Source organism: Notolabrus celidotus, chromosome 16 (assembly GCF_009762535.1).
Source record: "Notolabrus celidotus isolate fNotCel1 chromosome 16, fNotCel1.pri, whole genome shotgun sequence".
Classification (NCBI taxonomy): domain Eukaryota; kingdom Metazoa; phylum Chordata; class Actinopteri; order Labriformes; family Labridae; genus Notolabrus; species Notolabrus celidotus.
The window spans coordinates 26,941,000-27,082,278 of record NC_048287.1 but is presented as its reverse complement, the minus strand read 5'-3'; the positions used below and the strand labels follow the sequence as shown (position 1 = coordinate 27,082,278).

Genomic DNA, 141,279 nt, shown 5'->3' with positions numbered 1-141,279 from the left:
CGTACATCGCTCCAGCACCGGCTCCAGGATCTCAAACGGCACTCCTCCCACTTCAGCGATGGCTGAAACAGCAGAGAGGAACCGAACAGTCACACCTGTTTGTTTCCACTACCTCGACATAACAGGTGGGTGGAGTCAAACTGTTGAACCTGCCATCATGCAGGCTTTCTGTTTATTTTCTATCCATCATGAAAATATCTTGAAGAACACATTTTACATGACATTTATAAAAGTGTGACAACCCTCCACGTCTGAGAGTGTTTTGCACTCACAGTCGATGTTGTTCTGCAGCACACGGATGCACTGCTCGTACAGAGTCATCATCTTGGGCAGGTATGCGGTCTTTGATCCCGAGTAGACAACCATTTTAGAGTTGAACCGCTTCCCTGTGAAACCGGAATCCTCTTCATCGTTGAGAAGAGGAACTGTGAGTGAAGAAGAGTGAGAGTCAGGCAGAGTGACACAGACAGACGGAGTGACAAAGAGAGCAGGTTGGGATGTTGCCCTGGGTGAGGAAATTTTCTTCTTTCTCAAACTTAGAACTGATGCAAATAAAATGTTGGAGCGAGTCAGAGTGACAGAGAAATCGGACTCACATGTAATCATAGAACATGTTCACACGTATGTAAGAAACCTCATTACAGTGACTCTCTGTGTCTTCATCTCCTCTATCCCTCTTTCCTACCCCAACTCGGTCTCAGCAGATGTGTGTCCAACATGAGTCTGGTCCTGCTGGAGGTTTCTGCCTGTTAAAGGAAGTTTGTCCTTGCTGCTGTAACTTGCTAAATGCTGCAAAGTGCTCTGCTCATGGTGGATTAAGAGGAGATCAGACTGAGTCCTGTCTGTAAGATGGGACTGGATTTTATCCTGTCTTGATGTTGGGTCTTTGTTAATAATGGAACATAGAGTACAGTCTAGACCTGCTCTGTTTGGAAAGAGTCTGAGGATAACATTTGTTGTGATTTGGTGCTGTATAAATAAAGATTGATTGATTGATTTAATATACACATATAAATGCTTCCAAATCATATAATGCCAGTCATAATACCACAGGAGTTTAAAGATGTATAAAGCAACATCACAACGATACAAAATGTCAAGAAAATATTGAGCAAGTAATTTGACTGTCAAAATAGCTTTACCTTTCCGTCTCTGAGGGGACAGCGGCGTGACATCGATGGAGGGCAGAGGTCTGTAGTTTGGTTGAATCGCAGGCAGAGGGATTTCAGGAAGTGTGGGAACTGGCTCGACAACCTGCTGACAACAAAACATGAAACACAACAAAATGTTAAAAGACAAAGAGGCAGATCTCAGACTGTTTTTCAAACTGGAGGATTCATACTTAAAGCTGGGTTGGTAGTCAGATTTAGATACACTTTTTGTTATACTGGTTAAAATGATCTTTATGTCCCGATGGCAATCAATACATAATGTGTTCTAGAAAAAGAGTGAAAAAAAGTTCAATAGCCCGAGTAAACCTGGGAAAACACCAACCAATCCCTGCCTTTAGGGTCCAAATTATGAAACCAAGCGGGGGCGTCGTTTTGGAGGAGCTCCGAGGGGAGGGGGGGAGGGGTTAGACGGAGTCCTGAGGAAATGCTACATTCAAATTCATGCTAGTTTTCTGTGGCTACCAACCCTAGCTTTAAAGGTTCAATAAAAGCTACTGTTTCACTGATTTCGGTGACTCCTGCAGTGAAAGTTGTACATCTTTTCTCTTTCTGAGCCGGTCGTGTACAAGCAGGATTTTCTAAAATACAACATTATCTGTTGTACAAAATAATCAGATTTTTAGTGAGGAACATGTGAATAATAGGCACTTCTGATCTGCTTCTAATCTCCTTTGGCATCTGTGAGGTTCTAAAACTACAATTTAAAGCAATCAGTCTCATCCCTGATGGTCTCATTGGGCCTCACAGCTCATACAGAGGCATCACTATTCATTTCAGTCTGTTTCATAACCAGCTACAAAGTCCTCACAGCAGCTCTGAGGGAAATGAACCATCAGTGGGCAGAGAAGCAGCCACACTCCCCAGTGTGCATCCTGCTTTTTTTCCCCAATAAGTGCTTGAAAATATATCATACTACACCCAGCAAACAGTCCGTTTAGAGAAACGTAAAGACTTCAGAGTGGTTATTTTTCCTCTGTGAAGACCGAGCTGAGAGGTTTGCTGTGAGATTATTTTATAAGTCTGTTAGGAGTGGTAAAGAAACGACATTAAAGAGCTTTTGTGAAACGAGAGACTTGTTATCTATTGAAGCCTCTGAAGTCTGCGAGGTTACTGCTCCTATCTGTGCAACCTTGAAGGTGAATAAAGCTGATGTTGCCAGGATACAATCACCGTCCTAGAAAAGCACAGCAGCCTCAGCTCCAGGAGGAGTACTGTTGGGCTCAAAGCTCAAAGATGAAATTAAGATTCTCACTGTTTGAACATGCCGAGTTTAAATGTTCCAATAATCAGACGACTAATTAAATGATTATTAAAAAGCAGGACCCGTCAGATCTACGCTCCTCCGTTCTTACCCTCTTTCGTTTCTCGGGCGTTGCTGCAGCTGATCCGGACCCTGAGTGCGGCCTCTTGCTGCTCTGAGTACCGTTAGCTCTGCTCGCTTTGGAGGAAGATGAGGAGGAAGAGGAGGGTGCAGGGGGAGGTGTGCGACGGGAAGACGATGTGGAGGACGCAGAGTGAGACGGCCGATTGTGTGACGAGGACGACGAGGATGACGAGGGCTTCTTCTTCTTCTTGACGGGCATCGGGCGGGCGTCGTACGTGAGAAAGGATTCGAAGGACATGGTCGGGATCTCATAGTCCTCTTCCTCCACTTCTTTGGGTGGGGAGTCCCTCGGCACACGGGGTCGCCCTGAAAACACAGAGACAGATAGGAGAGTTAGAGGAAGCAGTGGATCATGGGTAATCAGGAGTCAGACCGTGTAAACCTTGTGTTTTATGAATAAAGTTTCAAATTTTGCTTCCCCTGTTTGCAGCAGGACTTTCTCCATTTAATAATTAAACAACATGGTATAAACAACAACAATAAAGTGATCTCTCTCTGTTTAGATGCTTTATTTTTGACTTGTGGTGCCTTCATTTGGAGGGTGGATAAAGAAGGAAACTAAGAGAGAGGAGGGGATGACTCAGGTGGAGGACTTCAGCCTCTGTGCACGAGACGCTGGATTAAACAGCAGAGCTACACCTGAGTGAATTATTTATTCATTCATTTTTTCAGCTTTAAAGACATTTATTTATCTTATTTATTTACTTATGTATTTATTTCTTGGATTTGTTTGATCATTTTACCTTGAACTGATTTTTAATTGTGCGTTCTACTCTTACTGACTTTATTGATTTGATTTGATTTTTTATGATTTCACCCATTTCTGTTGTTTTCTGTCTCTTCTTTTGTGAAGCACTTTGGGCTGCATGCTTGTACATATAAAAGGTGCTGTATAATCAAAAATGATTTGAGTTGAGCTTGGTATCACGACGGAAAAGAAACAAAGAATCTTTACATTGAAGAAGCTGAAAGCAGCAACATTTTGACATTTGGCATGATCCGAATTTTCAATAAATGTCCTTTGTTCTCCGTCCCTGATGATGGATTGGAGACATACTTTAATAGTTGTCTCAGTTTTACCTTTGACAACACATATTCCATCCCTGCAGAAAGTATATCCACAGTATAACAGCGAACATACAGGTATGCTTACGTCATGTACTTAAGCTCAGTTTGATTTATTTTTTCTCCTTTAAGATGAGTTTTGGGGCTTTTTGCCTCACGGAAGCTCAGAGGGGAAAGAGCTTTTTCTGTTGCTGCTCCTAAATTATGGAATGAGCTTCCCCTCCACATTAGACAAGCCTCCTCACTGTCCATTTTTAAAACTTGTCTTCAGTGATGCGGACGCTTTACCGGACTGTCGTGGTGAAGAGGGAGCTGAGCCAGAAGGCAAAGCTCTCAATTTAGTCAATCTACGTTCCAACCCTCACCTATGGTCACGAGCTGTGGGTAGTGACCGAAATAACGAGAACGCGAATACAAGCGGACGAAATGAGCTTTCTCCGCAGGGTGGCTGGGCTCAGCCTTAGAGAGAGGGTCAGGAGCTCAGACATCTGGGAGAGGCTCAAAGTAGAGCCGCTGCTCCTCCGGTTAGAGAGGAGCCAGATGAGGTGGTTCGGGCATCTGGTCAGGATGGCCCAGGACATGCTGGCGAGACTATGTCTCTCAGCTGGCTTGGGAGCGCCTCAGTATCCTCCCAGAAGAGCTGGGGGAAGTGGCCGGGGAGAGGAGTGTCTGGGCTTCCCTGCTGAGGCTGCTGCCCACGTGACCCGGACCCGGATAAGCAGAAGAAGATTGATGGATGGATGGATGTCTTAAAACCCATTTTTATTCCTTGACTTTCAACCCCGCACTCTGCTCCTGTTTTAATGTTTTATGGTTTTTGTTGTTTTATTATCCTGTGTTTTAATTGTTTTATGCCTGCGTTGTTTGTCTATTTATCTACAGCACTCTGTTCCGGTTGTGCTTGTTTCCTTAAAGTGCTTTATAAATAAAGTTGAGTTGAGCTGAGATGTGATGGGTCAGCTTGAGGGAGACAGTAAACATTGGGAGCAAGAAGAGGGCTGACATATACAGGCAGAGGCCATGAGGACTGTAGCCTCTGTACATGAAGCACCTTCTCTACCAAGTGAGCTAAACCAGCGCCCCTCGATTCCCTCTTTCATTATTATTTGAGGCTAATTTAAAACTCTAATGAACTTTGTTTCAGATATAATAGGAATCTTAGATGGAGCACTCTGCATAATGTGGACTTTCACATTTGGTTTGAAGTGTATTTTGATGCCAGCAATTTTTAATCCAAACTGAAGAGAGTTTATAAATGAATAACCCTGACTCTGATACTGTGAGTATGAACTTTGTTTTTTCATACAAACATTTTGCATAAAGCAGGTAACTAACTGCATGTATACTCCAGTATATACTCAAGTTAATTATGTAGACTACCTCCACAGCTAGTGATGCTTCATATCACCTCAAAGTATTAACAAAGGGACACTTCTGATGTTTATCTGTCAATCTTTGTTTGAATGCTTCCTCACTTCCTGTCAGTGAATGAAAAAACTGTCTGCAGCTTCAGTGTGTTGAAGAGTTTACACAGGATGTTGTTCTCGGTTAGTAGAACATGACTTAAACTAAACACAAACTTGACGATGTGATGATTGACGTTTATAAAATGCACTTTTAAAGGTTGATGTTTATTCGTTGACATTTGCAGCTAGTAGTTTCAATTTTGATTCACTCTCCCTCCTGCAGAAACATCCCAAACATACTGTCAGGTGTTTTATCTGAATTCTTTACTTACAATTAGGGATGCACCGATCCTACTTTTTAGGTCCCAATATCGATATCGATACCTGGGCTTTGGCATCTGCCAATACCGATACTAGCCGATCCGATCCCGGTATTGATTTAACAATCTCTATTCCTTAATGTGAGGATAGAATCATGTTTTGGCAACTTCAGGCTTTTCTAACTTTGTAAACCAAATAAAACAAACATTTTTAAACTCATAGTATTATTATTCACAAGATTATAAATGTGTACCAGCAGTTTGGTGAGTTAATCTTCATAACCAACAGATATCACAATTCAACTGTAAACCTCAGCAGTGGATAAGAGGAATTGGCTTCTGCTGTAAACACAGAAAAGCATAGAACTGAGATGAATAGATCTGCCATATGGATCGGCACTATATATCGGGCCCTTGTCACCGATATCCAATCTAGCGTTTTGAGTCCGATCTAGCCGATATCCGACACCAGGATAGGATCGGTGCATCCCTACTTACAATTACATGTTGTTCTGTCTAGCTGCAGGCTTACTTATCATCAGCTTTAAAAAGGGACATAATGATGGAACGAACATTGATGTTTTTTTGAGCACGAAAAGGAGAAAAATGTGTACAATCAATCAAGGCCACATTGTTTGTTTATGGGCAAAAAGCTGAAAGTGAAAGTTTGAGTGAAGAGGAATTTATTGGTAGAAGTCAAACAGTCTTTGTTGCAGATATAGTAAAGATAGTTTTCATTACCTCAGCAGTGTTTAATTATGAAGCATTAACTTTGCAGCTTGAACCTGCTGTGGTAAGAAGTTAGATAAAAAAAGATACTACCTAATGGTGGAGGTGCATTGTGGGTAATTTTGGCGCCTTGTTTTGATGAGACATAAACACATTATATATATCCAGCTCTGCATGTCCGTTTTTAAAAAGTAGATCTTAAATCTGATCAGAGAGATCAAGAGAAAATATTTAAGTGTGGAGTAATCTTTTGTTTTCTTTTAAATATGATTTGTATTTGGAAACGGTGATATCTCAAAATATAAGACACTTTGATAACTTCACGTCTTTTCCCAGTCGTTTATATGCATATGATTTTATATGCGAAGACAAACAGTTAAGACGCACGGCCATGTCCGTCCTCCATCATCATATAAGGAGAAATTCTTTCAGTATAAATGTCTATAACAATTTTAAAGAGGGACATGAAGTATTTGTGTTAAAGGTCGGCCTCTCTGAAGTTACCTCTTAAACTCAATCATCAAATAAAAAACATTGTTGGTACACTCACCATCGTCTCCTCCCTTCTTCTTCTCCTCCCTCTTGCTCTCGTGTGTGGTGGACTTCTTGTTGTGTTTTGCAGACTTCTGTACCGGACTCTGTTGCCTCTCTCTGTCTGCGCTGCGTTTCTTCCCTTCACCTCCTCCTCCTCCTCCCCCTCGATCATTACTCATATCTGCATGCCGTTGCCGCCTCTCCTCATCTCTGTCCCTGTTTTTGTCGCTGTTGTGACTGTGGTTGTGGTTTTTGCTGGGTTCTTTGCTTGGCTTGGTGTGGCGTACCTCTTTACGAGGAGGAGGAGGACTGGGCTCAGGTTCAGGTTCAGGCTCAGGCTCAGGCTCAGGCTCAGGTTCATGCTCATGCTCGGGGCTCTCATATTCGTCCGAGTGGTATCCTCCTCTCTGTGGAGGGCTGTATTGCTCATGTCGAGGAGGTGAGGGTGAGTAGTTTGTGTGGTAGCCTCTCTGATCCTCTTCCTCCTCCTCCTCCTCTTCCTCTTCCATGTAGGAGGGCTCCTCCTCAGGGGACGGCTCCCGGGTTCGCCTGTGGTCTTCTCCTTCAGCGGGGTCTGGGCCTCGAGAGTGTCCGTGTGACCGCGGTGCCTCTTTGTGGTGACTGTTGGTGGGTCTGTGGTGGAGAGACAGACGGTGACAATGAGTCACAAAGACATCAGACGCTTTATGACGCTACAAACAAACTTCTAAATAAAGCGGATGTTTCAGTAACAGAGGGTGGACTCAGGACAGGCTGATATTGATAAGTCTCACTCAGTTAGATTTTAAGACTTCCTGCTCAGTAATGGAGACTTATACCACAAAGCTAGCCTCCTGTATGGCAGGCTCACTGTCATACTTAACTAGCTGCATTCAAAACTGTCAAGCAACAGGAACAGACACCCAAAAGAAAGTTCAATCAGGTTTATTATTACTCCAAATACATAAATGCCCAATCCTAAACTCTGCACTCACAGACATAGAGGCGTGTTCCTATTAAACGTGTTTGTTGCTGTGCTACTGTCTCTGCTGCCTGCACAACACCAAATCAAGCACTTAATGCGAGTCCGCCTATCAGCAGACTTTCTTCTGAGACTGAACCAGAGTTTTGTGACTTGAAGTGTCACGAGTGTTAAGCCCCCGACTGCATGTGAATATATATTAATTCGTATACGAAGGTGGTTTTAAATAAAGTCAGGAAATAAACCTTAATGTAAACAAAACAAGTCTGGACGTGGAGGCTATAATCTTCGTTGCAGCGGTCGAAGGTCCAACTCCTAGCCTTGACTATTCGCTCCATGTTTTCCCCCCGTCTCTCTACTCCCCACATTTCCTGCCTCTCTCCAGCTTTCCTATCCAATGAAAGGCAGAAATGCCCAAAAATATGACTTAAAGCTGGGGTTGGTAGTCAGATTTAGATACACTTTTTGTTATACTGGTTAAAATGATCTTTATGTCCAGATGGCAATCAATACATAATGTGTTCTTTCAAAACAGTGAAAAAAGACACTATCTACAGCCGGAGTAAACCTTGGAAAACACCAACCAATCCCTGCCATCAGGATCCAAAATATGAAACCAATCAAATCCCGTCCTGCTGTTCTGCCCGCCTCCTGCGCGTACATTTTATGTTTGTTTGTGTTTTTAATACGGATGTAACGGTATTGTAAATATCGCGGTATTTCGGTATCAAAATTCTCACAATAATACCGTGGCATGTGACAGTATCAAACAGGGACTCGGAGTACTCCCGCTAGTCTGTTTTTTTTCTGGCGCCATTGAGTGGGCCGGTCTGAGAAGCAAACATCATCTCCCATGATCCCCTGCGCAGTGCAGGAAGAGATGGCGGAAAGCACAGAGGGGGAGCAGAGCGGAAAACTTAAACTAGTAGAACCTCCTGCGAAGTTTAAATCAGAAGTACGGACGCATTTTTGTTTTGCAGCAAAAAACTGTTTGCAGACACTGCCAGACCGCGATCGTCTACGAGTCGGGGAATATAAGTAATATGAGATGCCACTTGATAAATCATCACCCTGCAGCCGTTTTCAGTGGTGGACAATGAGGGATTTAAAAGGTTGGTGAACGCGCTTGAGCCAAGTTACAAAATTCCAGTCAGTTTAAAGACACTCAACTGAAAGGTTTTTTTAATTTGCTTGTTACTTGAAACACTGGATGTGCCTGCACTGTTCATTGCACTTGAAAACACCTGTTGGTAGTAATAAATGTGATTAGAACATTTGAGCATTATGTTTGTGTTCAATTACAGTAAGTGTGTTTATCCTTATCATTCCTGGCACTTAATTTTCCACACTATGACATTTTTTCAAAGTCATCTTATTTTTTTGACAATACCTCAATAATACCGTACCGTGGCCTTAATACCGTGAAGATATCGTACCGTGAGATTTTGATATCGTTGCATCCCTAGTTTTTAACTTTCACTATGATAATGTTTTGGTGTTTTCTTACTACTATGAGACATGAGTTGACGTAGTGCAAAACACACGATGTGCTGGGGACCGGTTTTGAATCAGTCACGATCATATGGTCACGAATCAGTGGCACTCATGCATGTGAGCGGGGGCGTCGTTTTGGAGGAGCTCTGAGGGGAGGGGTTAGACGTAGTCCTGAGGAAATGCTACATTCAAATTCATGCTAGTTTTCCGTGACTACCAACCCTAGTTTAAAAAAAAACGAAAAAACAAGCGAGTTTCCATGTTTCTGAGTCAAAAATCCACAAATGATGATCTTTTATGGCATTCCTGAGTTTTAAAATATATAAACACTATTACCGAAGATATACAAATACACACTGAAGCTGGGACAGAATGACGTGTGATATCATGATAGTGTGTCCAATCCCTCCTTTTTTTACCACCTCAAGCCCTTACAGAACCATGAGGATTCAGAGCTGGAGTTTGAGACTGGAAGATGAAACAATTTTTGCTTTTGTAGATCTTTCTGTGCGGATGACACGAAGACAAATACGCTCAGTTTTTTTAAGATGCAGTATCATCTTCTTGACATCTGAGCTGCTTCTTTGCTGCGTTCACATGCACAATGCAAGCTTATTCAAACTTTGTTAAGAGTTAGTGTTTCCTTAAATCAGCTCTGTTGTGTTCAAAGAAAGGCCAAACGTCAAAGCGCTGAGAGATGTTCTTTATGCACAACTTCTTCAACTGCATCAGTGTCAGATCCTGGTGTTACTCAACAATATCACTTCTGTTAAGGCTGTCAGCGTTTACACATTAACCACGATGCAATTAAGGTTAGATATTGATGCATTCATAGTTTTTAAATCATGTGATAGTTTGTCCCTCCAGGCACACTGTAGTTAAGCTAAAACAGCATCTTCCAGCTTCCTGCTGCTGCTGCTGCTGTGATGGAAAATAACGTCACCACTGGGCTTTTGAACGACACATTTCACCTTTAAAACTCTCAGACGGCTCAGTTGAGAAGTCTAAAGTAATGTGCACTTTGTGTCAAAGGGAATTCAAATATCACCAAAGTACTTACAAGCTAATCAAGCACATAGCCGCAGACCTGTGGGTGAAAAATCAAGTCCCAGCACTCAAAGTTAATGGAGCTGTGGGGGGGGTTTGATTGTTGTGTGCTTTATCGAAATGTGCTGCACATTTTGTACATGCATTCTTGTGTATGACTTAAAGTGTTTTACTTGCACTCCTAAGGTGTCTCCTACCTATAAGTCCTGGTCTCAGATCACACTGGTGGAGCAGTGCAGCATTTATTTGTAAAATACATCTAAAAGTGAAGATCATAAAGTAGATTTCCTTGCATTCATTTGATTCCCAAATCAAGACGCTGGTGAGAATCTAAAAAAGCTCCTAAATTGGTAATTAACAATAATTAGGTGCAAGCTAAAAAAGATGACATCGACCTGTCCTTTCACCCACCGTTATGGGGAATGTAAGATCTATCTACGATAAGGTGGACGAGCTAACCCAGCACCAGAGGGAATACTGGCAGAGTAGCATCATGCTAACAGAGCTAACACCGGACACGAACGCCACATTGGAAGGATTTCACCTGCTGTGGGCGGACAGGATACAGGAGAGCAAGACTGAACACACTGGTGAAGAAGGCCAGCTCAGTCCTGGACCCTGTGGAGGAGGTGGCTGACAGGAGAACTATGGCCAAGCTGTCGTCTCTGATGGACATTTTTTATCTACATATATTCTTGTTGAAATTCTTGTACTGTACACCTTCTTGATGCTGCTCTAACTCCATTAATTTCCCCGTTGTGGGACGAATAAAGGAGTATCTTATCTTAAATTAAACTGTGCTTTGGTACTCAGCTTTCCATCAAAGCTAAAGCAGAGACAGTAAATAGTGACATTAGCATCAAAGCGTGGTCCGTACTGTTTGCATGTCTGAGCACATGCATGAAGAGCGTACCTGTCTGCAGACTGAGGAACCAGTTTCTTCCATTTGGCTACAAGGTTTTTTGCCACCTCCCCTGCCAGGTCATGTTTCCTGAAGGAATTCACAGTCTTCCCCACTCCAGTTTCCTGCAAGGGGACAAACACAGTGAAAATAAGGACACTCGCTCCTCACTTACTCACATAGTCAATCAAATAAGGACAGTTAGTGAGTTGTGTAGTTGCAGCCCTGAATGCTCAACCGTAGCTTTTAATAGTACAGAAAGTGACTGATGTGTTATACTTTATGTCAGCATGTGTCCATACGTGAGCTGCAGTGTACATTGAGTGCTGTTATCATATCTATGCACCAGCAGATGGATTATCTGTTTGGTAAGAAACATGTTGAGGCCGCACTGATAATTGCCATAAATCACTTCTGACAAGAGAAAAAAGCTGACAGAGTGAGACGGTTTGTTTCTCAGGAAAGCTCTTGTTTACTGCTGGACCCAAATTACTATTTTATAATCAGACTTTATTGCAGCAATCAGGAATTAATGGCTTGCCAAAGAGCAACTCCATTAACATTGTTACACGCTGAGATTGTCTGTCAGACTGTGATGTGTGTCATGTAACTAGAGTTCAAACAATTTCACTATTGTGGCATTTAATTTGTCTCTTGTTCATGGGAGAAATGGAAAGGATGTAAGGGGTTAAATCAACAACTCCTTACCACCAGTATATCCACGGTCATCGGAAGCTCCCCCAGCCTTTTGAGAGTCTTTAAAAGCTAGAAAAGAAAAGAGACATTTTGATATAAGAGATAATTCTGGTGATAAAGTAGACACAATATTAAAGTAGATATTCACATGTTATGACCTGACATGAGGTTCAACCGAGCAATCTCACCGACCTTGAGTTAAGATTATTGAAGCATAAATCTTTCTTAGTAGATTCTCAACAAACATACTTTTAAAGAATAACAACCAAAGCTGTGGGCTGACTGAATATTACTTCATCTATGATCGATCTGTTAATTAAGGCAAGTGGTGATTATCCAATAAAAGAAAACAAAAATAGGTAGACAGGTGAAGAAATCGGTTAATGAGGAAAACAAAAACAAAACAATAATAAGAATAAGAATAATATTAATAATAGTAATAATAGTGAATTAAAATAGAAATAAAATAATAATAATAATAATAATACCTTAAAAAAGGAAATAAATAACAATAGTGGAAGTACAAAAAAGGTTTATATTTAAAAATAAATAAATAAATATGAAAGGTAAAAATAAGAACAACAAACAAACAGACATAAAAAGCATGAAAACCAGGTGTAATAAATTAAAACTACGCCCAGAACAGAACATGGTCTTCCCTGAAATCAAACACTAAGCAGAATATTACTTTATGTATAACTTTGCTTTGACCTGAAGATTTAAAAAGGTATTTCACAAGATGGTGCAGAAATAGATAATTAAGCAGCCTAACATAATTTCTACTGTTTGATTTTTTCTGATTTGAATTTTTTTTTCCAAAGATCTGTTTATTTGATTTTTTTTCTATATTATATCCAATTTAACAATTAAGGCAAGTGGTGATTATCCAATAAAAGAAAACAAAAATAATAAGACAGGTGAAGAAATCTGTTAATAAGAAAAAACAAAAACAAAACAACAACAATAATAATAATTATAGTGCTGTGATTTGAAATAAAAGCGCAAATGAATTAACCTCCAAAAACTAAAAATCCTAACAAAAGTAATGCTTGTAGTGTTAATAAAGAGAGAATGTAGGTGTCATTCATGCATGATTGACCTAAAACTAATCTGAATGACTGGTTTGTTTACTGTTTCATTTAGGGTTGTTTACATATCTGAGATTTGTGCTTCTTTTGGTTCCACATATGTAAGTATAAAATTACCTAACATCTCAACTCATTTATTATTTACATAGCACCTTTCCTACATTCAAGCATGCAGCCTTAAGTGCTTCACAAAAGAATGGAGACAGAAAATAGAGGAATGTGATATGAAATACTTGAATATAAAAATGAAATAAAAATCAATTAAAATAAAATAAATCAATTAAATCAAATCAAATAAATACTACTCAAGTAACATTAAAAAAGATGATAGAATAAAAATACAATAAATAAAAATGATGCTAAAACAATGGTCATACAAGTAATAATACAGTCGAGGGCTTACAGGACATAAATAATTCCACCTGGGTTATATGTGGTTGTATTGGCTCTCTTATTGATCCTTAGAATAACTCTGATGCTTTAGTTAACATATAATGTCAAACCAGCCACATTTGACAGCCCTCAGTCTTGGAGACAGGATGGTGTCGTGGCCTAAAAACGAGGCAGAGCTGCAGCGAAATCCCTGTTAATTCACCAAGCTGTGATTTCAACATGTTTACTAAAAATTATGCCTCCAGGAATTTAACATTTACAGCTCATATTTACCAAACCCAGCTCTCAGATCAGGACTGCTTGCTTTGTGTTTGAGACTGCACATTAAAGCAGCGAAAGTAAACAAAGGAGAGGTCGGGCATTGTTCATTATTATTTATCCCATTTATATTGTGCAATATTTTTAAAATCAGATGCGTGAGGTGCGTGTAAGTTATGCACTTTAATAACCTGAATCAGGCTGAAAGAAGAGGCCTGGAGTCTGTTTCTGTCATTACTTTACTAACGCTGGCTAGCCCGAAAGGCTAATGGCTACTCTGGCCCCGAGTTTCGTCATCAGATGAATAATGTTTGGGTTTATTTCACCATTTTAATAACATATGAAGAGGATAAACACGCAGGTATTACACCAAGCTGACAGGAGTTACAATGAGCTCGAGGCAAAGGTAATGAAGTACGATGTAAGAAGTTAAAAACCCTTAAATATCGTGACGTCTCATGCGACGCCTTCACGGACTGTCGGAAATGTCAGCACTTCAAGGAAAGTCGTGATTGATTTCGAAAATGTCTGTGCACAAGAACTGGTTAAGTGTTTACTACAGTGGTGTCCAAACTTTTTTCAAAGAGGGCCACATTTTATTTTTTAATTTTGTGTTAATTATTACAATCTTAATATTATTATTATTTTGTATGTTTGTATTCACTTCTTTTTAATTGTGTACTATCTATTTATTTATATCTTTACTTTCTGACTATGGACTAGGTGTTTTCAAAAATCTTGTTTATATCTGTTTTGTCTCTGAGTCTGATGGCTGCATTGTTGTTTTGTGATGTTGGCTGAGTCTAATAAAAACGTTCAAAAAAAAAAAAAGAGGGCCACATTTGATGTTGTCAGAATACCTCAGGGCCAGTGGCTCCTACTGAGACTTAGGAATCCTAAAAGTTATAGATGAAATCTCTATTAAATAACAATTATTTTAAACTTTTTCTCAATAAATCAGTAACTAGGTCAGGGGTGTCCAAAGTACGGCCGGGGGCCAATCGTGGCCCAAATTCCATTCATTTATGTCCCCAAGCTTCCATCTTAAAATGTGTTATTTATGGCACATAAATCAATCACATTCTGTATCATCTGTACATTTGCAGTTTCTTTCAAGCGCACAAACAAAACTAAAGTAAATCCAGAAACGTCTCAAAAAGCTTCATATGGACTACCTGTCCAAAGCTAAAGCTCTGGGAATTCTGCAAGACGGCAATAAAGAAGAAACACAGGAACTCTTAAAGCTGACAGGTTTTCAAATTAATGTTTTTATCATGATGTGAAAATGTTCTTGATGAACACTTTAAATTTAGAAGACACAAAAGAGGACACAAGACAATATCAGAATTATGAAATTGTGCAGAAAAGGCAAAATTAGTACATAAAATAATAACGCAGTAAAATAATTATTTAGTTCTTAAAATGTTGTCTGCTGGTCAGACAAGTCTTAAAAACAACATGAAAAAAAAGTGTGATGAAATCCAGATCGTGATCCTGCCATAGGAAAATAATGAGAATATTTTTTCCCACATTGCCCGACCATTTTCCTCCAGAAGAAGATAAAGTTTGCTAATGTTTACGTGGCTTGTGGAGAACTGAGGAATACCTAGTTTATGATTTATTGAGAAAAAGTTTAAAATAATTATTATTAAATAGACATTTTATATATAACTTTTATGATTACTAAGTCTTAGTAGGAGTCACTGGCCCTTAGGTATTCTGACAACATCACATGTGGCCCTCTTTCAAAAAAGTTTGGACACCACTGAACTAGGTAGTCCTCAGTTCTCCACAAGCCAAGTATACTTTAGCAAACTTTATCTTCTTCTGGAGGAAAAATGTTTTTCATTAGGGTCGGGCAATGTGGGAAAAAATATTGTATCATTAAGTTTCCTATGGCAGGATCACGATCTGGATTTCATCACACTTCTTTTTCATGTTATTTTTAAGACTTGTCTGACCAGCAGACAACATTTTAAGAACTAAATAATTATTTTCCTGCGTTCTGAACAATTTTTATGTACTAATTTTGCCTTTTCTGCACAATTTCATTATTTTGATCTTGTCTTGTGTCCTCTTTTGTGTCTTCTGAACTTTTAGTGTTCATCAAAAACATTTTCACATCTTGATAAAAACATTAATTTGAAAACCTGTCAGCTTTAAGAGTTCTTGTGTTTCTTCTTTATTGCCTTCTTGCAAAATTCCCAGAGCTTTAACTTTAGACAAGTAGTCCATATGAAGCTTTGTGAGACGTTTCTGGATTGACTTTAGTTTTGGGTGTGCGCTGGAAAGAAGTTAAAATTCTCAAAAAATGTCATATTATGTCCTTATGTAGCTTTAAGTCATTCTTAATCGTATGGTGCTATTTGTACTTTTCTTCTCTTTTTTTGTTTGTTTGTTTGTGTTTTGGTTTCTCCTCTACCTTCTTACTTTGATTTGATTTTACTCAATTTTATCTTTGTTTAATCTTGATCTTTTTAGGAAGCCTTTTTGACATCTGGCAAAGGGACTACGGATGTAAACTAGCCTTTTGGCATATTTACAGAAGTGTTAACTAATATGCATGATCCTTTTAAATAATTAATAAATAATACAAATAAATAATAAACAAACACTGGGCTCCTGGGTTAAAATTCAACTGCAGAACACTAAAACAGCCTTAGATTCAACTGTTCTGTGGTATTTTCTGCCATATTAACCTAAAGCAGACCCATGGTAATCAGAGTGTCAGATTTACAGAGGTCCAGAGCAGCACTCAAACGCAGCATTTAAAAAACGGTTGCGACTTCAGGAAACCTGCCGTCGCCTCGGCTCCGTTTCGGGCCCCTCAGACAAACCGCCTCGGTTCAGGAGACGACGGACCCGAAACACCGAAAGTGTCCGTATCGACTTGTTCAGTTGTTACCTTTCGTGGCTCCGGATTCTCATGGAGCCGGGACTGAAGTCTGTCCACTGTTTCCAGCAGTTCCTCCGCCATGTTTACTGCTGGTACCCTGTCGCCCGGAAGCTACTTCATCCTAACTGCACAGGGAGAGGAGGGGCACGAGGGAGAGGTTCCGTTAGTTTAATGACGGATTATACGAGGGGCATTTTATAGTTGTTTTAAATTAAACTGTAAATATAAATAAACAAAAAAACAAACTAGTTCTCTGGTCGTTTAAATATTCAGATATAAAGAGGAGAACCTGAAGTTTACACATCCAGAGAACAGACACGAGAGACGGAACTACGTCACGGTACAGCTGACGCTGCACGCAGGGAACACCTGCCAGTCTGACCCCCAGTGAAAACGCTGAGGTAGCTTTTACCATAAATTACCATGTAACCTGGTAACATGGTTTAAGCTTTATGAACAAGGCAGAAATAATTATGTTGACTTTGTAGTTAATTGTATTACATTAAAGAGATAGTATAATGCATGTACAGAGGCTATACTAGTCCTCTAAGTGAGGGGCCCTGGTTTGATTCCAACCAGCAGCCCATTACAGCATCCCAACATCTCTCCCCAGTTTCGTTCTTTATCCAGTGTCCTGCCCTCTCAATAAAAGGCATAAAAGCCCCAAAATAACCTTAATTAAACAAACATAAACACACACACGATGGTAGTCTTTGACGGGTTGATTCCAGGTACTGACATGTCACTCAAAACAGATATTTACATTTGAGGGTACCTCAAAATGACACAGACACTAAAGATTTTGAGACAGATATTCAGGGTTACTTTACCACTTATTTAAAAGTAGGGCATATACTAGTAAAAGCATTAAATACTAATGGTATAGGGTACCTTGAGACAGCATTAAAGGTAATCTAAAATAAACACTACAGGGTGACTTGAAACAGACACTAATAGGTACCTTAAAATTGACCCTTCAGGTACATTTTTATCAAATGTTAAGGTGTTCCTAAATTCAATTCAATTATGTTGGGTACCTTAAAATGAGTGCCAAACTGAACCATGCTGCAGATGCTTGGGGTACCTTAAAACAGACCCTTATGGATACCTTGAAACAGATGCTGTAGGGAACCTTTAACAGGATATTCTATGGTACATTAGGGTTCTTCAGGGTTCCTTAAAATCAGTGCTAATGGTTTCTTAAAGCAGACAATATTAAGGTTTACATAGTACTTAGAAACAAAAATTGTTGAAACCCTCTTCACAAGGCCAAATATTTAACTTTTGACTTCACTAAATTTGTCTGACAGCTTTGTACTTGATCAAGATTCAAACGTTTCTGCTATCAGGGCCTGTTTTCTGCACAAAGACTTCAGATACTTTTACTATTGCTTGAATGAGGTTATGTGTGAATATACTTTCACAGTGTGTTTAAGTAGGGTAGGTCGTTAAATGCTCTTAATAATATTTCAGGTTTTTAACAGAGTTCTGTGATCAAAAGTCAAAATAAGAATTAAAAACACACACACAACACCACAACCAAGGTCTAAAACCTGAAACCTGAAGACCATTAAAGTGGGAAGGAAGGTGGTGGGTGATGGTGGTGGTGCTGGGTTTGGAGGAGGACATTCAGGCCCGCCTCTTTGTGGATATTTTGGGAGGGGAGGGCGACGAGGGGTGCCTGTATTTGGAAATGGAGGTGGATTTAGGAGGTGGAAAGGAGAGGATCTGATGTGATCTCATGGAGGAGTGGTTGGATTTCATAGCTCTGCTGGGGGGGGGGGATGAAATCCTACGTCACAGCCTCGGATGGGACCCTGATACCCTTTGGGTACTGAGATACACTTCACACACACACAGCACTCTGGCAGACTGACAGAGGACAGAGGGACACGGCAAGGAGGAACCTGTTAGAGAACAATAACAAAGACAAAAGAAAGAACGTAACAGAAGGGTTAAAGAGAGAAGGAAAGAAGGAAAAAGGACTGAAGAAGAGCAGGAACCAGGACGAAGAGAGGTAAATGATGTCTTATTATGCTGTATTTCAGCTTGTTGAGACAAGAGGAGAATAACTTTACACGTTAAGCTTTATTAAAGACTGGAGAAAACACTTCAAATATTCAAGCATGTTAAGCGTTGATGTTTTGCAACAGATGGGAGCCACCAGCGCTGCAAAGCATTTAAAAAAATCACTCTCAAAGCATACAACAGAGCATAAATACAACTCTGAGGTCATTCTTACTTATTCAGAGTAAAAGTACTACAGCAATGCTCTCTTAAAAAGTCCTGCACTCATCTCGTTCTTTAGTAAAAGCTCATATCTGTCCGTATGGAACGACAAACATGATACCCAGAAAGGCTCATTTTATAAGTAATCTATATTATATCATTGGTTTAAAGTTATCAATGCATCATGAGCACACAAATTTAAGAAGTTGGAACAAATTCTAACTATGTTATAAGGCTGGGTTGCTTCGAGGTGTGAAAGGATAGGATCTCAACTGACAGTAAAATACGACATTGTATGGATTTATCGTGTAACATATTTATATCTCATATAATGCATCTTTTAATTTTAAGAATAAAGAAGAAAAAAACAGTACTGAAGATTTGACATACAAAACAAATGATTTGGTAGTATAACAGGACAGATTTCAGGTTACACTTACAGTGCATCAAAGAGTAAAAATAACCTCTAATAACATCTGTAACAGTGTAACGTATGAGTGTATATTCTTCAGTAACACTTGTAAAATATCATACACAATATATGATGTTGTACGTCTTTGGAAAGGCACCATAATGCCCAATAAGTACATTTTGCTCGTGATATTTTTGGATATTTTCAAAGTAAAGCGTGTACCAAAAAAACAAACGACTAGTCTGATGCTTTCATAAAATACATTTCTATCTTATATTTCTATTTAAGTGCAGAGTGGAAACAACGTGAAGCAGTTCTGACAACACCTCGGTGGGTGTCAGTCCTTCTCTTTCCAGTCCTTAGCTGTAAAAACACACACACACACACACACACACACACACACACACACACACACACACACACACACACACACACACACACACACACACATGCATGTTGTGTTTGTCAGCACCTATAAATACCCTCCTGAGATAGACAGAGGAATTCAGCTACAGCTGCAGAGAGATAGAGTTTATGTGCAAGCATCCGGGATGGTGTTTTCTTTGTGCGTATGTGTGTAAAAAAGAAAAGAAAAAGGTGACAATACAAAACCAAAGCCCTGCATGCCGCTGATACCACTTTACCACTCTGATATATTTTGAAGAATTATCAGTGGTGTTCGTTTTACACAGAGGTCATGTTGAAGGTCTAAATTTGAAAGCACAACCCCAACAACTCTGCAGTTCAGTTTCAACTCGACAGCAATTTTTAGCACCTTTCAACTGATTGTTTCACTTTAAAGGAAGGTTATTGTTTTGGTTTCATCACCTCTCTCATTAGGATGTTTTCAGCTGCAGCAGGAGACAGGTTGTGACTAGACGTTAGTGAAGTTATTAGCAGACAAATATCAAAAGTCAGACATCTTTTATGGCTGATTTTCTGTACGTAGGAAGCATCAAAGTGTCCAAGGAGTTGGAGGAGACCAAAAATAGAGCTAAAATAAAGTGAATCTACACATATGATTTCCTCTGTGTTGTGATTCCTGGGCAAAATCCCTTGCTTGAAACTCTTCTTGTACTTTGCGTATCGCCAAGGTGGAGGTTATAAACAAGCCAAGCTGTTAATTGAAGGTGGCGTTCCAACATTGCAGACCTCTGCTTGGTCACACGCATTGACTGTACATTAACATGGACAGGGTGCCTCCATTTACTCCCATTGTGGGATGTGAAGCCACAATGCCGCCTCACTGGGCACTGACGTATTGTGGTGGTGGAACCTAGGAATGCGCAGAGACAACTAACATCACCCAGAACATACATTAAACGTAGCGACTGAAACATCAAAGATCTCTCAGTTAAATGTATTTGACGTGTGTTTTAACATTCTAGTTTGACCCATGTTCCACCTGCTATAATGGAGGAGGCAGGCTTATTATCCACACTGCAGCCAGCCCCTCTGGAAAGCTTGTTCTGACCATGTTTTAAATACTTGGTGGGTCAGTAAAGAGCCACTAGAACTGAACTAAAACCGTGTTCGATTTGTTAAAAGCAGACATTCGACTGCCTATGTTGCGCAAGGGACGATTTCATTACAGTTACAATAAGCTAAAAATATCCAGCCTAAATTAAGGAAGTACTTTCTTCAGTGGAAAATAAAACGACAAAAGTACCTGGAGCCAAAATGGAAAAGCAGAAGAGTGAATTGAGATGCAACCAGAGGAGGTTAAAGATGTAAATACAGTCATTAAGTTACCAGAGGCTGAAATCTGAAGCTGAAGTTTACCTGTAACACATGATTTAGTTGACTGTGGTGAATCAATCTGAGCCTGGTTTCTGTCAAGTTTATAATTATATCTTTAAGTACACATGTAGAATAATGCAGTGTAGTTTCAGGACGCTTGATGTTTGGACTTCTGTCATTTATAATATTAAAGTCAACAACGATTTAGAAAGTTGTAGTGTATTTGGCTGTAATTTTTTGGCTAAAGGTCATCACTTAAACACATCTTAACACAATCTGTTTTTACGTCTGGTTTGGTCATTTCATGGGCAGCAGACTGACCTGGGACTGACACTTGTGACCTTTTCAAGTCAGGTAACATAAAAAACATGCAGGGCTTAAGTTTCTCATATGAAAACAACATAACAGGCTACACACGGAGCTATTTTTTCCTTCTTAGTAATATTACAGTCGTACATTTTATCATGTAAGCTGAGTATTTAAAAAGTTAAAAATAAGTACACACTTACATAAACTGTATATGCACAAGTTCCACAGCAGCTGTATCCTGTGACACAACACGTACAAAGTTATAGGTAGCCACGTCTGTCACTTTGGGTGGCCCTGAAGGACAAATCAAATTTACAAAAGATGAAACACTTTTACAAAGTTGGAGACAAATTTACATTTTGGAAAACATTTTTACATTTTATAAAACAAAATTACATCAGCAAAACAGTTTTACCAAGGCCAAAACAAGTTTACATTTAAGGAAACATATTTACAAAAGATGAAACACTTTTACAAAGATGGAGACAATTTTACAAATGGCGGAACACATTTCCTTTAAGTCTGACTCCTTTTAGCCTGACTCCATTTAGCCTGAGGCGATGTGGTCTAAGGCCATTTCATCTGAATTCTGACACATGATGAAGGTTTTGCGGAGACATGATGCTTTTTCATCTGAGGTCGAACACCTCACTCTGAGACCCGAGGATGTCCTAATATGCAAACCATGTCCATCTCTGTTTGGTTTCTCTCCATCCAAACAAACTAAATGACCCCTCACTCAATCACTGCCAGATCACTTCCGGTATCTGGTACATTCCCTTTCCGTAAAAATGAAATGTTAATTTGTTTCAGAAATGGTAAAAGTGTTCAGTCATTTGTAAAATTGTCTCCAACTTTGTAAAAGTGTTTCATCTTTTGTAAATTTGTTTTGTCCTTCAGGGCCACCGTAGTCACTACATGCAAAAAACAATCTGAATTAAGCAAAGACACAAAACAAAAAAACTGTCATGAATAAAACAGAAAATATATGAGAAAACTGGACTCTTTATCGTTGATGTACAACATTTTGGCATTACAGACACTCAGATATTTGACATTGTTAAAATATTTGTGAATTTAATGTTATTTGATTGTAAAGTTCTTCCAGGAAGCTAAGAAAGAAAATCATGAGACGGTCACATATCCATCCATCCATCCATCCATCCATCCATTATCTTGACCACTTATCCCGTTAGGGGTCACGGGGGGCTGGAGCCTATCCCAGCTGGCTTCGGGCGGAAGGCGGGGTACACCCTGGACAGGTTGCCAGCCTATCACAGGGCTAAGACGGTCACATACTTATTCAAAAAGTTGTCTGTGTTGTTTGTCGCTCACACCAGGAGGGTGTAAAAAGATCTCTGAATACCTCAAACCGTGTTTAACCACCTCCTCCTCAGGTTGCCATTCAGGCTGCGGTGCTGTTGTTGTGAAACAAGACGCTGTTGTTATTTACAGTGTGTTTATCAGTGTTGATGATGGTGGTGGTGGTGGTGGTGGGGTTAGGTCTGGATCACAGTGCGGCTGATGACAGTGCAGCTGCTCTCAGCTCTGACCTTGGTCCCAGATATTTCCGAAGGCTGATCTCTGCTCAGCAAAGATTATTTTCATGCCGCAGAATCCCCCGACAAGAGATACGTGTCAGAGAAATGTCGTCAAGGACGTGAATATAAATAAACATTTGTTTTTATATAATATACAGTTATTTAGAGCCCTCTTAATTAGGTCTGCTTTCGAGGAAATTACACTTTACCTAAGTAGTTCCAGTCCATACTGCTTTATACCTTTACTTCACTTTGTATCAGAGGATAATGTTGTACTACACTTATCTAACTAAGCACATACCATTCAGAAGAAGAAGATATGAAAAGCTATGATGGCATTTTTTTAAAGAACAAAACAAAGAGTTCAAAATCTTTGTTTTGTTTGCAGCATTTTTCAACACACCAGTGTCCAGCTTTATCATTTTAACAACAGGCATCCTAAGCAGACATGCATCCACTACTGTCCTGTGATAACAAGTTAACATCAGATTTTTCCTGGACTTGACACAAAATATTGATTTAAAAATGATTCATGTATACAGTTTTAAAACAATAGTCCCTCTGATCTTATAGTTGGTGGCACTAAACAGTCTAAATTCACCATCAAGTTAAAAATCAAGTCTGGCCTTTTGATGAATAACATGAAACTGAACATTTCATTTGAAGGTAAAATCAAATAAAGTGAACAAGACTTCTGCGTGAATATTTACAGGGAACTTTCATCCTCATGCAGCGCTCCTTCTTCTCTGAACTTTAAACATAAATGAGGCAAACATCACAACTTTAAACACTGTTGTGAGTTAACACTTCTGTTTCAAGTTACTTTATAGAGATCAGCAACTTAAAGATGCACTCACCAGCTCCACTGTCTTCGCCAGGACTGTAGGACATGATCCAATATTTAAATGTATCTCATCTTGTTTGGCCGTTTTGATTTAGAGAGCCAACAGAAAATCCTGTTTTTGCCACAGTGTCAACAGACAGAGTTGAAATGTGCTCGACTCCTGTCTGGTCCTGCTGGAGGTTTCTGCCTGTTAAAGGAAGTTTGTCCTTGCTGCTGTAACTTGTTAAATGCTGCAAAGTGCTCTGCTCATCATGGTGGATTAAGATGAGATCAGACTGAGTCCTGTCTGTAAGAGGGGACTGGATCTGAGCCGGTCTTGATGTTGGGTCTTTGTTAATAATGGAACATAGAGTACGGTCTAGACCTGCTCTGTTTGGAAAGAGTCTTGAGGGAACATTTGTTGTGATTTGGCGCTATATAAATAAAGATTGATGGATTGAGTAGAAGCTGGGTAAACAGAAAAGAAGGCATATTGTTGAAATTACCCAATTACGTACAAAAATAATTAGATATGGTGTTTTTCGACCGCAGGAACTTTACCCCGGAACTCGGGACCTTACCCCTGAACTACGTGCGTTTCGACCGGAGGAACTAGGGTCTAAATTTAGTTCAGGGGTAGATAATCTCCCCCCTGAAAAGCCCCTGCTTGCGGGGTAGTACTTTTCAAAGGTCCTGGGACTTTCGGTTGAACGTAATGTTGTTTGTGGAGTTTACACAGTTGTTGAAACACAGAGGGAGTTCCTGGAAATGCATACTAGTGTAGTTTTTTATTAAGAATTCAAAATATTATTTAATATAATTTTTTCTCTCTATACGTCACTGGCCTGATTTGCACTATCCACCCGGGACTTCAGCCCGTGGTCGAAACGCAGACAATAATGGGGGCACAGGAACCTTTTAGTTCCGGGGAAAGTAGTTCTGGGGGCTAAAAGACCCCAGAACTCTTGGTCGAAATGCACCTATAGATTTAATATTAGCTTTAGACCTTTTGCAGGGGCCCAAACTTTATAGTGGAAACCAACGTGTTAAAATGAATTAAAACCAGCTCACAACAAGTTTATTTATGATCTAATGTAAGTTTCAAACTTGAGTCTACAGAATTAGTATTTCCATAGGTATTGAATGAAGGACTTTTCCTTGTAATGGACTTTTTTATTCTGTAGTGTTGGTAGATTTGACTCAAACAGAGGATGTGAACACATCTGATGATTTTCTGTGCTTCTTACCTGTTCACTTGTAAAATCTATGTAGTTTATGTTTGTGAAAGTATGAAGACCGTGCTGTTAGCTTTGTAGAAACAAGGTGTAAATAATCATTGTCATGTTTGTTCACCATGTTGGTTTTAAATCAAGCATGTTTTTGTCACCGTCCTGCCCCTCCTGTGTCCAGTTGCTCCTGTCACTGACTCTATCAACTCTACACGTGTCTTTAATGCCTCTAAGAGAGTCACATTTGAAACTCTGCTCCTGTCACATTAAACACACCTCCTGATGAAAATATTTGAAGTCACTTCCTCTGACTGAGCATGCAGGATTACTGACATCTCTCTTCCTTTCAGTTAATTTGTGGTGTAATGAGGTTATAAAGTGTCCTTGGTGTGTGGTGTTGCAGTTTTAACTGTTTAAACAGTGACTGCGACATCCTAAATAGCCTGCCTGATCTGTAACTGTGGGCCCCTCCTCTTCATATGACACCAGCGACAGCTGCAGCTTCGCCCTGTGCGATCCCGTCTCCTCGTCCCCGCTCTGTCCATGTGTGGAGGCCACGGGTGCTATTTAAAAAGAGCCAAGTTCAGACTCGGAGTGATAGAGGAGGGGAGGGGAAGGTGATGGACGGAGTGAATCATGAACACATTTGTGGTCATGATGGTTCAGTGTAGTAATGTTAGTGAAAGTTTTCTATGATGAGAGAAGTTACGACTAAAGTTACAACAAAGCTGATTTTAGAGTTTCAGGTTACAGCAGCACTTACACTGATGTTTGCATCATTAGCATGGACAGTATTATTTAAAAAATCAGATGAGTCAGAGAAGAGGTCACAGACAGGTGTGTGTTATGAGACTTCTTCAGGGCAATGTGTAAGAATAGAGACACTGGAGTACAGGGACCTATCTACTGATTTAAACTTAGCCTGCGTCCAGTATGAATATAAAAGATTAAATTTAGGTATGTATTATATATATATATGTCTTGAAATAAAAATAGCTACACACACACACACACACACACACACACACACACATACACACACACACACACACACACACACACACACACACACACACACACACACCATAGATTCTTCTTAGTTGTTAAAAGGCAAAACTTCCTTCAAGCAAATTTTTGACCAGAAAACAACAAATTAAATCTAGAAATAATTAAAAGAATCAAATTGTATGAGAAAAGAATTTTAGCTCTATTTAAAAAATGGAATATTATGTAAGAGAATACAGTCATAATATCAAAAGAAGAATGGTTGGTGACCACTCGCACATATTTTGGGATTGCCCAAGGTTTCTAAAGAGTGAGGTAGATAAAGCTCTGGGAATTGATTTACTATTCACCCCAAGCCAGTTTCTTTTCGATCTAAACCCTGAAGACAAGTACACCAGAGACCAAGAGCACCTGTTACATATTCTCTTGATGACTGCTAGGAAAATGGGGACAATAAAATGGATGAATTCACAGCCACCTACAGTGGTACAGTGGAAATAGAAGCTGAGGGAGGTGTATGGAATGGAGGCTTTAACTGCTCAATTACAATTACGGTCTGATATCTTTGTGAAGAGACGTCTACCTATAGCGACATATCTCTTTAACTAAAGGGAACTGTGCATTGTGCTATAATGTCTGAACTATCCACTTACTTTATTATTTTTCACTCTTCAGTTTTATTCAGCTGTCTAGGCTCCAATGTGTTTTCTTTCTCTTTCTCTTATTTTCTTTTTCCTTGCACTGTCGTACATTTTCTGTGATGTTGTCAAGGAATGTTCTGTGTTGTGTTTTTCTATGTTTAATGAAAAAAATAAAAAATAAAGTTCCCAAAAAAATTATATCAAAAGAATGAAGCTGGAATTTTAGGCTGCTTGCACAAAGCACAAATTAGTCAGAAAGGGCAAAACTGAAACAAAGATAGAAATTAATCAGGTAAGGATGTTTGTGAGGCTCGGTGAGAGAGATTAGATCAAACTGGAACTAAGCTGAGGCCCCAAATAGGCACCAGTGTTTTTTTAATGACAGCAGAGAGGTGATCTCTGCTCTTGGCTCAGGTGAATATCAACAAGCTCTGTGCCAGGAACAAAGCTGATCTTGACTCACAGTTCCTGAGTTTGAAATACTCTGCATTAAAAGCCCAAAGTGCAGTTGCTGCCTCTCAGCTGAAGTTACACGACCTGTTGGAGGTGAGGAGCTGTGTTTGTTGTTAGAACCATTGACTGTACATGAGTAATGACGATGCTCCTTCACGGGAGCATCGTCCTTCGCTGGGAGACTTTTTGTCCAATGTGGCGTTCTTGTCCTGTTTGTTGATTCCAGACGACCTCTCCTCGTTTCATATCAGCACTCGAACGTGATCTCTACACTCTCTGTCACACTCACTGCTGTGATCTGAAGCTCATTGCAAACATTAATAAGATTCTTCAGTTGCTCTGTGGTCAAAACTTATAGCATGTGCAGTGAGGCATTGATGGTCAGGGGGGGCAGCTGTAAACCACAAACCCCGACCCCGAGGACAGTCGCAGCTGTCATTCACAAACTGCAGGCTCACAGAGACAGTCTGTAGGTGGATTAGAAAACATGTGGGCTCTCTGTCTGTCTGTTTGGGATGTTTGTGTATCATAGACTGAATGCCATAAGCTCCCCTTACTACAGGCTGCAGTATAAATCATAAACTTCACCTCCAAAGTATTTATTTGAGCTCCTAGATTTGCTCAACGAACTATAATCGCATCTTTGTCTGTTTCTTGTTTTTGTTTCAGGTGCTGTGTGCTGTGTTAAAGTGAAACCATCAACGAAATCCAGAACCAGTCTGTCCATTGTACAATTGTATTGGTCGACACAAAGCTTCAACATCCAGCTGAAAAGCAGAAAGGTTCTGCTAACGATACCGAAGTCAAGCAAACCTCAGTAAGTCATCCCAGAGCAAACCAACTCAATCAAACTAAAGTCAAAAGTTACCAAGAACCAACCTCAAAGGTCAAAGATGGCACCCAAGAAGAAGGCCTCACGTCCGAAGAAGCCTGCAGTGGAAACAAACCCTGAGGTCGCTCCGGTCCAGCTGAAGGTGGAGAGCCGGGGTGATGGCGTGGTGGTGATGGAGACCGGGGTGAAGATGATCGAGCAGATGGCGGCGCTAGACATCGCCAAGCTGAACAGCCTCAACCTGCCGCTGCCTCTGCCGCCTCCCGTCATCAAGCCCGGAGAGAGAGGCCTCGGGCTGGGCTGTGAGCTGACCCGACCCCTGCATGGGAACGCCGTGCTGGAGGAGTTCAGCAAGATGCGCCAGGAGAAGTAAGATGTTAATGTTTATATCATCACTGAAGTCATACAATGAGTCAGAGAGGATGTGATTAAATTACACAAGCAGGATGATCACGTCTATATCTGAATGATATGTAATGACGGGACATAAAGGCTTAAGCAAATATAAAATAATACAACAATGATTAAAGGCAAGTTAAATTCAATGCAACAGTGAGGTATTTTGCAGTATAAAGGTGTACAATAACAAAAAAAGAGCAATACATTACAACTTGAATAAAGTATCACAATTAAGTTCTATTAAAACATAATAAAATGACGGTATATGATGACAATACAGTACATTAAAAATATATTTTTTTACATTACAGTTCTTAAGATAAACAATTAAAATGATACGGTTAAATTTGACACAATAACAATAGGATCCATTTCAATAAGGATCAAATAAAAAATATTCATTTACATTGAATTAAAATATAATATAATCATGAATGTATTCCGTAATGATAAGACAATTATACAAAACTATTTGAATATAAAATATATTTCAATAATGTACAGTTACAATAACATATTACTAAAAAGCAATAATATACATATATAAAAAAAATTTCCACAATCATCACTTGATAATATAATCAACACCCTTTATACCAAGATTCACATAAACCAGTGGAATTCTTCATTGTTTTTGAGCCTTAATAATGCTGTGATTGTCTCTCTATTCCTGATCCACTGTTCATTCTGGCACAGACAGACCTCCTTTCTCCCACAGAGGAACAGTAGGCTACCAAGGGAGAGCCCGGTAAATGTATAAGATGGAATTAAAGCTAACCATACAAGAGAAATAGCTACACAGAGAGAAAGAACCTTAATGTAAAAACTAAAGCCTGCTCCAGCTCCCACATAAATAAGCTTAACTTGCTGTGCACATATAATGTTTTTAATCAAATCTTTTTATTTAGACATTTAGAAAAACTACAAATAGTGTACATTGTAATTCGGAATAAAATACAATGAACACACTAATTAATAAAAATATAAAATAATAAAAACCCACCCCAGAGCAAACTGAGACCACCAGCTGCATCAGACCACGACACAGATCTTAAACGTGGCCAGATCTGTTCTTCAGTTTTTCAGCTAATGAAGCCCACATTTGAATATTACACCCTTAAAAAGAGACAAAATTGTGATTCAATCCATTTATGGTTAAATGTAGTACAGCAATGATGATTCTAATTCAGCCAGTATACAATTCAAATTCCTGTAAATATGACTAATATATATTTTTGATCAAGATACATAACAATAAATTAAATTAAGATTCTAAACAATAATGATAAAGCATGATAAGTTGTAGAAGTAAAATATGGAAAACATTCAATTGAAATGCTTGAAAATATTAAAACAGCATGATTCTCCTACCTGCTAGTTATCTTAAAATAAGTTATGATACATTTACTTGACCATATTTTTACAGTTATGATGACATACAATTACAAAACTGTAATATTACAGCGCAGTATAAATGGTGCAATACAGGGGTCCCAATTTGTGCATGCTTCAGCAAAAATTTCACATGATATTGTATTCTGATACGTTTATATTATGTCGCAGGGTGATTTTAACTCTCTGATTTATTATAATCAGAGTAAATGTTTTGCATGTCACTCATTCATCGTTCCTCCTCAGGTTCCTGACTGATCTGGAGTTGGCCTGTAAGACCAAAGCCTTCGACGTCCACAAGCTGGTCATCTCCTCCGTCAGTCAGTACTTCAGGGAGATTCTGGCCAAAGACCCCAGCATGAAGCGCCTGGAGCTCCCCTCCCTCTCACCGCTGGGTACGCCAGTCTGACTGCACTTCAGTCCAGTTGTATAACAAATATTATGTTTCATGTTGCATGAAGTTCAAAGATTATTTCAGGGCTTTCCTCTGACTTTCTGTCAATCCCTTTCAGAAGATTTTTACCTTTACTTTTTATGAACTTTGTCCATTTTGTCCATTTCTAGCTTTTTTGTCATATGTGATAGTAAAAGTGAATACATTTGAGATTTGATACCTTAGGTTGAAGGAACTTGCATCTTGATGACTTCACCTGGGGCTCGAGGGAAAGTGTGACGGCCATTATTTATTACTTTCTGACATTTTAGTCACCAAAATCTAAAAAGCAAATACATAATTAAATAAATTCATTTTTTTGAAACATTACTTCATACCAAATAAAGATAAAAATGACAAAAAAATTATATTACCAATCAATAGTATAAGAGATCCTCAATCAAGATTTGAGATAGCACTTTCTTCCAATTTTGAAGGGGAAATTAAAGGGCACAAATCATGTCTCACATGTCTTCTTCTTGAGATATATCTGGTTTCCATGTTAGAAACTCAAAGAATACAATTAGTGAATTAAACCTGTGTCTTGTGTCACTCTGTGTCTGCAGGCCTGGCTAATGTCATCACCTTTGCTTACCTGGGCCGCGTCCACATGTCTCTCTACACCATTGGCTGCACCGCCTCTGCCGCCGCCACCCTGCAGATCCCTCAGCTCCTGAAGATGTGCATGGACTTCCTGTTGGCCGAGCTCAACGTGCAGACCTGCGTCTACATCTGGAACATCGCTTCCGCCTACGGCCTGCTGCCCGTCTGCGATGCCGCCCGCCGCTTCGTCCTGGAGAACTTTGTGCAGTTCGCAGACACACCGCTCTTTACTCAGCTGACCCTGGAGCAGATCTCTGCCTTCCTGCAGGACGACTCACTGCTGCTGCCGTCAGAGGTCACCGCTTTCCAGGTCAGATGTCAAACTTTGTCTGAAAAGGTCAAAGGTTAAAAGAAAGCAAAATAAATGCTGTTAATTTTTATTAGTGTTTGGCTTCAAAGTTAGTTTCCCATGAATTATTGGAAACTTATTTATATTTAATATCCAAACTGAGGAGAATTCTGGGTCGTTTGGATGCTCCCCCTAGTATTAACTCGTCGACCCTCCAGCTATTTCCATCTAATCCTAAAAACAAACCCCAGACCAGCTGTTCAGAACAGCACCCATGAATCAAAGCCAGTCGCCTGCAGGTTCACTGTGAGCAGAATCCCCCAAATATAACTCACTGTATTCAAGTACACTGTTTATTAATATGCATGCATGACAGACTTAAATAGAGAGCAGCTGAGGGGGAGTGATGCGATGAGAGTTGTATTTATAAACTGCACCAAATGTTAGTCCATGTATATGTTTTAATACAAACTCCATTTCATACAGTTGTCTTAGAATTAAGGCAAGTTTCTGCTTCCCTTGCGGATCAAGCTTTGGAATACCATGACCTGGATGACTGAGAACCTTCACAGACATGTTTCTCATAACGTTAATTTCATAAAGTCCTGCAGGCCTGTTATATTTTGCTGTAGGGTGTTCTTTAAGCCACCTTCATGTGGAAGCTAAAAAAATAGGTGGCACTGCATTAAAAACAGATATGACTCTGTAGTGGAATTCACTACATGGGCTCAAAAACCATTGTCCGTCAACACAGTTTGTTGCTGCATCCACAAAAGTAGGTTCAAACTGTACCATGGGAAGAGGTGGGACACATGGGCAATCAATCAATCAATCAATCAATCAATCAATCAATCAATCAATCAATCAATCAATCAATCAATCAATCAATCAATCAATCAATCTTTATTTATATAGCACCAAATCACAACAAATGTTATCTGAACAGAGCAGGTCTAGACCGTCTATGATATATTGTTAACAAAGACCCAACATCAAGACAGAAAAAGATCCAGTCCCATCTTACAGGCAGGACTCAGTCTGATCTCATCTTGATCCACCATGAGCAGAGCACTTTGTAGTATTTAGCAAGTCACAGTAGCAAAGACAAACTTCCTTTAACAGGCAGAAACCTTGAGCAGGACCAGACTCATGTTAGACACACATCTGCCTTGACTGAAAATCCGACAGTCTTTTGAAGAGGGACCAAACAGCTTGTTGTCAGTGCTCAGTGCAAAAGACATCATCCCTGATGGTACGAGGATGCATACGGGCCCATGAGACATCTGGGAAGGCACCATTAATGTTCCTCTTTGGTCTCTCTCTCTCTCTCTCTCTCTCTAGCTGGCCATGAGGTGGCTGGACTTCGATGCCTCTCGTCAGGCTCACGCTGCAGAGCTTCTGTCTCTCATCCGCTTTGAGACGATCCCTGCCAGCGAGCTGGTGAGTCAAATTCAGCCGGTGCCTCGAATGATGATGGACCCTCAGTGTCACCGCCTGCTGGTGGACGCCATGAACTACCACCTCCTGCCCTACCAGCAGAACACCCTGCAGTCCAGACGCACTCAGGTGCGAGCTGGTCAGCAGACTCTGCTTACCGTCGGGGGTCGACCCTCGCTCACTGAGAGAGCTCTCAGCAGGGAGGTCAGTGTGTCATCAGTGTGTTTTTGTCTTTTGTGTTTACTACCTTAAAAGAAACTTGATATAATCCCTTGCTGACCTTTTGACTTTGTGGTCCAGGTGCTGTGGAGGGATCCTCGTGAAAGCGGAGCCACTTGGCGTCACCTCACCCAGCTGCCTGCAAAGAGCTTCAACCAGTGTGTGGCTGTGATGGACGGATTCCTGTACGTGGCTGGAGGAGAGGACCAGAACGATGCCCGCAACCAGGCCAAGCATGCAGTCAGCACACTCAGCAGGTACAGGAACAGGAACAGTTAACTCAGAACCCTCATGAGACTTCTTTGGAGGTCATCACAGGAATGTAGACATGACTACCAGGAGAATCAGGTGACCTGGTGTAAATGGAGCCCTCACTCTCTGCTCTGCTCTCTTCCACTAGATACGACCCTCGCTTCAACACCTGGCTCCACCTGGCCAGCATGCGTCAGCGCCGCACCCACTTCTCTCTGGCAGCCAGTGGTGGCCGCCTGTTTGCCATTGGAGGCCGCAATGTGGAGGGTCTGCTGGCCACCACCGAGAGCTACCTGCCATCCTCTAACACCTGGCAGATGCGTACTCCCATGGAGGTGCCACGCTGCTGCCACTCCAGCGCCACCCTGCCTTCTGGAGACATCCTGGTGACCGGGGGCTACATCAACTGTGCCTACTCCCGCTCTGTGGCCTGCTACAAGGTGGATACCGACACCTGGAGCGAGTGCGCCTCCATGGAGACACCCCGCGGCTGGCACTGCTCCACCACCCTCGGAGGAAAGGTGTATGTGGTGGGAGGAAGCCAGCTGGGGCCTGGTGGTGAGAGGGTGGATGTAGTCTCTGTGGAGGTCTTCGAGCCAGAGGGCCGCACATGGAGCCGGGCCGCCCCTCTGCCCCTCGGCGTGAGCACCGCCGGTCTGTCCCCGCTGAATGAGAAGCTGTACCTGCTGGGCGGGTGGAATGAGGCGGAGAAGCGCTACAAGGCAGCCGTGCAGAAGTACGACCCTGCCACCGACAGCTGGTCCATCGCAGAGGATCTACCCGAGCCCACGGTGGGAGTGTCCTGCTGCACCCTGACCCTGCCGCCTCGCCCTGCGCCGCGCCGCCAGCAGCACCGCAACACCCCTGCCCACGAAGAGCAGCAGCTGAAGAACCGGAGCAGAGAGAGCAGCATGGCTCCTTCACAGACCATCACAGCGTAGAGAAGCAGAAAGGAAGAGTGGGGAGGGTTTAACCTCTGGGGAACATGTGGATCATGTCTGCTCCTTATTATTTGGTGTGAAAAAATAACTGTCTTAAAACTTATTTCAGAATTAACCCAAAACAAAAGCTTTATTTAACACCTGAAAGTTTTAAAATAAGAGAGGAGACTTTAATCCTTACTGTTCAGAGTAAATATATGGCCTGTTTGCTGTAGATTCACACATTTTATATGAAACTTTTTTTATCCCTGAATGTTCCTGGAAGTGATTTTGAGGAGCCCACTAAAAATGTCTGCTTCAAAACCATCTGCAGACAGAGATGATTCATTTCGGGCAAAGCAATAATAAAAAAAAAGAGAGCTTATGTGGTCCAAAGTGATCTCAGGAGGTTTTAAATTTGAGGAAAAGGTAGAAAAAGGCTGGATTGTAGAGTGGAGGAGGAGGCGGAGGTGGAGAGGTGATGGGTGGAGGAGGATGAATCTGTGTTTGAGCGGGTTTGGGGTCGAGCAAAAATGTCACTGTGAATCCACTGGCAGTTTGTGTACAAAGATGTAACTAAGCAGAATGTGTGACATGACACTGTAAAAATAGAGTGAGTATGGCTGTGTGTGTGTGTCTGACTGTGTGTGTGTGTGTGTGTGTGTGTGTGTGTGTGCAAGAGAAGAGTGACTGTCAGGAGTGTGAGTTGACGCTAAGGGAAAATGAGGCAATTTCCACAAAAACTGCAGTCATCAATATTTCTCAACAGCAAATATTTCTCTCGAGGACAAACGCAGGCCAGCAGTAAACAACATGTGTTTATTGTTTTTTCATTATTTAATGATTTAATGGATGTGGAGTAGTTTAGATCAACAGAAAAAATAGAAAAAAATATGCAGTAGTGGTTCTTAAAAATAGATATTTTATAAGTGCAATGGAGTGGAAGGACGAAAACGTTAAAATAAGAGGAAGGAAATGTGACGCCGACACGACACAGGTGAGATTTAAGTGGGAATAAAGATTAAAGCTGTTCAAGTGGAAACATTTATCACTTTAATATATCCAAAAAGAGGAAAAATAACTTAAAAAAAGAAGGGGTAAATTGTAACTTCTCACCTGTGTTTGTGTTTCAACATTTACCTCCTCTGACGTCTAATTTTTACTGAAACGAAGACAAACTACCGACTGAAGCACCAGTGAGACTCCAGAAGGTGAAAAGACGCACTGCGGTCAGCTGTTGAGTGCATGCAGAGTTAATGATCAATGAGGACAATCGGGCTCGTTTGATTGGCTGAATCCCCTCTGAATTTGTCTCCTTCTTGGCACTGGATGAGCTCTGGGCTGCGGGTTTCACTGAATAAAAGCCAACGTGTTAAAAACTACCAGACTCTGTGTGTTTTTATTTTCTTCTTTTTAGGATGGATGCAGTGGCGGTTCTAGACCAATTTACTGGGGGTCCAGGCTGGGGCCAAGGGTGTTGTCAGAGGGACACATTCAACTCTGACCAAAGAGACTGAAAGGGCGAGGACCGGCTGAGAACAAACTGGCAAAACATCAGTGCATCCCTATATACTAGACATATATACTACTGTGTGCTACATCAACATGCAGACTGACAGCAGCTGTTTGGCTGTTTACACTCAACATGAGTCCCTGAGCGCTCTAAGGGACTGGAACCAAGTGCCACATGCATGTGTTCCGCCTGTAACATCGGCGCAATACCAAAGCTTTTTTTATTGTATAATATTTGTTTGGTGTAGAGGGGGGGCCACAGGGTGGGGTCTAGATTCAGCCACAGGGGCCCCTGTTGGCCCCTCCCCAGAACCGCCACTGGATGGATGCTGGGAAATGTAGTCACAGATGTCAGCAGTCTTCCCGGTGATCGCGGTCGTGTCTCTTACTGTTAGAAAGATACTTGAACCTGAAGTGGAATGTTTCAGATGTTTCTGAATTTTTGGAGCTGTAGGATATAAAAATAAAAATTAAAACAGGATCATGTTTGAAACATTTTTTTGACATGCAATAAGTCAATAATATTATCACTTTAAATCTGACTTTCTTCAATAACTGATGGAAAAATATTATCTTTATCACAATTTTCAAGTTTTTTCTCAAGTGCACATTTTTGTACAATATCCACCTAAAAAATGTTACACATTTACAAAAAATAATTGGGAATTTTATGCACTTTTTTAAATATATGGAAGTCCAAAGTGGAGTGTAAATTCTTTATACATAAAAGCAGTTTAATGCAGACTTTTGCACGGCACTTTCCAGAGCCTTCTTTGTGAAGTTATGTTTAAGTATTTATAATAATAATAATAATAAAAATAATAATCATTTTATTTGTAGAGCACTTTTCAAAAACCAAGTTACAAAGTGCTTCACATGGGCAGCAAAATAAAACAGGCATATCATAAAAACACACAAGTCAAGATAAATAAATAAAACATATTTTAAAAGACATAAAATTCCCCTAAAAGAACTCTAAAGGGCTACAATTATTTTAAAATATATTTCTTAAGACGGTAAAAATAAAATAAAATTCAGATAAAATCCAGGAAGGCTCTGCGATAAAAGTATGTTTTAAGAAGGGATTTAAAAGAGCTCACTGACTTAGCAGACCTGATCTCCTCCTGTTCCAAATGTCCTACTTTTAGGGAAGGGTCTGTGATAACAATTAATTTACTAATAAACCCTGGTAACACTGGGAGCATCAAACGTGCACCACTACTGCCCACCTGTGGATAAAACTCACCCTAGAAGCATCAAGTCAATCCAACAGTCACAGGCCCACTCTCAGTGTCCACGCTCACTGACATTGAGGCACATTCCTACCAAGTCTGTGAGGGCTTAGGGCTGTCCCAGGCCCAATCTCAATGTCCTCCCTAAGCCATGAGTCCTTCTTGACTTGATTGACGTCAGCTGGAAAGTGATTGAGGGCAGGAGGCTGTGAGGGCTCAAACTGTAGAACTGGGAATGGGACAACACTTTGAGACTTCTCACGTGACCTGCATGACGTCATGAAGCTCACCTTAGCAAATTTTTATTGCACAATTTTTGTTTTTTACTTTTGCTTGGAAGTCAGCTCATACATTTCCTTCTCCTTTCTGAAATCTGATCCCTAAGACAGTAAAATGTGTTTGTCTAGTTCTGTTTGTCTCAGTGGTTTAGTCGTACCTGTATATTGTGCGTCTCCACGGTTGAACGTGGAGCAAACACAGAGCTGATTTCATTCAGATCAGGCTGTTCATTTAGAGGTGGTAATGATTGCTATAATTCTCCACCTGAGCCCTCATGGCCATATCTGCAGCCTGTGTTAGAGGTTTTTGAAATGAAGAATGATATGTATCGTTTGAACACTCTGCCTAATCATACAAAAATTCACAGTCCAACCTGAGAAAGCGTGCTGACCTACATAACGTTTGTTTCATTCCAGATGAACATTTCAAACTATATCGTCTGTGCTTGGAGTAACTTAGTTTCTGTTTTTATTCCATGGTATAGTTTTAGGGATTTCAAGTAATGGTTTCTAGATAAACATGATGTAACCGAATGTACTCCTATGTATTCCTGACTGCACATATGTATTTTGAAAATACAACGTTTTGAGATTTTTTAAGAAGTACTTTGAATACTTAAGTTTTTTTAAAAGCAAGTACTTCAGTACTTTAACTCAAGTAATAATTTGACAGAGCAACTTTCGCTTGTATTGGAGTAATATTTGACATGGAGTATCTATACTTTGACTTAAGTTATGAAGCTGTGTACTTGGTCCACCACTGGGGATCAATAAAGTATTATCATCTTTAACACGGGCTGATGAAATCAACAGGGCTTCATTTATTTATTTATTTATTTTATTACTTCAAAGTGATAATACCTTTATGTAAATGAATATGGGTTGTGATTAATGTGTATGTGGTGAGTGTAGTGTGTCGTGAACATATATAATGTATTGTATGAATTCATGTGCTTTGGCAATAACATTTCTTTGTTCATGCCAATAAACCAAATTTGAATTGAATTGAAATTGATAATTCCTCTGGAGACGATAGTATTTCTGAATTTGTTGGGTATTTCTGCCAATAATCATTCCACCACGGTGCAAGACTGAACGCTTCAGGCGCTCCTTTGTGCCCACCGCCATCAGACTGTTGAACAGTAACGGAGGCCACAGACTGCACCATGCTGACCACTGACAACCCCCCCCCCATGAACAGATCCATACCATCCCTGCTCTGTCTGTCACACCCCATCATCTCATCCTGAACTGACATTCTTGACTGCTGCTGGCATTATAATGCATAATATGTTATTTGATATAATCTCGCTATATTATATTATGGTATATTACATTATTATTGTTTATTACAACTCACTGTCATACTACATACCCATATTTATTTTTATTTATTGCTTAATCTGTCATTACCAACTATAATCACACCATGTCAACCTGTCACTACTGAAACATTTTTAATACTGCCTGTAATTACTGCTATTTAATGTAAATTCCATTTGTGACATTGTATATATCTAAATTGTAATTTTATCTTTATCTTTATCTTTATCTTTATTTTATTTTATTTTATTTTATTTTATTTTATTTTATTTTATTTTATTTTATTTTATTTTTACTTATTGAAAGTTCTTCTTGATTGCACTTATGTCTGGGTTGCTGTAACAACTGAATTTCCCCCCGGGGGATCAATAAAGTAATATCTTATCTTAATCTACTCCTGCGTGTGTTAACTGGAACTATCCCTTTACACCACGATGTCACACCGAGCTCTTTTAGAGTGAACACACTGTTATAAATTCCTTTCACCGGAAGCGCAACGTCCTCTTCTAGTGATCCAACATGGCGGTGAGTACTATGTCACATCGTACCACGGCGATCAAATGTGAAGTAGGGATTTCAATCCTCAATCATCGGAGGTGTAGAGCCGTCCTGAGTATTATTGAATGTGCTGGGACTTAGACTCCATCATGAAGTGATAATATTGAGTGGTATTTGTTCTTAAAAGGCGATATAAATACTTAAACCTAACAAGCCGAGTGATGCTAACATGCTAGCATATGAAACTGTCGCCCCTTGTACTTGTAACTCTATTTTACTTTAAAGTGTCGTCACTGTATAAGTGAGCTCTTCACGCGCACACTTTCTGCAGTTTAAATGAAGTTTTAAAGGCAGTGTTTGAGCTCTGAATTATAATATACTGTAGTGCTATGAAGGGAGACCTGTACGGACATGTCCTCCGGCCGGCGTGTGTCGGTCTGAGGTCTGCTGAGGGGTCTGGATGTGGTCTAAGGAGATCTCTGCGGGAACATTTAAGGGCTTATTTTGTATCTAATGTTACATTTCAGCTTAGTTCGATGTTGACACTTCATGTAGCTGTTTTGCTAATGCTAGCTTGTTATCAGACTTGAGAGGAAGCAGGTCATCTCAACATGGCACCACCTGACAAGGTGTCATCTTGTTCAGGTGTGTCTGTGAGTTGGACTGAGTGTTTGATTTTGTCACGACTCTAAGCTTTTTATTCTGTGTCCTGCAGGACCAGGGTGAGAAGAAGGAGAACCCCATGAGAGAGCTTCGCATCCGCAAGCTCTGCCTGAACATCTGCGTCGGTGAGAGTGGAGACAGGCTGACCCGTGCTGCTAAGGTGCTGGAGCAGCTCACAGGGCAGACCCCCGTCTTCTCCAAGGGTGAGTTGTTGGTGTGTGGAGTGAAGGCTTTTAACTGCAGGTACAATGATAGAGGTGGAGATGCACTATGTGGATAAACATATCCGTGACATCAAAAGGGTCTGTAATGACATTGTATTCAAATACTTTAATAATGAGTTGGTCCCCATTTTGCAGCTAAAACAGCTTCCACTCCTCTTGGAAGTTTCTGTGGGAATTTGCACCCATTCATTCAGCAGAGCATTCATAAGGTCAGGCACTGATGTTAGATGCGAAGGCCTGGCTCTCAATCTGTTCCAGTTCATCCCAAAAGTTTTTAATGGGGTTGAGGTCAGGTCAGATTGGGACGGTACAGGATAAAAAGTTAACAGGAGCAGACGGGAGCGGGAAGGTCTTCAGGGACTGTTAAGTCTTACTTGTGATAGCTCACAGTTTACACACCTGCACCACCAAGTAACTCTGGATCTCTCCTGCTCTGCAGTTCAACTCTGAAGTTTCTCCTTTTTTTTCCTCCGGTGCATTATTTCACCTTTTCCTCTGTGAACTCGACGCATGACATCTGCGTGGTCAGAATCACTTATTAAGTTTAGTTGTATTTTTATGACTTTGAAGCTGCAGACCTGAACAGCTGATCAGTGCGCTGCAGGCCGAGTAGCACGTCCGTGTTGCGTCTGCAAATAATGCAAAAACGAATGAATTTTCGGGATGGGACACAAGTGAAAATTCCCTCCCATTTCACCCTCTAGTCAGAACTTGTGTCAGGTTCTTTGTAGTCCTTGCTTTGTGCACTGGTATAGAAAATGGCTTTCCCCAAACTGTTGACACAAAGTTTGAAGCATAGCATTGTCCAAAATGTCTTGGTATGCTGAAGCATTAAGTGGCCCATCACTGGAGATAAGGGGCCTGATTTGAAACACTTAAATTCAGTAATTAACAGGTGTGGCTGTAACTTTTGACCATGTAGTGTATGTGGGGGTTGTATAGGAGGTACACAACAGTGATAATTACAATAAGTTCCCAACAGTTTGTGATTAGACACCCTTTTCTACCCACTCTGTCCCTCTTGAAATCTGTCTCAAGATATACAAATTTGATGCTTTGTAATGTCCAATCAGAATCAAGATGTGTACTTACCCAGAAAACAACCTACATAATTTCTACTTCCAGGTGGAGCCTGTTCTTACCTGTCATATGTTCTTTCTTCACCTTCCAGCCCGCTACACTGTGCGATCATTTGGTATCCGCAGAAATGAAAAGATTGCTGTCCACTGCACCGTCCGAGGGGCCAAAGCAGAGGAGATCCTGGAGAAAGGGCTCAAGGTAAGAGAGTCACGATTTAGTGGTTTGGTTTTGGATTAAATGTGTTTTAACTTGAAATTTGTGGCTGGGTTACAAGTCAAGTTTACAGAGCAACAGCAGGAGAGTTGTGTTATGAATGGATGGAGATGTTTTGATGCTAACCCAGCGTCGCTCTGCTGCTCGTGTCTCCAGGTGCGCGAGTACGAGTTGAGAAAGAACAACTTCTCTGATACCGGAAACTTCGGCTTCGGCATCCAGGAGCACATCGATCTGGGCATCAAGTACGACCCCAGCATCGGCATCTACGGACTCGACTTCTACGTGGTGAGTGGCAGAAATCTGTGTGTAGCTGGTTGGAGTTGTCAGGGGTTGTTTGCTGACATTTCAGACGACACCAAAAGATAAAAAGTTTCTACATGCTGCGTACTTGATACCAGCGTTTAGGATTATCCACTCATTCTCAGTCTCTGGTATGAAGCTGTCACTGAGGTCGAGTTTTGTATCAGGTAAGACTAAAATCAGGGGTGTGATTCTGAAGCAGTGACTCGAGTAAAACATGATGCACAAATGACACACTTGAAAGTCAAGGGTAATGAGCGATTCAGCAGACTCTTATAACATACAGGATGACATGTGGGACCAAATCTTTAACAGTAAACAACATTTATGGATTCTACTAAACTTATATCTTCATTGCATGGTCGGTGCTGCTCTCTACATGGTTAGCCACAGAAAAGAGACGCATTCTGAATTATTTGAAGTTTTTAAAAAAAAATGTACCGTTCTCCATGTTTTACAAATCAAGTACACAGAGCAAAATTCCGGCTTTCTTTTACATTAATCACACACAGACCACTTGAATGCAGCGTCAGAAGTTCTGGGTGTTGAAAAATTGCTGAGCAGAGGTTTGTAAATTTAGTTAGATGGTATGAACACGTGACATATGCACACTTTAAATGGTTCAAGGAACTTATTGTTGCATAATCATCTTAATTTGTTGGATAGATGTCATCGAAAAAGACAAATATATAACAGTACAATACAAATTGTGTTTTCCTACACTTTCTTTTTTGTTGTTGTAATTCTCTTTTTATTGAGATATCTGGTCATTACAACACATTTCAATACATCTTAAAAACATGACCTTTTCTTTTTTTAAATAAAACAAAATACGTATGAAGTAAAAAAAAAACTTGATTATAGAATGTTAACACATCTAGTGGGAATTTACTTTTATGAATATACATATCCAAATATCTCTATTCTAAAATCACTTTTCTTTTTTCAGTCATAAAAGTCTACTGGCCCTTCTTTAAAATTGCACTTCAAGGAGCAGTTATATAAGCCAAGAGACAGGACCAGAAGAAAAGTAAATAAATAATATAAGTAAAATAAAATACAACAAGATTAATATAATGAACTAAGAATTGTGATAATAATGACAGTGATAATAACATTTGCAATACTGACGATATAACATACATTAACAATATGAATACCAATAACACTTAAAAATCTGTAGCAATGAACCAAGGGGATGGCAGTTTGCATTTATCTTGTAAATTGTAATCTAGGGGTTGTTGTGTACTATATCCATTTTCGCTGAAGTCCTTTGAATTTATCCATCTCTAATCTGGCCAAATAAGTCAGTTTTTCCAAAGTGTAAACTCTTTACATCACTTCAGCCCAACCCTTGACCTTAGGTATCTCTGTCATAAGCCATTTCTGTTATGGCTTTTTCACTGGAAATTTTCCTCCACTTTCAATGTGTATAGTTGGGATGGGCATTGATTTTTGAGTTGCTTAGAATATTTTCTCATTTTAAAAGTACAGTTTTTCATTTTCACCGGTGCCAGGTTGTAATACAGTATTCCCGCCACACGGTGGCTGTAGAGCGTCTTAAAGCTGTTCGTTATCCACATTAAGTATCAGGAGAAGAAGAATGCTAACTGCATTAAATAACAAATGAAGAGGAAAACATTAGCGACAGTCGCTGCAATCATTTCAGTTTCTGAATCTCACACCACCACACACGTATGTCCAGAGACTGAGCATGCCTGTAAAATTTAAACGCACGCCACTTCACAGAAACTCGACGCTGGTGGCCTAGCGGTCTAAGCGCCCCACGTAATGAGGCTACAGTCCTCATCGCAGAGGTTGCGTGTTCTATACCTGCCGGTCGACAGTTTCCTGCATGTCCTACCCCACTCTCTACTCCCCACATTTCCTGTCAATTCAATTCAATTTGCTTTATTGGCATGAACAAAGACATGTTGTTGCCAAAGCACATCAAATTCATACACATTACATATATATTCATTAAATATTATATTCAAAGCAAAAAGGCCAAAAAATATAACTTTAGAAACATCGACATATAGATCAAGACAGACTCTGTCCTGCTGCTGGGGAACGTGACTGCCACACAAACAGGCCGTTAACGGGATAATGCCCGTCCCTAGTTTGAAGCTTCAGCTGCTTCATCAGATTTTTTAAGTGAATGTTTAAATATTTGATCTGCTGATTTAATGCGTGTATATTTGGATTTGATTCCCCTTCCATCAGTCGTTAATAGGAAATAATTAGATTGCCTAAATGTTGATTTCATATTGATTGTTTTGAAGTGGTCTGTGGTCACAGTCAGCCCGTGTTGTTGGAGCTCATTTGGCATCTTCTGATGCTTGAGGCAACAAACTCGGCTAAAGATTCAAGCTTGTCTGAGTTAAAGAGCAGGTTTTAAACTTAAAGAATTTGAATCAGAGAAATGTTTGCTGGAGTAAAGAGAAACATTTCATTGTTGTCCACTTAGGTTGGTGAGTTTCTCGAGTCTTGTTCAGTGTTCTTAAATTCTTAATTAAAGCCCTTAAAACTGAAAATTTCGTTCTAGCTATTTTAGGTTGTAGAGGACAAACACAAGTGTAACGTCTGAGAGCTTCAATCCACTGACAAATCTATTCAACCAGTGATGTAGTCCAGACACCAGAAACAAATATCCATGACTTATTGAAGCCTGGTTTATCGCCAGTTGTATTTTTAAAACACAGTTTGCACTTCATATTTTTGTGCATAGAAATTAAGATGATTTAAAGGGATATACAAGTGGCAGTCTGTTTGTACTGATACTCATCCATGCTGCTGGGTTGTTTGGCTGCTGGAGTGTTTTGTGTCTTGAGCTCTTCTTCTGACCATCTGTCCCGTCTTTGTCACTCAGGTTCTGGGCAGACCCGGCTTCAGCATCGCCGACAAGAAGCGGAAAACAGGCCGCATCGGTTTCAGGCACCGCATCCGTAAAGAGGAGGCCATGCGCTGGTTCCAGCAAAAAGTGAGTGTTAAGACTCTGAAACATCTTCAGAGACATCATCTAATAGTTGAACAATTTTTTTTGTGTGTGCTAAAAGTAAATATTAAAAAAGAACAAGATGAAAACTCCAAACACTCAAGACTTTACTTTTTATAGTCTGAATTTTCTTTCTGGCTCAGTCAGACAAATTCAGCTTAAATACGTATTTCATCTCGTCTTCTGATAAAGTGATTTGATGACGGTCTAATATTTGTTTCCTCTCTCTTTCCAGTATGACGGTATCATCCTCCCTGGAAAGTAAAGGACCTCCTTTTGATCCTGTTTGTATCAAAGAAAATAAAACCAGAAAAATCACTTCACTGGTCTCGTGTTGTTACTGAGGTTAATCATCTGTTTGTAAGCTGTCCTGTGAAGATGTACCTTCAACCATTTAATGTCTAATTAGATTTAATCCTGAGGGAAAATTCATGCTACACACAGCCTGAAATACACACACACATCTACAGTATGTACCAGACATACAGAGGATTGATGGTGTTTCTCAGACCCTGGGTACAACAAATAAACATTAAAATAAACACAAAATGTAGAAGAAAAGAGATAAAAAGGAGCTTGCAAGAAAAAAAATAAGCAAAGTTAAGGCAAGGCAAGCTTTATTTGTATAGCACATTTCATACACGAGGGCAACTCAATGTGCTTTACATTAAAAGATTAAAAGCATTGGTAACATTCAGACAGGCATAAAAGAACATAATTAAAATGACAAATATAATAAAACATAGAAAAAAGGAAAATTAGAAATGTATTAAAAATTACATTAAAATTTTAATTTAAAGTGAGTTAAAATGAGCTAAGAGAGGAAGGCAGTGGCAAATAAAAAAGTCTTAATCTTTGATTTAAAAGAGGTGAGAGTTGGAGCGGACCTGCAGCTTTCAGGGAGTGTGTTCCACATATGTGGTGCATAATGACTAAACGCTGCTTCACCATGTTTCATTCTTACTCTAGGGACTGAAAGCAGACCAGTACCTGATGACCTCAGAGGTTGAGGTGGTTCATAAAGTAGCAGCAGATCAGCAATGTATTTTGGGCCTAAACCATTCAGTGCTTTATAAACCATCAGCAGGATTTTAAAGTCCATTCTCTGACAGACAGGAAGCCAGTGTAGAGATCTAAGAACTGGAGTGATGTGGTCTACTTTTTTGGTCCTTGTTAGGACTCGAGCAGCAGCATTCTGTATGAGCTGCAGCCGTCTGATGGCCTTTTTAGGGAGTCCTGTAAAGACCCCGTTACAGTAGTCTAGTCTGCTAAAGATAAATGCATGGACCAGTTTTTCTGCATCCTGCTGAGACATAAGTCCTTTAATGCTTGATATATTCTTAAGGTGATAGTAGGCTGACTTTGTAATTGTCTTGATGTGGCTTCTGAAATTAAGGTCTGAGTCTAAGACTACACCAAGTTAAAATAAATAAGCCATCTGAAGGAATAAATATAATACTATAAAGTAGGTTTAAAACAGTGCAACAGGGACAGACTGCCATGTTATCCAGGCTCTTACCATACAGATTGCTTAACCACAACATTTAGAATATATAACTATAAATATATAAATTATACTATGCATATGTCTGAAGATGAAAAGGTTCAGGCTGATAAAGGCTGTTTTCTACATTTATACATACAGGGAAACTTTTTTTTGTAAGGCCAACTATTGGTTGCACCTTCATGGTTCTTGTTTACTCTCCTACTTTTTTAATTTCATGTTAGGGCGTTCGTTAATCCTTCCATACTCGTGGGTTTCTCCTGGGAATCCCATGTTTCATGTCACAATCTCACAATGCTATGAACTATGGGTAAATCCCTTTCCGCTAAGTCTGCAAAAATGCCCACTTGTGGAAAGGGGGCATAAAGGGCTCAACAAGTCTAAGAGAGATCCCTCACACTTGATGATTTGACAGTGGGACATCCTAAGCCCTCACAGACTTTGCAGGAACGCGCCTCAAAGTCAGTGGACCAATCTCAATGTCCACCCTCAAGCACTCGCTGACTTTGAGGTGCGTTCCTGCCAAGTCCGTGAGGGTTTAGGGCTGTCCCACTGTCAAATCATCAAGTGTGTGAGGGATCTCTCACTGACTCTTTGAGCCCTTTATGCCCCCTTTCTGTAAGTGGGCATTTGTGCAGACTTAGCGTAAGGGAATTACCCAGAGTTCATAGCATTGTGACGTGAAACACGGGATTCCTAGGGGAAGCCCGCGAGCATGGAAAGTGCTACAGAAAAAAAAGAATCATGAAAGTTTCAATGAAATTTACAGGTAAAAAAGATTGCCTGTAAGTATAAATATATAAAACAGCCTTAATCTATTTATCTACACATGTATGTGTATACAGTAGCCTATAACTTATATATTTATAGTTCTATAGCCTATTAATATATTTTAGATGTTGTGGTTAAACAGTCTGTACGGTGAGAGCCTGGATCACATGACAGTCAGTCGTCCCTTAAAGGGTAACTAAACCCCCGAGTTTCGGCTGAAGAGCATCTACCCCGGAATTTCAAAAAACACCATTGGAACGTCAATGTCTACATTTGGACAGGGCTGGAGTTTGTGGAATGTGGTGAGGTAGGTTATATAGGGTACGATGACAGACGCAAGTACCAAATATGTCACCGTGAACTCAGCCAGCCACTAGAAAAACTCCATTGCAGTAGTCAGGTTTCGACCTGCAGATGGCAGTCTCTACACACATTTTAAACACAATTTGAGGAAATTTAATACTTTATGCTGAACTAACCCTAATCACAATTTGATTTTGGTGTCACATAGTGGTGACATGCTTTCCTCACACTGTCGCTTGAGCTGTGCTTTTGAACAACTATATAAAAATGGTGGAACCAAAAAAGCCAATAAAGCAAACACTACCGAGCAGGCCTGTGGTGTGGTGGTGTTGCCTTTCAATCCAATGGTTCTGGGTTCAAGTCCATTGTAGGGAGAGTGGAAGAAAGAGTAATGGAAAGTTTTACCTTTATTGATAGGACAGCTGAAGAGAGACAGGAAATGTGGGGAGTAGAGAGACGAGGGCATGCAGTCAAGGCCGGGGGGTCGAACCAGCAACCTCCAAGATGAGCCCCAAAGAACAGAGCCTCATATGACAACAGAGCTGTCAATCAATCATTTTCAAAATCAAATAACTTATTAAAGCTAGAGTCCTCAGAAAAATGTGGAAAAGTGTTTATGACCTATACTGCAGCCGGTCAGTAGGGGGAGCTCTAAATGTTTTGACTTCGTGGTCTGTAAAAATCATGGATATGGTCTCCATCACCATCATCATGCTGACTCAACCTGACTTTCGGTTGACCTGTTACAAGGCAAAGCAGTGGAGTTGAGGCGGACCTTTAGCCTCCTCGCTAACAGCAACACTGTGTCCACCTGTCAGTCAAGTCAGCCATGCCCCTAATTATGCAAAACACTTGAGTTTAATATCTTTACACGTTTCAAAAAACCACCCTTGTACAGAATTAAAAACAAACACAGAAGAGAGATGAAAACTGCTGCTCTGTCTACAGGGGTGGCAAACATTTGCATAAACATAGGGATCCTCACTGAAGCTTCAAATAGTGCGCACAAGGTAAACCTCAGGGACTCTGTATGATCCTGCGTTGGAGTAATATGCACTATACCTCCCTGTACATGTTAAGTAAGGGTGTAAACTGGCTTAAATTAAAATGAATTAATATATAAATACATATATATGTATACTGTATATACCTCAGTGCAGCATCTATGTTTACTTAATTGCATTTCTCCTCTGAAAAATCAATCTTATGACCAATGATTTAAGCACACATATTGTGGACATATTAGAATATTTCCCTTTAACTGAATTTAAAATGATGAGCCTTTTGTTTTGACCAAATTTAACTGAATAGTCCTGTGATGTGTTTGAGATCAATGAACCCTTGTTAGTTAATGAAACACAAAGGAGTCATGTTGATTTAGCAATGTTTAAGGTTTTTATTGTTTTCGTTTGATGTTAATTATGATCATAGTTTCCCCTAGATGACATGAGCCTTCCTTTCCTGCGGAAACTCTTCCGATGGGTTTTAATCAGCATAAGCCAGTCCTTGAGTAGATAGCTCTGCTTCAGAGAAGACAGCGCTGGATGGCGGAGGGGGAAAGAGGATGAGGCAACCTGCTGCTGTTGATGCACCACTTCTTGTTTGACATCCTGCATGAAAATTCATTTCTTCTTTTCAGCCTTCTGTGCAGCCTTGGTTGTCTTTCCAGCACCAGGTTCCTTCTTCACGACAGACTTGATGACACCGACAGCCACTGTCTGCCTCATGTCACGCACAGCAAAGCGACCTTGGAGGAAGAGATGTATCAAGAGAGAGAGTCAGAGGCTAAATGAATGAACATTGCAACAAATTCAGTTTTATCAATCTAACCTCCTTCACTTCTATTAAAGTAAAAAGGATCAAAGGAACACAGCTATTTCATTAAATGTCTGGTCCTAATTTTTGCTATCGACCCAGACCTAGCTGTTTACTTGTTTTTGAAAAGATTTACCAATCTTTGTGCATGTGTATGATGTAATTGATTAATTATCTAAAGGCTGGTTCGGCCAAGCAGTTAAATTGCTGAATGATAACAGAATGCAGCCATCCTCTGTTATCTTCTGCATGATAGCAGGAGGCAGCTGGTGTGAATACAGAGCTTTGTCTCTGCAGTTAAGCCAGCAATGGAAGAAATAATTTGTTTGGCACTTTAGTTCACAACCTTTCTTTTAATGCATTTTCTACTAGAGTTGGAGATCAGTGTGAATTAGCTGAGGTGACACCAAACAGACAGGTAGTAGCATCCATCACTTACTCAGAGTGTCACTGCCAGTTAGTATGCATGACTTTAATCCGAGATATCATGTTTAAAAGATTACTTTACTGAAATGTAGCACTGTAAAGTTTTCATGAGCCATAAAGACCAAATCCAGATTTTGTACCGGGCTGTAAAGATGATTCTTTCAGCGGACTGGGCATTTTTAACATTTGGTCTACAGTGAAAACAAAAACATTGTGTTCTACATCGTGGCCTTCAGACCCACCACACTCACCTAATGGGGCATACTGAGAGTAGGGCTCAACGACCATGGGTTTGTTTGGTTCCAAATTAACAATGGCAGCATCTCCAGATTTCACAAATTTGGGGTTTTGCTCAAGCGTCTTGCCAGAACGCCGGTCCACCTTCTCCTTGAGCTCGGCGAACTTGCAGGCGATGTGAGCAGTGTGGCAGTCGAGCACAGGAGCGTAACCTGCATGGATCTCTCCGGGGTGGTTCAGGACGATGACCTGCAAAGGGTCGAGAAGAGAGGAGGTCAAAAACTAACATCGAGTGATTCCCTTAAGGAGTGGAGTGAGATGGAGGAACTTCAGAATGGTCTCACAGGTGCACTAAATAATGTAAATGTATTTTTCTGATGATAGAACTACAGCTTTTTAGTTCACTGTATTCAGTGAGCTCAGATCACTCATAGAAGGTCCATATTGGGGCAGCAGAGGCCAAGAATTCCTGCTCCAATAATACATTCATATTTTCCTTAAAACAAAGGTCTGTTGTGTTTTTGTTTTTTAAGCTGTCACTTCTTCTATGTTTGTTTTGCTTCAGTATCTAGATATCCTAAAATGCTTTTTAAAGTTGAAGCTTCTAAAATAACCTAATATTAGTTCATCTAATCTTCTCATCCCTTCTCTTTCATCTTAATCCTGTCCTGTCCTTCGACTCACCTGGGCGAGGAAGGAAGCTGCAGCCATGGGAGGGTCGTTCTTGCTGTCACCGGCCACGTTTCCACGGCGGATTTCCTTGACGGACACGTTCTTGATATTGAAGCCCACGTTGTCACCGGGCAGAGCCTCAGTAAGGGCCTCGTGGTGCATCTCCACAGACTTCACCTCAGTGGTCAGGTTGGCGGGAGCAAAAGTGACGATCGTGCCAGGCTTCAGGATACCGGTCTCAACACGGCCGACAGGGACAGTTCCAATGCCTGATAGAGAGCAAGGAGCATCAAGTTTAGTACGTTCTTTGGTGAATTACAAAATAAAACAACTTCAGAGGAAGAGAAGATTTCCTGGACAAAGGAGTTTGACCTCTAAGCTCTGACAATAACTGTAAAGAAGCTGTTAACGTGGCTGGTGTAGGTGGAGAGAGCTTTCTTAAACAGGAAAGAGGGTACAGAGAGAGATATGCCTTTGAATCACTGAGTTTTGGTCTTAGATGCCAATCAATTGTTCTTGCCTTTGGGCACCATGTCAGTAAACCTTGTGAGGCTGGAAAATATATGCTATGAACATATCTTCTCCTGGTTTACACCGCATGTGTTGCCTATAGCGTGGCAGCACCTGTGTCCTATTGTACTTGAAGCTGTTAATGGCATGACCTCATGATCTTCCTCCTGTCTAGACCTGTACTCTCTCTCAGACGTACGTTACTTTGGACAAAAACATCTGCAAAATGAAATCTTTAATATAATGCTGCTACAACACTGTGTGACTTGTGCTCCTGGTTTAAGCAGAGTAGTTACATGAATATCAGCTGCATGCAAAAACTCAGTGTGCTTTGTGGAGTAACGCAATGTGATACTACGCAAGGTGAGGTGAAGTTACAGTATCTCCTTACCGCCAATTTTGTAGACGTCCTGCAGGGGCAGACGCAGGGGCTTGTCTGTTGGGCGTTTAGGGGGCAGGATGGCATCGAGAGCCTCCAGCAGAGTGGTTCCTGCGGCATTGCCCTCCTTGCGCTCAACCGCCCATCCCTTGAACCAGGACATCTACAAACAGATTTAAAGAATGATTAGAAATTTAACCTTATCCAAATCTTAAACCAAAGTCACAGAGAACTGGAACAGATTTCTTACATTTTCACTTTTCTCCAGCATGTTGTCTCCATGCCATCCAGAGATGGGGACGAAGGCAACAGCGGTAGGGTTGTAGCCTACTTTCTTGATGTAGGTGCTCACTTCCTTTTGGATTTCCTCGAAACGGCCCTGGTTGTAAGGGGGCTCGGTGGAGTCCATCTTGTTGACTCCAACAATGAGCTGCTTCACACCGAGGGTGAAGGCAAGCAGGGCGTGCTCACGGGTCTGACCGTTCTTGGAGATACCGGCTTCAAACTCACCAACACCAGCAGCAACAATCAGCACGCCGCAGTCAGCCTAAACAGGGAGAAATGTTCCATCATTTTCAGATTAAATAAGGCTTTTAAAATTTTTGCTCTGTGTGCTTTAAAAACAGAAACGTAGAAATGTTTTGATTATTTCAATAAAAAGATTGAACTCTCATTTTCTTTTTGGTTTTCTCTTCAGAAAATAAATTCACTTCGTTTAAGACGTGTCTCTCTCTAAGCAACACACACCTGCAGGGTCTGGCAACAGAGATATTGCTTTCCAGTGTTGTTGATGAGTAGACGCTTAGACTGAAATAATACATGCCTTTATTTGCTTAATTATACTGTTAATGCCATTATTATGTCCGTTCTAAAGCTGAAAAAAACCCCAATTAGAGTTATGTAATAACTGATATGATATGATCTTATTGTTATGGCTGTATGTTTTGTTTTGTGTCCCTCCCCCTCTGTCGCCTTCTCTGTAGGAGCCTCCTGATTGAGGCAATGAGCTTCACTTGGCTGTGGGCCTTTAAAAGACCATAGCTGCCTGCAGTCAAGGGGAGGCAGTTGAGTTGGGGACTGCTGTCCGGCTGCCTCTCCTTCAGGGGATTTGTGTGTGTTTTTGTTGTGTTGTGTCCTGTTAGAATACAGTTTATCTTTGTTGAATTGTTAAACCCTTTTTGTGGTTTTAAATTAAATCCCTTATTTTACGTGTTAAAAGGTGTTTCTGTGGGTCATGTGTTGGATCATTGTTAGCCCCACAGGGCTGGGGCGTAACATTATATTGGGTTGCCTTTAGATGTAGAGTGAGCAGGAAAAGAGCAGGGCACAAAAATGTAATTTTGCCTGACCAAATAATAGTCTATCAGTAAAACATTACTTTTAGTTTAGCCATTGGCTGTATCTCCTTTTCCCAAAGGATGCCCACTGATGAGTAATAAAATAGATTTTTAATTCATCCTCTACTTCATTTCATTTCAGCAGCAAACGTTATAATGATTTAGCAACTGATGTCATGATTTTGGGTTAAATCTCTGTTGCCATTTGTGGTGCAATGTACGAAACCTTCAAGTAAAAAAATCAGCAGTGAGTAGACTGAAAGGTGCATCTTTACCTGAGAGGTACCAGTGATCATGTTCTTGATGAAGTCCCTGTGTCCAGGGGCATCAATGATGGTCACGTAGTACTTGGTGGTCTCAAACTTCCACAGAGCGATGTCGATGGTGATACCACGCTCACGCTCGGCCTTCAGTTTGTCCAGCACCCAGGCGTACTTGAAGGAGCCCTTGCCCATCTATAAAAAGGAATAAATCAGGTTGTTGTTTTTTTTCACTGCTATGGACAATACAATTGATATGAAGTTAATTACAAACATTACTTCAGGTTTTAATTCACGTAGCTTTTCTTTCAATGTTCAACTTCCTTTTTTTGTAGTCATCACAAATTCTAGTTTCAGATTTTCATTGAGGAACCATCCAGCCGTTTTAAAATAAAACTGAACGCCCTACTTTCAAATGAATCAAGCCTGTGAGTGATTATTATTACCCACAGCTTTTTGTCCAGGTTTTCTAAAGGCTGGATCACCTGTTGTGTGTTCTGTGTTTTGTATTGACTAGAATACACACATGAAGGAAGCGGTTGTATGAATTAGTTACATTTTTAAAATATTTGACAAATGGAACTAAATGAATCCCTCGTCAGCCGCCTCTCATAGTCACATTATGAGTAATAAAAGAAGGTGGTTGAAAATGGTTCAGGTGATCTTTTTAAGAAAGCACATGTTTAATACATTCTTTAAAAGTGTGATATACAAATCACTCAAACAGGATTGCTGTAAAATGTCCTTGATAGTTGTGGTACTTATTTTTCACCAGCAGGTGGCAGCTGTTACAAAGCAAACATGGGGAGCAGTCACATCCGCCACACCTTATTAAAACCTGTATTTTCAGGCAGTGAGTGTTGCAGGCCCTTGTTGTGTCACAGAGTTACAAAATGTGAATATTTGCCCAAAAATTTAAATGTAGACCTCTTGTGGCACCGTTACTAACCTCCTGAGCTTCCTTCTCGAACTTCTCGATGGTTCTCTTGTCGATTCCTCCACACTTGTAGATCAAGTGGCCGGTAGAGGTGGACTTGCCGGAGTCGACGTGGCCGATGACCACGATGTTGATGTGGATCTTTTCCTTTGGCATTTTGATTTACTGGAAGTTCGCTACGCTGGAAGCAGAGAGGTAACTTTTAAGTTACATATTTCAAGATTTGGGTAGAAAAACAATGTGAGCTAAGTCGTTTTGGGGAAGCTAACATTAGCCGATGTTAGCTAGTTGGCCACGTGGGCTAGCATTGGCTTGCCGGTTGTTACATAATGTGAGGCCTACCGGCTAATTAAATCCAAACTGGTAACTTAACACTTAAAACTTTAAATAAGTACTAAAAGAAGTACTTCCTGGTAAGTAAAACTTCTTAAACTCAACCTCAAAACATAATTTGTGACAACATTAAGTAACAGTCATTCGTTTAGAATTATAGTGTTGCATAAAACGCTTTTCTGTTGGATCATTGTCGCTACTATTAGTATAAAAATCTTTAAAAATACAATACTGGTCTAAAAATCAATGGGTTAGTAGAGTTTTAAAAGCAGATGTTAGGATTACATGCACTATATTATTCTCTTTATCTTGGAAGCATTTGCCAGAAAATGGAAAAAATTGAAAAGGGTATCATAAATACAGTAATTTGAGTAGATTTACTTTATCAATGTTGACTGATTTAAAGTTAAAGTTAACCTTTAAATTTGAAAAAAGTTCAAATGTTCGTCAAAGAAGAAAACTTTCATCACATGTTTCAGATTAACTGTTGCCACGTGGTCTGAGCCTGGTGTAATCAATTTACATTATAATTGATTATTAGTAAATATGTAGAAATATTTACAGATCATTGACATTCTCGTTAAAAAAATCATCACATTGATTAGAAGTAATTAGAGCTACCTTCCAGATAAGGAATGGTTTTGGCATTTCAGGATTTTGGTTTGTGATATAACTCACCTGGTTGCAAGGCTATCAAGAGGTGGTGGATGAACGTCGTCCCCTGCTCTGTCTGCGCCGTCTCAAAGTGCTGTTTCCGTAAAAAGTGAGCTCTGGGCAACGCCTTTTTGTAAGCCCTCCTCCTGATTTTCTGGCTTGGGCCTGATTCGGCGCATTTCTGTTGAAGGTTCCTCCATCTACTCAACTACCACATTTGCATGATTATACCTGTGCGTCAACATGTCAGTGACCGTTTCTCAAGAGCATACCTGACTGACAAGTTCTGCTTGTCGGTCCTTGTTTACGGCCTTTTACACACCACACCTTGAAACTCTTCACTTCACTGTTTGAGCTTTTCTACCTGAGTCCTATCTCCTGGAAAAATCTTTGCAGGAATGCAGCAAAAGATTTAAAAGAAAACGACTTTCCAGAAAAAGGAGCACCACCTTTATCACCTTAGGGCCCAAACTGACTGTCTGCATATTTTGACCAACATGTGCTCCAAGGTGTTTGAGATCCATTCATTCTCGTTAGGTTACACACAGGAGTCATCTTCACTTGCAATGTTTAAGATTTGGATTGTTTTGGATTGAAGTTAATTACAATCATAGTTCAGTACATCATGCACTATACCATTGCCTTTAGCTCTGCTCTACAAAACAGAACAAACCCATCATCATAATTGTTGTCTAATACACCTGAGCTCGTGCTAAACAGGCATAACAAAATGTGTCCTGCAAAAGGGTCAATTTAAGAGTTTAACAAATCTAATTGATGAGACGACAAAACTATTAAACAACTTTTCGTCTCCAGATTCAACAAACCTGCGATTGTGTTTATACTTCCTGCCAGAGTAATGGTCCACCTTCTTTTGGAGCTCAAGGACCAAGGGACCATGTGTCCATTTAGGTAGATCAACTATTGTATGGAACAAGGACACAAAATAATGTTTTTGGGGTCTTTTTTTTTTCCTTTGTTGATAGATCAGCTGAAGAGAGAGAGGGAATGTGGGGAGTAGAGAGTGGGGAAAAGCATGCAGAAAGGGGTCATGGCCAAGTGGAGTGGAACCAGAGACCGTAGGAGTGAGGACTATAGTATTTATGCACGAGGTGTCTGCTTTGAGTTCAAGGCCAACCAGGGCCCCCAAAATATCTTTTCACAAAAATGGAAAAAAATCCATGTTTGTGGGTTCTGAAGAACTCTTTTCCTGGTCGTTTTGACAGAAATTTAAATCCTAACACAAGTCTAAAGGTAAAGAAACACTCAGAAAACTTTTCTATCTGGAGTTTCTCTCCTGAGAACTTTCCCCTTTAAATGACAATCCATGTGTTTGACTTTTGCAATCTAAATGTGCTCAAATAAGTTTGAGGTCCATGAACTTGTTAGGTAATGAAACACAAAGGAGTCATCTTCATTTGGCAATGTTTAAGATTTTTATTGTTTTGGTTTGAAGTTAATTATGATCATAGTTTCCCCTACATGACATGAGCCTTCCTTTCCTGCGGAAACTCTTCCGATGGGTTTTAATCAGCATAAGCCAGTCCTTGAGTAGAGAGCTCTGCTTCAGAGAAGACGGCGCTGGGTGGCAGGGGAGAAGAAGGGATGGGGCAACCTGCTGCTGCTGAGGCACGACTTCTTGTTTGACGTCCTGCATGACGATTCATTTCTTCTTCTCGGCCTTCTGTGCAGACTTGGTGACCTTTCCACCACCAGCAAGCTTCTTCTCAACAGACTTGATGACACCGACAGCCACTGTCTGCCTCATGTCACGCACAGCAAAGCGACCTTGGAGGAAAGATGCACCAGAGTCAATTAGAGGCTAAAATATTACACACAATATCAAATCTAGCAGTAGTTGTAGTTGCTGAATTAAGTAACATGAGCCGACTTCACAGCACCACTGGGGATGTGCTGAATGGACCAGTTTCCCAGTTGTTTAAATGGGAATTTATATCCTGACGAGCTGCCTATAGTTAAGTTAAGAAACCATTCAGAAATTGAGTACAATCTATTCAACCTCTTAACACATGTTCATAGAGTTTGTGAGTAATAATCTGTGCTGTGTAGTAGAGCATTACAGCATAATGGCGTCAGTTATAAACCACAGCTACAGCTTCATACAACATATGACCAGGATTCAGGGTCTATATAAATAAAACTATGATCAACACTTACACACTTACAACATGTTACATTGGTGTTACTTCCTGTTTTATTTTGGAACTTCCTGTGGTGATTCCCAAAGTTGTGGATCAATTAGCCTGAGTCTATTTATGCAGGGCTTCACATTAGCTCCCTCTCAATGGTTTGTTTCAACGTTTTCAGTTCATTCCTGTGTGTTGTGTCTCTTATTATGTTCTGCAGTCGAGCTAGCCGTGACATGATAATGGGGGCTGGCCTCCGTAAACAGTAGCTCTGGTACAGACTAGCGACGGTGACGATCAGTCGGCTTAATGCGCACATCCTGAAGCTACACAAAAGTAAATCTGATGATTGTTCGGAGTCTCTAATGATGATAAACATCCGATGAGGATGTGGCCACTCTGTGGTTTCTGAATGACCAATCTGAACCAAAAGTTGGTATTTTGGCTGTAGTTATCTTCTTTTGTAACTCAAAGTGACAACATGTGGACATGGGGGTCTGTACTCACTAGTTCAAGTGTGGTAACTCCGATTAGCGGAGGTGACTCCTAGCCATAGAATGTATAAAATATGGGCGTAGTATCCGTGACGTCACCTATCTGTTTCTGAAGAGCTGCTTTGAGGCAAATCGGCGGCGGCAGCCATATTGCTGCTGTCGAGTCAGTGTGACGTAAAGAGGCGGAGTTTGAGCCTCCTCGCCAACAGCTACAGCGTTCCTGCAGGCAGCTGTGCCTCTCATTGGAAGACTAGTAATCTCAATATCTTCAAAATTGCCGCGTTAGAAAAAAATTCACCCCCCCTCACAGTGAGAGCAGATCGAGAAATGAGCTATCCAGACTACACTTGTCTTTTGTACCAGGCTGTAAACATGTTTATTTCTGCTGTAAAGATCGGCTTTTTCCCATTCATGTGTATGTGACTTCCGGTACTTCCTCGCCTCAAGCGGATCCTCGATGAACTGCTTTTAGCACTTCCGCATTGGACCGGAGGTTGCCGCTTGCTCCTAGCAGACAGTTACTCACAGTGTCTCTACTTTTAAGTAAGCATAACTTTAAGGTTAGTCACATAAACTATATATTTAACCCCTGTATAGTTATTGTGAATTAGGTGATGAGCTATGGAGACCAAAAACCCATATTGAACCAGGCTGTAAACATGCTTATTTCTGCTACAGGGCAAAGTATCTTAACACTGGGGTCTATGGAGTTGGACTCACTTTGGGAAAAAGCCTCTGATGGCCATTCAGGGACCTGCAGTTTCTTTCTTTCTTTCTTTCTTTCTTTCTTTCTTTCTTTCTTTCTTTCTTTCTTTCTTTCTTTCTTTCTTTCTTTCTTTCTTTCTTTCTTTCTTTCTTTCTTTCTTTCTTTATGTATATGTATGTATTTGTTTTTTGTTCCATTCTTTATTTCTGCAAAGAAAGTTTCTGTTCATGTTTAACTGATAAAATAAATAAGGGCTTTGTTCCATTTTGGCATATTGTAAGTATCCAAAACACCTTGCACCACACCAGGGCCTGCTTCAAACCTGCACGTCCTGCTGTAACGGTCTTTCAACTGGCAGACAGCATTTCACTCACCCAGTGGAGGATACTGGGAGAAGCTCTCAACACACATGGGTTTTCCAGGCACCATGGTGATGATGGCAGCGTCTCCAGACTTCAGAGCCTTGGGGTTGTCCTCAAGCTTCTTGCCGGAACGACGGTCGATCTTCTCCTTGAGCTCGCTGAACTTGCAGGCAATGTGAGCGGTGTGGCAGTCCAGCACGGGGGCATAACCCTGGGAGATCTGGCCGGGGTGGTTCAGGATGATGACCTGCAGAAGGACGGAGACAAGGAGACACAAAGAGGACTGTTAAAAAGAAAAATCTGATCATCTATGTTGACTGGCTGTTGGTTAAACTGATGCAGAGCGACTGTTGTAAGGTCTCGCAGGGACCCTCAAAGTTCATTATGTTTTGTGACAGAGAGTCCATTTGATCCAGCTCATATACTGTATATTGTCTTGTGGCGATCATGACCTCCGCAGTGGACATTTTTAAAACCTCAGAGGACACAAGTTCTGTTTTTGCTCCACTTGTAGAAAAGGCAGAGGAAACAGGAGTGCATGTTTAAGCCTATAGTAAGGTAATATACTGTAATCTTGGTGGTAGACTATCTCTTCATGATTCTATTTGCTTTTATGTCGATATTAGAGACCCTGTCTCCATCATGCCTTTACATTCCCTGTATTAAACTTCAGTCTTGCTCTGTTTCCAAAAATTCAGCCGCTGTTCCATCTGAATATGGATAGTGACTCTTGTTTGGTGTCCATTGTCTAGAAAGTCGTCCTCACAACTCTACCAATCTTATCTCTATCTCATGAAATCACTATAAAAAAGGATTTCATGTTCAACACAAGTATGTCCTTGTCCTCATTCCTTCACTTTTACCTTAATCCTGTCTTGTCCTTCGACTCACCTGGGCGGTGAAGTTATCAGCAGCCATGGGTGGGTCGCTCTTGCTGTCACCGGCCACGTTTCCACGGCGGATTTCCTTGACGGACACGTTCTTGATGTTGAAGCCGACGTTGTCACCGGGCAGAGCCTCAGTAAGGGCCTCATGGTGCATCTCCACTGACTTCACCTCAGTGGTCAGGTTAGGGGGAGCAAAGGTGACGACCATACCGGGCTTCAGGACACCGGTCTCAACACGGCCAACGGGGACAGTTCCAATACCTGAGATGCGGAGCAGGAGGAAGTTTGAAGTACACTTTTAATTAATAACAGATAACAATACCTTTAAATTAGGGATTGTATGGACATAAGGATGTGATGTTTATGCTTAAATTAGGACTTATGACAGTGGTGGACAAAGTACACAGCTTCATTACCTAAGTTTGAGTATAGATACTTCATGTCAAATATTATATATTATTATTATATATTACTCCAATACAAGTGAAAGTTGCTCTGTCAAATTATTACTTGAGTTAAAGTGCTGGAGTACTTGCTTTTAAAAATACTTAAGTATTCAAAGTAATTTTTAAAATATCTCTAAACTTTGTATTTTCACAATACATGAGTGCAGTCAAGAATACATAGAAGTACATTCGATTACATCATGTTTATCTAGGAACCATTACTTGAAATCTCTAAAAACTATACCATGGAATAAAAACAGTAAGTTACTCCAAGCACAGATGACTTAGTTTGAAATGTTCATCTGGAATGAAACAAATGTTACGCAGCTCAACATCTTTCTCAGGTTGGACTGTGAATGTTTGTATGTTTGGGCAGAGTGGGAAACAGGGAGAACATTTCAAACGATACGTATCATTCTTCATTTCAAAAACCTCTAACACGGGCTGAAGATATGACCGTGGGTGCTCAGGTGGAGAATTATAGACATCATTACCACCTCTTAATGAACTGCCTGATCTGAGTGAAATCCGCTCTGTGTTTGCTCAGCGTTCAACCGTGGAGACGCACGATGCACAGGTACGGCTAAACCACTGAGACTAACAGAACTACACAAACACATTTTACTGTCTTAGGGATCAGATTTCAGAAAAGAGAAGGAAATTCATGAGCTGACTTCAAAGCAAGAGTAGTGAGTAACTAGAGCATTGATAGAAATGTAGTGGAGTAAAAAGCACAATAATTGTCTTCTAAATGTAGTGGAGTCAAAGTAATAAATATCCCCAAAAAATAATACTCAAGTAAAGTACAGATACTCAAAAAATGTACTTAAGTACACTACTCAAGTAAATTTACTCTGTTACTGTCCACCACTGCTTATTGAACAGGACACGTGGCTTGGCAGACATCTTGTCTGTGCTGGGTGGTGTCACTGGCTTGGTAAGACTGCAGGTAAAGGTTGTATGTAACAGCCATGCTTCAAACGTGTCATGTCGTGTTAGTACGTGGCAGATGCATGAACAGGTGTGGTTTTAGTGCTCACAAGTTTTAAAGTTTCCCAACTTTCCAGTCCGTTCAGTTCCTCCTCAGTAATTGGCCTATCTCAAATAGATGCAAATGTACCTGGAGCCCCTCCCACACTTTGAGTTCCTGTTAGAGATTTTGGAGGATAAGTCTACAGGTTTACACATACAAAAAAAAAGTCTCCAATTCACTTGAAGCTGCTGGGGATGTTGTTGCAGCAGAAATTCAGGTGAGCGACTCAACTTTGTGGGTTTCTCTCTGGTACTGACATTTTGTGAATATTTAGGAGTTTGTGAGAGCAGTTTGACTTGTCTTTCAAAGGTGTGTCCTAGCTGTCTTTTTATTTCTCTAATTCCACCCCCGATCAGACTTTAAATACCCGACATTGCCGCTTCATCTACCTCTTAGAGAACAGTTTCCTGTCGTTCAAGTTTTTCTTTCTCTACAAGACAAGCAGTCACTGAACTTTAATGCAGGTATAATAATTTGCAACTTTAGTATGGGATTGGTGGCAGTGCCTCGACTTGAGAGGTGTAATTAGCTTTGAAGTAATGCTAATAGAAGGAGGAGGAGGAGTGGGTTTTTTATGCAGATGTTTCCAGATTGTATATTTCTTTTATAATTACCATTAGAAATAGAGGATCATCTTGCATGTTATAGTTAAACTATCTTTAATTTTATCATCAGTTTTATGCATTTCAAAGATTTATTTTGGCTTTTTTAAATGATGTCTGAGAGGAAGAGAAGTTGGGTTTAAATTCTGTTTGCCGATGTTTTCTCTGTCATGTGTTTGGCTTGATATTCCTTGAGCTCAGAGAGGAAGTGATTAAAATGCACGGACTGATCGGACGTTAATTTTACTTAAAATGCTGAAACAATGTGCAGAGTACTTAGTGTATATTTTCTTTACTTCGTTGTGTTGTGACTTTATTGTGAATCTGAAGGCTTTGACTTTATTGTGGGGGGATGGAACTGATTAGGAAATGTTTTAAAGTCTGTCTGAGCGAGGTTGCAATAATGGTTTTACATAAAAGCACAAGGCCTGTCTTTCCACCGCATGTCTGGAAAGCTCTGCAGTGTTTTGCAGACAGGCAGGTGAACTCGTAACTTTCTGTAAAAATGTTGAGGCGCTAAAACCTGACACTCCTTACCGCCAATCTTGTACACATCCTGCAGGGGCAGACGCAGGGGCTTGTCGGTTGGGCGGGATGGAGGCAAGATGGAGTCAAGAGCTTCCAGCAAGGTGACGCCATTTGCACCACCTTCCTTACGCTCGATCTTCCAGCCCTTGAACCAGGCCATCTAAAATGGAGGACGCGGAAGAGTGAGGAAGACAGGAGAAGTCAGGTAAGGAGAAGACAAATTATTCATTTGAGATGATTATTTGAAGGGACAATGAAAAAAAAACTTTTAATGTTTTATTTAAAACAAGTTTTTTGAAAAGCGCTATATAAATAGAATGTATTATTATTATTATTATTATTAGAATAATTGGACTTTTCAAGTCTTCAGTCTCTTACCTTGTCACTGGCCTCCAGCATGTTGTCTCCATGCCATCCAGAGATGGGGACGAAGGCAACAGTGGCAGGGTTGTAGCCGATCTTCTTGATGTAGGCGCTCACTTCCTTTGTGATTTCCTCAAAACGCTTCTGACTGTAAGGGGGCTCAGTGGAGTCCATCTTGTTGATTCCAACAATAAGCTGCTTCACACCCAGAGTGTAGGCCAGCAGGGCGTGCTCACGAGTCTGACCGTTCTTAGAGATACCGGCCTCAAACTCACCAACACCAGCAGCAACGATCAGCACGGCACAGTCAGCCTAAACAGGAAGAATCTTTTAGACCATTTACTTATTTCATTTATTTAACCTTTAGTTAATTGAGAACCAATTCTCATTTGCAGTAACGACCTGGGCATTTACAGATATTATAAAAACACAAATCTGTGAGGAGTTAGTTGAAAGGGGCATCTCTACCTGAGAGGTACCAGTGATCATGTTCTTGATGAAGTCCCTGTGTCCAGGGGCATCAATGATGGTCACGTAGTACTTGGCGGTCTCAAACTTCCACAGAGCGATGTCGATGGTGATACCACGCTCACGCTCGGCCTTCAGTTTGTCCAGCACCCAGGCGTACTTGAAGGAGCCCTTGCCCATCTATTCAGGTCAGGGCAACATAAAAAGAGCGGGTAAAAAAAGGCAGTAAGAAAAAACAAAAAGGTGCTTTCTCTTAAAGTATCATCTGAGATTATTTCCAAACTCCCCTGATAGTTTACATTACAAAAAGATGGAATATGTCACGTGACTAATCTAAATAAATGTGACCTGTCTCCTTGTTCACCAAATATTAGCTCACACAGTGTGTCCTAGCAGCAAGTAAATAACAACATGTTTGCATTGTAAACACCTCAGGGAAAGTTATACGACACTGCATCCATGCTCATAAGGTGTCTCATACACAGGTGGGTGGGAATGAAAAATAATATAATTAAATACATAATTAGATGAATATTTTTGTGCAGATACTGTAGTTTAGCCTGCACCTTTATAAAAATAATTATAATAATTTCATGTAATATCTGATCAAAGATTAAAACCCAGATGTTGGATGTTTCATCAATTAAATATTGTTAAAAATAATTTTTTTCATGTCATATTTAACCAAAAAGTGACAGAACAAACATACAAGGCCACTTTTTACTTGTATTTAAATGCATGAAGTATTTCAGTCCTTTATCTTCACCTCTTTTTGAAGAACTTGTTTAATTGCGACCCTTGAATTGGAGCTTTTATGTGAGTGAGCTAAGGGATTTTTTTTTTTTTTGCAACCCTGAATAGGACAGTACACATGTTTGAACAGCAGGTGGCAGTTTAAACCAAGTTATTTCAAAGAGCATTTACAGACACCACACCCGTTTCCCCTCACTCCTATTGATGAAACACTGCCTCTGCATTGCTGAGCTCATATGCCCACTACGAGTGATTCATTTTCACCTCAGCAGCTTCCTTCTCGAACTTCTCGATGGTTCTCTTGTCGATTCCTCCGCACTTGTAGATCAGGTGGCCTGTGGTGGTGGACTTGCCGGAGTCGACATGGCCAATGACCACGATGTTGATGTGGATCTTTTCTTTTCCCATTTTGATTTACTGATTAATAAACAACACATGGAGTAGTTACACAACTCAGAAAATCTTTATAAAAGTGACATACTTGATGTGTTTCAGGGATAGGTGAGCACAACAGATCATACTGAAGTGTATTGCATTCACATGAGAAAAATTCTGCTCTGTTTTTCTGAATAAACGAGTTAATTATCTCAGAATTAAGAGAAAAGTGTTGTTTTTCTCAGAACGGGCCATACGTCTAAACAGCTGCAGTCTTCAGGTGCCTACGCAAAGTTGACAAGCTGATCACAATACCATCTATGTTACTTAGACACTAGTATGTCTCTAATGTCTTAAACCCAGAGCAATATAAAACTGGATTAAACTGAACACCTGGGGCATGTTTACTTCCTTGTGTGGCCTTGACGTGCTATTCAAGATTCAAGATTTAAGACAGTAAGGACAATACACAAATCCAAAAGTTCTAAGTAAATATAGAAAATACTATCTGTAAAAAAAAAGAAGGTAAGAGTTACTTTTAAAGACATGAAATAAGTTAAATTAGCCTAAGTCAGAGTGCACATTTAGTAGATAAATATATAAATAAAAAATATGTTATAGGGTAGATTACAATATTGAACATGGTTATGTGGTGTTGCACCATAAATTAAAGTATTGCACATGTATGTGAAATTGGGATTTTACTATAGAAGTATGTCGTTAATTCAGAAAAACATGTGAACGCAATACGCTTCACAGGGGCGTCACTAGGAATTCTGGGACCCCTGAAAAATATATCTTAGAGGGCCCCATAACCACAGCCAACCCTACAAAATATAACATTGCTGCTATGATACTGGTTTATTTGCATTAAACAAAAATATATGCTCAAAACTATCCTGGTTAACTCACTCAAATCTAAGCTACATATCAATACTATTATTTTTGACAATTTCTCCAAATGTAACCGCACTATATTGACCTTCAGACTGTCCATCTCTTTGAACAAGATTATTTGAAGCCAAGTGACTTCTTGAATAACAAAAAGGGGGCATTATTTGGTTTAATCTAACCTCATGAAGTCAAATAAAACTCTTACTTTCAATCCGATTCAGCCACACTAGATGCTCTGAAAATATGACAATTCCCCACTTTAGGCATGAGACGCGCATCTCATGGAGCCGGAAAGAAATTCCAGTAAGGAATTCTTAATGTTTGTTTATTTATTCAGACAATTTTACTATTTTAGAAAAGCGTAGTAGAAAACACAGTATTTCAGGCCATTAAGCAACCCCCTCCCCACCTGGGCCCTAGGTAGTCAGTCCCACTTTTTCTCCCACTACGACACCCCTAACTCTTCAGTAAGACCATGACTCAGGTGTTATAAAAAAAAAAATACTTAAAGTAACCAGTTGGGGACTCTTGTAACCACAGAGCAGTTAATATGTGACTTTGTATTTTAAGTCTTTAAAGTGGCTTTAAATAAGATATGACTCAATTAAAGAGGTGGACAGTTTGAAGGTCAATATAGTGTTTATATTTGTTTAATTCAAATAAACCAGTATTATAGCAGTAATGTTATATTTTGTAGGGTTGGCTGTGGTGGTTGGGCCCACTGAGGTATATTTTCAGGGGGCCCAGAATTCCTGGTGACACCCCTGCTTAGAGACACTAGTATCTCCCAATCTCTTAAACCCAGAGTAAAATAAAACTGGATTAAACTGAACATCCAGGGCATGTTTAATTGGGATATTGGGATTTTACTATAGAGGTATGTCGTTAATTCAGAAAAACATGTGAAGGTAATACGCTTCAGTAAGATCATGACTCAGCTGTGTTACAAAAAAATATTTAAAGCTGCTGTGAGGAACTTTTGTTTTGTATCGATTCTGGCACCCCCTTGTTGACAAAGTGATACCTCTTATCTCTTGTCGTATACATGCAAATATAGTGTTTTCAACAAAAGCCTCATCCTGTTGTCTTCAACAGTCAACTTTATCAGGCAATGTGATTATTTTCCATGAAAACAGTCAAATAAAAGCTGTTTCTGAAGCGAGATGTCCATCATCTGGTCTGACACCTACCCCCTCAGGGCGGTTTCAGGCATTAAAAATGACAACAGAGAAGGCATCAGTGTTGTTACTGGTGGTCTTGTTTGCGAATGATGGTTATAAAGAGGCATCAGTATCATTTTCAGTCTGTTTCTCAGCCAGTTAAAAACTCCTCACAGGGCCTTTAAAGTAACAATTTAGGCTTCTTGTGAACACAGAGAAGTTAATATGTGACTTTGTATTTTAAGTCTTTAAAGTAGCTTTAAATAAGATATGACTCATTTAAAGAGGTGGACAGTCTGAAGGTCAACATAGTGCAGTTACTTTTGGAGAAATTGTTAAAAATGATAATATTGATATGTAGCTTAGATTTGAGTGAGTTAACCAGGATATTTTTGAGCATATATTTTTGTTTAATGCAAATAAACCAGTATTATATGAGCAATGTTATATTTTGTAGGGTTGGCTGTGGTGGTGGGGCCCACTGAGGTATATTTTCAGGGGGCCCAGAATTCCTGGTGACACCCCTGCTTAGAGACACTAGTATCTCCCAATGTCTCAAACCCAGAGCAAAATATAACTGGATTAAACTGAACATCCAGGGCATGTTTAATTGGGATATTAGGATTTTACTATAGAGGTATGTCGTTAATTCAGAAAAACATGTGAAGGTAATACGCTTCAGTAAGATCATGACTCAGCTGTGTTACAAAAAAAATACTTAAAGTAACCACTTGGGCTTCTTGTGACCACAGAGCAGTTAATATGTGACTCTGTATTTTAAGTCTTTAAAGTGGCTTTAAATAAGATATGACTCATTTAAAGAAGTGGACAGTCTGAAGGTCAATATTGTGCAGTTGCATTTGGAGAAATTCTAAAAAATAATAGTATTGATATGTAGCTTAGATTTGGGTGAGTTAACCAGGATAGTTTTGAGCATATATTTTTGTTCAATGCAAATAAACCAGTATTATAGCAGCAATGTTATATATTTTGTAGGGTTGGCTGTGGTGGTGGGGCCCACTGAGGTATATTTTCAAGGGGCCCAGAATTCCTGGTGACACCCCTGCTTAGAGACACTAGTATCTCCTAATGTCCTAAATCAGAGCAAAATATAACTGGATTAAACTGAACATCCAGGGCATGTTTAATTGGGATATTGGGGTTTTACTATAGGAGGTATGTCGTTAATTCAGAAAAACATGTGAAGGTAATACGCTTCAGTAAGATCATGACTCAGCTGTGTTACAAAAAAAATACTTAAAGTAACCACTTGGGCTTCTTGTGACCACAGAGCAGTTAATATGTGACTTTGTATTTTAAGTCTTTAAAGTGGCTTTAAATAAGATATGACTCATTTAAAGAGGTGGACAGTCTGAAGGTCAATATAGTGCAGTTACTTTTGGAGAAATTGTTAAAAATAATAATATTGATATGTAGCTTAGAATTGAGTGAGTTAACCAGGATAGTTTTGAGCATATATTTTTGTTTAATGCAAATAAACCAGTATTATATCAGCAATGTTATATTTTGTAGGGTTGGCTGTGGTGGTGGGGCCCACTGAGGTATATTTTCAGGGGGCCCAGAATTCCTGGTGACACCCCTGCTTAGAGACACTAGTATCTCCCAATGTCTTAAATCAGAGCAAAATATAACTGGATTAAACTGAACATCCAGGGCATGTTTAATTGGGATATTGGGATTTTACTATAGAGGTATGTCGTTAATTCAGAAAAACATGTGAAGGTAATACGCTTCAGGAAGCTCATGACTCAGCTGTGTTATAAAAATATATTTAAAGTAACCATTTGGGCTTCTTGTGAACACAGAGCAGTTAATATGTGACTCTGTATTTGAATTAAAGTGGCAAATAAGTAGGATATGACTCATTTAATGGAGACTCAGTCGACACATTTGCTTCACACGTGATAATCTCCACCCTGTCATAACTGCGGCATAATAAGTTAGCTGACATTAGGGTTGCGGCTGTTGACATAACACCAAATAAACAGTCAAATGTGGGTTAAAAGTGCAGGATAATACAAATCACATCAAAATGTACAGACAGTAAACAAGCCGTGACACGCATGTTTCATTTTCTCGCATATTTGCTCGTGCACGCCCCCGGATAGGAGACACTGGTGAGTCACGCACCATGTGCTCGATGCCGGCTGCAGGTCCTCCACATAGACTAGTCTAAATCCTCCATGTTGCGCCGGCAGCGAGCACAGCCGCCATGTTAAAACCTGATGTAAGCGCGCGCACTCAGCCCTGCACTTCCAGCAATGGGGTGGAATGATGCGCGTGCACGAGAGCAGAAAGAAAGGACTGGCATGACTGGCAGAAAGAATAATCTGGCAACTCTATTCTAGTCTTTAGTCATAACAACTCCTCTCTTTAGGATGTTTCTACAACAACATGCTGCTTTATGCAGACTTAAAGGATAAAGCTATAATTACCATGCTGCATCATTTCTTGGATATTTAAGCCATAAAAAAGGTGAGCATGCATGTTTACCTTTTTTCTTTTAGCAAAACCAGCTTTACAAAGCGTGTGATATGCAGTCAAGCTGTCGGACATTCATCCCATTGATGATATTTTCAGCCCCTCGCATATAAGCTCAGCTCATTTCATAACATGCATTTTGTTAAGCTTGCGATTAATATTCTCATAAGTAATGACATTTAACCAACCTGTGCCCAGCTATGAAGACGTCCCCTGATTAAGAAACGGAGGAAAAAAAGGACAGAATGTTATCTGTCCAGAGTTTTTATACCGAACTAGAGGAGAGGGAGGGCTGTGCATGTTCTCTTGTTGCTGTCAGACTAAAATAAGGGGTGCTATTGGCTGCGAGCGCAGAACTCCTATCGAGGCGATTGGATGGCAAGTGCATCACCGGACTCAGATAGCATGGTCAAAAAACAGCTGCAGAGACACGGGCTTACTTGTGACAGCCAAATGATACCAAGTGTAGCACTGAAGGACAAAGACAAGCTATTTTCAATTTTTTCAAAGACATTTATTTTATTAGTTACCAGCAGCTTTTTTTCCAATTAAATTTGTGGCATTTTTAAACATCAAGATAACAGTTCTAAACCATTTCCAACTTAAACTTAACTGAGAAGCAACTTCATTGATTCAGGTAGGTGACAATGCCACAAGTTCTTTTTTCCTGCGAAAACTTTTGCGATGGGTTTTAATCAGCATAAGCCAGTCCTTGAGGAGAGAACTCTGCCTCAGAGAGGATGATCCAGGGTGGGGGGAATAGAGAGGGGAAGGTGTGGCCCGCTGCTGCCGGCACACATATTGTTGCTGGATGTCCTGCACGATCATTCATTTCTTCTTTGCGGCCTTCTCTGCAGCCTTGGTTGTCTTTCCACTCACATCCTTGAACTCGACAGCCTTGATGACACCGACAGCCACGGTCTGCCTCATGTCACGCACGGCGAAACGACCTGAAAATGCAAGAGGTGAGCAGTCAGTATTCATGTGTACATGATTATGCATTTCTGATTTACTGAATCTGAACTCTGCATAAAGTTAGTGTTTGGGAGGTTTATATAGAAAACATACCAAGGGGAGGGTAGCTGGAGAAAGGCTCCACAACCATGGGCTTCTGTGGGGTCATTTTGACAATGGCGGCGTCTCCAGACTTGACGAACTTGGGGTTGTCCTCAAGCTTCTTGCCGGAACGACGGTCGATCTTCTCGACGAGCTCGTTGAACTTGCAGGCGATGTGAGCAGTGTGGCAATCCAGCACAGGCGCGTATCCTGCATTGATCTGTCCGGGGTGGTTCAGGATGATGACCTGTGGGAATATTTCGTGTTAAATCTTTGCAGATCAAATCCAACATGAGTATGAAATACTTTCCATGTTCATATCAATTATTTTCAAAGTGTCATTACAAACCTGAGCATTGAAGAACTCTGCTGCCTTGGGTGGGTCGTTCTTGCTGTCACCTGCAACGTATCCACGACGGATTTCCTTGACGGACACGTTCTTGATGTTGAAGCCAACGTTGTCACCGGGCACAGCCTCTGGCAGAGACTCGTGGTGCATCTCAACAGACTTAACCTCAGTGGTCAGGGCAGGGGGAGCAAAGGTGACGACCATACCGGGCTTCAGGACACCGGTCTCAACACGACCGACGGGTACTGTTCCAATACCTTTTGGAAAACAAGTTTCATTACTGAAAAGTACTGTATGGCAGGATTACTTCATTCTTGTTTCGCTCAGTGTCAACGATTCCATACCTCCGATTTTGTAGACGTCCTGCAGGGGCAGACGCAGGGCCTTGTCGGTGGGGCGGGCAGGGGGCAGGATGGCATCAAGAGCTTCCAGCAGAGTGGTTCCGTTGGCATTACCCTCCTTGCGCTCAACCTTCCATCCCTTGAACCAGGACATCTACCAACAGATTGAAAGATTGATTAGAAAACGATCCAAACAAAACTCTTCACAAAATTGAAGAATGTAAACAACCGTCTCACCTTGCTGCTGGCCTCCAGCATGTTGTCTCCATGCCATCCAGAGATGGGGACGAAGGCAACGGTGGCGGGGTTGTAGCCGATCTTCTTGATGTAGGTGCTCACTTCCTTTTGGATTTCCTCGAAACGGGCCTGGCTGTAAGGGGGCTCAGTTGAGTCCATCTTGTTGACTCCAACAATAAGCTGCTTCACACCAAGGGTGAAGGCCAGCAGGGCATGCTCACGGGTCTGACCGTTCTTGGAGATACCGGCCTCAAACTCACCAACACCAGCAGCAACGATCAGCACGGCGCAGTCAGCCTAAAAGATAAAATAGGAGTTGGATGTTTTGTTTCAAACATTGAAGAAGTCTCAGTCTTCACAATTAGAGTTCTTGCACTTTGTGGTTCTTACCTGAGAGGTACCAGTGATCATGTTCTTGATGAAGTCCCTGTGTCCAGGGGCATCAATGATGGTCACGTAGTACCTTGCGGTCTCAAACTTCCACAGAGCGATGTCGATGGTGATACCACGCTCACGCTCGGCCTTCAGTTTGTCCAGCACCCAGGCGTACTTGAAGGAGCCCTTGCCCATCTATAAAAAAGGAATAAATCAGATTGTTTAACTTCTGAAATACATTTTAGTTTATTGTGCTTCAGAGAGGTTTTGATCCACTTAGCCATTCCAACTTCCTTTATTGTTGTTGGCGGGTCAGTTTATAACCTTGACAGATGAATCGTAGCAGTTATATCATTCTATAAATGTATCGGCTCCGATTCGCAGCTGCGGGCTGTTTTTATATGCAGATTGCCCACACTGCCTTCAGGTGCGTGTTCCATGAGTCTTCTGTTCACAGTTAGTGTCTACACTTTGTTATTGTTTACATTGTTTTGATGTGGATTCGAGTCAAGGAGCTGAGCCCCTGTTTGTAAAGTAGTTCAGGTGTAGAAACACATATTGGGGTAGTACAATTTTGCAGTCAAGTGTCCTAATTTTTTTATTCTAGTTGTATTTATATTTTATGTTGATATTTACATATTTTTTTCTGTATAGCTAAAATGTTTGTGTGAAAATTTTTACAGTACATGTGTTTTGCATGGAAGTTATCTGTAGCCTGCATAGTTTTTATAGTAGTTTTTTTAATGTTATGTTTGTTTATTGTGGACCCCAGGAAGAGCAGCTGCTGCATTAGTGGCAGCTAATGGGGATCTGAGTAAAAAATAAATAGTGCTGCAAAGTTCTTTTAGGTGAGGGAAAATTCTTAATAGTGATCTCAGTCAAAGCATGGGGATATGGCACCATCCAATGTTTACAATGCCAAATTATTAATAATCAATATTTCAGAATAATTCTCATAAATTGTATCTAATAACTGCTACCAGTGATTGTTTCCTTGATAAAAAAAAAAAAAAAAAAAAAAGTTACCCCTGGTTGACTTGAAAAAATAAAAATAAATACAACTGAGCCAAACAACTAGTATTTTGAACGTCTCCTCAAGATCCAGTTCCCTTCCCAGAGCCATAATAAAGGCTATCCAACACTATCAGAAAGTCTCTTTCCCCTTTAATGTAGCATAGTGTATATTTAACATTCTGCCTTTGTACTGCAGCTCTGAGGCCTCTGCTGGAATAAGCGCTCAGTCACCATCAGAGCTGTCGGCGTTAAGCCCCACCCAGCGTGCGCGCACACGCGAGCCTTCGTGCCGGGCAGCAGGGCAAGAGGAGAGACATGCTGCCGCCGCCATCTTTGATTTAACGGTTCTATAATAGATAAGACGAGAAAACACACAAACTGCTCACCTCGGCGGCTTCCTTCTCGAACTTCTCGATGGTTCTCTTGTCGATTCCTCCGCACTTGTAGATCAAGTGACCGGTGGAGGTGGACTTGCCGGAGTCGACATGGCCAATGACCACGATGTTGATGTGGATCTTTTCCTTTCCCATTTTTGTTTCTGTCACATTAAAAAAAAAAGCTTGTTAGCTCTCGACACCTCCTTCATCAAGCGACACAAGTGACACCATGCTACCCAACACTACATTAGCTTCTCCTTTTGTGCTTACATCTCATATTTATAACACATTTTCACTATCAAGCCTTAAAAAAAGTCTAAATGTTGTTGAACTTTGGAGTTTATGATGCCTGCTAGCAGGCGGTGGCTGCTAGGCCTCACTCGGCCACAGGCCAGGCGAGACACGTGTTACTGAATGGGCCACGTCGTATAAAGTTACAAAGACTTCCTAATATTCCAGCAGCTATTTAATCCAGACTCCCAGCACCTGTCAGCGGATAACACCAGCAGTTGATTCAAGGAGGGGGAGAGAGATGAGAAATGCCATTTGAGCATCTTCCTATCTCCTCTTTCCTAGCCCCCTTCTTTGTTCCTTTCCCCCCTCATTCTCTCCTCCCTTGTCTTTTGTGTAAATCAAATATACTGTTTAAACACTCACACGAATACAACATGAACAGTGCCAGCTAGCTTATATATGTCGTAATGTCTTTATTAATGCCACAGGTTTGAGTGAAGTTACATAACAGGAAAGTTTTCCATCATTAAACTCTTTAATGTTCAGGCAGCAGATACTGATTTAAATACTCTTTAGCTTCTAATCCAATCACACGCTCTGTTGTTGTGAATCCTGGCTCTCTTTTTAGGAAGCAAAAAAGCTCTGGACTTACCGGTGTTTTTGGGTTTTCACGGCCAAAGCTGCTGCCCCTCGCCAGGTAACAGAAAGAGGAAGAGTCGGGGCGGACTGGGAGGTTTTATACTGAAGGGGAGGCGGCCTGACTTCCCGTCGCCCTCCCCGGTGCAGACCCCGCAAATCACGCACATTCCTGCGAAAAACGTCAGCACGTCACCGGATGAACCGCCTGAAACATACATGATGCATCACTGCAAAATTTGGATTTTCGTGCACAAGTACAGCAGAATGATCACAGGGTTGATGAAACAGAAATGTGAAGATATAAAGCAAACAATTAAAATGAATTAGTGGTTTTATTTGTGACAACTTCATGACACAAAGTGAGCAGAGGGAGCGTGCAAGTGATCTGGAAGTGGTTTCTGACTTCCTGTTGGGAATAACAAATAAGGAAAAATAACAAATATTAATACCTGACAAAAAAATATTTAAATAAATCGTCTTCTGTTTGAGAATAAGGGCCACTTTAAATAAAGAAAAAAGGGCCAATATATATATATATATATATATATATATTGGCCCTTTTTTTTATAGTCAGAATTTTGAGAAAAAAGTCAGAATTCTGAGATTAAAGTCAGAATTATAAGATTAAATTCAAAAGGTCAGAAAAAAAAAATTAAAAATTCTGAGAAAAATTAAAAATTCTGACTTTAATCTCAGAATACTGACTTTTTCTCAGAATAATCATAAGAATCAGTCAGAATTTTGAGAAAAAAAGTCAGAATTCTGAGATTAAAGTCAGATACAGTATCTGAGAAAAAAGTCAGAATTCAGACTTTCATCTCAGAATTCTGACTTTTTACTCAGAATAATCATAAAAATAATTTAAAAAAAAATATTGGCCCATATTTTTTTTAAGTGGCCCTAATCCTCTTCCATGAATGAAAGTTTCAATCCTGATTTAGTAAATCAATCAATTGTATCAAGCTTTATTTATGCAGCACCTTTCATACAAATCAAGTGCAATTCAAAGTGCTTTACAGAGATTCAAAACATAAAGAAGCAGAAATAAAATAATGACAAGACATTAAAAAAACATACATTGATTTTAAAATAATGGGGGGGAAATTCAGTTATTACAGTATGCTCTTATAAACAGAATGTAAGAAAGTCAAAATATTAATAGTAAGAAGGAAAAAAAGATAGAAATACAAATAAAATAAAGAATATAATAATAAATAAGTAGCACAGCATAGTTGGAATAAATTATGTACAAAAGTGCTGGGAATGAAGGTGATTAATTCAAGCATGTTAAAGTGCTAAGGATATTGCAAAGTGTATTGCAAGGTTATTGCAAAGAGTTTTATTACATAGCCTTTTATTAACTTAATCACAGCAGTATCTTATTGTCCTCTGACTTACAAAGTATCGCAGAATCATGGAGTCATAATATTAATGTGGCTTTATGAGTTATACTGGATTCCCGCCTTATACTTATGTCTATATTGACACGGTTAAAGAATGGTATTTAAACCTACATTTACAGAAAATGCCTGTTAAGATACATTAAATGTGTAAAAAAATAAAAAATGAATGGCCATGTAAAAAGAATAACTAGTCAATATAAGACAACAAGTAGATACACTAAGTATTTAAACTCAGCATTTTTTGTTATTTACCTACACAAGCCCACAATCCCCTGACCCTCGTTGACCCCCGCCCTCCCTCCTGCTGTCACCTACCCCCGGTTAATACTGAGACAACTCCCCAGACTGACAAGATTAACTAAATCTGAACAAGATTTGCATTCAAACAGAGTCCTGACCCTGAAAAGATTAACTCATGCTGTTATTTCAGACACCTCATCTGCCGGTCGTTTACATTTACAACAGATGCATTTACAAGTGTTTGATTGAATTAAACATAGATGCACTCACTGTAATTCCCACTGTTAGTCATTTGGTTAATTATTGGAATATTTCAATTATCAGCCCAGGTTCAATTTTACAAAGAAGCATATCCATATCTTAAAGCTATCATAAGCAGACTTTAAAAACTTTTTAAAAGTGCTGTAAACCTTTAAAAGGCCTGTTTTGCCACTGGGATGCTACCTAGAGGTCAAGAAGCAAACTTCTGCCTCTTCCTCCACCATCACTTTGGCATAACGCCCAGTTTTCGAGGCAGCTGGCACCCCCTGCTACTCACACCGATACGTATATATCTTGGACTCACACTCACTACTCGCTCGGCTTTCCCAACAGTTCAGGTAACAGCTTCTTGGACTTGGCAGCTGCTGCCTTCACTCAGCGGAGAGCATGGCCGCCACGAGGGTAGGGAGGGCAGAGCGAGGGAGCGAAGACGGGAGGCAGACAGGGGGTAGATGTGAGGACGAGAGGGAAACGATAAGGTGACGGAGGGGCAGAAAGGGACGGCAACTTGCCAATGGAGTCATAAAAAGTGAGCGTCAGAGGCGTCGTTTCCTGCTGGAGTCTATGAAAGTACATTCAATTTATTAAAAAGCACAGAAAAGGCATGCATGTTGTTTAATCTACTAATTCATTGTTAAGTTACTGTCAAAGAATCCTTCAAAAAGTGTTTTAACACTACTTCTGCCAGCATTCATGTTCCTCTGTGCTCTGTGTGACCATTAAATAACTAGTTTGACAGGCTATAATAAATTGAGCATTATGTTGTTTTAAAATAGCAACTGACTCTAATTGTTACCACAGCCTTGAAAGGCTGCCATTCATAACCCAAGGCTTAAAAATGTGGTCTGAGCTAGTTTATAGAGCACAGTATGTGGGACTGGTGTGACCTGACTTGGCTGTAAACCAGAGAGCTGTGTTGACCAGATCAAACATAATGTATAATTCTTCTCTGGCAGCATTTTTGGGATGTATTGTCTTTTTCAGAGAGTGTTTGATGTTGTCAGTGGTGCCTTTATGTATGATCCCTTGATTAACCCTCTGATCATTAACCACTATGAATATTAGATAAAAGGTCCTTAACTGATGATGCTGTTTCTGCTTCCTGAGAAGTCACAACGTTTAAAAAAAGTATTTTCACTATTTAAACGAATTTAACAATTTTACATCCAACTTATCTTTTAATCACTTGTGTTACTGAGTAAACAACCTAAGTCAGTGCTTTCAAACTAGTCAGGTCCTGTCCATTTCAATGTTTTAACACAGCGGCCAATTTTTGTTGTTGACATGATTGGGACGCAAAGCTCAATTACTGTCATAACTCTGCTGTGCTACAGGTCACAAGTCAAACAAATGCTGGACATCTGGCAAGTTGCTGTCTGCTTCTCTTTTGAAAAGTCAACGTACAGGGAAGATCAAGGGGAAGTTTGCTTGAAATCCAAGGTGAAGCAACATATTTGGTAACAGTGAAACAAAACTTAAGTTAGCATCAATTTACTAGCTTCTTTCAGTCGGCTATAAAGTTGTTGCGAGCCAACAATTTCTCTACTTTTGTTCATACTGGACCAAGCGGCAACCTCCGGTCTAAAAATATGAGTCAATGCGGAAGTGTTAAAAGCTGCAGTTCATCGGGGATCCGCTTGAGGCTGGCTCCGGAAGTACCGGAAGTCACATACACATGAATGGGGAAAAGACGATCTTTGCAGCATTAATAAACATGTTTACAGCCTGGTACAAAAGATGATTGTAGTCTGAATAGCTAATTTCTCGATGTCCTCTCACTGTGAGGGGGGTGAATTTTTTTCTAATTTGGTAATTTAGAAGATATTGAGATTACCAGTCTTCCAATGAGAGGCTCAGCTGCCTGCAGGAACACTGCAGCTGTTGGCTAGGAGGCTCAAAGCCCGCCTCTTTACGTCACACTGGCTCGACAGAAGCAATATGGCTGCCGCAGCAGATTGGTCTCAAAACAGCTCTTCAGAAACAGATGGGTGACGTCATGGATCCTACGTCCATATTTTTTACAGTCTATGTACTGGACACAACAGAGACCTAAATTCCCTGCTAATGATATGTTAGCTTGGAAGAAAGGGGTAAGAAAATGTGTCCAGGTGTGTGCCCAGCGAGGTAGCCAGGGGTACAATGTTACAATGTTACAATGTCATTTAGCAGACGCTTTTATCCAAAGCGACGTACATACGAGAACAAGAACAACACAAGCAAAGATCTAGACAAGAGGAAACGAGATCAGTAAGAGTAACAAAGTGCTTCAAGTCAATTTGGGTGCAGGTACTGCCAAGCAGTGTAAAGGCAATGCACAAAAGTAAATAAGTGAGGATTTTTTTTTTTTTCCGAAATAAGGAACATCTACAATGAAGTAACCAACCAATTTAAGACCTTCCATTATCATCATCAACAGTAGGCCCCCTTTAAAATCTGATTGGTCAGTCACCCCTGATTGTGGTGTATGCAATAGACAATCAATCCCCAACCGCATTATCTAGGTATGTGAGTCTTTGAGAAGTTCAACTTGATTTCACTCGAGCTGTTATGTGTTTTCAAAGTCCAGTTTTAGTCAGACTAACAAAACAAACCCATGGTGAGCCACCCTATAGACACACCCCTGAATGTGTTGTTTTACCATAAAAATCTCCTAATGTCTCTCTACCTATTTCCTTAAAATGGTCCTCTCTGGTAGAATTGAACATTTAACAGTTGAGCAGCACTTGAGCTCCCCATCATAGACATGGCATCATTGGAAACAGGCAACTGTGTGACTATGATGTACATTTATTTAAAGTTTTACAATGATTTCATCGTCTCATCCTTGCCTTTTCTCTTAAGAATACTCGACAGTCCACAGAAAAGTGTTGGGACCATTTAGAACACCAATGGTCGCAGTGATATCTGACATCGAGTTGATTTTAGCTCAAATGGTTGGGCTTGTTTTTCTGTCTTAATATGAACATTTCAAACGTCAGTAAATCCTCTTTAAGTGAATAACACTGATGCACAAGTCACCTGTACTCTCCTAATAGCCTGTCTGTGTACAGATTTACAGGTCACTTTTACTTAGGAACCTAAAGATTTGAAATGAATGAAAATTAAAAACCTCCTCTTCATGAAATATAAATACTGAAACGCTCTCAATCTTGATCTCAAAACAAATCAAATGCTTGTGATTCAACCCACAAGAAAACCCAGCTACTTCAGTAATACCTAAGGCTTGGTTGTTGCCTTCATTATTTGTAAATCATTAATGTTATCTACAGTTTTGGCCTTTATACTGTAAAGGGTGATGAGTTGTGCAATATAAAGGCAACAGGAAACTAAAATTTGAATGAGCTGCCTCACCTGGATCACGAGAGATTTTTCCCTGAGTGGTCTTAGTTAACAGGCAGGACAACAAAACTGTTTACAGGGGATTTCTGTCATCAAACAAATCAGTGTAGGAAAGGTAAATAAGTTCAGTGTAGTTCTTTAGAGTAGGCTGGGTTTGAGGAACACTAGAAAATGAAGAGACAGCAAGGGACATGAACTGGGCAAGTCTGTGTTGGTGACATTGAGACCTCTCCCTGCCCACAAAAGGTGGAGTAGAGGAACTTGGCAGTGACCCAGACGTGAGCTCAGAGTTCAGACTGCAAAGTAGACACCAAAGTACTTGACCTGTTTTAACTTTGAGTAAAGAGAGAAGGCTAAAGCTCTGTCTTCAGTACCAAGCTACAGGAGAACACAGTCATTTTAAGTCACTATTTAACTCCACATATCAAGATCTGAAAGTGTTGTGTCAATATTTGAGATAAAATTAAATTACTCAACTCTCACAGCTCCCTTTTAGTGAGTGCTAGGGCAAATATATCAGGTTTCCCAGTCTCAACTAGGATGTATTGAAGTGGCCAGTTTGAATTGGACACAATGTAGTGACAGCACACATCTATGCCCACAATGATGATGTTTAGCAAGTAGAGGCAGAAGGGATGTTGTTAGTTTTCTAGGTTTTGTCCACAAAAAGACAAATATTTGTAGGAAATTTGAGTGAAAGAGAAACCTGATGACAGCCTTAGTGAAAATCAGATGATCTCTGCAGCCAGCAGAAAGAGACTTTAGTGTGGATTTGTTTTCATGCCAATACTTCCAACAGTTGATGAGATATTTCACTCAATCCATCTTGCAGTGGAAAAGAGGACAAATAATGGGTTCACAAAAGAAGACAAGGTTCAACCTCCATGACAATCTTTACATAATATTTATAACGATTCAAGTAATAGTTGTTGAGATATTTCACTCAAGACGACACACAACAGACCTGTTGGCATGGCTGAACACACACGTTCTCTACATGTCTGTGTGTGCAGATTAGCCTGTAATGGTAATGACTGAACAAAGTACAACAGCTGTGCTCTTATTTCAGGCACTAACAAGAGAGGAGGGGAAAGAGTGTGTGTGAGTGTGTGTGAAAGGGAGAATGTGATTTAACAGGCCGGCCGGCAGTCAGTCTCTGGCAGCGCGTCAGTGATGACTCATTGGGTATGTGTCGTGTTCATAGCAACAGGAGAGATCTGAACATTTTGACCACTGACTGAAAAAAAAATGCTGTTTCACAGTACAGACAAATCAAAAGTCAGAGTTTGGGGATTGTGCTTTTACAACCTTGCATCTGAATAATTTTAAGGAGCTTTGAAGTTGCGCCTTCCCGTTCTCTCACACTCTCCAAAAAAAGGTCCTGTCTTAGAATCATTTTCCTTAAAATTAGAACCCATAGAAGGGAGTAGCCCGAGTTCACATTACTCCATTAGTTGCGGTAAGACTTTTTCTGCAAACAAACTGGATATAAAACAGTAGAAGACAACAGAAAGAAACATGCTATGAAAAACGCAGCGGTAAAGTAAGGGATCAAGACTTCTGTCTTTGTAATGAGGTAAAATCACAGCCATGAATGAATGGTCATCACATATGTATCACACATATCTGTGACTTATCACTGGTGGAGTTAAATTCAGATGGGTGGGGCGTTGATTTTAATCTAAATGTTGTAGGGTTTCGTGCTTTCTAATGTTTATTAGAGGAGCCATTCCAATGAAATTATTGTTTTACTTCTTAGTGTTTTTTAATCGAATCAAACAATTCATGAAAAAAGGGATAGGGTAATGCAACATGGGGCGCTGTTGGCCTAGCAGTCTAAGCATGCGCCCCCATATATAGAGGCTATAGCCTTCATCGCAGAGGTTGCAGGTTTGATTCCAGCCTCGATTCCAGCCTCGACAATCTACTGCATGTCCTCCCCTGCTCTCTGCTCCCCACATTTCCTGTTTCTCTTCAGCTGTCTATCCATTAAAGGCAAAATTGCCCAAAAATATAACTTTAAAAAAAGATGATGCAACTTTTAAGGCTTTTAATGACACGTATTAACATTAAATATTCTCTCTTTCAGGCACAGCAGCACCGATGTCGGACACCGGCGTTGGATGATGAGGCCTGGATGTTCCACTTCATCTCAAAGGTGTTGGAGGAGTTTGAGGTCTGACGTTCTCAACCTAACTCCCTGACATGACTCTGTGCATGTGGATATCAACATGTTTCTACGGGATAGGAAGGAAACAACTTTTCCTCAAAGTTGGCAGTGCACCATATTCTGACCAAAGCATCAAAGCATCAAGTTGATGGGTTGTGAGATGGTTTAAATGCAGAGAAAACCTTCATAATGAAGCGAAAGTGTATGAAACTAAAAAAAAAAAAAAGACAACAAAATGAAGGCTTTGGCTGAGGAGATCAGAAGCAGCTGTAACCTAAAGAGTAGGATGGGTTGGTCAAAGCAACTTCAAGTAATGGGGGCCGCAAGCCAAAATGAGGATTTGGGACTCATTGATATAAAGTATATAAATTAGCTTTTACTTCAACTGGACACTTTGTCTATTTTAAGATATAAAACAAAGAAATAAATAAATTTGAATGAGTAACAACTCTTTAGTGAAACTGTTCATGTAAGAATCGGTTGCAGGTCAACTTTGTTTATTTATTTATCTATGTGTTTGTTTGTTTTTATGTTTATTTTACTGTAAGAAATGTGAACAAGTGCTGGACATTAAGAAGCAAACAAAAACAGTTGACTCAGTGTTTTGTTTATATACTTTAAGCCATTTTAATGTATTTATAATTTAATACAAAACTAATCTTAAATTTGTATGTCTTTTATAATATATGTTTATTTTTGTACCAGAGCTGTATTAAAACCTTTTTTCTACAAGCAGATGATGATTGTATGTCTAGTCTTCTTTATTATGCTATCTTTGTGGAGCACTTTGTAAATTGGACTTTTAATAATGCTCTGAAAATGGTTACTGTCATCATTAATACTATATTGTTAAGCAGCGGTGGATAGAAATACAGACGTTATAGTACCTAACATGGTGCAGACATAATGATCTACACGTTTGGTCTGTAGCATCCACTTACTCTTGATACTTCAGAGTCATTTTGATCAGCCTGAGACACAAAGTGATGTCTGTGTGGGTGCAGGAAAAAAAAAGAATACAAGCTTTGAGTGATTCTGACTGATGCCCACAATCAGAAGATCCCACAGTTCTGGCATTCATGTGCATACAGGCAGAGTTTAACTCCATCAGAATGTTAATGTTAAAACACTGTATGCAAACACAATCTGAACCCGGGCAGGAAACAGTTAATGCAAATAAAGCACATTTGCAACACATAGCAGTTCCATGTCTCCTGTTGCCTGCAGCCCCTCGCTCAGCACTGACAAACACCCGGTTCACACTTGCAAATAAAGTATTCCCATTTGGTGTCCTGGCTAGCGTCTGCAATGTTTCCCACCATGAAGTGTTAATTACATGCATATCAATGCCTCCAGGGAAGGTGGCTACTTGATAACATGTTTAGCTTCTACTTAAGGTGCTGCAAATGATGTCATTCACCTACCTCTGCTGGGACACCCTCAAGTTGGTGAAGAAAGAAGAGAGGAGGGGTGTTTCTTCTTTTTGATTTGCCTCTTTCAAGGTGTCTTGGTGTCCCTGCTGTGGGTCAGAAAAGCCTGTTGAAATATTGTTTATAGGACTGTTCAAACAAATAAATCTGACTTTGTTATTTAATGATCATACATACTATTTTCTACTCCAAATGCTGGATCTGTGGTATTTAAGGTATTTGTGGTATTTGTGGTATTAATATCTGCCAACAACGGAGGTTTGGTGGCTCAACAATACAGCATTTTGTAGGCCATATACAGCAGGAACATAGGCTTTATCATCATTTACAGTCAGACTGCTCCCTTATCAGCTATTTCCCCTGTATGTACAGGGATGTGGTAAAGCAAACACACAGGAGAACATCGAGGGTAAAAGAGATTGTAGAGTTCACTCATAATTTTACAGATTTGATGGCATATAGAGCTTAATCGACTTAATTGATATAAAACTGATGACTAATGGAGAGAATTGAAGTCAAATATACACAAACATACCCAGGGGAGACTAATATTTTGTTTTATCATATGATGAACACGTCACAGGTCCAAAATGATTAATAATACTACCTCAACAAAGCAGTTTACTGAAGCTTTGATTTGACTTTCTTTCTAGGACTAGTTTGGATTTTGTTTATCATCTTCCTGGCTTTTGAGCTGTGTGAGAGACTCATTAAGGAGTGTAATAGTGAAACTGAAATTGAATGGTGAATATACGACTACAGACTGATTAGGAGGATATGGGGGAAATGTCATGTGTTTTTAAACAACACAAGTAAAGGTCAAGACAAATAACTGGTTTTCTAATGTGCAGTGTTATTGTTTTTTTTTCTTTTTTTACAGATAGCTTCTGAGTAAGACTTACCTTTTTAATGTAGCTTTTAATTTGGAGTAATTTCTTGTTAGCCCTGGACTGCATTATTATTTTAATCATTATTATTCTAAGCATTGCTTTAACATTTATTTACCTTATTTCATTATTTATTTATCTATTTATTTCTTGTATTGATCTGAGCTTGTTAATGCTTTTAACTTTTCTGTCCACTTTTACTTATTTGATTAATTTTCCTGTATTGATTTTATTTAATTTTTAAGTATTTTATTTATAATCATGCCATTTATAATTGTACCATTGCTGTTGTTTTCTGTCTCTGTTATTCTGTGAAGCTCTTTGGGCTGCATGTTTTTATGTATGAAAGGTGCTATATAAATAAAGTTGAGTTGAGTAGTGTTTACATAACTTATTTTACATGTATGTCATGGTCCTTCTTCTACAACAGTCAAACTACTGCACTGCATCAAAAAATGTATAAGCAGAGAGCCTTCTCCATGACCCAAAGGCTTTGTTGCTTTAAGTTGCAAATACAGTGTGAGGCGCCCAGGTAAACACATGGAGGTCACTTTGATGTATTGTTGTCGCAGCAGGGAAAAAAATCAGTAAATTCAGCAGCAGATAAATATAAGCAATTCCCCCTATTCATTAGAAATGCTACTATTAGCTAACTCCTATCAACCCTTCAGTAGGGTCGCAATAATGTAATAAAACGCATTATAAAGAGACATATTCAGCCAGCTAAACCACAAACTAAACAACAGTTATGCAGAGTTATTGTTTCACGCAGAATAACAGTGAAGTATTTGCTGAGTTACAGTATTCTTTGTGCGAACAACAAGCAGAACTGAAAGTATGGAAATACCGTGGACAAGGGGGACGACATTTCCAGTAACAAGGGGGACGAATTTTCCAGTAACACCACACGGATTTCCTCGAAAGAACATCCGGGTAATCCATCAGAAAATCTGATGCAAGCTCCGACAACATCATAGCAACTTAGTTTATGAGCTTATTTACAGTCTATGACTATAACCAGCATGTTATTATTTGTTTTAATGTATTAATGTTTTTAACTTTAACTCAATAAAATGTAGCCTGAAATATAAGAAATGAAACACCCTGAAAAGTTATTATACAGCCAATAAAAAATGCTTATTATTTACATTTGTGTCAAAAAAAGGCACAAAAGTACAAATGTATTTGCCCAACATGAACCTAATCCAAACATTCTGTCAACCAAGGCGTGAGCAATCAACTCCCACTGTTTTCTGCCATTTAAAGCAACTCTTTGTATTTGCACAACTATTCTGCACAGAACATTACTATCTGCACATGTTTGTTGATTTAAACCTAATTTATTTTGATTTATTTTATATTATTATTATGATTATTATTTCAAACCTGTTCGTCTTTATTGTTGTTGTTTTTTTCTGTAGTTGCTGTCACTGTGGTTATTATGTATATATATATGTATGTTCCTACTTGTATGTCTCACTGTACAACAGGTTTGCAGGAAGGAGAGGCGGAGGGAGGGATGTTCTTGTTCATGTATGTTTAGAATTAAAAAAAAAAAAAATGTATGAAACTACATTGTGATTTCTACCTGCTCTTTGAAAAATAAAAAATATATTTATATATATATTTTATAAGTACAAATGTACTTACAGAAACAGGACAAACTTTCCAACAAGGTTATTCGACTGACAATCTCAGGAAGCAACAAGTGTCATTTAAATGATGCTTTTTTAATAATAACTCTCTTAAAAATTTAAAAGCCATTTATGTAAGTGGCAAACTAACAATTTTATTATAAAACATTTATAATTGATAAAGCAGGGTTAATATTAAAAGAGATATTATAACAAATGTTTAAAGATAATTGTGTTTAGGGCAAGTCATTGGTGTCTTTTGTTCCTGACACCATCTAGTGGCTGAAAAGACAAATTTAGTACCAAAAGCAGCCAAAGGGCCTTGCCATTTGATGCAGGGGGATTTTAATCCGGTCTAAAAATAAATAAATTGATGTGCTTCACAAGCAGTTAAGGGAAACTTCAAAGATCACTATGTTGCTCTGTATTACTCAGGGGATTTCTAGAGGAAATTCTGTTCAGTGTTGTGGTAATGATACTAAAGATCTGTCCTTGGTATTTTCTCTGATTTTTAGGGATTTTACAGCCCAGGGTTTAGTTTACACTTTGCAATCACAGAAGATTCTGGTCATTCAAAATGGAATTTAACTAGATTTGGCTTTTTAAGGTCCAGAAATCTAAGACTGTTGTTAGACTAGTGTTAGGACATTTGATTTATAGATGCAGTTCAGTAGTTGTAGACAATAAGACTAATATGTGATGTTTTTGGGGTATCTTGTGTTATGCTCAGGTTGTTTGGATGATGGCACAGTTGATCTTCATTTCAATTTTGCAAATTTTTAGTCATACACACACTAGAATCTGTAACACTAGCATAACAATATGAAACACAAAGCAGCTTGGGCAGCAGCGAAAGTGAAAACACCACCTCTAAAAAATAATCCACTTCAGAAAAATGTCAACATAATTTCAAAATCAGGTTTTTGAGATGTGTGTGAGATTGTATGGTTACATTGCAGCTGACTGTATGTTTGAAACAATCTGAAACACCACTATAGTGTGATGGATAAATATGAGCACACATAAAACGTGGGGGGAAAAAAGGCAAATGGCTCCACTTAGTTGAAATAGATTTTTATTTTATTTTATTTTTTACAGTAAAACAAATTGATTTTCTTTACAATAAAATACAAAGTAAAACACAAACATATTTTACACCATTGTTCCACATCAGACATTCTCAAAGCACTGGGAAGGTAAATAAATTATTGACTGCGTTCAAAAACTTCATAAGTTTACAATCACAGTGCACTTTGACATGAGTTGAAGAGAATGTGTCATAAAATGTCAGATTTTCTATAAAAAGGAAAAGAATGCAAAGCCAGCATCCTTCTGAGACAGTGAAACAATGAAAACACAGCAAATCCACATATTTAGGAACGTATTACAAAAAGTCTATCATAGTTCATGCCGCTTTTACAAAAAAAGTATTAAAATCCTGGAAGTTGAAGGTGCTTTGGTTTTCTGGACAAAACCGGAAAAAAAAAAGAGCATAGCTTACAGAGATTGATGAGATATGTGCACCATTATTGATCATACAGCTGGTTTTTGTGTACTTCTGAATGTAAAAAGTGCTTCTTTTGGTCCTACGGAACAGTCAGGAAGCAGATAAAAAACAGATACAGATGTAAAGTTTGCAGTTTGTCCATAAAAAGATCAGTCCCATCCCATTAATAGTCACTAAAATCCTTCACATTGTAAAAAACAATAAAAAATTATTTGTTTTGGTTTCACCTGAGATGCTGCATAGTCCACGTATGTTTATAATGCAAATGTCAGAGGTTAGAATGTAATTACTACTAGAGATATAGCTTCAACTTGGTTTCATGTTCCATATTTAGGAACAGTAAACAACACGAGTAAAAGTTAGAAAACTCCGATTGAGAAGGCAGTGAATATCCAGCAGATGTTGATTTTTTCCATGAATAAAATTGTTAAATCTATTCTTTGATGTAGTTATACCATGGATCCCCTGTCCTCTTTTTCAAACCTGCTCTTAAAAATGTGCCTTAATGTGATTTTGATGAACAAGACAGCTTTTTAGTCTCTGTTTTCTTTCCTTGAATGCATGTGAAAACATGTTCAAATGCTTCCTACAGGAGCAAGAAAAGTTAAAGCTTTACTAAACGGCAGAGACAAAGGCATAAAAACTCTGCAAATGCTGTAAAAATAATGTCTTCAATAACACATAATTCAACTGTCCTGGTCCAATGACAACATTAACGTTGCAAATTTCCCATGTCATGTTCATAAGGAGTAAAAACTGCATTATTCTTATGTCTCATATTTCAAGTTGAGGACCTCTGAGTCTCTTAAATGTCTTTCTAATCCGCGTCTCATCAGCATTTTTAGTTTATGTTTGTGGAATTTCTGTTTTACGTGATGATGGATGTGCTCCTGTTTTTCTCTGCTTCCGCTACCTCCTCCTCTGCGACGGCCCACGGCTGAGTCTTCCCACTGCCGAATAAGGTGTAGATGATGGCACCAGCAACGTTGACCCCAGCTGCCACCCAGAACACCTTCCTCCAGCCTGCCAGGGTGTGCTGAAAATCACAGAAGACAAGACAATTGTTACAACAGTGGTGCTTTAAAAACAGTACATGTGTTTCTAACTATGGACTGTTTGTTGCTATAGCCTTGATACAAAGTTAAAAGGAGTCTTGGGAAGGGAAAAACTGCGATAAGTTGTGAGGAAAGCTCATTTAATTGATAAAAGGGACTGTTTGCTGTTTTTTAATCCCTGAAGTGTCTCATGAAAACAACATGAAATCATAGAGACTCACATCCTCTGTGAAGTATCCTGTAGCAATGGGTGCTAAGACTCCTGGAATGGTCCCGAATGTGTTTGTGATCCCCAGGAGGAATCCTGCATACCTGCAGCAGGGAGGAGAAAATCATATTCTTCAGTATGTATACACAATACAAAGATACTGACAGAGAAAGTACCTGAAAGTTATCACCCTTAAATGTTCTATTTCATAACATAAAAAGTCACTGTGCAGCAAAGTTATCATGACACTGCTGAAGGATTTTGCAGGACCCTTCATCTACATCATCACATCACATTTCTTCTCTCTGAGTGATTCATGAATTTTTATCAGAATGAATTTAGTTTTACTGATGATCAGTTTATTATTTTGACTGAACCACAAAAATAATGTGAAGCATTTGATGGTGTCATGTTTGATTATGTCACAATCTTCTGTTGGTTTTTGATATCTTTGACAAATTAATATAATAACGTTACATTATGATACAATATGATACGTTACGTTGCGTTAAGTTACGATAAGATACGATACGATATGATAGGAAACGATACTTTAATACACTATACTATACTATAAGTTACGGTATGACAGCTGGCAGACCATTTTCATATTTATATTATATTATATATATTTATATATTATATATTTATATATATTTCCCTGCAAGCTGAGGAGAAGGAGGCAAGGACGACGTGCTGGTACTGAGGTGCAAGCTAAAAAAGACGACATCGACCTGTCCTTCCACCCACCATTATGGGGAATGTAAGATCTATCTACGATAAGGTGGACGAGCTAACCCAGCACCAGAGGGAATACTGGCAGAGTAGCATCATGCTAACAGAGCTAACACCAGACACGAACGCCACATTGGAAGGATTTCATCTGCTGTGGGCGGACAGGATACAGGAGAGCAAGACTGAACACACTGGGGAAGAAGGCCAGCCCAGTGCTGGACCCTGTGGAGGTGGTGGCTGACAGGAGAATTATGGCCAAGCTATCGTCTTTGATGAACATTTCTTTTCTATATATATTCTTGTTAAATTCTTGTACTGTACACCTTCTTGTTTGCTGCTGTAACTCCATGAATTTCCCCGTTGTGCGATGAATAAAGGATTATCTTATCTTATCTTATATCTTTTATTTATTGTGTTTTTTATCTGTCTGTAAAGCGACCTTGAGTGCTCTGAAAGGCGCTTCTAAATAAAATGTATTATTATTATTATTATTATATTTTGGAATTGCCCAAAAATCAAGTCATATTGGGGGGGAGTAATTAAGGCATTACAAAACATTTTTGGAGCAGGGATTGACTGCTCATTCTCAACAATTTATCTGGGTAACATTGCAGCCCACCTCTCAGTTAAGGATAAATACTTGCTAAAGATTTTATTAGCAGCCAGCAAAAAGGCCGTGACACGAAAGTGGTTGCAACCCAATCCACCAACAGAAACTGAGTGGATAGAAATTGTGTCTAGTATTGAAAATATGGAAATAATGACTTACTCACTAAACCTTAGAACAGAAAAATGTTTGCATTACTGGGAAAAATGGACTGTGTACGTAACATTGAAGGATTAATAAGCCATTACTGCATGACCTGACTGTATTTCCACTATTATAACAAGGATGTATAGATGACCTACTGTTTCTGTTTCACTGAGCTGTGTTGTCTAACTATTTCTTTACAAAAATAAAGTATATAAAAAAATATATATATAAGTTTGATACATTATGTTATGTTGTGAGAAGATACTATACGATGGGATATGGTACGATACGATACAGTACGGTACGATACAATACAATTTGATACCATAATGTACAATACAATACATACATTACCTTACCATACTGTTCTATACGGGACAATATGATATGGCATGATATGTACAATATGCTAAGAGACGGTATGAAATAGTATGATACCATTGTAAAAGGACCAAATATGATATGATGTGACATGAAACTATTATTATCTGTGACAAATTGCTGGATCTCTGGTTGAGTTCTTGGCAACTGAAATGTCTAAATGCATCCAACTACTGTCAAACAAACTGTTCCAATGGTGACAAATAAACTGATTTATTAATTGAAAAGGAAGACCTTATCTTTATAACTGTCTGACTTTGTGATAAGAGAAACTGCATCTGCTGTTAACACCCACCGAGGAGCGATATCTATCTGGTTGATGAAGACTCCGCAGGCGCTGGTTCCCCCGATGGTTGTGGAGAGTGTGAGGAAGGTGACGGTGAGGATGTGGCTGCAGCCGGAGTAAGCCACCGCCAGGAGGAAGGCTGCACCCGGCAAAAGACCTGCACAGAAGAAGTGGTGGATGTTCAAATATCTGTACACTTTGAGAAATACAGCGGGTGTTATAGTTTCTCTGGTGTATTTTAATATGAAGTTTTAACGGTGAGTAAAACATGTAACACCTGATTAGTTTTATACTTCATGTGGGTGTATGTCCTGAGCAGAGAACATCTACACTAGATGAGAGGAGCACTCCAGTGTAACCAGAGACATGAAAGACACTGTGTTCAGTATAATGTTATGTTAAAGTAATGTTATGTTACATCAGTGTATTAACTCTGACGTTTATCAATCTTTATACCAGCCCACAGAAATCTTTCAACAACATGCTGTCACAAAACATTGACTTGTTGGTGACTGTTTAGCAGAATTTAACCCTAAAAAGTTTCCCAGAAAGACCTCACCAATAATATCTGATCCAATCACCTTCTTTAGAGATAATTCAAACCTGTTATTCTTCTGATAAAAACTGTGAAACACGCAAAAAATAATGTTTGCATGTTTTCATTGTTTTGCCTTTGCACTCTCACAAATTTCACATTAAAAGAAAGTGAAATAAAAAAGTTAAAAGTCATGATAAACCAGGGTTTTTTTTAGCTTTAGGATTTTCACATTTTGTGACCAGCACTGCCCTTAGTATCCCTGAAAGAGGCAAGGCAGGGCAGCTTTGATTGTATAGCACATTTCATACACGAGGGCAACTCAATGTGCTTTACATTAAAACATTAAAAGCATTGGAAACATTCAGACAGGCATAAAAGAACACAATTAAAATGACAAATATAATAAAACAGAAAAGAAAAGGAAAATTAGAAATATATTAAAAATTAAAAACTAAATGTGCATTTAAAGCGAGTTAAAATAATAAGATAGGAAGACAGTGGAAAATAAAAAAGTCTTAGTCTTTGATTTAAAAGAGGTGAGAGTTGGAGCAGACCTGCAGCTTTCGGGGAGTTTGTTCCAGATATGTGGTGCATAATGACTAAACGCTGCTTCACCATGTTTCGTTCTGACTCTTGGGACTGAAAGCAGACCAGTACCTGATGACCCCAGAGGTCGAGGTGGTTCATAAAATAGTAGCAGATCGGCAATGTATTTTGGGCCTAAACCATTCAGTGCTTTATAAACCATCAGCAGCATTTTAAAGTCTATTCTCTGACAGACAGGAAGCCAGTGTAGAGATCTAAGAACTGGAGTGATGTGGTCTACTTTCTTGGTCCTTGTTAGGACTCGAGCAGCAGCATTCTGTATGAGCTGCAGTCGTCTGATGGACTTTTTAAGGGACCTGTTCACCACACGACAACTGTAGGTGAATGCACTACAAACAACAAGTCCTATTCCAGCCCACCAGATGCTGAAGCTATCACTAGTATGCATGATAAGGTGTTCACAAGAGCTCATACGCAGGTTCATGTGACGCACACAAGGAGGATCTGAGAGGGGGAACACTTCCTGACCTGTGATGGTGAAGATCTTGCGTACGTTGGTGACGCTGAAGACCTTTTTCTCGATCAGGCTGTCGGCGACGACGCCCGACAGCGTGGAGGCCAACCAGGCCCCGAGGTACGGCAGAGCGGACAGGAAACCGTTCTGGACGGAGAGACAGAAGGAGGAGGAAGAGGTGTAATCATGAAGGATAAATGATAACAGCACTCTTTAAGTGAGTGGACAGACACCTGAAATCACCAGTGACACCATGACTGAGTTACAAGAGAGGGTTTGGATGTCGTCTTTCTTGCAGATAATCAAGTGACAAGATTTACTTTATTCCCATGTATGATGCAAGGTAAACATGAAGCCATCACCAGCAGCTTAGCTTAGCATAAAGGCTGGACACATAGAATTACAACCTTCATGGCCTCATCCAAAAGTGAAAAAATGCCAAACCACAGCTCCGAAGATCTAAGGCAGACATTTTGACTTGTGATAGTAGGAAGTACAGATTTCACTAATATCTGATAGCTGATAGGTTGACTGTGACACAGCTGGCCAGCATGTAGAATATCAGAACTCTTAAACTAAAAAAGCTGAATGAAAATCATCTCTTATTACGAGTACACTGGATTTGATATCATAACTTCTGACATAAAACAGAAGAAGTGATTCCAGCTCTCACCGATTTGAGGTCAAAGTGCAGGATGTTGTTCATGTAGGTGGGCAGGGAGGTGAGCAGCGTGTAGTAGGACCAGTTTGCACACATCTGGGTGACGATGATGGCCCACAAGGGTACTGACAGCAGCATGGGCAGCAGGGGCACGGACCAGCCATGACCTGTACCCTGAGGATTCAAGTTCACGTTAATGATACGATCTTTAGAATAAATACTCAACACTTACACAGAATCATAAAAACATATTCATATGGACGTATGTAAAAGTTGGATAATATTGTATGCTCACCTGAGATCCAATGGAACTTATGATGTAATCTTTCTCCTCTTCGCTGATTCGGCGATGCGTGCGAGGATCATCTGACACAAATATAAACCAAAAGACGGCCCAGAGACACCCAGCACCACCTGACAGAGACACAGAGAGGGAGAGAAAACCTTTTATTGAACAGGGCAGTGAATGATTAAAGGAACAGTGTTTACAAAACACAACTGATCCAAGTGTATTATGTAATGTTTTGCGCACATGCTCATTGTTTTGAAGTGAGGAACTTATCACTGTGAGAACTCAAGGACAAATAGTGTTTTATAGAAAAAGCCTGAGTAAAAATAGCAATGTCAGTAACCAACAAAAAAAGAGTTGCTTTGGCTTTGTACTCAACAAATGACTGTAGCTGATTCTGTTTTAGCTAACACAGCAACAACTACCACTCAATCACATCTATCTTCATGTATTTTAATGATTTATGTCAGACAGGGAGTTTGTGCCCTGAAGTTTCAAAGTCACAACGGCAGATCATAATCGAACCATTTGATACAAAGAATAATGCACAACAAACATCTCACAAAAGTAAGAAAGCGAATCTTAGCTTGCATAAAAAGTTACATGAACAGTTTGTCTTCGACCCTGAACCTGTTTGAACTGAAGTAGGCAGGGTTCCCACTCTTTTCCAGAGATCATTTTCCAGGACATTTTAAGGACATTTTCAGTGATGATCAAGCTGGTATGACAGTCCAAATTTAGTTCCTAATTTTGTTCCTAAATAGTCTAATATGTTCCTCTCAGTGGAAGTCTACATTGAAGACATGCAGTCTATGGCTATCGATGAAATCATCTCTTACATGCTTAAAAATTATGGCAAATTGATAATAGAATAATGCAACCACAGATGTACAGCACTTCACTTTATTAGTGCAACCAAGCAACAATGATGGGCAACATCTCAGCTTTCTCTTTTCTCAAATAATATAAAATTAGCTAAGTATAAAACAAAAGAGCCTGCAAAGGAATCAGGAAGCTGCCTTACTGAAATAATTGAATAATAATAATGATCAGAGGATCAGTGCTTTAATGACCTAAATAGATCTGAATGACAAAAATGGCCACAAATGTTGAATGGGGATGTGTTTTTTTAACCTTGTTAGATCGCACAGTCATGTTGGAATAATTTTCCAGGACAATCTGTGATTTTCCAGGACATTTTCTCCCATTTTCCAGGTGTTTTCCAGTACTGGAAAACTGGTCAACTGTTCAGGTTTTCCAGTTTTTCCAGGACGCGTGGGAACCCTGAGTAGGAAGAGTTTTACTCCAACAAGAAAGATGTTGGATCAAGTGTTTACATGGCTGACAATGTGAACATGAAACGGCATAAACCAAACCTGTCGTTTGCCTAGCGGTCAAAGCGCCCCATATACAGAGGCTACAGTACTCGCTGCAGAGTTCGCCGGTTCGACTCCCACCCGCAACCGTTTGCTGCATGTCTTCCCCCACTCTCTGCTCCCTGCTTTTTCTGTCTCTCTTTAGCTATCCTATCAAATAAAGGCAAAAATGCACCGCCCCCCAAAAGGCTTTATTCTGACCACGATATTATTCTGATTATAAGTGGTCCATGTGAACACAGGTGTCTGGGGTGCTAGCGGTCTAAGCACCCCACATATAGAGGCTATAGTCCTCATTGCAGAGGTCGACCATTTACTGCATGTCTTACCCCACTCTCTACTCCCCACATTTCCTGTCTCTCTTCAGCTGTCCTATCAATTAAGGCAAAAAAGCTAAAAAAATAACTTTAAAAAATAAAAATGCACAGGTAATGTCACCTGAATGACATTAATCAACTTAAAGTCACACCAGCCTTGATTGTTTGGACCCACAAAGAGGAGACAGCTAACAGTGGAGATGAAAAACAGAAGCCACTATAACCACATGTGAGCTTAAAAGCTCTTCTGTTTGGTTAGCTCTGTTTTCCCTCTCCGGCTGACTCACTGCTGCCGAGTGATTGATAATGCATCACTCACTGTGCCCTGCCTGAGTATTTTTCTTAGGTGAGTGAACAAAGTAAAAATAAATCTAAGAGATTATCATTTTAAAGGGGTGTAATGTTAAACACTTCCTGCACATGCCTGTGAGATTTACAACCCCTGATCTCTCCTGTGAGAGACCTATTCATGAACTGTCATAAATCCGCATGTGGTTGTTTTCATGTGTGTGTGTGTGTTTCTCTCTCCCTCACCACAGAGGTAGAAGACAGCGGGCCAGCCCAGAGTTTGGCAGATGTAGCCAGTGAGCGGCAGAGACACGAAGGCCCCGAAGTTTGCCCCAGATCCTGACAGAGTCATCAGGCGAGAGCGCTCCATAGGGGGAGCCCAGCGAGCCCACATCGCCATCATGGCCGGGAACGTCACACCCTGGAGGGCAAAAAGAAAGAGTTGAAGCAGGCAGTAAGACAGACAGGGAGTAGGATGGACTGGAAAATGATTAATCAGGATGTTTTGGATAGTACCTCATGAAGTCATTAATCATAATGTGATAGACTAAATAGACTCTGATCAAACAATAATGAAAAGTTAGTTGCAGCTCTGATGGAAAAGCAGCCGATTCTTTCTTATTAGATTAATCTGCGAAATGATCAAATTTACTGTTTAAAACCCTAAAAAAAATTAAAATACTGAGGTTAGGAAAAGGTCAAACAGATTTTTAAACATAAGATCATTACAAAATAAGAATGTTTGGATTATTTTATTTAATAGTTGTGAGAATTTATAAAACAGGAAGTTGTGGTCTTCTGTGTGGTCTGAACTACAAAACCTGTTCTGAAGAAACACAAAGTTTCCCTGCAAAGTATCTCAAATCCTGTTTTTGATCTCTAATCTCTGGGGTTAGTGGAAAATATCTGGGATATGTAATTTTTTGGGTGATTTGAAGAAAGACCTCACAACAAACATTTCTAATTAATAACTGATTAAGTGCTCAACCTACCTCTCCAAAGCCTTCCAGCGCTCTTAGTGCAAACAGCCAGTAGATTCCCATCTGTGCAGCCAGAGGAGTGAGCAGGGTGAGGGCGGCAGTGCCCAGCACGCCCAAACCCATGAAGATGCTACCCCCGTAGTGACCGGACAGGTAGCCGCCTGGGATCTGAGTGCACAGGTAGCCGAAGAAGAAAGCTCCAAGCAGCCAACCCTGAGTCTCTGAGTCCCACGGGTACTGAGGGATCTGTGGCAGAGGGACAGAGGAGGAGGAGGGAGATGGTGGTGAAGGGATGCAGAACATGGGGAGAAAGCTGGTACACATGCACAGCCTAGAGAGCTGGACCAGTATGTGATTCAGCGATCACAGATATGCTGGTGGATAGAGCTAATATTTGGACCTATATTCTCTATTGAGGGGTGTTTTCTTCAATGGTTTACATTACTGAGAGAGTTTTTCAGATTCAAATTCTAGTGCAAGAAGAATCTGTGCAGCATTGATGCTCTGCTACGTGTGTTACAGACAGTGCTGAGGAGTTTTTCAATTGTGGATTAGTTGCATGCTCATCATGTTGTGTTAACAGCGTCATAAATGCTGAAATGTCTGGTTACCCCGTCTTGTTGTGGGAAAGTGTCGCTGGAGTTTTCCATCCCCGCTGGCAGAGGACAGGCGTGGAATACAGAGCTGTTCGGGGCTGGTGTGGGGTCGGTGATGTTCACCATGGCCACCATTGCAACACTGAGGTTGACCCGGAGGCCGTAGACCACAGAGAACCCCAAGAACATGAGGAACGCCAGGTTAAGGCGAGCCGAGCAGCACGCAGAGGGAACTGAGAACACAGAGAACACAGAGAACACGTGTTTACACAGGTCACTTCATGTTTGTAGACTTTATTCCTCTTCTCTTTTTTTAGTCTGTGTGCAGCTGAAGAATCATCTCAGGGTGAACTCTTTCCAAACTGTGCTGCCTCTCCTGTTTTTATTCCAGCAGCATGTGATGTCGCTGCACCATCAACTTAACAGCAGCCATATGATGGTCAATTACCTCATCGAGATCTTGCATAATACGCAATCTGCAACCAGAGAGGTGCTGATGTGTATACAGCCTACAATTAGGTAACCCACAATCATAACAAATGTGCTGAGTAACCAGAGACAAACCTGAGGGAGATCTACTGCTGTTACAGAAATATACAATACATTAAAGTTGTGCATCACTTTCACTTTATATCCAACAATATCATAGAAGAATATTTATTTGCTGCATGCGGAACATATGATACGGTTTTATCAGATTGAATTATAAACACAGCGGCTACAATTAGATGATCATAAGACAGATTATCTGTAACTATCATAATATTTTATGAAAACACTCTAATTTTAAAGTTTAATTAGATTTGAAGTGTTACATGTTCCTTCTTTAATTTGTCGTACCAATAAAAATGATAACAGCACAGCTTTTAAATGGAATCTTTCAGCTTTTGGAAAGCTGGTTGGACCAAACCAGACATTTAATGGCATCACCTCTGAATCTGTGTAACTGTAAAAACAGTTCTAAACAATTACTTGATCAGTTTGTTTTTTTCATATCCACCAAAGCGTATATTAAAAATCTGTGTTCAAGGTTTTAAAAATTCCAGCACTTCGTTTGAAATCCCTTCACCTGCAGCAAAGGTAAACTCACCCCGATCATTCTCGATGAGGGGTTCACCGTCCTCGCTCTCGTCCAGAGGGGTCGAGTTGATGGAGTAGCCATTTGGTGGCGCCATGGCACTCCGACAAGTTTAAAATGAAGTTGTTCAAATGATGTCACTGGGTCATGGTGTTTTATAAAAACCTGCTGGATGCACAAAAGGAAGAAATCAGAAAAACATGCAGGGATTTTACAAAAACACACAGAAAAAAGGATGTGAGAAAAACCTGACAGACAAATACATTTAAGAGGAAGTGACACAACACCTTGCAGCATTCTTCTAAAAAACTAAACTCAACACAAACACACAAACATTTTGAATTGGGGCGCCATTGGCCTAGCGGTCTAAGCGTGCGCCCCATGTGCATAGGCTATAGTCCTCTTCACAGAGGTTGCACGTTTCATTCCAGCCTCGACCATTTACTGCATGTCCTCCCCCACTCTCTACTCCCCACATTTCCTGTATCTCTTCTGCTGTCCTGTCAATTGAAGGGGAAAACGCCCCAAAAATATAACTTGAAAAAAAAAAAGAATAATATGGAGTAGTTTGAAATTCTTTGAGCAGACAGCACAACAAGTACTGCTAAAATGTAGCAGGTATAACAAAAACTGTGACAGCACAATTACAGGTCCCACTGCTCTGACTGCATTAGAGGAACTTTTTAAAACTCAGCCTCTGAAATGTGAGGATTTAAAGCTCCAGTGAGGAGTTTTTAGCTGATTATTAAACACACTGAAAATAATAATAATGCCTCCTTATGACCAAAGAAAGAAAACAAGACCATTGATAAGAAGAGTGGCTGTTTCAAAATAGTTCGTTTTAGTGTTTGAAACCACTGGCGGGGGGTAGGTGTCAGACCAGTGAATAATTAACACGGCTGATACAGCCTTTTTTTTTCACACGTTTCGGGACAGGGGTTCTTTATGAGTGATAAACTGGACTGTTAAAAGAAAGCAGGATGAGATAGTTTGTCAAGAAACACTTATCACACGTGTACAGGACAAAATAAGCAAAGACTGCTTTGTCCACAGGGGAGTGCCAAAATCAAAACAAACTTAAAGTTTCTCACAGGAGCTTTAAGTTTAGACAGTAAAACCTGATATTTTTTTTCTTCTACTTAAGATTTAATGAAACAATAGATCTGTAGCTGTCACGTTTGATTTTGGAAAGTTTATATTTTCTGTGTATTTTTTTACTATTTTATAACATTTTACTAAAAGTATATTTAATAGACATTATATTTGGTTGTAGCTGTAATAGAATGCATTTAAAAGTCTTCCTGTTTGTGCTGACTACAAAAGTAGATATCTATATATATTTTTTAATGTAGTATATGTTTTTACAATCTATATTTATTGTGATTAAAAGATAAACAAGGGTTCTTTGTTATTCCTAAATTGTTATTGTATTTTTGGTATTGTTGTGTTTCCGTTTTGTCTTAGTTCTGTTCTTTCTCTGTGGGCATGACCCCTTTTTTCACTTACTCAAATCCTTGGTTTGCATGTGACACTCACACTTAGAGCGGATTTATTCATCGAAGTGGTAGTTTTGAGGCCGGGGTTTAAACACTGAGTCATAGTTTCACTTCCCAAACTCTCGACTGATAAGCTTCGGTGGGCAGAAGCGTGACACACGTGATGCTGTAGACAGACACAAGCTTACTTCTAAAATATACCTGTTTATAAACCGAGAGCAAGACGGGCAAGATGGGGGTCTTGTGAATTTCTCCTGACAGATGAGATTTAAAGTGTTATCACAGTTTTGACTTCAGGCGGACACTTTGGGCCAAAGCGGTCACATGTTCATCCATCCAGTCAAAGTTTCACAATTCAGTAGTTATAAGGAATGTGTCAGCTGCCCAAATCTTTGATCCAACATGCACCAATCACTGAGAGCAATGCTCACAGCTTTGAAACCTCTGCACAAAAAAGGGTTTTGTCAGCACATGCCAAACACACACACACACACACACACACACACACACACACACACACGCACACACACACACACACACACACACACACACACACACACACACACACACACACACACACACACACACACACACACACACACACACTGGAGTCCCTGTGTTTAAAGTGCACTGATGTTCTCTGGTGAAATATTTATGAAGTCTTATTTTAAATCCTTTCTTATCACTATTTTACTTGGTCGACCAACTGTTGTAAGGAAGTGATAGATCCATGTTTTCTGACACTAAATGAGACGTCTTAAATTTAACTTTTTGTCAGATCAGACTCCCGACACTCAGAGATGTCAAATTTATGCTCAAAGAAAAAGACAAAGAGAGGAAAATTCTCCATTTTTAAGAAGCAGAACCCTGCAAATATTCATTATTTTGGTTAATAACTGCCTCAAATAAGCAACTCATTATCAAAATAACAATTTATTGACTAAATAATACAGATTTTATGAACAAGGCAGCTATTTCTTGACTAATTCACACCAAGTGTTAGAGGAAAGAGAAGGAAAAACACTAGAAAAACATCAATAAATAAACTAATGACTGCCTAAATCAATGTGTACTAAATGTGTGTCTCATTATCTTCAGTATTTGCCTTAACCTGTCTGTCTAGCTTCCTTTATCAGTGAGACGGTGTGGTGTAAATCATCAATAACCCTCACACTATCTTAAGTAAACTCTTAGTTGCCTTTTGGAGTTCCTCTCTGGGGTTACGGATGTCTGTAAAACATGTTTTTATTAGCATTTTGCCTCATCTATCACTCAGGGATGTACTGCTTTTATATCAGCGGTCATTGGTTTTAAGATCACACAGATCAGCACTTCAGAGTATCTGTTCCATGAATATAAATACTATATATGAACATTTATCCCATTGTTTGTCTGTACATTTCATAAGTAGGGCACTTCTGGTTATGTTACCCTTAAGTCCAATGAATGACCTTCTAGGAAATAACACGCTGAATCAACCCTCTCTTTGTTGGACACTTTGTTTTCATTCAATCACAAGAAACTGAGTGTTTGTCTCAACTTTTATGAGCTTAAATATGTTACAACCATCATTTTTAAGTATTTGACCCAAATTACAGTTGCGATTAAGACAAAAGGCGTTTATTTTTCCAAATAAATATTGAAAAGTCTTTACTTTTCACAGCTGCAAGATTAATCTTAAGATTTAAGAGTCTTTTAAAACTGATTTTAAGCAAACAAAAATGGAACACATCAAAGAAAAATGTCACAAGACAGACTTTTTCAGATATATTGTTCTGTCATGAAGTGAAAGTGAAAAACTTCGATGCTTCCTTCCCCAGAGAATACAAAGAAAACCATTTTAAATCTGAGTATCTTGAATCTGCATGACCAATTCTGCTTGAATTATACAAAATGTGCCTGATTAGAAATCCCACCCCCACTTAAACAATGTGTCTTACTCTGCAGGTACAATCTTAGGGAGACCAGAGCATCAGCAAGAGGAGACTGTTCAGCTTAATGTAGGAAGACTGCATTTGGACAGTCTGCATTTTCAGTCAGAGCAACAGGAAAATGGAACTCAATTCCTACCCACATTAGAGACTGTACAAGCCTCAGTGTTATCAACAGTAAACTGAAATTATGGCTCAAGGAAAAACAATTATGTGATCATCTGAATGCATCAAATTAGAGACAATGAAATGTAATTTTAAACGTGTTATTATTAGTGATGGACTGTGTTGAGTAGCCTATGTATTGTTTTAAATGCTGGTATGTTTTTTTATCATTTGTATTGTACATTCTTTTACATCTTCCTTCCCCTGGGACCACAGATGAAAATTAGCTTAGAGTTAACTCTGGCTTGACAGTTTTTCTTTTGCATGGCCCCTGTCAAATAAACTAATAAACTAATAAATAAATGATTCTGTTCTCAGAGAAATGCATTCAGATGTTTACATTATGCAACACCTGTATGTTGTTATCCCAGTTTGTATTCATGACAAAGCATACAATTATGTACCACTGCCTTTTGATTCCTCATTCCATGTGAGAGAATCATCAGAAATAGCCATGATCACTTCTCCTTTCTTCAATAACTAATGCAGTATTTATGATTTAATTGCCTACTTCTGTATTTCTAGTCTAGTTCTATAAGGTTATGAGACCCATACTATACTGAGTTGACATTATTAAAGTTTTTTCTTATTGTTTTTCATAATTTGAGCTCTTAGATACATCCACACATCCTGCTCCTGTCTGTTTCCAACACACTTATAATGCTAAAGTCAATCAACAACTTCATATGTTAAGAAATGTCTTTATATCTGTAGGTCTAACATGTTAAATCTTCAGCTATCTGTATCTTAGCCAGCTATAACAACAGTATGACTGTTTAACAACTATAATCGATCATTTGATTTTACATAACTCACCTTGGAAAGTCTTCTAAACCGGTGACACCTGTTCCCAGCAGCTCGGTCAGATGTTATTGTGTGTTAAATATCATAAAAGTCTCGGGTTGGTGTCTCATCACAGCCGGCGAGACAACAAATACGCTGTGTTTCTGTGTTTCTCTACTGTAGAGGAGAGTCACATGAAAACATGGCCTGTAATGACAGATCTACAAAACACTGGACTGGTTACGACTGCTTTGTATAGCGTGCACGTATGATTTATAAATCTAAAACCCGGAAGTGACGTCGCAGCAGCTGACCAATGATTGGTCCGCCCTCCAGAGTTGCTTAAAGTGAAAGGAAAGGGAGTTAATTCAGTGAGCTCTATCCGGCTCTATCACTATATTTGGCTTGATTTAGAGATATAAGGCGGCTCTCTGTCTTCTTAATGGCTCTTCTTTAAGTTTAAAGTCATAATTTTGTAATTAATTCAAAATAAGTTGGTTTTTTTTAGCCTATGTACAAGTATGTCACTTTAACAGTTTGATAAACTTGCTCTTCACAGTCTAAAAATACAATCGAATGAAATAAAATATGCTTTATAAAATGTAATCTAAGTTCTTTTTTTTTTTTCACACTGTATTTAACTTAATGATTGGCTGTAAGATTGCTGTATCCATAAAATACAAGAAAAAACAAACCATGTAAGTCTTTTCTTCTAATATCCAAACGTGATTATTCACATTTAATAGACACAAACATTAAGGCAGAAAGACGTAAACAGTTCTTTTTTTTATTGAACATTTTACAAAAATACAAACTCTCAATGGGGATGGTAAACACATATTACAATCAATTACAGTGCAATTAACAAAAAGGGAATCATGTAAGGAAAACAAAACAAAACACTGTAAAACTACAAATAAGGTGCATCAGGGCTACTGAGTGAGTCAGGCAACCAAAAACAATATAAAGCAGAGCAGAGGCACAAAACGAGGCAATCAAAGTTCAGCGTAGCAAAGAGCTGATTGGTCAGTCTGTATAGAGAAAACAGTCTGGGACAAGGGGACATTTCATTTCAAATTTCTATTCATGTTTCGGCTGTTATTATAGTGGGAAAATATAAGAAAAAATATATACATATAATATAATATACACATACACATACACATACACATACACACATATACATACAAATATACACATTAGATTAGATTAGATTAGATTAGATTAGATTAGATTAGATTAGATTAGATTAGATTAGAAAATCTTTATTGTCCCCATGGGGCAATTTGTGTCGCAACAGCAGTCCACACATCCTATATATACAAGCAATACACACAAGTTCACAAATCAATTCAAGTGCATATCCATATAACTTAACCCCCGTGGATGACATCATTCTTCTTGTGCATGAGACCAAGGTAAGGTCCTACAGCTTGTTTAAAAGCCCAACAGCTGAGGGCACAAATGATCTAAGATATCCGTTCGATCTAGCCCTCCTAGTGTAAGTGAACCTCCTCCCTGTTGGCAAAAGTCTAAACTCTGAAAAAAGGGGGTGGTGAGGGTCTTCCTCATATAACAACATAGGTAAGAACTATTGCCCCTTTTAGGTGAACCTGGTGATGGGACAGAATCAACCTTTTCCACTTAAAGTTTTCCACAACACGTAAACCAGTTAATGTGACAACAAACCAGGCTAATGGCTTACAAGTGAGAACAGGACACCAATATCTCCTATCCTGTCTGTGTTTGTTTCACCGTCTGGAGATAAGACTGCTTATTGGGCTGTGTATTATCACTGAGAGGCATATCAGCAAGCCAATATTTAGCACCTGGTTTCCCCTTTGGAAGGATTTGGGGAATGTTTGACTTGTGTGTGTTATAATGTTAGGGATAAAAAGACATCTGGATAGTTGAGCATTGATTTTTCTAGAGGACACTAAAGTGTGAATGTTGAAATCCAGTGTGAGACTGTGAGATAACCCGAACAACCAAAGTTGTATTTTTCTAAGTTAACTAAAGGATTGCACTTTGGATATTCTGCTATCATCCCTGACACCTGATCATCACAATCTACAAATAGTTCATAAGAAGGAAGATTAGTACAGTTTGCAGGGAGCGTGCATCATTTTTGCTTTACACGTGTCCAGAAGGAAACAAATCACAATCGTTTTAAGTGTGGTTCCAGTAAGAATTGCAGTATTGCCTCAGATACAGCCTGAAATATGTGATTGGGTGTTTTCTATTAGTGTGTAAATCCATCTTAGAGAATGATTCATACTAGTGTGTTAATGCTTTGTGGAAAGATGTGCTTTCCACGACCTGGCCAAGATCGATTCCAGCCCTCTACCTGGAAAATACAAGGTGTGGTGTTACAACTTCACCTTGTACCCAAGAGTAATGTGGCCCCTGAAGCTGAGTGAAGTCACCTCATCGGCTGTAAGCAGGATGGATGCAAAAGCCAACGTCTTCATCCGCAAATGGCTAGGGCTCCCACGTTGCTTTTCTGCAGCAGGCCTGTACGGATGGAACTCTCTGCACCTACCCCTAAAATCCATCACCCTCGGGTACAGGCAGGAGAAGGCTAGGCTTGTAATGGAGCTAGGGGAGTCCTCCGACATGGCAGTGAGGGAGGCACATGTCCGAGTGGATACTGGAAGGAAATGGAAGGGGGAGGAAGAGGTGCAGAAGGCGATGAGCAGGCTGCAGCACCAAGAAGTTGTGGGCAGAGTCCAGACAGGAAGGGGAGGCCTTGGATGGGGCGACGCACCCAGCATGTGGTCCAAGGCAGGCAAGAAGGAGAGGAAGGATCTGGTGGTCTCTGAAGTCACCAGAATGGAGCAGGCGAGTTTCAGCATACAGGCTGTGGCACAGGGACAGCAGGGGCGCTGGACGACATGGGAAGGAGTCTCGAATCGTAAAATCAGCTGGGCTGATGTGTGGAAACTGCCACAGGCTCGCCTCAGTTTCCTCATCAGAGCAACATATGACACCCTTCCCTCCCCTCGGAACCTCCACCAGTGGCTTGGGATGGAACAAACCTGTGATCTCTGTGGAACCATCAATGCCTCCCTCAAGCACATTCTGTCAGGCTGCAAAACTGCACTGGCACAAGGTCGTTTCAGATGGAGACACGACCAAGTGCTCAGGAAGCTCAGGAAGCTGGCTGAAGTAGTCTTTGCTATAATGATGGAGCTCTGACCTTAACCACATGCACAGTTTTATAAAGCTCCAACTCGGAATGGTCGATCACAAGGAACTGACTGATGTACAAGAGAAACTGACTGCTCTACAAGAGAAACTGACTGATCTACAAGAGAAACTGAATGATCTACAAGAGAAACTGACTGATCTACAAGAGAAACTGACTGATCTACAAGAGAAACTGACTGATCTACAAGAGAAACTGACTGCTCTACAAGAGAAACTGACTGATCTACAAGAGGAACTGACTGATCTACAAGAGGAAATCGACCAGCTCAAGCAGGAGAACGTTAAGCTGAAAAACAAGGTGAAAAGCTGCTTATGTTTCTGTCTGAAGTGCACAAATAACCAGTTTGAGTCTCACTCTGTAACCTCTGACCTCTGCTTTAATCTCTCTTTCCAGCTGATGCAGTATGAGCCACTGCCTGAGGATGGAGCCGCAGAGTAGGACAAGCTTTACCTTACAATATGCAGGAAGAAAAGAAATCAATTAGAAATGACACTTTTTAAGAATATGTTTATGTTTATTGTTATCTAAATGGTTTTTTTTTTGTTATATGACAGGAAAGGAATTTCTGCTTTGTTAGAAAACTGTATTTGGCATCCGTCTTTCTCTTGATCTACATAGACATACAGTATCTTGCAAAAGTGAGCACACCCCTCATATTTCTTCTCATATTAAATTATATCTTTTCATGGGACAACTCTGAAGAAATTACACTTTCATACAATGTAAAGTAGTCAGTGTACAGCTTGAATAACAGTGTACATTTACTGTCCCCTCAAAATAACTCAACACACAGGCATTCATTTCTAAATCACTGGCAACAAAAGTGAGTACAACCTTAAGTGAAAATGTCCAAATTGGGCCCAAAGTGTCAATATTTTCTGTGGCCACCATTATTTTCCAGCACTGCCTTAACCCTCTTGGGCATGGAGTTCACCAGAGCTTCACAGGTTGCCACTGGAATCCTCTTCCACTCCTCCATGACGACATCACAGAGCTGGTGGATGTTAGAGACCTTGGCTCCTCCACCTTCCGTTTGAGGATGCCCCACAGAAGCTCAATAGGGTTTAGGTCTGGAGACATGCTTGGACACTCCATCACCTTTACCCTCAGCTTCTTTAGCAAGGCAGTGGCCGTCTTGGAGGTGCGGCCCGGTTTCCGAAGGGAGGGGATCATGCTCTGCTGCAGTATGTCACAGTACATGTTGGCATTCATGGTTCCCTCCATGAACTGTAGCTCCCCAGTGCCGGCAGCACTCATGCAGACCCAGACCATGACACTCCCACCACCATGCTTGAGTGGAGGCAAGATACACTTGTCTTTGTACTCCTCACCTGGGCGCCGCCACACACGCTTGACACAATCTGAACCAAATAAGTTTATCTTGGTCTCATCAGACCACAAGACATGGTTCCAGTAGTCCATGTCCTTAGTCTGCTGTCTTTAGTCCACCGTTTGCAGGCTTTCTTGTGCATCATCTTTAGAAGAAATGTGAGAGGTGTACTCACTTTTGTGAGATACTGCAGTTCCAATGAAAACTGCTTCCATACTCACACTCATTGAAATAAATACTTAACATAACATTTTAGGCTGGTCTTAAGACGTTAAAATTGATATTATGAGAAAGCAATAAGTAAAAAAAAATTATTTTCATACAAAACAATAATTCAGAGGTCGCTCATGTGCCTGATGAAAAATTAAAGTCTCTTAGAAAACACAATTAAAGTGAACGTTTTTTCACACAGAGATATTTAGAATTCATTTTCAGTTTTGACAGAAACATCCAGAACGAGTGTTTTTATTTTGTGTTGCTGAAGGATTTTGAGATGTGTTGGAACATAGAGTTGAATTATTTCAGACAGTAGAGCCGTTATGAAAGTGTCTGGTTGCATAACAGCACTACATGACCTAAAACAACATTATAGATCTGTGAGTATGTTTTCCATTCCCCTCCCATCATTTTAACAGAGCTGCTGCGAACATCAAAATCATTATAAGCTCATCAGACCTGGAAATTAAAGGAGAGAAACAGTCCATTGTGGTCTGAACACCAGTTTAATGAAAATGTGGATGTTTGATTGCTGAAAAAGGCTGCTCTTTTGGGGTCATTGCAGTAAGTAACAAAGGCATGTGGGATTATTTCCTTGTCTTTTAAAGAGCTTAAAATGTTCGACCCAAACAAAGCTCCTTGAGAGTTTCTGCTGCCACACTGTCAGCACTCAGTCTTCGGTCTATATCTGCAGGTCAGTTGGAGCTCGTCTGCTGCTGGTGCTGCTCGCCGCCGATACTTTGCGGTTTGGGGAGGAGGTTGTAGGGCTGTTGCTTTCCCGGCTGTGTCGAGACGCTGAACTCAGCTCCCCTGCAGAGTCCGGGCTCTGAGACCTGCTAGGCCGCTTAATGTCTGATTTAGAGAGAACCCTTGCTCGAGGGCCGACACAGCTGCTCCGGAGCTTCATACTGTCTCTCCCGTGGTACGAATCCCCGCTGTCCGAGCCGTTCCCCTCCACCAGAGTGGAGTGGTTCCACGGTGGACTGACCCTGCGGGACTTCCTGGGAAAGCCAGCTGCACAGGAGGAGGTGTCGGCTACAGGGAGGGTGGGATACTCGGAGCTCCCACAGTCCATGTCCTCATGTTGGGACTGTTCCTCTGGCTCGTCCTGTTTGTCTGCAGGAGGAGAATACGTGTCGCTGCTGGTGTTATTGGAGTTGCTGTTTTGCTCTGTGGGGCTCGGCACTCCCTCCTTGATGTCCTTGTGGCTCTCTGGTTTTGCTCCAGGGTCTCCTTGTATTGGGATGAATGCAGAGGAGGCATTGAGAAGAGGGTAGTTAGGTCCATTGCCCTGCTTCTCCAGTAGTAACGTGTATCCACATGGGGCTGTGGGGATTGTGGTCTTGCGACTCACAGTTGTGCCCACACCAACCTGATGCACAACTGAATTCTTTTTAGACTTGTTGACGTATAAATCATCAAGATCGTCCTTCAGGTGGGGGTAGTAGTCCAGGATTCCCCTCTTGATCTTCTTGAATCCCAGGTGTATAATCTCCAGAAGGCTGAGGAAGAGCGAGATACAGGCGATTGCTTGCATGAACATCATAAAAACAGTTTTCTCTGTGGGCCTGGAGACGAAGCAGTCCACCACATTCGGGCAGGGCTCCCTTGCACACTTGTAAAGAGGACTCAGACGATGTCCATACATCACATACTGACAAATCATGAAGCTGACCTCCACCACAGAGCGGGTGACAATGTGGGCCACATAAGTACACAACAGAGATCCCCTCAGTGGAGCTTTGTTGAGCCTCCCCTGCTCCAGTTGCCTTATCTCCTTCTCGATCCTCCTCCTGGCTTCCACCAGTTCCACATCCACGGCCTCCAGCTCCCGACGGAGAGCCACCTTCTTGCAGTGGCGCTCCTTCTCCAGAGCTCGCAGCTGGTAGATGGCGTGTCCCATGTACACTAGGGAGGGGGAGGAGACAAATATCACCTGCAGCACCCAGTAGCGGATGAGGGAGATGGGGAAGGCCTCGTCGTAGCATACGTTGCGGCAACCAGGCTGGTCTGTGTTGCAAACAAAGTCGGACTGCTCGTCGTTCCAGACGTCCTCTGCTGCGACACCCAGCACCAACATCCGGAATATGAACAGGATGGTGAGCCAGATCTTTCCCACCATGGTGGAGTGGATATGCACCTCCTCCAAAATCCCTCCAAGGAAGTTCCAGTCTCCCATTTTTTACTTCAGGAGTTCTGTGAAAGATGATGAAAGAAGTCAGGATTGCTAACAGAGCTTAGACCACAGAGCTTAGACCACAGAGTTTTGAGTCTAATAGAGATGTTTGGGTGTTTTAAATATGCCAACATTTTATTACATAACACATAACAGAAACCAGTGTTTGCTAAACGTATTAAACAACATACCCACTTGGAAAAATGTTTTCAGCCCAGCGCAGAATATCATGGCTAAGACGAAGCTTATATGAAAAGATACAACTAGTGTCTAATTTACGAAACAACAACGACCTTAGAGCTGAAAATCACTCCAAGAGGTTAAACAGCTACCTTCTAAATCTTTCCCCAAAATAACAAACAAAGAAACATGGGGCGCATCTATGAAAACTATTCTTCCTTAAGATACTGAGAGAATTTTGTCATTTCTGTCTTTGCTTTAAATTGTTCTCTCTGCACTTCAATCATCGTCACTGTCAGGGCACGTCAGTCAAGTCACAACAGAAAGGGATTCTTGCAAATGTAACTTGAGTATAGATGTGTTTGAGGCCACAGTTGGCGGTTTATGTTGAAAGCGGTCTATTGAGATTGAAGATTCATTATTTAAGGGTTATGTATGATCCAGGAAAGCTCCCCTGAAGCTCAAGTCCTAGTAACTGGTAACCCTGATATGGAAGAAGACATGCTTTTTTTGATCCTCGAGGGGAAATTCAATTTTGTCACTGTTTTTTAACTCAGGCTAAAATGTTTGGATCCTGTGGACACGCTCTGATGCAGAGATGTCAGAATGAGAGAGCTGCACACGAACGAGCGCCCCGTCCTGTACCTTGCTCAATGACACTTTGGCAGTGCCCAGGAAGTAAACCACCTCTCCAGCAATTATCCCAACTTACATACTTTGTTTCAAAGCAGGACTTGAACCAGTAACTCTCCAGTCTCCTACTGCTCTCACTAATCAACCCACAATGCTCAAACACAAACCAAAATTATCTTTTTACACAGAATACTAATCCTGCTTAACTACCTTTCAAGAAGGAAAACGTTGAATAATTCATAAAATCATAGATGTCATAAATGTTAGTTGAGAGAAGGATCATTAAAGTGTCTCCAGCTGTCAGTCTTTACACCTTAACATGAAAACAAATAACTCCCTCACAGTGCTTTATGATGTTAACCACCTGACAAAATGTAAAGACTTAAAGCTGAGATTGATATCAGTGAGGCTTTTAGAGAGATTTATAATTCAACTAAGATATATGTTTTAAAAACACACAATAAGAAACAATATTGATACAGACATTTAGATGTAATCAAGATTTGAGCTGAGTGGGATTGTTTAGTTCAACAGGGAGCGTGTGCAGCCATTTAGCTAACCAGTTTGCTATAAGCTAATTTAGTAGTCCCTGTGTAGCAGACAGACAACGCCTCTGCTAAAAAAAACAGTACACTACAAAAACAGCTACACAACAGTACATAATCACTGTACAACAACATGACGTACCTTCTTAGTGACAAAAACTGCACAATATTAAAAACTGAAAGCCTGATGCTATAAAAACAACTTTACAGTAATGCAGAATCACTTCACAGCATGTACCACGCATGATAGCATCGACAATATGATGAAAATACTGAAAGCTGAATGCACTTCACTTTAAAACAGCTGCACCCACACAACATTAGAACACTACAGCGTTATAAAACAGACCTCATGTGGCTTTATGTGTTTAAGTGTGATCCAGAGACTACAGCCCTCTCTGATTTTACTCTGTAATGAGATTTAAGTTGTCGCTCTAACAGAGAGGAGTGATTTGCAGATGATCTTTGATTTCTTACACAGTCACTTCTGTTAGCTGTCCTAGCTGTTCTTCCACTATCTGCACGGTCATTAAACGCTTTCTATGAAGCAATTTCCCATTTTAATACACTGCAATACTTATATGTCTATCAATATACTGTGAATTAACCATTTACGGCCTGGTGAGTACACTTTTTACACTTTCTGGACTATACTTTAATTTAGTTTGCACATTTTCACTTGGTGAAATGATCTACGTTCTATTCCCAGTACTGCCAAGAACAAGACTGCAAATCATACAAAGACTTTAACTGGTTAAATTGGGGCCCTTATCTCTTTACACACTTATCTAAGTACTACATGACTGATCTGATAGTGTTTGATTATTGCATAAGGGGTTGTGATGTGACCTTTCCACCCAGTATTTTTTTTTTTTTTCAAAGATCTTTTTATTTAGATTTTGACACATTACAAAAAAAAGATCAATGCAAACAATTCAAGAAAGTGACGTTTTTGTATAAGAAACATATTAAGTAATTGAATAATTTTTTTTTTTAAAAGCCAATAATATGTGATAATAACTTAAAATAAAAGATTGACAAGTACTCAAACAGGAAAATAAAGAATAGTGAAATTACAATACGATGAGTAGGTGAATATCAAAAAATTAATAATTGAAAAAGATAAAAGAGCAATAAGTATAAAAAAAACACAAAAAAAACAAATATACATCCATATATATCCAGATACACCCATATACATACATACATACATATACATACATATACATACATACATACATACATACATACATACATACATACATACATACATACATACACATGGAAATAAAAATATAATCGTACAAGAAAAAAAACCTTCCACCCAGTATTAAGTGATGATCTTAATCAGATGCCCTCTAAAATATTCGTACATTTGGAAATTCAATGTCAACATTAATAACAAACAATAAAAGAGATATCAAACTGTGATGTGTTAAATGGAGAACTCATTTGAACTTACAACAGATCATACAAGAACACCAGGTTGACCTGATATAGAGATGTCCGACTGTTATTTTGTAGTTAAATTACTCACATATTCAAAACTATCATGTTTATACTTAAAACGTTGACTTACCTTTCATCTTGGATGTAGAATTGCACAATCAAGGCCTTCTGCTACGATGCTGCTGATGCTGCTGAACACAATCACACAATCACATCCTTTATCCTTTTCCTCTCACTCTCTCTCAAAAAGAAGAAAGGATAAAATAAGAACACACAGGGAGAGATTTTAGTCCACACTGTTGGTGAAAACTGGACATAAAGAAATGATCCCTGCTGGCTTTAGCTGTCCAGAAGTGAGAACCAGAGAGAGAACAATCGATGCTGTTGCCGTGCTCTGGTGCCATTTCCCTTGCAGCAGTGTGTGATGGACTCACTGCCAGCCCCCTGCCAGTGGTCAGGGGTGAAATGTGTTGCAAAATATTCAATCGTTTTGACGCCTGATTGTGGGTGGACTCAGAGGACCCTGAACTTGTTTGATCCTTTGAATTCACAAAATGGTTAAAAGGTCAGAAACCGTGCACTGGGTTGGTACGACTCATGAGAGAGTCCTGTGATGGTGGAGCAAAATGCATACCATAAACAGTCTCTGGAGTGGATCAATAACCTGATTTAACCTCAGCTGAAACAGTCCTGTCCTTATTTACATTAACTTTCAGCTATAGAAACATTCTTAGCCCTTTTATTCATGCACATGTCATGGCTTGGTAGCAAAGATTTAACAGTTTTCTTGTCTTACATGATGACTGCGAGCCTGAAATCATGCAGATCAGGGCTGAAACAGACCTGATCTGAAGAGGCATGGACTCCACTAGACCCCTGAGGGAGTGCCACTGTATCTGCCACCAAAATGTTAAGAGCAGATCCTGATCCAGATCTTGTAAGTTATGAAGTTGGACTTCTATGTACGGTGGCCCTGAATGACAAAACAAATTTGCAAAAGATGAAACACTTTTGCAAAGTTGGAGACAAATTTACATTTTGGAAAACATTTTTACATTTCATAAAACTAAATTACAGCGAAACACTTTTACCAAGAACAAAACAAAGTAGCTCTTTAGTTGAATTAGACCACAAGAACCAGCATCAATGAGCCTTGGCTGCTCATGAACCAGATGTTTCACCATTTTCCATCCGGTAATTTTGATTGCTCTGACCAAGTCATCTAACCATCACAAACTGGCTCTTGTCAAAGTTGCTTTGGCTGATTGGGGTATTCTACCAAAACTTCGAGCTATCTGGTCCATGTAAGACCAGAAGTGAGACCTGTGGTTGCATACATGGAACAAAGTCAGACATGTTCCTGGTGTGTGTTTTGGGATACACCAGGGTTTTCTCTTGTCACTAATTTTACTTGGGATCTTCACAGACAGAATCTCAAGGCGCAGGGTGTCCAGTTTGGATGCCTATGAATTCCATCTCTGGTTTTTGCAGATGATGTGATTCCATTAACTTCATCAGGCTGGACCTCAAACAGGTATTTGTGCAGTTTGGAGCTGGGATGAGAGTCAACGCCTCTAAGTCTGAGGCCATTTTCTCTGCTGGGAAACAGTGCATTGCTTCCTCTGGGTGGGAAGTGAGTCTCTATACCTCAGGTGAAGGAGTTCAAGTGTCTTGAGGTCTGTTCATAAGTAAGGATAGGAAAGGCAGGTTAGTGCATTTACAATTTAATCCCGCTATGTTTGCTCACAGAGACAACTGGCTGATTGGGATTTACAGAACTTTGATTTACCTTACACAGACCTTACACAGATTATCATGTGGTGTGAAAACAGATGAAGAAGCTAGGGTTCAGAGGTGCTGTGCATTACTACCTAAATTTATACAATTCTGCACACCCACCTTGACACACTGTCACATCATCTTCATCCCTTCTGTAATCACACCTGTCATATCTTTTAGTATATGAAGTGTTAGCTCTTTTCAGTCTGTTACTGCAGCTCATACCAGCTACTCTTACCTCATGGGGCCGCTGTGCTGGTTTAATCAATGTTTAGTTTTTTTCCCCAATACTCAGATCAATGGGGCACGTCCGATTTCACACATGGTTGCTTCTTCTCTGCGAATCTAATCTAAGTTGGTCCTCGCAGCTGCTGATCCATTAAAAGGAAATCAATGAGCGTGGCTGGACTGACTTTAACCTTTAACTTTAACTGGTCTCATGCAGATTAACTTTTACTGAGTTCTCAAACACTTACTGGACTTGGGTGACTCAGTCACAACTTCATTCATTTTCTTCTCCTTGATTGTTTAAAGCTTGATCTAAAAAGGCAGCTGGGTTGAGCTGACGTCCAGTTTCCTTTTTGGATCAAGCTTTGAATCACTGTGACCTGGATGACTGAGAACCTTCATGGATTCCTTAAAGCTCTTGTAACTTGTCTGTGTAGAGTTTGGTGCCCCCTGTGGACAAAGTGGTTTCTCCAATCTCTTCGCTTATTGATCCCTAGTTTTTTTTAAGTTATACTTTTGGGTGTTTTTGCCTTTGTTTGATACAACAGTTGAAGAGAGACTGGATATGTGCGTGGCAGAGAGGGCTGAATCCGTGACCGCAACTACAAGCACCATAGCCTCGGTACCAAGCTGCAACCTCTGGCCACAAGAATTGAAGCCAATGTGGAAGTTTTAAAAACTGCAGCTTCTAGAGTGTCCGCTTGAGGCAGGCTCCAGAAGTACCAGAAACCACATACACACAAATTGAAAAAAGCCAATCTTTACAGCAGAAATAAACATGTTTACAGCCTGGTTCAATAAATGTGTGTAGTCTGGATAGCTCACTTCTCGATCGGCACACACTGTAGGGGGGTGAACTTTTTCATAACGCGGCAATTTCGAAGATATTGAGATTACAAGTTTCCCATTACGAGGCCCAGCTGACTTGACTGACAGGTGGGAACACTAGCTGTTGGTGAGGAGGCTCAAAGCCCGCCTCTTTACCTCACACTAGCTCAACAGCAGTTATGTATGCTACATACTACTTACTAATGTAGTAGGCAGTAGGTATTGCCTACTACACTGCGTTTTAATTTAGTATGTAGTATGACTGTTCTGTTCGATCTGTTTTGCAGTACGCTGGGCCAGTACTGACCGGTTTCAGAAAGCGGAAGTAAACAATGGCGAAGCCGATAGAGAAACTGCTTATTTAGCATCCACTTATGATTTAAAAAGTTAGGAAGTGGTTTATATGTAATTTATTAACCTTCACAGCACCCAAAAACGGATTTCCTCCCATCAAAAAAGAAGGAAAAGAAAAAGCAGAACGAGTGCTGTGCATTATGGGAAACAGTACGCAAGGCAGACTGGTCACTGCACACTGTGAATTTTTCCTGAATCAGTAGACATCCGGGGAGTCTTGGCTTACAGCAGATTTTGCTCTTGTTAACATACTGCTTACTACATACTGAATTTTGACCTAATCAGTACGTACTGCTAGTATAGTAGGCGGTTTCGGAAACAGCCGTTGTGTTCAGCATTTCCAATATGGCTCCCGCCGACGATTGGCTTCAAAACAGCGCTTCAGAGACAGATGGCTGACATCACGGATACTACGTCCATATTTTATACAGTCTATGCTCTGTACATGGGGTGCATACCCGAACTAACGGTGCCCAAGTTAATGTTTTGTAATAAGAAAACATATATATATATATATTTCTACTTTCTTGTATCAGTCAAATGTATCATTCATTAATATTTGTTGAGGAAAACATTAAAAAAGGATGTACAGAGTTCATCTGACAGCTACCCCACAGAAGAAGTAATTTCAGACATTCAAAATTAGAAATGATCAAGTTTTATGCTGATGATTGTTAACTTTAGTTGCTAATAAAGAGCTATCAATGTTCATTCCGGTCTGTTTCACATACAGCTCAAAAGTTCTCACAGGAGTTTTAAATGAAGCAGCACATTAATAAAACTGCCATCTACCGAGGTTCACACAAAAAACAAGATGTACAAACTGAAGTCACACACCGTTTCCTCTTACTGAATGTTAACCATTTATTACTCAAAATAACAGCTTCTGCCTACTAAAGATCAAAGAGAATAAAACATGCAGTGACAAGATTCATGTCGGGAAACCATCAAATACCGTCGTAAACACCGATAAGAAACTTTTCTGCCTCTCTGAACAGAAATTTGGGACTTATTCCAAAAATAAAATACCTTTTTTGTTTTTTTAAAAGGTCGGATCGTACAGGAAACACCACGAAAAGAAAACAAACATTATTATACAGTTTGTGGTTAAAGTCACTGGTGGACAAACACTGAACACTTTTAAGGAGCACAACTGCATTTCTGTGAATTCTACCCCCCTCCATACTCACATACTTTATACTTCTACTGGTAATCTTCCAAACACAGGTTCTCTGACTTTGTTTTCTTGTTTCTGGAAACTTGAACTCTAAGTCTGCTTTACTTATTTCTAAGAAAAAATATCGTTTGAGGTAAAGCAGATCAGATTTCAGCCTGCAGCTCTGACAGTGCGGCGATTATCTGACAGACTATTTCAAGAATGTTTCAAAGGTTTTAAAAATGACTCTTCATGTTTTAAAATGAATGAAAACCCTGCGTGTGGAGGAAGGTAAGAAAATCCAGACATAACTGCTGCTTAGGAGAAAAGCACTTTAGTAAGAGTATGTGATAGGTTGTAAAAGGGATACAATGCACAGTAATGCTGGTTTGGTTCATCAACAGGCTTGAGTTCTTTTAAAATACTGAATGTTTTTCCTACTTTCCTGGAAAAAAAGGGTGCATAGGGTTTGAAAAAACAAAGAAAACATCAGTAATCTTAATTAAAAAAAGGACTACCTCCTGGTGATCTACCACCAAACACAGAAATGGACTGTTTCTTATTCCTACCAGGGAAATCTCACCAAAACACCTTTATAAAACCAAGCAAAGGACCATCTTTATTCTTAAAATGGAGCTGCAGAAGAAAACAAGCTTTCTCCAGATGGTTCAGTGGACGTTACATTCATGTCAAAACAAAAAAAAAGGAGAGACCATCTCGGGGTCCAGCAGACATATCAACAGTTAGAACTAGGGAAGACACTCTTATTTTAGCGACCTCCTGATTTGCGTCCAGCCCAGGAACGTGACCTGGAGCGCGAACGGGAGCGGGATCTTGATGCCGAGCGGGATCTGGAGCGGGACTGGGTGTGAGTCTGATGCACTTCTTCTTCGGGGTAATGGGAGGTCGACGGCGGGTTGACGTTTTCTCGTGGTGAGGCAGACTTGGAGCGAGAGCGAGATCTGCCTCTGGACTCTCTGCGGGGCCTCTGTCTGTACCTTAGGAGACAGGGTGAGACCATTCAGACACTTATGATGGGATTTTTATCTGAATTATGTGCCATGTGCTGGAAATACAAAATTAAAAAAAAAGATGTGAGAAAGGAGTTGTACCGGTCATCCTCACGGCTCCTGCTTCTTCCTCCTCTTCTATACGGGCGTCCTCGAGACCTGAATGAATAAATAAAAAGGGTTATCATCTTTGCAACGAAAAAACAACAACATTCAAAACATGCATCAGAGACAAACTCACTCCCGTGGACTCTCAGATCTTCTGCGGTGGCGATCACAAGACGGGCTGCGTGATCTGTATCGCTCGTAGCTGCGGCTGCGTGAGCGTCTGCGCCTGCCGTCTCGATCGTAGTCGTCGTATCGAGAGGATCTGCCCGGGGAACGCCGCTCCTTCGTCTTCATCTGATTCGGAGCTGATGTGAATAAATGAGGAAAATGGATGAGCTTTTTCAATGACTTTCTTTCTCTTTCATCTTTCTAAAACTATAAGATCCAACATTTCTTACACAGTATTGTGTAACAGAGTACATTCTGCCCGAGGAGCTTTAAAAATGACATTTAAAGTGCATCTCTATACTAGGCAATACAGCAGACATACACTTAAGTACATTCTATGGCCATAATCATATTTTTGTTTGTTAGGAATAATAAAACAAAACAATAAAAGGGACTTTTTATTAATTTGCATTACTTTGCATAAATGTGGTTGTGCAATAACTTCTATTTTAGACACATAAATCCAAATCAGTATAAAAAATATGAAAATATAAATCATATAAAACACAATGATGAAATCACAGGGACAAAACGGTACATTTCACAGACATAGAAATACGTTTTACTTCTTCCACCTGTCTACCAATTCCATTTCTCATATTTCATTATATCTACTGTGTTACGAAATCTATCTGCTGCACCATTGTTTTTTTTCTACTTGTTAACAATTAGCGTGAATGCACATTTGAAAACAGAGACCCTAACTTCAAGCTAACCCTCCATGACTGGTGTGGCTGGCTGAGCAATGACGCATCGGGATGTTCCTGCAGACGGTCGATGAGTCACTGGTAGTAAACATACATTGAGTCACAGAGAGCACAAACTGCTGCTGAACTCTCCATGATCAATATACATTCATTTATGCATCGTTGTTGCTGCACTTGTTTACTATGAGGTGTAAACTACAACGTGAGCTGGTGTATATTTTCTCTATTCAACTATGTATTCAAATACAATGTGTTTGTGATGTAGGGAGAACTGGGACTAAACTGGAGCTCCTTTAAAGTGCTTTGCTGTCACATTAACAGGATCACTGGACGCCAGTGAGCACCCACACTTATCTTGGAATAACTGCACACTAGGAATGTTAAATTAATCAAGTATCTATGAATTGATTGTAGGGATGTAAATTTCAAATATTTGACAAAGAAAATATCATCTTTTAAATATTGTCTTATCTTACTGTTATTTATCACACTTCATTTAAACTAAATCGACGTATTGCTTTCCTTCACAGACCCTCTGGTCTCATGTACAGATCCGGTGCTTTACTCGACTTGTAGCGTGTATATATGATGGATGTGTTGTAAATGTTAAATATTGTATGGTAAGGTATAAATGAATTAACCTTCTTGGGATCAATAAAGTTGTCTGAATCTGAACAAAGTACATTTCGTGGCACTGATTTGATTCCTAAATCAAGAAACTGGTAAGAAATACTTTGCATTGCTGTTTTTGTAAAATAATGTCATCTTAAACATGTGTTTAAAAATGTGATTACATTTTCAAATGTAGTTCTAAAAAGATTACACATCTGACATCCTCAATTCTTAAAGGTGACATATTATGCTCTTTTTGATCAATATATATTGGTCTAAGAGGTCCCCAAAACATGTCTTTAAAGTGTATTGCTCAAAAAAACACTTTAAAATCAGATTTTGGTCTGCCTGTAAACCCTCTTTTTCAGCCCTGCTCAGAACAGGCTGTTTTCTGTGTCTGTGCCTTTAAATGAGAATGAGCTCTCTGACCACGCCCCCTCAGGAAGTAGATGTGGCCTCGGCTGTCCAGCATATTGATCTAATGTTTACATGTTGGCTGAATATACACGGCTGCTCACAGACCCACGTTACTTCAACTCTCTGAATCTGATCCAGAATCTGATTCTGACGGAGAGGCGCCTGCAGCAGGACCTTTCTGAAGGATTGGTCACAGATTTAGTGTTTCTTGTTGTTTTATTTGTCAGTATGTCGACGTGTGTCTTGGTACACAGCTACAAACATGTAGCTATGTGGCTATGCTAACTAGCGCTAGCACTTTTCCATGAAACTAAACTCATCCACTAGATCTTCAAATCTGCAGACGTGCGGAGTAAAACCGACCTTTGTGTTTATTAAGACAGCCTACAACTAGCATGCCTCCCTCCTAAGCTCCTTGTTAGCACACGTGTGCAGGTAATGAAAAACAGAGGAGGGGTTGAGTTGTATTTTATACAGTCTATGGGCTGAACAAGCTCCGAGCTCTGACTTCTGTTACAGACCGGATATTGTTGCGACGTATGAAAAACACTGAAAACTGAAACGGCTCGTTTCAGCACACATTTACAGAAAGGTGGGGAAATCAGAACAGGGGCAGAATGGATTTTTTTCAGTTTCGGGGGGTTTCTAGACATGCCAGGGACACATATTTCAGGCATTAAAAAGTCGATTTTGCATGATATGTCACCTTTAAACATTGTTAAAAAATAAACCAACATATATGACTTACTCTTCCGGTCTCCCTGGGCGAACTGGATCTCAATCTGCCGGCCACAGACCCACTTCCTGTCCAGGCTGTGAAGAGCATCCTCTGCATCTCGCACATCCTCGAATGTGCTGGCTGGTTAAGGATTTTGGTTTCTCTTATGTTTGGCTCGGCCACACAAAACTCAAATAAAAAACATCTACTTTCTCTCCCGACAAGTTAAAGTGAGCAAAGGAGAAACATGTTTTGCTCACAGAACACATTCAAACATCATTTCAGAGAGATGAGGTATTCATTTACGAGTGAGGGGGCGTTAATCCAACATGGCCGTTACATCAAATAAAAAACACTTACACAATAGGACATAACATTACACATATTATGGTAAAACAAGCAACACAAACAAAACATTCAGTTGATTTTTGTAGAGATAAAAGATGAAGCAAGCTTTTCAAACACATGAAATAATAGTCTGGGGGATCAGGACTACAAATATAAACACAAATCAAACACAAATATCGGATTAAAGTGCTTTGATTAAGATTAAAATCTCATGGACATCACAGGGAAAGCTGATTTTGTTGTCAGATTGTGGATTTGTCTTGGGAGGATACAAAATAATTCAGACTTGTTACCTTTTGCTTGACTTTGAACTTCATCTTGATCTTTACATTCTTTAACCGACTCCCACAGAGACTTGGGGTTTTCCTGCTTTGCCTTTTCCTCTTAAAACTCTTTTCTTTTCCCAATTCTTTGTCGCCATATCCAAGCTTTGTCTCCGTTCCCTTTTTCCTCTTCATGCTTTACTTTCTTTTTTCAATCTTTTCCCCTCCCTCTGATCCTGCAGGTCTGTGTGACTTGTCTTTACAGCTACTCTACACGGGTCTTTGTTACTCTTTGTGGCCGGTTTCCACAACTGGATGCTTTTACATTTTCTGAAGCAATAACAGAGAAATATGTGCGTTAGATATTTAATCAAAGTATGTGCAATAAACAAAAGCATATCTTCTCTGCTGAAAGAAATTAAAATGAGTGGTTAGAAGGAACACAGACAGTAAAATCTCATTGGGAAAGGATATTGAATGTATGCAAATCCTCTTGATTGACGTGTATAGAAGTCAAGTGGGATGTAGACATCTACTATCGGCCCATAGCGGCCAAACTCACGCCGCAAATCCTCAGGCCTGAACACCGTAAATACAAGTATGACTCATCTGACCATCACTCTACCCACATCATCAACCAGAAAGAACAGCTGAGAGAGACGCTCATGAGAGGGCTAAAGGGACAGTTCACCCCGAAACACAACAACACTTACCTGCTGATCTGACCCACTTAGCAAAGTAGTTACTGTGTTATTTACTAAAGGTTGCACTGGCTTCTCTGTGGTATATTATTCATTTACAGTTTTTGTTAGACTGAAACTGAAACAGGCTTCTGATACAAGTATGATAATGTTCATGCTGGATGCAAACTTAAAGCACCCGCTCCTCAAGGGGCTTTTGTGAGAAGACTAAAACATTGGCCACGTTACATGATGTTTTTTAATTCTGAAATAATAATTCCGAATTAAATAATTCAGAATAAAAGTTTTCTCCTTCGTGTTTACATGGAAATAGTAATTCTGAATTGAGGTTTACATGGAAAACACATGTAATTGTTTTTATTCAATTCCTCTTAAGGTCTGGTGGTTGGGAAGGGTTCTGATTGGACAGGGGCGGGCGTGACGTATTTATGTTTACAAGAAGAAAACAGACTCCAGTTCCTGCTTCTTTCATTTTCGGTTACAACATGGAAGACCACACAATAAGTACAACTTTCACTTTTGATTTTCATTATAGTTTTGAATAAGCAGCTCGACACAAACACACTGCTTCACTTTCGTCAGCTGAGGAGGAGAAGAGAGATAGAGGACCGGAGAAGGGAGGCGGGTGACCGTACTTTGGCGAATCAAAGCCAACGGTTAGTGCAACGGCTGCTCTACTTCAGCCTGGAATATGTGCCCACCTGATCCTGTTTGCGTTTCCACAGCCAACCGTGCCCTACTTGGTGGGCGGCGTGTAAGCCGAAAGCCGCGTCAGCTACGTAATAGCGTGACGTCATGGCAGCGCGACACAGTGTACCCCGCTTATAAATTCAACGAAGAAAAAAAACGCGAGGAAAGTCCGCACCTCCTTGGTCGACCATGGAACGCTGTTTCTTGATGCCATTTTCCAAACAAAAAAAGTTACCATCTCGAAGTCCAATGGAGATTTAAACATGGCGAGGGTATGTGATGTTCTGTATTACCGCTGTCGTATGAGAAGTGACGATTCTTTCGATCAATGGACTTAAGTGTTTCTAGCTCCACCTTCTGGGGTCGGATCGGTATGTCTGGCACCCCAACAGAAGGGTACCAAAAAGTGGGACGGTACGGCTCAGTAATTTGGGGACCTGTCCCGGTTTTAGTCAATGGAAACGCCACAAAATGCGTGCCGTACCGAGACGAACCGCTTGGTGGAAACGGGGGTTATCTCTCTTCTCCTCCTCAGCTGACGAAAGTGAAGCAGTGTGTTTGTGTCGAGCTGCTTATTCAGAAACTATAATGAAAATCAAAAGCGAAAGTTGTACTTATTGTGTGGTCTTCCATGTTGTAACCAAAAATGAAAGAAGCAGGAACTGGAGTCTGTTTTCTTCCGGTTAGTGTAAATACGTCACGCCCGCCCCTGTCCAATCAGAACCCTTCCCAACCACCAGACTTTAAGCGGAATTCAATAAAGGCGATTAAACGTGTTTTCCATGTAAACCTCAATTCGGAATGACTATTTTAAATATTGTGTCAACCCCATGATCTTGTATTGATCGCAGGTCCCTGGATTAAATGAATCAAAAATGAAGTGTGTGATTTTCAGATAATTCAAAGAATTAATCAGATGTCAACCTGTGATGAGATTGTGACACTCCTGTGAATGCAAACAGGAGACATTCATCTTAACAAATGAAAACTACCACCAATGCAACCCTAGCTGTTTCCCCAATAACAACTTTTACTCTTAAGATGGTATCATATTTTGTGGTTGTGTTTTAGGGGGAAGTTGTCCTTTTAAATGTTTTTAAAACATGCATTTCAACATAAAACCAACTGAGCAGCTGCAGCATTATTGCGCCCTTCATGTTAAATTTATATTAAATATTAAACCTTTCTTTCTACATACGTATTTAAAGCCCATCATGTCTGGAGTTAATGCGTCTTTATGTTAACACGGTGAAAAGAGAATTTATCATTCTTTTTTAAAAAAAAACCCTGGAGAGGAATTGAAAATATACAATCAGAAGAACTTAGATTTTTTTTTTTTTTTTAATCAGTTTTAGTTTAGAAAGTTAGAATCTCAAGATAACATGTTTGTTTGACCTACTTTTCTCTGCTCTACATTTAATCTGCTGGACGATTTGGAGATTAATCCTGGAGTAAATTTGATCAGTATTACAACTGGGCCAGGTTATTTTGATAACGATTACTGACATGTCTGTATCTAAATATACATCCTGACTCAACACAGTAGTGACAGCATACTGTAGAATAGAATCATATTAGCAACCTGTAGTATTACGAGTTATTTAAATCTGCTTTGTTGGAGCAACAAAATATATTGTTATTGTTTTTTTTAGGATCATCATCTTTGCAAGTTTACTGGTTTAAACAGCTGAACCACTTTCCAAATGAATACATCCAGAGCTTTTAAGTTCTTCTGATCTATTTAAAAAAAATAGTCTGTAATTGGCTTTGTTTTAAAAAACCCTTCAAGCTTAATTTATTGATTTATTGAACACAAAATAAATCAGATTTAAGTAAAATAAGGACTTGAAGTCACGCTAAATAAATACTAAGAGGTAGTTTTATTTTAGTTACTTTTCTCGAAATTATTTGACAGGAAATATAGAAAACATTTGTCAAAAAATATTATAATTTTAAACCGGAAATGGGCCCCTCGTGTTGTTAATGTGTTTTAAGAGCTAAAGTTGTTGCTTATTTATAAACATGAAGAACGTGCACGAGCAGCGTGTAGCAGCGACGCAACCAAAGAATAGTTTCAAAAGCGATGGAAAGCTTCATCAAAACAGGATATTATTAACAGTATAATAGTTAATATTATTAAAATGCATGGCTGCTAATGAAAAACATGACATTAGGCGCCACTCTACGCTGCTTACACCTAACATAGCTAGGCTAGCATTAGCTAATAAGCTACATCAGCTAGCTTAGGCAACGTAATATGAGTTAGTTAGCATTATAAGCTAATCTGTGGTTTGCAGCGTTAGATAGTGGACTCACCTTGACTCATCGGAGATGTTTCGGACAAACAAAGACGTGTTTGGAGGCCTCATGTATCTGGCCATAAAGTTACACTCACACAGTAGAAGAAATTTTTTGGGGAATGGAAAATCTGCAGCGAAAGAATGTGTTGCGCATGCGCAAGAAGAAGGCGCCTTTCTTCTTCTTCTTCGATTTTTATTGGCGGTTGGCAAACAACTTCTAGGTGCACTGCCGCCACCTACGGGTGTGGAGTGTGGATGGGGAACTAAGAAAAATGAACAAAGCTGAATGAACACTGGGACACTAGGACTTTGAACACTTTATTTTAATGGTTTAATATTTTAGTCTTTTATTATCTTAGAAATGTATTTTACTTTGGTGATTTTATTTTCCTGTTTTGAGTTTTTACATCTCATTTTACCTCCAGTGTTTCCTCATTAAGATATCATGAGAGCGTTTCCTCAGTTCGTTCAGCAACTTCTTTTTTATTCTATTTATTTATTTTATTTTTATTGTTTTTATTACTGTTGTTGCATATTGTGTTCTTAACCTTAGGATTATGTGGTGGGTTTGGGGTCGGGGCTGGGGGTGGGATCTTTTTCTTAATTTCTTCTATTTTTAAGTTATGTACAGCACTTTGTGTTACAATGTCATTGTATGACAAGCGCTTTATAAATAAAGTCTGATTGATTGATTGATTGATTGATTGATTGATTGATTGATTGATTGAATGCCCAGAAGGGATTTTGTAAATTTTGTAAATACAGTATTATCTTCGTTTTTTAAATTTTTAAATGATTTCATAAAAAAATATGATTGTTTTATGATTATTATCCATGGCATAAGCTGTTATGAGGCAACATGAGCACTCAACACTGCAAAGAAAACCTAATTTGTTTAGTATATTTGTCCAAACAAGGTGAGTATAAATACAGAAATTCTGCTCCCAGCTAGGCCCAACGTTGCAATATTACAACATATCCCTAAAAACTTACTAAAGCATCAAAAATTTAAAACCCCTTTAATTTCTGTATCAGAGTCCCCCTTCAAAAACATATGAACGGTGAAACAATTTTTTTCTGAAGTATTTCTATATGTGGGTCTTACAGGGTTGAGGCCCAAATCTCAATGAGCCTGCAACAGTCAGTGGCGTGTCCAGAGGGGTGTCCAAGGGTGGCACTGGCACCCCTTGAAACCAAATTGGCCACCCCAAAATCCTAAACTATGATTGGCTGTTTGCCTTGTCAGGGGTGGGGTATCTGTTAAAATCTATAATTTGAGTTAAAAGGCTGACAGTAGGTTTCTCTATTAGTGACCTCAAATGTGACTTTGAATAAAACATCTTGTCCTTAAAGAATTTAGCCTAGAAGATGTATGCCACTTTGTCATGTTTTTTTAAAGTCAAAAGGAATATAACAACTGTTCAATACTTTAATGAAAGTATGTTGTGAAGACAGAAAGAGTAATGTTATGTATTTGTAAATGCACTGGCCACTTCTGCCAATGTGAGAGCCTCAGTTAGGCCACCCTGGACACGCCCCTGGCAACAGTGGAAGAAAGTGGACTGCACAATAAAAACAAACATGTAGATTCATTTTATCACTCCAATTTATTCATATTAAGGATTATATGATGACTTTTTTTGATTTATGTTATTTCCAAATGGACCTCTGCTGGAAGCTGAGAAACTGGGAGAGAGCGCAAATGCTTCCAGGTGTCAATCAGACCCGTTTGCTTTTGGAGATGAAAGTCACAGAGCCAGCAGTCATAGTCTGCATCAAAGCAGAAACAGAAACATAACCTTTCATATAATAAACTCACATTTTATTGTGTAACATAACAGAGGAGGTCTGGAAGGAATAAAGCCACGTACTGACCTCAATCATCTCGTCCCCATGGATCTCACGGACTGATGTGAACTTTTCAGACTCAGTGATCAGCTTCCCATTCTCCTCTCTGACAATGCACTGGTCAACACAACACAACACACGAAAAATGTCTGTCAAAAATGTCTCACACTACACCAACCATGAATATCTGTTGATTTGGTTAAATGTCAATCTGCAATCTTACATTTTGATTGTTGTTCAGCTGTCATATTTTTATCCAGATCAAATTCTTTTAAATTCAAAGATATGAGACAAATCACAGACAATATTTAAAACAGTTTGAGGCTTATTTACCTTAAACTTTCTACCGTCCACAGCAGTCATCTCTGTCTCCTTCCCGATGGTGAAGGAGTGGACTTTAGTGATCACAGGAGTCTTAATGGTGCAGGTGAAGTCTTGTCCATTCTGCTCGATCACAATCACTGGCTTGTTGTCCTTCCGCATTTTGACCATCATGTCAGGAGCACCTTGAGGGTATTATTTTAAACAATAAATGATGATCACATACATAAAAAAAAATTAATGTAAGTGTTTATTCATTCTTACCAATTGTTTTTAAGAAATCCACCACATTTTCTTCAGAATAAACTTTCCAGGTGCCGCTGAAGTCCATGTCTGCAGTTTGCTCGTGTTGCTTGCCCGAGGATGTTTGTTGTTCATCTGTCTTAATCCCACCACACACACACACACACAGTGCTGGTTGGCATGTTGGGGACTTCAAACTCCCTGTTATTTGGTCTGCAATTTCCGCCAAGAGCCACACTGGTGTGACATCTTTACAGACCACAGAAATGGAAACAAAGTATATGCATAGTGTGTTGATGAAATATGACACCAGATTCAGCATTGAAAATACTGCAAAATAACGACCCCTGAGTTGTGTTCTTAGGTAATAACATACCTTTTATTTCAGGCAGATGTTAAAGCTTTTCTCCATTTGCAAGATTTATAACTTGAACACTTTTTCTCCTCTTAAAATATAAAAATACTTCAACTGGCAAACATACAGAAAGCAAACACATTTTAAGGCAAACATTCAGGCAGCAGAAGCTCAGGCAGTTCAGAGCAGATATGAAAAGGTGATCTCCCTCTTTTAACCTCTCAAGTGGAAACACAGATATGTTGAGCTTTGACCGGAATGTTTTTGAAGCTCTGAGAAGTCGGATGAGTACAAAACAGTTACATTAAAACAGACAAATGTCGAAGAACACGTAGACAGAAACACTTCTGTTCTGCAGAGGGCGTTTGTTAATACTAAGACGTGTTCCAGTCCCTGAGAAAACACTGATCAGTCATGCAGCGATGTTAAACACAGAGCTAAAGCTTGTTTGCAGACCTCTACAAAATAATACTTCCATTTTTTTCTTATATTTAAGATGATTTCAAAATTCTTGGATCACAAGATTAGTGCTTTTTGTTTCTCAACGACATTTTCCACAGAGCGCATCATGTTTTTTTAAATACATATAGGTACAACCTGATAAATGACTGTATTTATGGGCTGATACCAAAACATATGAGAGTTTAGAACATGTAGATAACACTTTAGAAACATACATTTCTCATTCATTTCATTTTTTTCAAGATATGTGCAGATTTGGATTTTAGTTCCCAAAAAACAAAAACAAAGGCACCAGCTGTAAACAGTATCTTCACCTTAACACACATGAAAATAGATACAAATGTATAATACTTATCCCATTTTCTTTTTCAAAATCATATTTTTTTAAATGTACCTAATTTCAATGTTTTCAAATTTCCTCATAGATCTTGGGTATTTCTTTTCACCAACTGCGTGTGGATAATTTTAGCCTCTTTCCTCATACTGTGCTTTGAAGTGGTAAACTCCACCCACCTGGTGCCTTAAGTTTGTTAAAACAGGCGCTCTTTCTTTACAGCTACGTCTGCTTATAAGACACAAAATGCATACACTTATCTCACTTCAGGCTGTAATAAACTCTGAAATCAGCTCAGTGCTGCATGCTTTGGTAATGTGTTGCATGTAAAAAGTCCTCATGAATTGACTGACAAAGATCCCAAACTCCTGGAAAACCTGTGCATGTGCTCATATCACAGAACAAAACACTGAAAAATCACACTTTTGGCGATGTAGATTCATAAATACTAAGCTTTGTTACAACTCCCATGACTGTACACTTTCAGAAAAAAACAACAGATTACATGAGCTCATCATGAATTTGTAAACATGTTTTCTTATCAAGACTGTCTGGATCTGTCCTCCTCCTGGTCCTGGTTTGGACCGGGGTCACTCAGACATCGTGATAGCTTCTGTTGCTCCTCCTGCTCATCTGAAACCTTCTCCCTCCTCTCGTTGTCCCCGGTTGCACTCTGTGCCTCGCTCTGATTGGCTCTCTGGGGTGATTCGTTCAACAGGTTGACAGTATCAGGAGAGCTGTGATGAGGCTGAGCTGTGAGGCCTCTCGGGCTCTCGCTGTCATCATAAGTAAATACCTGGTTTTCTGGGAGACAGAAACAGAGCAGAGAAGTGTGAGTGGTTATGAAGTGTCTGTGAATAAAGTCAGATGGTCTGATTCACAACAACTGAATTTGGTCAGGCAGAATCCGGTTCAGGTTCAAGTTTCAGGCTACCCATAGGTTAACTGGTTTTGCAGCCAGTGAGATATTAGATCATGACATTCAGAGTTACAAGACAGGTGTAACATGAACAAACTACTTTTATGTGCTAAACATCCAAAAATATCCTAAAACTAATAGAACAATAAAATGATAAAAAAAAATGCTCAAGGTTCCATTTATAAAGGCATATCAGAAAACAGTCAACCAATAAAAACTATAAAAATCCCTTGAATAGGGGCGCTGGTGGCCTAGTGGTCTAAGCGCCCCACATACAGAGGCTACAGTCCTTGTCGCTGGGGTCGCCGGCTCGATTCCCGGCCGGTCGACCATTTCCTGCATGTCTTCCCCCGCCTTCTACTCCCCACATTTCCTGTCTCTCTTCAGCTGTCCTATACAGTAAAAAGGCAAAAAGCCCAAAAAAGATAACTTTAAAAAAAAAATCCCTTGAATAAATAAGAAGATCTGGACTTAAGTCTTAAAATTAAAAATGCTATGGCTTGTTCATTTCAGTGATTGCAGCAGGAACAAAGCTGTTTTTGTACCCCTTTGCTCTGCACCTAGGGACTAAAAACCATCACCCAGAGTGAAGAAGCTTTAGAGAGAAACCTTCCTCTCAAAATCTTTCATTAAAAACATGAAGTAAGAGACAGTGTAGAGCGAACAGGTGGTTATGTGAACTATGATCCCAACGGGGTGAACAGGACCCCACAGAGGGGAAAAACTCTACCTGAAGGGGTTTTAAAGTCTGGAGTGAATTGATCAGAGGTTAAATATGTTTGAGTACTTATGAGTAACTCCATATTCCACTCCTTTAACTTCTGCTTCACTCCTTGTTAGAGAAATACATTGTACTTTACGATTTATTTAGAATAAAATAAGGAAATTACTTGTTATCTTCTATGTATTTATATTTTTTAAGAAGCAAAATCGTAGTGTCTACTGAGTCAGATATTAAAAGTTAGATAATTAAGCAATCAGTTATCTACAAACAAGTCTGTCTATCAAATGAACGGTACAAATACAAACTCATTTGAACAAGTTTTGTCTTTGTTTAGGTTCATAAAAATGATAAATTATTACTGACTGAACTTCCTTAATACACTTAACATTTCTTACCTGTACGCAGAATCACCATCTTTTTTATTGTATCCCCAGCTTTGTTGTGTTACAGTAAATACAGCCTATTTATTATTTATTTATTATTTAAAAGGACCATGCATATTAATTAACACTTCTGTAAATATGTCAGAGTTAGCCAAAAGGCTAGTTTACATCCGTAGTCCCTTGCCAGGTGTTAAAAAGGCTCCCTAAAAAAATCAAGATTAAACAAAGATAAAATAGAGTAAAATACAATCAGAATAAGAAGGTAGAGGAGAAACCAAAACACAAACAAACAAACAAACAAACAAAAAAGAGAAGAACAGAGCAGTACAAATAGCACCATACGATTAAAAATGACTAAAAGCTACATAAGGACATGATATGACCGTCTTTGAGAAAGTGTCCATGGACATAAAATACACAGAGCAAGACAATCAGGAAGCAGCAATGAGGAAATGTTAAAGAAGACACATGCAGACACAACAGGAGAGCAGTTAACAGTGCTGTACATATTTGCATCTGGCAGTGATTATCATTAAACTAGCTGCATGCAATTCATGCAGCTAGCAAGCCTCATCATGTCTGAGCAGAGTTAGACTCCATAACTCCAAATATTCCCCCTCGAATCAAACTATGAGATCAATTTGTGTTTCTTTAAACTGACCTGATTCAAAGCAGACTTTTCTCACAGGCGGTGTTTCCTGACGGTTTGCAGGGACGGTGAGGTAGTGACTCATCTGTGAAGGAGACAAAATCATTTCTGAGCTCGATACTTAAAGAATTTAAAACCACGACTGGTAACTATAAACAGGATTAATGAACATTGTTTTCAGACTGTTATCAAACTCACCCTCCTCTCCATCTCCACCCTCTGCTTCCTGAAGCGGATTTCACTCACGTTGTCCTCAAACGGGTCCATGAACAGGTCATGGCGGCTGTACGAACGGAGCTGAAAAGCCAAACCACAAACCAGACAGTCACTAACATGTTAACTCAGTGATTTCTCAGAAACTCTGAACAGATGCTGAACTCATGTTTGTGTTACCGACCCTCTGTCTGGTGTTCTGCAGGTTGCCTCGCAGGATCTTTCTGATCTCTTGCTCACGGCTCTTTGAGATGCTCGGGATCGCTCTTCCTCTTCCTGGCCCTCTTGGTTGAATGTTTCTGTGGGGATCATAGTAAAATTACCTCATTGATAAAAAGTTTGCACTAAATGGTTCTACAGGGGTTGATCTAGTTTAAAGTTTACTTGAGTGATGCATACTTTTGAAAGGTAAAATCACGCCACAACAAATTTCAGCTTTAGAAACATCATGCTAAAATACAAAAAAAACCATTGGATATGATGAAAGTCACGTGGGACACATAAAAACAACATGTTTCCAGGGGACTCTGAAAAGTAATGAACACGACCGGATACACCTTGGATACTGTGTATGTCAATGTGGTTTGCGGCCAATAAAGTTTGGCTAAAAGCTGGCTAAGACATTTAATTTAATCATGCCATCAGAATTTAAAAATCTTTCAATAAAACCCTTTTTTTTAATCTGAGAGAAACTACACTATCAGTATTTTTCTGTGCAACTTTTAGCCTTTCTGGTTGAGAACTCAAAACCAGGACACTCAGTGAAATCTCCACTTACTGCATGGAGACAGGCGACACGGCGTTAGGAAGCTTGGCGGTGCTGCCGCTCTCCACCATCATCATGGCCTGTTTCATCTCCATCTTGTTGTAGAAGGAGATGAGCTGCGGCTCAGTGGAGCGCTCGCCGGCGATCAGCCACTTCTTCACATAGGCTTTGTTGAAGCGGTTCAGCCTGAGTGAAGGACAGAAAACATTACCAGTTAAAGCCCTGAAAGCTTTTATTACCACAATACAGACAGAAAACCCTATGCATCGTTACGTTTTTAATAAATGGACACTAATGATGTTCTTGGTCGTTAAATTAAAAAGCTATTCTCTCCTAAAAGCTCATTTCTTATTAAAACATAGTAAAATCCTACTTGTCTTTCCAGTGGTGATGTCCATAATGTCCACAGATGTCTTCAATCCCTGTGAGCAGATGATCCAGGAACTAAACACAGAAGGAGTTTTGTATTACCATTCATTTTTACATATACAGTATCTCACAAAAGTGAGTACACCCCTCACATTTCTTCTAAAGATGATGCACAAGAAACCCGCAAACAATCTGCTAAAGACAGCAGACTAAGAACATGGATTACTGGAACCATGTCTTGTGGTCTGATGAGACCAAGATAAGCTTATTTGGTTCAGATTGTGTGAAGTGTGTGTGGCACCCAGGTGAGGAGTACAAAGAGAAGTGTGTCCTGCCTACAGTCAAGCATGGTTGTGGGAGTGTCATGGTCTGGGTCTGCATGAGTGCTGCCAGGACTGGGGAGCTACAGTTCATTGAGGGAACCATGAATGCCAACATGTACTGTGACATACTGAAGCAGAGCATGATCCCCTCCCTTTGGAAACTGGGCCGCAGGGCAGTATTCCAACATGACAACGACCCCAAACACACCTCCAAGACGGCCCCTGCCTTGCTAAAGAAGCTGAGGGTGAAGGTGATGGAGTGGCCAAGCATGTCTCCAGACCTAAAACCTATTGAGCATCTGTGGGGCATCCTAAAACGGAAGGTGGAGGAGCGCATGGTCTCTAAACATCCACCAGCTCCGTGATGTCGTCATGGAGGAGTGGAAGAGGATTCCAGTGGCAACCTGTGAAGCTCTGGTGAACTCCATGCCCAAGAGGGTTCAGGCAGTGCTGGAAAATAATGGTAGCCACAGAAAATATTGACACTTTGGGCCCAATTTGGACATTTTCACTTAGGGGTGTACTCACTTTTGTTGCCAGTGATTTAGACATTAATGGCTGTGTGTTGAGTTATTTTGAGGGGACAGTAAATTTACACTTTTATACAAGCTGTACACTGACTACTTTACATTGTATCAAAGTTTAATTTCTCCAGTGTTGTCCCATGAAAAGATATAATTAAATATGTGCAGAAATGTGAGGGGTGTACTCACTTTTGTGAGATACTGTAACTGAGTATCTTGAGAAGTCTGAAACAACATAATGTTATCTTTTTTATTCTCACCACTGTTGAGCGATCTCACCTGTGTGTGTATCTCTTCATTTATTGATCCCTTGCTCTCCTTTTTCTTCTTCACAGCCAGAAGCTCAACGAGAGGTCTGATGGTCATTCCCTAAAAAGGTCAAGTGGAAAATAAATAACACACTTTCTTTTAAGTGTGGGTGATCAAACACAGCAGGTAAACATAGGCTGCAATTCCAGATTGTCTCCTGCAGAGGTCCCTATTTTGGTTACTGGTTAATGAAATGAAAGACCCAACCTGCCCTGCTGTAGAGTGGAAAAGCTTCTGGTAACATGTTTTTACATTTAAAGTGTTTATTTTGTATTTATTAGCTTCGTGCATTTATTCATTCATTTTAACATTCAGGTTTGTTTTGATGCCTTTGTAAATAAATCATAGACATGCAGGCTTTCCTCTCACCTGCACAAAGACAGTGAAGAAGATGACGGTGATGATGGCGGTGAGGAACATGTTCTTCATATTGCTGTTGGTGAGCAGGAACCCGAGTGAGAAGGCTATGGCTCCTCGCAGGCCACCGTAGGCCACGATGAACTGATCCTTTTTGGTCAGCTTTACGATACGGAACTTATTTATGATGTACGTGAGGCCGATGACCCCTGGAACACACAGGAAACACCAAGAGCTAAGGATTAATACTTAATATAACCTTATTAATAAGACATCAGGTGTATTTAACTTAAGCAAAGATAAATTACTGATACACCTTGTTTCTTGAAGGATGGAATCACAAATATTTTACAGTCTCTTTGCACAAATAAAGGAGCTCTACACTTTTTAAAGTTTATAAAGTTAAAACAGAGAGAACTTGTTGATATCCTCAGTGAAAAAAAAGGACCAAAAGACGATAATGCAATCAGAAAAAACACGGTGTTGTTGTACGGACCGAGCACTCTGGACACCAGACAGAGGATGACGGTGAAAATGACGAAGGTCCAGTTCCAGGCATGAGGGCCAGCCACCGTGGAAACACCAAGGAAGATGAAGATGAGCGTCTCGCTCACGCTGCTCCACATCTTCAGGAAATATTTGATGGTGGTGTACGACTTGTGGGAGATGTTGGCCTCCACATATGGCCGCATCACCACGCCACACGCAATCAACCTGACCAGGACAGGAAGTGAAAAGATCAGACATGGATCACGCACTTTGGTCTAAAACAACAGCAGAGAGGTCGAGGGACTCACGACATGATCCCCGACAGGTGGAAGACCTCAGCGGAGAGGTAAGCCATGTAGCTGTAGAGGAAGACGAACAGCGGCTCGATGACTCGGGTGTGAGAGGTGAAGCGGGACGTGAAGGCACCTAGGAAGCCGTAGATCACTCCCACCAGGATTCCCCCGAGTGACACCACGAGGAAACAGACCACGCCGAGGACGGCGTCAACCACGGTCACCGTCCCCGCATGCGAGAACTCCTCAAACAGGTGATACAGGACCTGCAAGGACAGAGAGACAGACAGGAGTTCAAAGTCTTATTCAAGATAAATATATCAGGACTTTACAGCTCTCAATATTTAACTTGCTTTCTATTTATGAATGACTTCTAGGTCCATTTGCTTATTCATAGGATGTACCATACGTCTGGATCCAGACACAGATCAGATCTTTCAGTTTTTGTCTCACTTGATTAAAAAATATCTCTTTCTTTCCTCTCTTTCCTTCTTCTGCCCTTTTTTCCTTCCTTCTTTCACTCTCTCTGTCTTAACATCATTTTTGTCCTTTCTTCCTTCTTTCCATCCCGTCTCATTTACTTCCACATTAAGCTTCTCTCCTCCCTTCTCTTCCCCGTCTTCCTCCCTTTTCAACCCATCATTTATTTGTTCTTTCTTTTTTCTTGCTTTCTCCCCATCCTTTCCTTCTTCCTTCACTTTGTTTTTGTTCTTGAACCCCTTTCCTTCTCTCTTTCTCTTTTTACTCCCGTTATAAATTACTTATTTTTCATCTTTCCTTAATTAAAATTAGTTCAAAAAGTGCACCTATGAAGAGCAGTTGAGTTTAGGATTCCAACCACAGCCCCTCCAGCCTTCACTCACCACAGTGACGGCATCATTGAGTAGCGACTCCCCAAACACGAGGATGTACAGCAGCTCGTTGATATGGATTTCCTCAAACACAGCCAGCACGGCCACAGGGTCCACGGCCGAGATGATGGAGCCGAACAGCAGACAGGACAGCAGGTCCACGTTGCCCAGCCCTGTGCCTTCAATCTGACACACGGCGTACATCATCCCACCGATGAAGAAGGCGTTCCACAGAGTTCCCACCACCGCGAAGACCAGAATGGTGCCCAAGTTCTCCAAGAAGGCCCGGATAGGCAGAAAGTAGCCGGCATCGAGGATGATGGGAGGCAGCAGGTAGAAGAAGAAGAGCTCAGTGCTGAGGATGGGAGCTTCCTCTCCTATGGCTTTGATGATGCCGCCGACAAGCAAGCCGACGAAGATCAGCAGACAGCTCTCTGGGACGACGTTCGACACTCTGGGAATAATGTGGAAACCTGCAGAGAGAGGGTTTAAAAAATGTTTTCCTTTATGTCTCTACCAAACTTAACTTCGAGCTCCAATTTATCAGAGAGCACATTAGTACTATTTAGATCTTAGACGTGGACCAAAGTCAAAACCTTAAACTTTAATCTCCCTTACAAACTTGAGATAAAAAGCACTTAGAATATTTGAACTGTAAGCACTCTTGAATTAAACACAGCGGGTGTCTTCACTTGCTCAGTGTCTGCAGGACAGTGTCTGCAGGACAGACACTGAGCAGAGGCAGGAGAGGAATGTGTGATTAATGTAATTTGTCAAGATGAAAAATCTGTTTACTTCAAAATTGTGTGGTGTAACTTCTCAGTGCCTGTCCATTTCAGGATACATTTGAAGTATACATTAGAGTGCCGGCTTGATACGACTATAAAATTGATCCTCTCAATCATTCCTGCTCCACAACCTCATGAAATTTTAAACATGTTGCCTCAGCTGCTGAGGCTGTTAAAAGACAGGCTCTTTATGGATACAGAACAGCTGCGTGTATTCTTAATTCTATTTGCAAACTCTGCATTGTTATGTTAACTCCTCCTTGTAGGTCTATAGGTGCCGAGTAGATTATTGAAACATAAATAAATAATAAATAATAAATAAATAAATAAATAAACAAATAAATAAATGAGGTTCAGAATATTATGTTATATTTTTCATTTCTTAACTCTCAGTCCACAAAACGTTTTTAAAAATAAATAATGATAATGAATATGGTATTATTTAAAAATCATTTTGAATGGCTATTTTATAAACAACTATATTAACACATTTCCTTATTAAGGACAAATAAAGATCTATCTATCTATCTATCTATCTATCTATCTATCTATCTATCTATCTATCTATCTATCTATCTATCTATCTATCTATCTATCTATCTATCTATCTATCTATCCATCCATCCATCCATCCATCCATCCATCCATCCATCCATCCATCCATCCATCCATCTATCTATCTATCTATCTATCTATCTATCTATCTATCTATCTATCTATCTATCTATCTATCTATCTATCTATCTATCTATCTATTCAAATTCAAATAGCTTTATTGGCATGAAAGTTAAAACAATATTGCCAAAGCATAAACAAAATCACATCAAACAATATATACAATCACAGACTGTCATATTTGGAGGTTTTCTTGGCAATCTGCCAAAAACTTGGAACATTTGCACCACCGAAGGGACACAGGAGGTATATACTCTCAGATCTTGCTTTCACATCATGTGGTGGCAAATATCAGGCGGTGGTTTATATGTGGCGGTGGCTCACGTAGGCGGTGGCTGCAGGTGTGCGAGGGCCCGTTCATCACCGCTTGCGGCTTTAATATATATATATATATAATTCTAGTATAAGTGGCTGAATAGAAAATGGTAAATGGTACTGTAGTTGCTGAGCTGAAAAGCTAAGCAGTTAAGTAGTGTTTACTTAACTTCTAAGAACATGATACATGTGACTCATATTTGTTTGTTCTACTCATAAAAGATGATGAAGTTGTTGAGCACCTCACACCTTAAACCTACACTGATGTTTGTGGCTGCTAGTGAAGAAGTGGTGAAGTCAACACTTGACTTATCAGAACTTTAAGGTGGTATGTTAGCTGAGAGTTGCTTAGTGTTGAATTTAAGTCCAAAATTCACTCTCTTTAGCTGTAATTTCAGGCTATGACTCTTGGTGGGACTCTTATGATATAGCTGCTAACCACTGTGGTTACAAGCTAGTGGTTGCTAGCTGGGTCTTTTAGCTGTGTGGCACTGAGCAGGAAGTTCACTGTGTTTTGGGGGGGAGATTCCAGGCAGGTCAAAAACAAGGCTATGAGAACCCTAAGAGTGAAGGTAAGAGGTCAATCAAGTTCCCTCAAATTAAGAAGCATTCATATTGAAGTTTTAATTTCCTGCAATTGTGTGTTTTTTCATTGTAACCGTCACTGACTATTGTTTATCCAGCCACTGTGTTCTCTTGAGGCCTTGACATTCACTCTCTCCGTCATGTGACTTTAGGGTCAAGGCTGCTGTTACCAAAGTCTTCAGCAATGTTTAATGCAGTCAGTGGTCAGTCTGTGCACAGCCGTCCTCGCCCCCTCCTGTCCTCTCTCAGTCTGTACACTGGGATCTTTGTTATCGAGCAGTGCATTAGGACAGGAAGTCGGACCGGCCCTCAGAGACAGCAGCTGGACGAAACAGATAAGATGCTAGAGAGCTTCGTCCTGTACAGTCAGCCAACGACAAACTGCATGACAGATTGCTAGAGCCAATTAGAATCGTCACTACCCGGTGCTGTCACCTTAATAAGGTGGCATGAGGATAATATATGAAAAGTATAATTAAAATGCAGAATTTGTGTGATTAAAAAGTCCTGTGACTTTTGGCTGTAGCTGTAGAGGACAAAGGTTGAACCTTAACTCACAGTAAAAGAGACTAAAATGGACGTGCCACACAAGGTTTGACTCATAAAATCATTTTCAACAAGACAAAATCAACAAAACAATTTATACTTCTTTTGTTTTCTTTTTTTTTTCTTTTCTAGTATCAATATTTAATTTGTTTTTATCCAATGTCTTAAAAATTAACAGACGACTCTGCGAAATTAGGTAGTTCCTGGTTTTAAAGACCAAAACAAAACAGGTTTTGATACTAATAAATCCATATATTTGTTCAAAAACAATTATAACTAAACTTTGATTAAAAATTACTTATGTTTGTTCTAAATATTGGTGGTTGATTATGCATAAATTGTGCTATGATAAACTACAATAAATTGCATAAAGCTCTCCAGAGGACTAACTTAGGTGATAACCTACTTTTTTAATATGCACTTAATCTGCCACTTACATTCAGTTATCATTATGTCTATGATAATGAAGTGTTACTTAGTATTGCTAGATTTGGCTCCATTAAATGTTGTATGAAACACAAATTGGATGATAGCATTGAGATGAACTGACGGATAATTACGGATAATCACATAATCAGGAGCTGGAGTCATTCTGTGGAAACATCTGTGCAGCCTGCAGAGGACTGTTCAATTTTTAATCTGCTGTTAAAGCTGGAAACTATGAGCCCTTCAGGACAGGAGGAGACTCATATTCATAACATTCTTCATAAGAGTAATCCCTCATTGAAAATCTCAGCTTTTGGCACTGTGACAAAAGTGTTTTTATCAATGTGTTTTACTCTCTGAGGAAGTTGGATTAGTTATTTGGCATAATAATGCTGCCTTTTCTCAAAAACAGGCTTTTCTTTTCTCATATTGATCCATCTATCAGTCTTTGGGAGCCATAATGACTACAGGCTCATAGATGCCAATACAAACTCTGTTCTGCCAAGAACAAATTACATTTATTCTGTTTGTTTATAAAGCTCCACTTTGCTTGAGTCGTGAGTATTTTCCCGAACAACTTATCCAAAAATAACCTCCCTGGTCCTTAAGTTGGAAAAGCAGCTTTTTTTCATTATGGGTGTTTACTTCTATCTGACTGTTGTTGCTTTTATCACTTTAATATTTGGCACCTGGTCACAAGACGTGCTCCTTTCTTATGAGCAAGGGTTTGATGATTTATTAGATTACTTTGTATTAATGGAGGATGCAAAAAGTCTAAGTTGACTCATGACATTTTCCAAAGTGCATCAAATTGAATGATTTAATTCGGATGAACCAAAGATAATTTTTGCAAAGCTATAAAAAGAAGTGTAAATCAGAAGTAAACACTGTTTACACAAAGTCTCTGAACGCTGTCTTTTATCTTATGGGCTGCTTACTGCTAAGAAACTGATCCTCCTATTTTGGAAGAAGAAAGAAGCACCTACCCTCAAATTATGGTTAACAGAGATTACAGACACACTTCACTTAGAGAGAATTAGATTTGTTCTTAATAACAGACTTGAGAAGTTTGAAAAAATTTGGCGCCCTCCTTTTTGCAGAACTGAAATGATCAACTTTTTGTACACTATCAGGTAGCACTCCTTGAGAGGGTTGAGGGAGGGGGGAGGATAGGATAGTTATAGTTATAGTTCTATTGTCTACTCTATGAGGAAGACAGCTTTGCCTGATAATAAGGAATTAATAATCCGAATTAGTGATCATGTAATGTCTGTAAGACCAGGCCTTTGATTTACACTGTTACATGAAAATTGAATGTCAATGTGGATGCTTTGTGGAGATCCTGTTTTGCCTTAATAAACACATTGAAACCGAAGTAAACACTGTCTTGTTTCCTTTGGATGTGTTTATATGTTACTGAAGATGCATGTAACATCTTATGGCCGTCTTACTCACAGTGGTGTCTGGTAATCTAGTGTGTTGCAGGTCATATGTCTAAGCAATCTTGGCACATATGTTGAAATATGATCTGTATGTATGCCTCATGTATTCATGAAAATGAATAACTTCTATATATAAAGTTGCTGCATGCTTCCCCAAGTTGAACTAACTCAGGCAGCTGGCTGTTTGTTTCTATATTTAGCTTGGTCATAATGGATGTGCATATGATTCCCAGCTTGGTCTTGTGTGTATTTTTATCTCTCTTATTCAGTTATTTTCATCTTGAACTGCATGACATTTAGTTAAAGAATAAACCTTGTACATTTTGCAAACTTTTGGGAAAAAGCTGGATGCAAGACAACTGCAGGAAAATACTAAGTTTCAGTTATGGAGCCCCCTCCCTTTAGTCTGTGTGAGCAGCTCACTGTTGCTGGAGGTTGGGATAATATTTTCATAACAGGATATCCTTCCGTGGTTAGAGTCATGAGTCATTTGTCACTCACCGAGTTTCATGAGCAGGGCCAAGAGGATCCACAGAGAGATCTCGAAGGGTTTCCTGACGTGCTCGTATTTGAAGTCGAGAACAGGGAAAGCCTTTTTGTGAGGCGTGGAGTTACTTTGGTGATGGTGATGGGAGTCCTCCACTGTTGCTGGATTTTTCCTAGTCTCGTTGTTTCCAGACACAACATCACGACTCGCTGAGGACACAGAAACGAAGACGAGAAACAAAACGCAGAGTAACACAGTGAAGAGCGGACCAGGGCTCCTCTGGCCGAGCCGGGGCGGTACAGCCATGTTTTGAGGCGGTTTGACGGATGAACTGCTGCGGCTCAGAGGCTAGATCCGATGAAGATGAAGATGAGGATGGTACGGAAAGCGAGTGTGGTGCGCCAGGGAGACGCGCGCACTTTTACGCACGGACTCTCCAAAGAACCGAACACTACGCATAGTTATACAAGAAAGAAAGAAGGAGGTTTATGTTGCAGAACAAAGCGAGTTTCTGTCATCTGTAGTTTGTGGTGTAAAATAAGATCTCGTCTTTGAATCGCCTGTTGGAATGATTTAAAGTCTAGCTGTGGTTGAAGCCTTTTTGATCTCATTCAGAGTAGTTTTCTCCTCCACAACTTGCATCAGGTACCAGCATCCACAGGCAGAAATCTGTCACGTTGCCTCTTTCTCTCTGCACGGAAAATGATCAGCTGTGCAAGGAGGGGAAAGCGACACCTGCTGGAGAGGATGACTGAAACAAACGCCAGTCAGCTTCCTCTAGAGCAGGAGTGTCCAAACTTTTTGGAGCCAGGGACCCCTTACAGGTGAGAACATTTTGTGAGGACCCCCCATAGACTGTATGGGGACCCCCTCATAATTGTAACATAGATTAAGCACATGCTTACTAAAATTTGCACTCATAGATGCCCTTGGAACTATTTGTATTGTGAAACTTATCAATCTAAATACTTCAGACCTGTACCATAGTGATACACAGAAAAAACTTTAATTTGAATCAAGTAAATACCACTTGTATACTTTAAAACTGAGGGTCATTTCATTCCTTGTGGACTCAACATGACAGCATTTATACTTTTCAAGTAATTGATCTTAAACACTTTCAGAAAATTAACAATAGCAAGACTCACATATCCTTTCAAGCTACCAAATGGTATAACAATAACAATGGTATATATGCTGTTTTTAATGACACAGCACAATTTTATAATTTATTAGAAATGCATTCTATAAATTATTTCATGGACCCCCACGCTACGGTACACGGACCCCCAGGGGTCCCAGGACCCCACTCTGAGAACCACTGCTCTCGAGCAGGAGTGTCCAAACTTTTTTCAAAGAGAGGGCCACATATGATGTTGTTAGAATACCTCAGGGCCAGTGGCTCCCACTGAGACATAGGAATCATAAAAATGAAACAGTTGTGCTCATAAGTTTACATACCCTGGCAGAATTTATGGTTTCTTTGGTAGTTTCTGTTGTCATTATGATATAAAAAGAGTAAACACAGTTGTTTGATAAAAAATTTGCTTCACCTACCCAATAACCATGAGTGAAAAATAAGTTTTTCTCGTATCATTCATACTCTCTGAAAAATGGTCAAAAATATCTAAAGTTCTGCCAGGGTATGTAAACTTATGAGCACAACTGTATATGAAATGTCTATTTAATAACAATTATTTAAAAAAAATCTCAATAAAACAGTAACTAGGAAGTCCTCAGTTCTCCACAAGCCATGTACACATTAGCAAACTTTATCTTCTTCTGGAGGAAAATGTTTTTCATTAGGGTCGGGACATGTGGGAAAAAATATTGTTTCATTATTTTCCTATGGCAGGACCACAATCTGGATTTCATCACAGTTCTTTTTCATGTTGTTTTTATGACTGACAGCAGACAACATTTTAAGAACTGAATAATTATTTTACTGAGTTCTGAACAATTTTTATGCACCAAATGTTACCTTTTCTGCACAATTTCGTAATTTTGATATTGTCTTGTGTCCTCTTTTGTGTCTTCTGAACTTTTAGTGTTCATTAAGAACATTTTCACATCATGATAAAAACATTAATTTGAAAACCTGTCAGCTTTAAGAGTTCTTGTGTGTCTTCTTTATTGCCCAGTGCTTTGGCTTTACACAGGTAGTCCATATGAAGCTTTTTGAGACGTTTCTGGATTGATTTTAGTTTTGTTTGTGCACTTGAAAGAAACTGCAAATGTACAGATGATTCAGAAGGTGATTAATTTCTGTGCTATAAATAACACAATTAAAGAAGGAAGCTTGGGGACATAAATAAATGGACCTTGGGCTGTGATTGGCCCCAGGGCCGTACTTTGGACATGCCTGCTCTAGAGGCACATTGCTGCTGTGAACAGAAACAAGGTACAGCTGCTCTGTGTTTTACTTAAAGTGGTCCTTGTACTTTAGGATTTTTATTCACCACTGCACAATTTGAAACAAACCCAAGATTCTTGTGTTCTGAAGTCACAGATAAGTGCCCAGTGAGGAAACACTTACCCCTCCTCAGTTAGACTGAACAAACTGACACAAGCTGAGCTTCAGAGTGGAAATATACAGGAGTTTGATGAATCATGATAAAAGGAGCTCACTGCTTGTTTACCAGAGAGGATCCATCTGCAGCCACAAAAATCAATCAAACCGCTCTCTGGTCGTGGATCATCAGATTTCTTAACAGGAGCAGACTCAAAAACAGACTGTGTGCAGCTTCTAACTGGAAACACTCGCATCTTATTTTTAAATTGAAGAATTGTAGTAAAGTAAAAAGAAAGTTTCTATTTGAAGTGACTTCAAGATAATCTGAGGATGAACATATAATTCACAGCCCACATGTCCTCTTCATGTCTGTGAGCCTCCATCAGAGGAGATTAGTAAAAACAACAACACAGCTGGTTCCCACAGAGTCAGACGTCCTCGTCTAGCTTCTATCTGACCAATGGAGGCTGCTGGAAACATAAATATAGAG

At 39.9% G+C, this 141,279-nt stretch overlaps 11 protein-coding genes and 1 long non-coding RNA gene across 20 annotated transcripts in view; 3 read left to right on the top strand and 9 right to left on the bottom strand.

Moving 5' to 3' along the window:
- eloa (elongin A) overlaps positions 1–16,512 on the bottom strand; it is a 20,694-nt gene extending 4,182 nt beyond the window's left edge. Inside the window, exons 1-8 of one of the 2 annotated variants that reach the window (XM_034704296.1) lie at positions 16,354–16,512; positions 11,722–11,778; positions 11,026–11,138; positions 6,627–7,243; positions 2,525–2,862; positions 1,143–1,257; positions 273–425; positions 1–62 (exon numbers count right to left, since the gene is read on the bottom strand). The exon at positions 1–62 is cut by the window's left edge and continues 36 nt beyond it. In XM_034704296.1, the coding sequence (XP_034560187.1) occupies positions 1–62; positions 273–425; positions 1,143–1,257; positions 2,525–2,862; positions 6,627–7,243; positions 11,026–11,138; positions 11,722–11,778; positions 16,354–16,425 (1,527 nt within the window). In that variant the 5' untranslated portion in view covers positions 16,426–16,512. The remainder of the gene's footprint in view (positions 63–272; positions 426–1,142; positions 1,258–2,524; positions 2,863–6,626; positions 7,244–11,025; positions 11,139–11,721; positions 11,779–16,353) is intronic. The other variant, XM_034704297.1, reaches the window with a different exon arrangement.
- Positions 16,513–18,134: 1,622 nt separating this feature from the next.
- On the top strand, positions 18,135–34,884 carry klhl43 (kelch-like family member 43). Its single transcript, XM_034705059.1, has 7 exons — positions 18,135–18,361; positions 27,396–27,927; positions 29,596–29,744; positions 30,349–30,695; positions 32,016–32,315; positions 32,412–32,587; positions 32,731–34,884. The coding sequence occupies exons 2-7, from the start codon at positions 27,620–27,622 to the stop codon at positions 33,521–33,523; spliced, it is 2,073 nt and encodes a 690-aa protein (XP_034560950.1). The 5' UTR covers positions 18,135–18,361; positions 27,396–27,619; the 3' UTR covers positions 33,524–34,884.
- A 3,483-nt stretch (positions 34,885–38,367) lies between these two features.
- rpl11 (ribosomal protein L11) lies at positions 38,368–44,144 on the top strand. Of its 2 annotated transcripts, none has more exons than XM_034705267.1 (6): positions 38,368–38,414; positions 39,061–39,211; positions 40,404–40,510; positions 40,682–40,813; positions 43,701–43,811; positions 44,062–44,144. In XM_034705267.1, exons 1-6 carry the CDS (start codon positions 38,382–38,384, stop codon positions 44,089–44,091), a joined length of 564 nt encoding a protein of 187 aa, XP_034561158.1. In that variant the 5' UTR covers positions 38,368–38,381; the 3' UTR covers positions 44,092–44,144. The 2 variants fall into 2 exon arrangements, with proteins under 2 accessions (XP_034561158.1, XP_034561159.1); XM_034705268.1 differs by having other exon boundaries at positions 38,390–38,443.
- A 3,632-nt stretch (positions 44,145–47,776) lies between these two features.
- Positions 47,777–54,294, bottom strand: LOC117828494 (elongation factor 1-alpha-like). Of its 2 annotated transcripts, XM_034705669.1 has the most exons (8): positions 53,989–54,294; positions 52,990–53,158; positions 52,056–52,235; positions 50,694–50,990; positions 50,456–50,606; positions 49,567–49,823; positions 48,897–49,131; positions 47,777–48,151 (listed from the first exon to the last, which is right to left on the bottom strand). In XM_034705669.1, the coding sequence occupies exons 2-8, from the start codon at positions 53,131–53,133 to the stop codon at positions 48,027–48,029; spliced, it is 1,389 nt and encodes a 462-aa protein (XP_034561560.1). In that variant the 5' UTR covers positions 53,134–53,158; positions 53,989–54,294; the 3' UTR covers positions 47,777–48,026. The 2 variants fall into 2 exon arrangements, with proteins under 2 accessions (XP_034561560.1, XP_034561561.1); XM_034705670.1 differs by lacking the exons at positions 52,990–53,158; positions 53,989–54,294 and adding an exon at positions 52,320–52,411.
- Positions 54,295–55,377: 1,083 nt separating this feature from the next.
- LOC117828493 (elongation factor 1-alpha) lies at positions 55,378–83,719 on the bottom strand. Of its 3 annotated transcripts, XM_034705667.1 has the most exons (9): positions 83,687–83,719; positions 81,144–81,255; positions 63,018–63,170; positions 62,001–62,180; positions 61,548–61,844; positions 61,179–61,329; positions 58,565–58,821; positions 57,686–57,920; positions 55,378–55,752 (listed from the first exon to the last, which is right to left on the bottom strand). In XM_034705667.1, exons 3-9 carry the CDS (start codon positions 63,159–63,161, stop codon positions 55,628–55,630), a joined length of 1,389 nt encoding a protein of 462 aa, XP_034561558.1. In that variant the 5' UTR covers positions 63,162–63,170; positions 81,144–81,255; positions 83,687–83,719; the 3' UTR covers positions 55,378–55,627. The 3 variants fall into 3 exon arrangements, with proteins under 3 accessions (XP_034561558.1, XP_034561557.1, XP_034561559.1); XM_034705666.1 differs by lacking the exons at positions 81,144–81,255; positions 83,687–83,719 and adding an exon at positions 67,873–68,076; XM_034705668.1 differs by lacking the exons at positions 81,144–81,255; positions 83,687–83,719 and adding an exon at positions 67,334–67,846.
- On the top strand, positions 59,560–80,371 carry LOC117828496. Of its 2 annotated transcripts, none has more exons than XR_004634409.1 (3): positions 59,560–59,583; positions 61,204–61,374; positions 79,639–80,370. It is a non-coding gene; the product is annotated as an uncharacterized LOC117828496 (long non-coding RNA). The 2 variants fall into 2 exon arrangements; XR_004634410.1 differs by lacking the exon at positions 59,560–59,583 and adding an exon at positions 60,072–60,256 and having other exon boundaries at positions 79,639–80,371.
- LOC117828495 (elongation factor 1-alpha) lies at positions 68,222–72,437 on the bottom strand. The gene is made up of 8 exons (XM_034705671.1): positions 72,320–72,437; positions 71,443–71,594; positions 70,058–70,237; positions 69,668–69,964; positions 69,434–69,584; positions 69,090–69,346; positions 68,753–68,987; positions 68,222–68,634 (listed from the first exon to the last, which is right to left on the bottom strand). Exons 2-8 carry the CDS (start codon positions 71,584–71,586, stop codon positions 68,513–68,515), a joined length of 1,386 nt encoding a protein of 461 aa, XP_034561562.1. The 5' UTR covers positions 71,587–71,594; positions 72,320–72,437; the 3' UTR covers positions 68,222–68,512.
- Positions 83,720–84,728: 1,009 nt separating the features above from the next.
- On the bottom strand, positions 84,729–100,383 carry si:ch1073-513e17.1 (sialin). Of its 2 annotated transcripts, none has more exons than XM_034704128.1 (11): positions 100,188–100,383; positions 95,792–95,947; positions 94,717–94,934; positions 94,118–94,351; positions 93,372–93,546; positions 91,151–91,269; positions 90,868–91,029; positions 90,209–90,341; positions 88,606–88,753; positions 86,454–86,544; positions 84,729–86,213 (listed from the first exon to the last, which is right to left on the bottom strand). In XM_034704128.1, the coding sequence occupies exons 2-11, from the start codon at positions 95,874–95,876 to the stop codon at positions 86,046–86,048; spliced, it is 1,533 nt and encodes a 510-aa protein (XP_034560019.1). In that variant the 5' UTR covers positions 95,877–95,947; positions 100,188–100,383; the 3' UTR covers positions 84,729–86,045. The 2 variants fall into 2 exon arrangements, with proteins under 2 accessions (XP_034560019.1, XP_034560020.1); XM_034704129.1 differs by having other exon boundaries at positions 95,792–95,944.
- A 5,015-nt stretch (positions 100,384–105,398) lies between these two features.
- On the bottom strand, positions 105,399–110,879 carry LOC117828100 (gap junction alpha-9 protein-like). Its single transcript, XM_034705094.1, has 3 exons — positions 110,738–110,879; positions 110,025–110,085; positions 105,399–107,107 (listed from the first exon to the last, which is right to left on the bottom strand). The coding sequence occupies exon 3, from the start codon at positions 107,088–107,090 to the stop codon at positions 105,594–105,596; it is 1,497 nt and encodes a 498-aa protein (XP_034560985.1). The 5' UTR covers positions 107,091–107,107; positions 110,025–110,085; positions 110,738–110,879; the 3' UTR covers positions 105,399–105,593.
- Positions 110,880–113,922: 3,043 nt separating this feature from the next.
- LOC117827858 (serine/arginine-rich splicing factor 10-like) lies at positions 113,923–122,465 on the bottom strand. Of its 2 annotated transcripts, none has more exons than XM_034704681.1 (6): positions 122,298–122,465; positions 119,065–119,169; positions 118,010–118,113; positions 115,491–115,662; positions 115,352–115,408; positions 113,923–115,231 (listed from the first exon to the last, which is right to left on the bottom strand). In XM_034704681.1, exons 1-6 carry the CDS (start codon positions 122,360–122,362, stop codon positions 115,009–115,011), a joined length of 726 nt encoding a protein of 241 aa, XP_034560572.1. In that variant the 5' UTR covers positions 122,363–122,465; the 3' UTR covers positions 113,923–115,008. The 2 variants fall into 2 exon arrangements, with proteins under 2 accessions (XP_034560572.1, XP_034560571.1); XM_034704680.1 differs by having other exon boundaries at positions 113,923–115,237; positions 122,298–122,464.
- A 1,404-nt stretch (positions 122,466–123,869) lies between these two features.
- On the bottom strand, positions 123,870–124,930 carry LOC117828196 (fatty acid-binding protein, liver-like). The gene is made up of 4 exons (XM_034705212.1): positions 124,715–124,930; positions 124,463–124,635; positions 124,157–124,246; positions 123,870–124,051 (listed from the first exon to the last, which is right to left on the bottom strand). The coding sequence occupies exons 1-4, from the start codon at positions 124,779–124,781 to the stop codon at positions 124,001–124,003; spliced, it is 381 nt and encodes a 126-aa protein (XP_034561103.1). The 5' UTR covers positions 124,782–124,930; the 3' UTR covers positions 123,870–124,000.
- A 115-nt stretch (positions 124,931–125,045) lies between these two features.
- On the bottom strand, positions 125,046–139,027 carry LOC117828411 (Na(+)/H(+) exchanger beta-like). Its single transcript, XM_034705542.1, has 12 exons — positions 138,292–139,027; positions 133,026–133,486; positions 132,178–132,428; positions 131,877–132,094; positions 131,393–131,589; positions 130,994–131,083; positions 129,872–129,942; positions 129,511–129,684; positions 128,917–129,031; positions 128,718–128,816; positions 128,532–128,604; positions 125,046–126,648 (listed from the first exon to the last, which is right to left on the bottom strand). Exons 1-12 carry the CDS (start codon positions 138,581–138,583, stop codon positions 126,386–126,388), a joined length of 2,304 nt encoding a protein of 767 aa, XP_034561433.1. The 5' UTR covers positions 138,584–139,027; the 3' UTR covers positions 125,046–126,385.
- Between the last annotated feature and the right edge of the window lie 2,252 nt (positions 139,028–141,279).

Bases quoted from the DNA above. Each gene is read 5' to 3' on its own strand.
- klhl43 (XM_034705059.1), top strand. From the start codon at position 27,620: ATGGCACCCAAGAAGAAGGCCTCACGTCCGAAGAAGCCTGCAGTGGAA. The intron at 27,928-29,595 runs GTAAGATGTTAA...GTTCCTCCTCAG, and splicing joins AGCAAGATGCGCCAGGAGAA to GTTCCTGACTGATCTGGAGT. The intron at 29,745-30,348 runs GTACGCCAGTCT...CTGTGTCTGCAG, and splicing joins CCCCTCCCTCTCACCGCTGG to GCCTGGCTAATGTCATCACC.
- rpl11 (XM_034705267.1), top strand. From the start codon at position 38,382: ATGTCACATCGTACCACGGCGATCAAATGTGAA. The intron at 38,415-39,060 runs GTAGGGATTTCA...TGTGTCCTGCAG, and splicing joins CCACGGCGATCAAATGTGAA to GACCAGGGTGAGAAGAAGGA. The intron at 40,814-43,700 runs GTGAGTGGCAGA...TTTGTCACTCAG, and splicing joins ACGGACTCGACTTCTACGTG to GTTCTGGGCAGACCCGGCTT.
- LOC117828494 (XM_034705669.1), bottom strand. From the start codon at position 53,133: ATGCCAAAGGAAAAGATCCACATCAACATCGTGGTCATCGGCCACGTC. The intron at 50,607-50,693 runs GTAAGAAATCTG...ATCTGTTTGTAG, and splicing joins TGCTGGAGAAAAGTGAAAAT to ATGTCCTGGTTCAAGGGATG. The intron at 49,132-49,566 runs GTGAGTCGAAGG...GACCCTTTGCAG, and splicing joins CAGCTTCCTTCCTCGCCCAG to GTCATCGTCCTGAACCACCC.
- LOC117828493 (XM_034705667.1), bottom strand. From the start codon at position 63,161: ATGGGAAAAGAAAAGATCCACATCAACATCGTGGTCATTGGCCATGTC. The intron at 57,921-58,564 runs GTGAGTCGAAGG...GTCCTTCTGCAG, and splicing joins CTGATAACTTCACCGCCCAG to GTCATCATCCTGAACCACCC. The intron at 55,753-57,685 runs GTGAGTGAAATG...CTTTCCTCCAAG, and splicing joins CTCCCAGTATCCTCCACTGG to GTCGCTTTGCTGTGCGTGAC.
- LOC117828495 (XM_034705671.1), bottom strand. From the start codon at position 71,586: ATGGGAAAGGAAAAGATCCACATCAACATCGTGGTCATTGGCCATGTC. The intron at 69,965-70,057 runs GTAAGAACCACA...TTTATCTTTTAG, and splicing joins TGATCACTGGTACCTCTCAG to GCTGACTGCGCCGTGCTGAT. The intron at 68,635-68,752 runs GTATGTTTTCTA...TTGCATTTTCAG, and splicing joins CTCCAGCTACCCTCCCCTTG to GTCGTTTCGCCGTGCGTGAC.
- si:ch1073-513e17.1 (XM_034704128.1), bottom strand. From the start codon at position 95,876: ATGGCGCCACCAAATGGCTACTCCATCAACTCGACCCCTCTGGACGAG. The intron at 94,935-95,791 runs GTGAGTTTACCT...CTGTGTTCTCAG, and splicing joins CCTCATCGAGAATGATCGGG to TTCCCTCTGCGTGCTGCTCG. The intron at 90,342-90,867 runs GTGAGAGCTGGA...CTCTCCGTCCAG, and splicing joins TGCACTTTGACCTCAAATCG to AACGGTTTCCTGTCCGCTCT.
- LOC117828100 (XM_034705094.1), bottom strand. From the start codon at position 107,090: ATGGGAGACTGGAACTTCCTTGGAGGGATTTTGGAGGAGGTGCATATC.
- LOC117827858 (XM_034704680.1), bottom strand. From the start codon at position 122,362: ATGGCCAGATACATGAGGCCTCCAAACACGTCTTTGTTTGTCCGAAAC. The intron at 115,409-115,490 runs GTGAGTTTGTCT...TTATTCATTCAG, and splicing joins AGATCTGAGAGTCCACGGGA to GTCTCGAGGACGCCCGTATA. The intron at 115,238-115,351 runs GTACAACTCCTT...CTGTCTCCTAAG, and splicing joins AGGAGCCGTGAGGATGACCG to GTACAGACAGAGGCCCCGCA.
- LOC117828196 (XM_034705212.1), bottom strand. From the start codon at position 124,781: ATGGACTTCAGCGGCACCTGGAAAGTTTATTCTGAAGAAAATGTGGTG. The intron at 124,636-124,714 runs GTAAGAATGAAT...AATACCCTCAAG, and splicing joins GGATTTCTTAAAAACAATTG to GTGCTCCTGACATGATGGTC. The intron at 124,052-124,156 runs GTCAGTACGTGG...GCTTTGATGCAG, and splicing joins ATGGGGACGAGATGATTGAG to ACTATGACTGCTGGCTCTGT.
- LOC117828411 (XM_034705542.1), bottom strand. From the start codon at position 138,583: ATGGCTGTACCGCCCCGGCTCGGCCAGAGGAGCCCTGGTCCGCTCTTC. The intron at 129,943-130,993 runs GTGAGATCGCTC...TTCTGTGTTTAG, and splicing joins ATGAAGAGATACACACACAG to TTCCTGGATCATCTGCTCAC. The intron at 129,032-129,510 runs GTAAGTGGAGAT...TGATCCCCACAG, and splicing joins GTGTCGCCTGTCTCCATGCA to AAACATTCAACCAAGAGGGC.